The 144,179-nt window shown below is 42.0% G+C and overlaps 1 protein-coding gene across 1 annotated transcript; it reads right to left on the bottom strand.

The window, feature by feature from the left end:
- Nucleotides 1-67,708: 67,708 nt before the first annotated feature.
- LOC136886680 (hemolymph lipopolysaccharide-binding protein-like) lies at nt 67,709-118,895 on the bottom strand. The gene is made up of 6 exons (XM_068230579.1): nt 118,845-118,895; nt 102,043-102,168; nt 88,437-88,569; nt 82,719-82,895; nt 78,357-78,581; nt 67,709-67,897 (listed from the first exon to the last, which is right to left on the bottom strand). The coding sequence occupies exons 1-6, from the start codon at nt 118,884-118,886 to the stop codon at nt 67,752-67,754; spliced, it is 849 nt and encodes a 282-aa protein (XP_068086680.1). The 5' UTR covers nt 118,887-118,895; the 3' UTR covers nt 67,709-67,751.
- Between the last annotated feature and the right edge of the window lie 25,284 nt (nt 118,896-144,179).

Here is a 144,179-nt window from a genome sequence, read left to right as displayed (position 1 = left end):
TGACTTCCTTTAAAATGTCTAAAATATTTGCCATGCCAGTTTGGTATTGATTTTAAGATTCATAAAATTTCCTAATTGCTGACTTGTGGAAATACACGTATTTCTGAGATTACCAATTAGTGATGAGATTACCTTCCATTTGTGGAGACACACATCGTCCTGAGCTAAATAGTGATGAGGCTTACTTCCGTTTGTGTAGAGACACATGGTCCTGAACTAACCACTTAGTTACGTGGTTTCCTTCCAGCTTTAGAGCATTGAGTGTCACATGGCCCTGAGCTGACCACTTTGTGCCACTCCTCCATGGTCTTCATATTTATAGGCGTGAGCGGAGTGAAAATAACAAACTGATTAATATGATCGTCTGCTGTCTATGACGTATGTAAGCAGAAATATGAATTGCAAAATTCTATTCAGGCTAGAATACACTGACGGACTCCCCTCTTGTAGGTACTCATAGAATTTCACCGGATATTCAAACTGTCCTTCCCATTTAACACAGATATACCCATTTTTATTTTTTGAGTTGTAAGTATTTCTTCACAATGCATTTATAGGATTCACTTAAACACGAAATCCAGAAGCGTTCAGCCATTCAGACACTATTTTGTGAAAATATTTTTTTATAGATATCGGACATAGGCTTTAGGGTAGAAAATTTGAACATACAATAAACTAATTTGAATGTTAGGATGTGTAAAATGTCCATTGCATTCCATTTTTGTAACGGAATATTCATCAGTCTGCTTCTAGTGGCAGGGTCTGGTGTTGTGATTCATTGACTCCAGTTAGTTTGGTCTCGGGCCATGTCTGCGTGTAGTCTTCCAACTTTCAGGCCGTTGTGACTTTATCAGTCTATGCTGTCTGGTTCGTCCCTCGCGCCTCTTTTCATCGACTTTCTGTGTATACTCTGACTTTCCCAATATATCGTCCTCTACACGCAACACATGCCCAAACCAGCGCACACGCCTTTCCCCAATTTTCTTCTGGATCGGTGCAATGCCAAAACGTTTTCTAATAACATCATTTGAAATGTGATCTAGTCTAGTTATGCCAGGCTTCCACCTAAGCAACTTCGTATCCATGATGCTTAGTTGGCGTTCTACCTCTAAAGCAGGGCAGCATTCGATGCCGTAGAAAACGACAGGATGGATATCGATAGGACAGATATCAGTACGGTAGAACTTAGTTTAGAGATGGCCCTTCGTCCAAAGTTCGGAAGGGCGCCTGTTGTCATTCTCCACTTCAGTCAGGCTTTGTATATCCTTAAGTTGACATTATCAGTAAGGCGGCCATCATCATAGATTGTGGAGCCAATATACTTAAATATCTCTACTCGTGCTATATCTTCAACGTCAACATGCATGGTTCCAACTTCTTTACGATGTAATGCAATGTATTCTGTCTTGTTCATGTTGAGGCGCGGGGCTTATTGCGCTAGTCGATTGTTCCAGTCTTCTGTTTGACGCTGCAGGTCTAGCCAAAATGATATCATTTGCTTAGAGAAGTGTCCATGGTACTGGACTGCGCAGGTTTGTGGTAATTGTGTCCATCACAAGAATGAGCAGCAGTGGTGATAAGCCGGGGCCTTGATGGACTCCTACAGTTATGCGGAAGTCATCAGATGCTCCTGCGGCAACTTGAACACAACTCATTTGTTCTTTGTAGAGCAATTATACCCTCTCAGCAAGGTGCTCTGGAATGCCATGTACTTGTAGGGCTGACTGATTAGGTCATGAAGTACCCGATGGAAGGCCTTCTTAGGGTCCAGTAGCAAATCGTCTGTTTCCTCATTGATGCCGTAAAAACGTCGGACTTCTGTCATTTTGCGATTGCTCGATTGGACTAGCCGTTAAAAATTCCGCTCGAATTCGCGCATGTCAAGTTTCACGTACAGACCTGCCTACCGGTTTGATTTTGTTACGGCAAAGTCCTCCTTCATTTTTGAGAGGCTGCCTTGTAGGTATTCCAACGAGCATGAAACTCGTGGTACAGCTGCTTCTTCAACCGTGCTGCATATTTAACATCTTCATTCCTTAGCCATATGTCATGGTTAATCCTTTGTTGTCGTCGCCCTGACTTAATTGTTCCAGGATAGAGCGAACGGCGTCTTTCAGTTTAGTCCGGCTCACTTCAACTATGGTGATTTGTGGCTCTGTAACTTTTGCAACAACGGTAGTCTCCTTCTTCAGGGGCCACCATTTGATGCCAATTTGTCTATTTGCTGTGAGGTATTGGGCTCTTGGTGACTTTACCCGCAGCTTAGATGACTGGTCGGTTTTGCATCGCAAGGATTTAATAAGGGACAATTGTTATCTCTAGAACATCTTCGAGATTTCATCCTCTCACAAGGATGTAGTCAATGCGAATTGGATGGGAGCCACTGTAGTAGTGAGTAGATGAATATCAATCTTTTTGAACCGTGTGGATCCGATGATCAGTTTTGCATAATCGCGAATTTGTTGGGCATCGTTTTCCTTTTCTCCATGTCCATGAACGCCATGGACTGTTTGTTCTTCTTTCCTCCGTCCGACACGTCCATTCAGATCATCGGCAGCGATGAGATAGTCAGCGGTTTTCTTGTCAGGCGGTGCCCAGAACGCATCTTTGGTTTCCGTGCGCACGTCAGTTTGTGGAGCGTTGCGCTGAAAAAATGGAATTTCCTTCTCTCCCCAATGCGGACGAGTTACATCAAGCGATTGTCAAACTTTTGCACCTCGGAGACTGAACAGTCAAATTTTGTTGATATGACACTGTCAACACCATGAGCTGTTCTTCGGTTTCTGTTGTACATCAGTTAGTAGCCACACCTCTTTTCCCATGACTTTTCTCCACTCCATCTTTTTCCCTACCTCTCAGATGCCTACAAGCCTTCTCTCAAGTGCAGTGGCTTATTTGCTACTTCATCCAGGCATAATTCAATGATGGGATACGAAATGGGGGTACTAGCATGGTTTGCCATCACAGCCCGTGCGACTGTAAGCCTAGCATACTTTTAATGTCGTTTATGTAAACAAGTTTCCTTTATTGTACTTCACTTCGTACCAAGAGAAAAACATAGTGACGTCAAAGAAGATACAAAGAATTCACACACAGAGAAAATAAAGGCATCGTGAATCCTGCACATCCCCCCCACCCTGGTCGATCTCCAATGGTACGACCAGCTGTACCGGTCGGGTAATGTTCCATCGCTGAGTCGGAGGACGAGAGTCCTCGCCTTCCCGTCACGGCCAGGTCCCACTCCAGTGATGCGAGCTCGTTGCTATACGTGACGTGGACGCAGATCGTCTTGAAGCAGGACGACATCCCCCTTCCGGCACTTCGTCGATCTTCCGTCTGGTTGTCGCACCTCGTGGAAACGTCTTAGGGCGAGAAGGTACTCCTTCCACCTCTTCCAAAAGTCGTCTTGAATCTTTGCCCTTAGTCCTGCTTCTTTTCTCAGATCTGTGTAGACGCAAGGTTCTGGACCGTTGGGTAATGTTAATAGTCCCCCGTTTATGAAGTGGTTTGATGTCAGTACATTGTGACCGCCTTGTGTAATTGGTCTGCTGTTGATGGCGGCTTCTATTTCTGCCAGTATTGTTCTCAGAGTTTCCTCGTCCACTTGAGACATGCCCAAGACTTTTCTCAAGCATAGTTTTGTTGTGCCCATCATTCGTTCACACCAGCCTCCCCACCAAGCCGCCCGTGGAACAATAAACTTCCAGGATACATCGTTGTGGGCGAAATGCTGGCTCGTACGTGGGTCCGTGAAGATCCGAGAAAGTTCTGCCAGTTCTCTGCTCGCCGCTTGAAAAGTCTTCGCATTGTTCGAGTAGATGGTGTGAGGTAATCCGTGTCCGGTGGAGAAGCGTCTGAAAGACATGATGAATTTTTCGGTACTCATGTCCGATGTTAATTCCAGGTGCAAAGCCCTTGTAGTGGCGCAAGTGATGATTTCTGTAACATGCTCCCCACCCTGACATACAGTGGACCGGCGAAGTCCACCCCTGTGACCGTGAAAGATTTAGTGGCTTGTATGCGATCCACAGGTACGGGCGCCTCTATTTCGTCTGCTCGGTGGTTCTTGGCGATTTTGCAAGGGAGGCAAGCGTGAATGACTTTCTTAATGGACTGGCGTGCCTTTAAGTTCCAGTACTGCGAGCGTAGTTCGCACAGCTCAATTCTTACTACCAGATGCTGTAGATGAATATGCGTCTGCTTGATCAACAATTTTGTGAATTCATGGGATCCATCGAGGAGGAGTGGATGCTTCTCTTGAGATGTCAGGTCTGCATGATCCAGGCGTCCCCCCAGTCTGAAGAGATCTCCCTCAAGGAAGGGATTGTAGCGTGCAATTTAGGACTTAGATGGGAGATTCTTTTTATCTCGTAGACATGCGTGTTCTGCACCAAAGCTTCCCAGTTGTACAAATGTAAATCCCACGCAGTTTTGCACTCTCCAGCTCCGTAGAAGTTAATTCACCTTTGTGTTTCTTCGTGCTTCGAACATTCTTCATAAACTGTAGAATACAACCCATGATCCGAATCATCTTCCCATAAGAGCTGAATCGACTGGCATCTATGAGACTTTCCCATGTGCTAACTGTTAATACTTGGCCGTTCTTTCGTGCTTCTGGGTGTGGGGTGGTGTTAGACACCGAGTGTTGGGGCCAAGAGTTAGGATCGTTGGCAAGCCATTCTGATGCATTCCACCATCGTGAGGTCTGCAACTATTTCGCTAACATCACCCGTGATAGTATATCTGCATGATTGTCTTCACCTGGACAATGTCGCCATTGTGCAGGATTGCAGCTCTGCTTTATTTCCGTGACACGATTGGAGACGAATGGTTTCCATCTATTTGGGTTGTTGTGAATCCAGCCTAGTGTCACAATAGAATCACTCCATAGCGTTGCCTTCGTGATATCATATCATGTAGACTGACAGAAATACTTGAGAAGTCGTATACGCACTAGAGCTGAAAGGTGTTCAAGTCTAGGGAGGGTCACTCGCTTGATAGGTGACAGTCTGTTCTTGCTGCAAACCAAGTGTACCGAGACTGTATCACTCTCCAATACTCTGAGATAAAGTACGGCACCATAAGCCCTCTCCGAAGCGTCACAGAATACACGCACTTGATAGTTCTCTGGCGTTGTAGAAGAAGATCCTATCCATCGAGGGATTTGAATGGCTGACAAGTGAATGAGGTTGGAAGCCCAGAGTTGCCACCACCTTGCTAGGTCTGTGGGTAGGAGATCGTCCCATGCTATCCCTCTACACCAAGTATTCTGGAACAGGATTTTACCTGTAATCGATATTGGCGACAGGAGACCAAGCGGATCGTAAAATCTTGCTGTAGCTTGTAGTACCTGTCTCTTCGTTGCCGGCTCTTCTGGTAGCGTTCCAATGATGTCGTTAGGGTCGAAAAGAAGACAGTCCGTGTGCGTGTTCCAGTTAACACCCAAAACTCGTGTCTCTCTCGTTTCCTCGCGCCCTTCGGCTCTCCATATATCCTTTAACAGTACTGAAATGGTCGCCCTCTTTGACATCGGCATTTGTATCTCTCGGAGAAGCCCTGTTATCTCGTAGTACACAGCAATGATTTCATTTTCGTCTTCTGTACTGGCTGTGAAATTATCCATGCAGGTCCCTTGATCTAGCAGTTTTGTACCCAAGGGATATTTGTCACAAAATCTGGAAGCCAATTCACGTAATGTAGCTGATAAAAGGAATGGGCTGCATGTATGTCCAAACGGCAAACGGGCGAATCTGTATACTGCAGTGTTGTCAGTTGTCTTCCAATCTCCTTTTTCCCCTCTCTCCATTTCAAACCTTGAAATCTCGTTAAGTCTCTGTCATTTTTATCCAGACACAACTGCAGAAAGGCTTGGGTTCCGTACCCAATTAAAGCTAGTTGGTAGAGTCGGAAGCGGAGTAGTGTTGCCAGAATTTCTGGTAGGAGATTAGGCCCAACCTCCAGGGCATCATTGAGTGATATGGTACCCTTTTCGTGATATGAAGCATCAAAAACTATTTTCCACTTCGTCGTGCCGTCTCTTTGCTTGTTTATAGCATGGTGAGGCAAATAGAAGATGTCGGTAACCGATTCAGCCTCGGGGGCTATCTCTACATGTCCCTTCGCAAAGTAGTCGGTCATTAAAGCGTGATGTGCCTCTCGGAACTGTTTGTTTCCATTAAGTTTGTTCTTCAGGGAATCAAAACTTTTATCAGCGTTCTTGCGATTCGAGTGCAGTATTACTCCTTCCTTCCTAGGTAGGGAGACAACCCTCCTCCCGTCTTCCATTTTGAATGATTCATGAAAGCCTTTCAAGATTGCAGACTCTCTCGCAGTGAGTGCTCGTTGCTAATCTTCCTTTATCCCTAGTGTCTCTAGATCCCAAAACTTGCGTAGATTGCCCTCGGAAGATAGTAATTCTGCATTGATACTGACGTGGTTTATGGACACATGATTCACTGTAGTACCAGACTTATTCCCACTAAGAATCCAACCAAACCTAGAGGGAAGAAGTACCATGGAACTCGAGATGCGTATTGGCTGTTCGTCCTTCACCACCTGCCAGTACTGGTCTCCTCCTATCAGGACCCCAATCATCAGATCGTCTGCATCATCTTGAGGATCTGCTAGTTGCAATTTGTGAAGGCGTGATAGACTCTGTATGTCACGTGGGACGGTTGGGTGTGGTGAGTACGTGTTCCTGCTCTCGAATGCCGAGATTCGCACGGAATCTTTCGTCTACATTCTACTTATACTGAAGTTGGCCAATCTGCGAGTCACCGATGTACCTAATGGTGCTTCAAATGCTGTGACTGACAGATCTCTCCTGTCAATGACTTTCAGCTTCAAATCGTCTACCAGTTCCGAGCTGATGAAGCTTCACTGACTTCCGGCGTTCAGAATTTAATGTGTTCTTTTCCAAAGACCGGTTGGTCCGATTACCCAAATTCGAGCTGTTTGGAGGTATATCAAGTTCGGCATGCTAACATCTATTTTTCCTACAGTTACTCCCACTTGTCCTTCACAGATAGAGATGTGATGTTGTCCCTTACATTTAGTGCAGGTTACTTTGTTCTTCTTGGTGCAGTTTTTCAAGGTGTGACTTCTGTTTAGGCATAAAAAGCATTGTTGAGTAGACTTGAGTTGGTCTATGCGTTGCTTGACATCTGTCATCTTGGTACAGTTTTGAGCCCAATGGCCTTTCCCTTCGCAAAAAACGCAAAAAGGTGACGTCTTCGTCTTCCTGGACGTCTGGCCCGTCCTAGTAGTGACTTGCAAGGCAGCAGCATTTGGGTAATATGAGTTTGAGATGGCGTTGTCTCCTTTGATTTTCTGCGCCGTCATTGTGCCCTCCACTTCTTCATTGAGGAATTCCATAAGCCTTGTTATGTGCGCTTCGGAAATCTTCTAGAGATATCATCCGGAATGCGCGTAACAGTTTGGGGGCTAACATTCTCCCGTAGTGGTCGACATTTTCCCCTAATGCTCTTGAAGCCTGAATACGTCTATTATATTCTATATATGTGTGATTGAGGGCGTCGGGCGTAGCATCGCGAATTGGTCTCATGGTCTCCAGGTAATCCAGATGAGCCTGGATGATACGGTCTCTATCGCCATATCGTCCAATAAGATTCCTCTTTATTTCCTCGTATGCGTCTGCAGTTACCGCTATGCCATCGATTAGCTTCTTAGGTTCTCCCTCCTGGTATCCACGAACGAAGACGTTTTTGTCGATAGTGTTGATGGTCGGGTTCTTGTCTACCGCTGACTGGAATTACTCCCAAAACCGGGACCATTTTTCTACATCTCCTGCGAATGGTTCTAGTTTGATAGTGGGTAATTTAACAGAGTACGTGATGGAAAAGTGTGATGGCTCTTGTACTACGGATAAAGGTCTGGAAGGGTCAAGATTCATATATCCGAGCGACTCAGATAATTTGTCACGAAGGACGCGTGTCGAATTAAATATCGCGCGCTTCGCGACCCTGATGTATTTCTATGACGTCTATGACGTCTGCGTCATATTCGGCGTCTGATAGAAGTTCGTGAATGCCATTATTAATCCACTAAAAATAATCACGTTGCCCGTGATCTTTTGAAATAAATAGAATAACATTCCTTCCTTTACATAGCAGCAATATCCACTACGGTGCAATTCAACGTCTTTTCATCTCGAATTTTGTCTCAAGCCTTGATTTTCATGCTCCTTCTATCCGTATTGTTAAAGTAATACTTGTAACAATATTCAAGGGCATAATAGGTTGCGTTTGGTTTCAAAATCAGGATATTAGAACATTGTAATAAAACGCTAACACCAAAGCCATATTCTGTGTGTCCTTCATAATGTCTATAACAGCAGTATCTGGAGAAGAAAAGACAGTATCAATGCTAGGGAGAGAGCCGCCGTATACATGTTATATTTCAGCTTTTCCAGGATTTCATCAGGATTAGTGGTTTTTCGTGTTGCATGCAGCTTGTGTTAAATACAGCAATTAAGACGTAGACCGATGTAGTACATGGTAGTATGAACGTCCTTGTGTAAACCTACCGTCCTATATGTAGGTTGGGTCTGTTTGATTACACATCAAAGCTACATATTTCGGAAAAGCGACACAGTGACATAATAAAATGCTATAGTGATATGATAACAATGTACAAATACAATATGTATATTTGTGTGACAAAATAACATTCATAAAATATTATCCATGGTTCAGCAGATCTTGCTGACTGTCGGCAAACGATGATCTCAACTTTATTAATATCTACAACACTGACATTCTCTCAAACAACCTCAAGAACAAGGTCCTTTACAAAAATTATTACTTGCCTGTGACAAAGCGCAGAGTGGTTCAACAAGATCAAAACTCCAAAGCATATGCCGTCCTTTATGTAGGAGAACAGACTACGGATTTCAATAGAATAATATGTGCTGGATTAAAGAGCTTCTATTTCTCCTTTTATTTTTTTATTTGATTGATAAATAGGGTTCCAGAGAGCAAGAGCTCTGTCAAGAGGAACAATACATAGATAATCACAACAATGGCAGATTAACGCATAAGGTCTAAAAGTGAAAGTGTAATAATAGTGGTTTTACATATACTTTAAGTATCACAATTTACCTAATGGATAGGATTATGTTAAGTGGATTATTATCAGAGTAACAGTACAGGAGGAACAACTTTTTGACTTTTAAGATTTGGAAATGAAAATATCAGAGAAATAACTGTTACACATTTATAGTGCCTAACAGGTACTTCTTAAGCTTATTACGAAATGGCACAGTTTTAGAGATGATTGCTATATTGTCAGGAATGCTGTTATATTCAGATATTAGTAAGTGTTGCACTCCCTTAGTGCCAAACCTTGTTGTATAATTTTGATGAACATGTAATTTATTTTTTTGTCTTGTCTTACATGAATGGATGTCAGAGACTTTAGGAAATTCAGAGTTGGTGAACATTTTATTGTGCAAGACTTTATGAATAAGAAGTGATGCGTTTAATGAGATTAATTTCTTAAGAGGTAATATATTTGTTTCAGAGTACATTTTATTTCGAGAATATAGTTGATGAAATCCATACATAAATCTAATAACCCTGTTTTGTAAGTCCTCCAAAGTATTTAAGTTATTTTGGGTTGCTTTGCCCCAAATGAAACACAAGTAAGAAAGTCGAGATTGTATCATTGTGAAATAAATTAGGCGAAGAGTGTCAATTGTTAGTAGGTACTTAATCTTGCCAATGATACCAACCAAGACAGAGATTTTATTTTTTACATTTAATATATGAGGTGTCCAGGAGAGGGCGCTATCAATTATTAGACCAAGATATTTAACTTTTTTAACCCATTTCAACTTCGTAGTGCCAAATAATATATTTGTAGTTGCATTTAGGTCATATTGTGATTTATAGAACATCATACAGACAGTTTTTGAGTAATTGGCTGTTAGAAGATTTTTTCTCAGCCATTCATCTAAGATATAACAGTCATGCTGGATATCTGCAACTATTTCATCTTCCGAATTTGATGAATAGAACAGTGAAGTATCATCTGCCAAAAGTGATATTTTACCCTTAAAATAACACAGGGCTATGTCATTAATATATATAAGAAACAAAATTGGACCCAATATGGAACCTTGTGGTACACCAAAGCAGATCTTTTGTAACTCACTTTTATTCGTGCCAATCTGAACATATTGTTGTGGATTTGATAAGAAATCCTTAAACCAGAGCAGTGAGGGACCTCTCACACCTGCCTTTTCCAGTTTGTATATAATAAGTTCATGGCTAACAGTATCAAAAGCCTTTTTAAAATCAAAAAACAGCCCAGCAGTCTTGTAACCTTTATCAATATAATTTTGAAGCTCAATTATAATGTCCATTAAGGCAGGATTCACCCCAGCCTTTTCTCTGAAGCCATATTGAAATCTGGAAAAATAATTGCATTTTTCGAGGTAACTAATAAGCCTAACTTTCCCAACAGTTTCTAAGATTTTAGATAATTCAGGTGGTACTGAGATGGGTCGGTAGTTTCCAGGGTCGGATCTATCATTCTGTTTGTGTATAGCAACCACTCTAGAGATCTTTAATGAATCAGGGACAATGCCTTTTGCCAAAGAGCAGTTGATAAATTCAGATATTGGTCCAGAGAGTGCTCGATTACAGATTTTGAGAAGCTTACTGGAAATACCATCACTAGCAACTGAGCGAGCATGTTTGAGAGAATTGATTATTGTAGACACTTCTTCTGGAGAACATGGTTCTAGGAAAAGGCTGGATCACTTCTCATGCATTCTTTAAATGAGGTTGTCTATTAACTCGTACATTTCTAAACCGTGACAAGTTTCTTGCGCGTGATATCGTGATTAAGAAAAGACGCAACACATTCTCGTTACAACTGAGAGCTTTTGAAATTTAACAGTATACTCTGAATTTGACCTCAGAAGATGTTTACTCTCTGGAATGTTATGTTTATGAGTAACGAGCTCTCTGCACTGGATATCAGTGAATGGAATGTCCAGTAGCAAATCCCCTGTGTGAGAGTTGTAGTGGAGTTGGCTGTTGAACTATAGGTCACATGGTTTTAATTTGTCATTGTAGATCGAGACCCGAGGTGAGCTATAGAGATCATCAACCTCCTGATGGCAGATCACATCTGAAGAGACACAAGGATGATCGACCCTTCAAGTGCGATCACTGCGGAAAGGTGTTCGGTAGCCAAAGCAGCTTGTCAGAACACCTCAGGATCCACCCGCTCCAAGTGTGTGGATTTACAGATAAATGCTTTACAAAGAGGAAAATTCTGACAGGAGACACGCGATTGCATACATGTGGGATAAAAAACGAATGCTCAGTATGTCATAAAAATTTCGGGAAAAGTCCAGAACTGATTCGGTCCCAAACGGGCGAGAAGCCATACAGGTGCAATGTCTGTGGCAAATCATTCGTACAGAAAGGCAGTCTAAACAATCATATAAGGACCCATACAGGCGAGAAGCCATACAGGTGCAATGTCTGTGGTGAGTCCTTCAGCAGGAAAGCCTACCGTGCTATTCACATGCATATTCATACCGGCGAGAGGCCATACCGTTGCACTGTATGTTGCAAATCATTCGCCCGGAAAAGCCGTTTATCTTGTCACGAGCTAACTCACACAGGCAAGAAACCATACAGCTGTAATATCTGTGGCAAATCATTCACCCAGAATAGTGCTGTGACTGTTCATATGCGGACACATACTGCCGAGAGGCCATACAGGTGCAATGTCTGTGGCAAATCATTCATCCAGAATGGTGCTTTAACTGGTCATATGCGTACACATACTGCCGAGAGGCCATACAGGTGCAATGTCTGTGGCAAATCATTCAGCCTGAAAGGTACTCTAATTGTTCATTTGCGGACACATACAGGAGAGATGCCATACAGTTGCACTGTATGTTGCAGATCATTTGTCCGTAAAACCGATTTATCTTATCACACATTGTCTCACACAGGCGAGAAGCCATACGTATGCAATGTCTGTGGCAAATCATTCAACCGGAAAGACACACTGACTTCTCATATCCGTACCCATACAGGCGAGAAGACATACAGGTGTAAGTCTGGTGAAACCTTCAGCAGGAAAGACAATCATGCTATTCACATGCGTTCTCACACGGTCGAATAGCCAAACTGTTGTAATGTCTGTGGCTAGTTATTCAGCAGTTAATCCGTCCAAGCTGTACTGCCCTAACTTCTGTGGGAGATCTTTTAGCCACAGAGTTACTTTAACACGCCATAATCGTACTCACGCATGCGATAACCCACACATCATTCATCCAGAAACGCGCCTTAGCAGTTCATATGCGCAAACACTAAGACGAGAAGCCATAAAGCTGCAACGTTTGTGGGAAAATCTTTCAGCCAGAAAGTCCATCCAACAAATCGCATGCGTATCCTCACAGGCGATAAGCCACACTGCTGCAGAAACGCGACTTAGGAGATCACATGCCGATACACTTAGGCGAGAAGCCATTCTGATGCAATATCTGGGCATATTCTTCAGCCACAAAGTCAGCCTAGTAGTTCACATGCCGACTGGCACAGGCAAGAAGCCAATCTCATACAATTTCTGATGCAGGGTATTCAGCAGGAGATCCCACTTGGCACGTCGTATGCGGACTCACACGGGTCTAAGGCGCACTGCCGCTATATCTGTTGCAAATCCCTCATCGAGAAAAGTGACCTACCAGTTCATATGTGGATTCACACATGCGAGAAGCTATACTGTTGTAATGTCTGTGACAAGTATTCAGCCAAGAAAGTGACTCTAACAGTTCAGATCAGAACACTCACGAGTTCTCAGTAGTGCGATAAAATGTTCAGAGAATCATGTAAGTTAACCATGCACTTGTAAACCGCACTGGAGAGGTGCCGCACTCCTCCGTGTTTCTTGGCAAATCGTTCGCACGCAGCACCACGCTGTCGGTTCACACGGGCGAGATGGCTTACGAGCGTTACGTCACGTGATTGAGCCGCACGTGATTTAACAATGTTATTTTGCTTAACGTCCCACTAACTACTACTCAAGTGTCCGGAGTTCCACAAGTCCTTATCCAATTCCGGAGATGTAGCGAGGCACATGCGATCGCACACAGCAGAGGAGTAATAAGTTCTCCACCTAAAACGGCACCTTTTCTGCACACCTCATAATATACACCGGAGAGCGGTCCATCCCTTTGTGCCATTTTCTCTGAGAGAAAATCTTCAGGTAACATAATGCTAGGTCCGTGTGCGAAAGGAGCAAAGGTCATTTCATGAATTATCTCCTCATCAACCACAGATATACACAACCGCTCGTTCTCAACCATGGACGACCATTTTTATGTTTTCAGAGCAAAGTAGAAGTGTGCTCATTAACAATCGTTAGGGAGCTGTCCAGCGGCGAGGATAAGAAGTAATTCGGATGAAGAAACTGGTAAAAGACTGGAAGCGCAGGAAAGAAGTATTCAAACTTTTAAATAAACAATTCAAGGGAATAAGTAAGTGCCGACTGGGCGAGTTGGCCGTGCGCGTAGAGGCGCGCGGCTGTGATCTTGCATCCGGGAGGTAGTAGGTTCGAATCCCTCTATCGGCAGCCCTGAAAATGGTTTTCCGTGTTTTCCCATTTTCACACCAGGCAAATGCTGGGGCTGTACCTTAATTAAGGCCACGGGCGCTTCCTTCCAACTCCTAGGCCTTTCCTATCCCATCGTCGCCATAAGACCTATCTGCGTCGGTGCGACGTAAAGCCCCTAGCAAAAAAAGTAAGTGCCGAAATAAGTCCTAATATGGCGCAATTGAAAAATTGTTGCTGAAACCTGAGCACACTTGTGATCCCCTTCCTACATGTCGTGTTTTCTTTTAATTATGAGTAGACTAGTAGCTCAAAACTGTACATGCTCCCCCGGCACTTGTAAGATAATGTTGTATCTGTTAGCCGGTTCTGAATGCAAATTGAAAGTTCTACTTCAGTGCCCGTAGGTATTCATGAATATCATGTAATTCTCGAGGGGCGTCTTTAAGTAGGGAGTCGTATATCAAGAGCTGCAGTACACTTTTCTCCATTTTTGTTTACCTGGTGGCAGTGAATTGGCCTCTCTCTTTCCTCTAATGGAGCCACAAGGAAGTCACTAAAATCTTTTATATCTCAACGTTGCAAGTGTTGAAGAGATAGTGAGTAATGAACCCTTTCGTCATGTCACACTGATGTTTGCCTGTTCCAGGTCTTCAGCATGAATTTTTAACTCTTATGTCTCCGGGGGTGTTAATGGCTCTTCGTCACTTCCAGACATGACTATTGGGGATATCAAGGAAGGCCTACATAAATTAAAAGCCTACATATAACTATTTTTATTCAATAAAAGACGATGAAATATGATGGCGGGTGTGTATAAAAATATGGCCATATACAGTGGTCTTCAGTCACTGACATTAATATAACGCTGCGGCTGGACGATTTCGAGTTGAAATTAATATCCACCCCAAAAATATCTGACGGGCCATTCACAGAAAACCAGTTTAAGGTTAACTAGAAAACAACATGAGATTCAATCTGCTCAGCTCCATAAACAACTGTGCGTTATGCATCCGATTTATCGATCGTCTAAATATCAGGAAGTGTTTTCGATACCTTTTTAATTTAGGCCATCCACTAAATGTCCATCAGTATAGGACGAGATACCTGGACCCTCAATGGAATCTGAGTAACATCGAATTCACATCACTGAGCTATTATGGTCACCCATTAATGTTTAAGGTTGAGGACCAAAGTGACCTCTCGTTGAAGTTAATTGAACGTGCGTGATGACCCCAGTGACCCTCCACAACAAGTGGACTTCAAGTGCCAGTGAATAATAGCGTAGAATTACACAACATAAAATAGTGTTGTTTGTATTGACTGAATGGTGTTTCATGAACCGAAATAACAGGTTGAAGTCAGTGATTGGAATAAATTCATGAAAACCTGTGAAAAGAAATCCGGTTACCATTTAGTTATAACTTTCAGTCAAACCCCAAAATAAACTCGACTCATGTGTAACCCTTACATATTGTAGGTCACGGAGTTCAACTGCATCCACTTATATAGTCCTGCTAAAATATACACACACAAAATATTACAACTCCTTTATGAACAACATGGCCAAAAATCATGGGTATCCCATGGACTAATGGCAGGGTGCTACTACATCCTATGGAATACCATGTGGTACCGACTCTTTGTGTAAAACAAGAATACTTACCTCTCATCTAGGAGCAGTTGGCTAGCTACATAATTTCACGATCCTAGCATGGGCGAGCAGTCCCAAGAATCCCTTCCATGCACTTCAACCACCATCCTGCTTTCCACAGGAGGACTCGCCATCGGCAGTCCTTAACACCTAGCTGAACTACGAATATATCAAGAAATGGAAATCTTAATATCTAAGGACAACCTTCTGACACCAAAGTAATTATTTAAACGCTCAGTGGCAATACGAACTATGACTGTGTTATGGAAACATCGAAACTAGAATACATAGTCAAGTGTTCGGGAATGTTTCTGAGAATCCACTCTGTCATTTGCCTATGCAGTCGAATTGAAATTCAAATTACTCCCCATTTATTTTAACATCAATAATGTTGTAACACGGCCTCATATAAATGTGAACACCTGTTATCTCGTCAAACAGGTTTATACCTGCTGCATCCACTGGCTTACATGTGAGCAAACAAATCTCGCCACGGACGGCCTTTTACTACAGCACAAATCTTCGTCCAAATTTTTGTATTATCACAATTATCGGTCAACATTATTGCCATCACGAATTATTTCAAGTCTAATGAGATCTGTGGAATTTGGTATGCATTTCACTTGTACTAATGGAGTTATTGGATGAACAAAGAATCCCTCTGGATATAGGATCCTGTTCAGTGTTCAAACCATGGACCTTACCATATTTTAAAACACTCTGTCCTGATTTCTTCCCTCGAGCATTTTTAGAAAGAAACCTCAGCATTATCTACACCATTACCTCTGGAGTATCTACTAGGAGCATGTCTCACAAACTGAGCCGCATGGTTTCATAACTACATGGACAAATAGAAGTTATCTACCACCGACAGTTATGGACAGTTACGAAGTTTCTCACTTCACTTGGAAGTACAATACTCCAGACGCATATGACACCCAACATAGACCCTAAACCTCAATAGACCGAACCCCGAGCTATCACCTCCTGACAAATGTATCGCAGAGCGACGCTTCACAAAAAAGCATACCACGTGGATGGTAACTATTACTCATTACTTATTATTATTTCAAAACGTTTTGCCCCACTAAGGAGCGCGATTGTACTTATTTTGCAGATGGTTGTGCTTTCTTCTCCTGCCAGAGTTTCTTCCCTCTTTGTGTTTATCATCTGTTCTTCCTTCTGTGTAACTGTGTTCTCATCTTGGGTTTTCAGCAAAATGCTGTTCGTTAACCAACGTTCTAAATCTAGGCGTGTCCCATATAATTTCATCTGGAATGTTGATTTCTTGAAGGTCCTTTTCAATTTTGATTATCCAGTTATTATGACTTTTAGCGAGGAGGCATTTTTAAATATCTTTTTAGTGAGTCTTTCATCATCTATTCTTTGAATATGGCAATCAAACTTCAATCACCTTTTCCAAAGATTGTATCTGATATTTCCTCAATATGTTGATATAATTCCGGAGACCTCCTATTCATCCACACTCCTATGCATACTGGGCCATGGTTTCCCTGAGGACTACCCTTTCTTGTTTTTCGATCATTTTAGATAATGATATTTCTCGACTGATCAAGGTTTCTGACGTGTGTAATGCTTGAGGCTTAATTACGGTGTTATAATGCTTTAATTTAACGTTGCTTGATACTGATATTTTGTCGTACCTTTTCCATGTGATTCTATGGCCTACTTGTAATGTAGAAATCTCTCTCTGTTTGCCTCATGATTTAATGCAGATTGTTGGATGATTTCCCCAAGTACTTGAAATTATTTACCCGAGTAATTTTGCGAAAATGAGTTACCGGATTTTGTTTGTGTAATTATCGAGTACTTCCTTCCATGTATTTGGTTTTCTTGTATGAGTCTTAGATTCGTTTTAGATGCAATTGCACGAAGTTTTCCAGGCACTTAATTCGTTCCTGCCTATTGTTGGATAAAATAATGAGACCTTTTGTGAAGGGCTAACATTTGATATGAATTTTATGATTAACTGGATCCACAGATGTCTTGAGGCAACCTCAGATGCTAAATATCTTAGTTATACTGCTGAGATAGATTAAAATCGAACTCTCCCCTGTCTTCAACTTATTAGCGTTATGAAATCACTTATTGTTATTAGTGTCAGATAATATTTGTAAACATTATTTGTTTTAGTGATGTAGCCACACGCCAAATAAATAAATAAATAAATAAATAAATAAATAAATAAATATTGTAATTACTGACATTTACGAATTAGAAGTTGACCAGAACTTTCCAATTTGCATACACAACTGATTCTATGTCTGTGGACATAAAATCTCACAAATTAACGTACTTAAAATTCCTCTAAATTTCACTGCTATACTGCAAACATGTTCCTCAGTACGTCTGAACAAATTTTATGAGAAAGGCACTCAATCTAACGTCCCATCCTTAAGAAAAATATGACTAAATATCTGTTATAACACAGTGACACTTCAACCATACGCAAGCAACGTAAATTTCTACTTGTGTCTTTTCAGCACAAAAATTAATAGCTGAAACAGTGATAAACTTCCACTAAAATATTACAAGGTCAAATCAGATCTACACATAGCAAAATACACCAGACTACGTTGTAGAAGTTACTATAACAATAATTTCGTGTGGCTATTTCTAGCCGAGTGGAGCCCTTGTAAGGCAGACCCTCCGATGAGGGTGGGCGGCATCTTCCACGTGTAGGGAACTGCGTTTTATTGTGGTGGAGAATAGTGTTATGTGTGGTGTGTGAGATGCAGGGATATTGGGGACAGCACAAACACCCTGCCCCCGGGTCATTGGAATTAAACAATGAAGGTTAAAATCCCCAACCCGGCCGGGAATCGATCCTGGGACGACCCTCTGAACCGAAGTTCAGTACGCTGACCATTCAGCCATCGAGTCGGACGGTAGAATTTGCAGGAATACACAGACTTTATTTAACTCTTGTCAGCTCCCATTTTCTGCTCAACGTCGTCCTCTGTATGTACGGGTTTACTCGTTTATTTTACGCAAGTTTTCATATTAATATTTTGCACTTTGATTATTTTATTTCTATTATTCACTTAATTCTAAGAATCTGAAAGACAACACAAAATATATAGCCTTGCAATTTACTGGACACTCTAATAATATGCATTCAGGGAAGTCGCCGAGACTAGAATCTTCGCCGTACAAAAATCAAGGTCATGCGTTTAGTGGTTGATCACCCTCAGTGCTATCCAACATCCAGATCATCTCCCGTGATAACATTGAGACTCTCACAGTAGAGCTCAATCAATAAGCCACCAGGTACTGTATTTAGACTTGTGGAGCCTTCCAGCATCAACATGTGAAATTTGTGGCTGGTGACATCAAGAGTCATAATACAACATGGGGCTACCAGGTACCGACGAAAGAGGAGAAGCTGGCGTAGAATGGACAGATTCGTGCAGTCTATTTCTACAGCATGATAACAAACTTTCAGTATCATTCAACAGTGGGAGGATGGATATTATCCAGATATTAAATTAAAGTATCTGCGTAAGCAAACACATATCTCGGTTTTCAGCAAAATCAGAGGGGCAAACAATCCCTCATCGTCCTGTTATAGGCCAGATATATGCTGCAATCTGACCGCAGACAGTTCCTTTTCATACATACATCTTCATTACAGTCTTTTATGCCTTTCAGCGTTCAGTCTGCGACCGTATGTGAATTTACTAAACGCCGCTAGTTCTGCAACTAGTTCTATGGCCTCTTCTTATTTCAATACAACATACCTTTAAATCGTTTGAATCTGAGTTCCTTTTCGAAGATGATGTCATTTTAAGAAGGCTGATTGGGTTTCACTTCAGGAGAACGTTCAGAATATAGAGCCTTTTCCTTAATCATGTGATGATTATGTAAATATCGTGAAGTTTTCTCTCGTATCTCAATTCGCTGACGGTGAACACTATATACAAAAACTAGTCAAATATTGAGAAACTGTCGTGATCTCTTTGAAAACGATTTTTTGAGATCCGCTACCGTCCAAGCTGGGGAAGATTACTTAAAAGCGATATCTAATGACAGGAGCTATGGGGGAGACTGATCTAAGGAAGGGTAGCCAGAAAGGCTGGGGGTTTGTTAAACGTCTGAGTTGTAACCCAGCAGCTAGAGAGGGTCATGCGAATGTAACAGCTAAACAGATTGCCCATCAGCTTGTGGAAAATGGTAAACCTCAACAACAGATTCAAAATTTTACGGTCAGAAGAATTAGAGTCTAGTCATCTTATGCGGCTTTTCTGTATGGCAGCCATTGGCAGTTGTAAGAGTGGTAAGGCAGGGGGGATACACGACATCAAGTAACAGCAGATTATCCACGAACCTACTACGCTGTCGTAACATGGGGAGAGGTGTTACTCCCACGTGCTGCGTCCCAGGTGGCGTGTAGGGGGGTCTTACCTGGCATTGAGGTCGACGTGAGCGAAATAATAGAGCTCTCGCGGACCAAACACACAGATCTCTGTGGGTTGAGGACGAGTCCAACGGGTGCTAATTTTGAACCAAATTAAATGTGTTTAGTTACATTATCCTTGTGATTAACCACCACAAACTGAGGAATACCATGGGTCTGTTGGAGGATCGCTGTGGATTTACAGTAACAATGTATAGTACCCACCACTATGACGGAGGTTAACCCTTTGCCTAGACTCAGAGGATCCCAGGGAGATAAAAGAAGCCAACCTCGCTCGGTTGCTTCAGCATCTGGTTGTGGAAACCATGGGTGTGCGTTCCGAGGAACACCACGGGATAGTACGAGTCCCAGAGATTTGTACAACTATGTGAGGAACACCACGGGATAGTACGGGTTCCAGAGATTTGTACAACTATGTGAGGAACACCACACGATAGTACGGGTCCCTGTGATTAGTACCACCATATGAGGAACACCACGGTTTGAGTTCCGAGAAACACCACAAGGCTAGGTTTTACCTGCCATTACTACAACTATATGAGGAACACCAGGGAATTGCGTTCTGAGAAACACCACGGGTCTGTTTTACATGTCATTAGTACCCACTATGTGAGGAAAACCACGAGATAGTACGGTTCCATGAGGCTTGCACAACTATTTGACGAAAACAATGTGATTCTGTTGCATGGAACACCACTGGTCTAGGATATACCTGTGGTTAGTACCCACTATGTGAGGGGCACCACGGTATAGTTCGTGTCAATGAGATTTGTACAACTATGTGGGGAACACCATTGGTTTGCATTCTGAGGGACACCACGGGATAGTACGGGTCCCTGTGATTAGTACAACTATGTGATGAATTCCATGGGTTTGCGTTTTGAGGAACATCACGGGTCTGGGATTTGCCTGTCATTAGTACCCACTATGAGGGGAACGCCACGGGATAGAACGGGTTCCAGAGATGTGTACAACTATGTGAGGAACACCACGGGATAGTACGGGTTCCAGAGATTTGTACAACTATGTGAGGAACACCACGGGATAGTACGGGTCCCTGAGACTTGTACAACTATGTGACGAACACCATGTGATTGTGTTTCGAGGAACACCACAAGTCTAGGTTTTATAATGTTATTTGCTTTACGTCCCGCTAACTACTTTTTACGGTTTTTGGAGACACCGAGGTGCCTGAATTTAGTCCCGCAAGAGTTCTTTTACGTGCCAGTAAATCTACCGACACGAGGCTGACGTATCCGAGCACCTTCAAATACCACCGACCTGATCCGAGATCGAACCTGCCAAGTTGAGGTCAGAAAGTCAGCGCCTCAAACGTCTGAGCCACTCAGCGCGGCACGTCTAGGTTTTACCTGTCATTAGTACCCACTATGTGAGGAATACCGCGGGATAGGGCGGGTCCCTGTAATTAATTCTCACTCTGTGAGGAACACCACGTGATAGTACGGGTCATAGAGATACGCACAAATTTGTAAGGAACACCATGGGTTTGCATTCCTAGGGATACCTTGGGTCTGGGTTTTACCTGTCATTAGTACTCACTATGTGTGGAACACCATGAGATTGCGTTCCGAGGAACACCATGGGTCTGGGATTTACCTGTCATTAGTACCCACTATGTGAGGAACACCACGGATAGTACGGGTCCCTGACATTTGTACAACTATGTGACGAACACTATGGGTTCGCGTTCTCAGGAACACCACGGGTCTGGGATTTACCTGTCATTAGTACCCACTATGTGAGGAACACCACGGATAGTACGGGTCCCTGACATTTGTACAACTATGTGACGAACACTATGGGTTCGCGTTCTCAGGAACACCACGGGTCTGAGGTTTACCTGCCGCTAGTGCCCACTATATGAGGAACGCCAGGGGATAGTACAGGTCCCTGTTATTAGTACCGCAATGTGAGGACGCCACGGGATAGCACGGGACCGTTACTCTTGTACAACTATGTGATGAACACCATGGCTTCACGTTCTCAGGAACACCACGGGTCTGGGATTTACCTGTCGCTAGTATCCACTATGTGAGGAACACCACGGGGTAGTACGGGTCGATGACACTTGTACAACTATGTCATGAACACTATGGTTTCACGTTCTCTGGAACACCACGGGATAGTACGGGTCCCTGACACTTGTACAACTATATGACGTACAACACGGGTTTGCGTCACGCAGGACAGCATGAGTCTGGGTTGTACCTGTGATAAGTACACACTGTCAGGAACACCACAGTATCGTACGGGTACCTGTGATTAGTTCCCACTCTAGTTATTACCACTATGTGATGAATTCCATGGTTTGCGTTTTGAGGAACGGGTCTTTTTACCTGTCATTAATACCACAATGTGAGGAACACTATGGGTTTGCGTTCCCAGGACATCATGGGTCTGGGATTTACGTGTCATTATTACCCACTATGTGAGGAACACAACGGGATAGTACGGGTACCTGTGATTAGTACCACTAATGAGGAACACCATGGGTTTGCGTTCCGTGGAACATCACGTGTCTGTGATTTACCTGTTATTAGTACCCACTATGTGAGGAACACAACGGGATAGTACGGGTACCTGTGATTAGTACCACTATGTGATGATCACAATGGGTTAGCGTTCCGAGGAACACCACGGTATAGTACGGGTATCTGTGATTAGTACCACTATGTGATGATCACAATGGGTTTGAGTTCCGAGGAACACCACGGTATAGTACGGGTACCTGTGATTAGTACCACTATGTGATGATCACAATGGGTTTGCGTTCCGAGGATCTCCACGAGTCTGGGCTTTACCTGTCATTCGTACAACTATGTGAACAACACCACGGACAATACTGTTCCCTGAGATTTGTACAACTATGTGAGGAACAGCTTGGGTTTGCCTCCGAGGAACACTACGGGTCTGGGTTTTACATCTAATTAATGCCCATTATGAGCGGAACACCACGTGTGTCGGTTTTACCGCGCATTAGTACGACAGTGTGAGGAACACCGCGGGATAATACGGGTCCCGGTGATTAGTACCAACTATGTGGGGAACACCACGGTATAGTACGGGTCGCTGTGATTACTATCCACTATGTCAGGAATACCGCGAGGTAGAAGGGGTCCCAGTGAATAGTACCCACTATGTGGGGAACACCATGGGTTTGAATTGCCTATGGGTTGCGTTCTTATGTGTTGAGCACCGAAAGTTTACGTTACTTTTGAGAAACACCATGGTTCTTCTTTACTAGCGGTAGGTACCTTTATGTGGGGCCGTTCACCTAGATTTTCGACCTCTTTATACAAAAAGCATCATCGATTCAGGGATGTGCTTTATAATAAGCTCCTTGGTCAGTAAATACCATTGTTATAAGTTAGCTTCTGGGAAGGTGGGCCATTGCGGTCCGGATCCGCTGATTGTTTTAAGTTCATAATAATTGTTCATCGTCATGTTTATAATTGTATTCGGAGGTTTGATTATTGGAATTCGATTTAATATTCAATATCGTGAGTTGGATCCGCTGATTATCCTGCTTTCGTGTTCGTCCATTCATTATTCACAATCAAGATATGAATTCTGCTCAGAGGTTGAATATTTGGACCTTCAAATTGTTCTTACATTTCGTATCATTAGGGGCTGAGGAGCTAAATGCTAGGCCTCTTTAAATAACAATCATCATCATAATCAAATCACGAAGAGATGGCGTAGACTTGGCTAATTGTTACACACGTTGCAGTTCCGTCATGAGGAATGTAATCACTATATAGCTCAGGAGATTTCTGGGTGTGAGGGTGTGGCTGTTGTATGTTGAGTTCAGTTTCAAATGGCCGAGTAATAAACAGTCCTTCCGCTAGTATACATAACGGAAAGACGAGGTAAGCTGAGCCACAGCTTGTAGGAACACGTCATTCCACTCGACGGCCACAAGCGTTGCCAGATTCCCACTTTCACGGCAGTTTCATTTTGCAACATCTTCCCAGCTACACCAACATAGTGTTTTATGTTTACTTTCAGAGAAATTTCTTGCCGCTTCGGGTTGCTCTTCTATTTACAGGATGCCACACCTTCAGTACACTACTGAACTTCATACGGAGCGGATTTCTGGGAATGCCTCGCTCAGTTTCCGGTGGGACATTGGCAACTACTAACGCAATTCGACCACGGCATACAGCCAAGACAACGGCCGTGAAAGAAAAAACTGACAATCTCAAAGAGTTCAGGAAGCCCTCGAGCTTAAGGAGAGGGCAGTGGTGAAATGACTACCCGCACCACCAAGGACGTCTTAAAATATCTTCCTTCCAACACATTTACACAAAACTCTAAATTCTTTTGGTCTCTTCCTGTAGCTCCACATCTCCCTTGCTAGTTTTCTATCAGTGGACCATCCAAATGGTGCCTTAAGTGAAGACATCCACCTTTGACACAAAGCAGAGGCCCGTTTCGACCAGGACCGATGTTCCTATCATAAGGGTATTGCTGACTTAATCTGACGATATAAAAAAGGGGGCATGATAGCCTAGTATCATTGTCGCTGAGCTGGCTGCGGTTCGAGTTCTGGCCACGGATTTTGGGAGTTATGAAATGAAGGCATCCTCTGGTTCAGATTCTGCATTACACTAGAAACCTTTGGTCATGATCAAGGTAGATATGTTCATGAAAGGCAGGAAGTTTCCTTGCAGAAGAGACTAATTCATATTGGTGTTGCTTTATTCCCAGTTGTCCAGAGACTTCTTTGGTTACATGGTAAATTGACTCTACAACATGGTATCGGTCTGGATGGAAAATATATACGAACCATTGCCAATCTATCTGTTAAGGTTGATAACACCAACGCATGTGCTATTGAAATAAAGTAAGGGATGAGGCAAGGCTCTGTTATAACTCCACTCCTCTTCAATAACTTCTATGAAAGGGTGCTTTTCTGATATCAGTATTGTTGAAGGAATCGCAATAAATAATCGACCATATGCGGATGATACCTTTCGGTTTGCAATAAGTGCTGAAGGTCCACAGATATTAGCGAACTGTGTGGTCAAACAGAGTTGTGCGTTTAAACACGAAAACACTAACTTCATGATCGTAAGAAAACATGTCAGTCAACCTATAAAGTTGAATGTAGCTGGCACATCACTAAAGCAAGTCCAGTACATTAGGTCTCTCACCTGCTTACTTGATCACAGCTTGAGCTGTCCTGTTGAAACTGGGTCCCAAGGACTGCCTTCAAGAGAATTATTTAAAGCCTCTGTAACAGGGACTTCATTTTCTCCGTCCATGTTTAGTTCGGTGTTGTGTATTTCGTGTCTTACTTAATGTTGTTGAGACTAGAACACCATCCTTTGAGATGTGGGGCTATTGTACTCCGAGCTGGAGGTCACGTTCAATATCAGAATCAGTATCATTCGAAATTATGAGGTAGTGCAGTAGTTGGTACGTTTGGAGAATAATACGTTAAAACCAAATTCATCAAAAAACCAGATCCATGCTTTTCACGTGAGGAATAAAGAAGCATCTTGAAACTTACAGGTCAAGTGGATGGGAGAAGTACTGGAACACAGTGATACACCCATGTACCTGTGGCTACACATTGCAAGTATCACTGCGCTAACACCGAGGAAAAACTCCTCTCTCACGATGCTTTGACATGATCAGGTAGGGCTGCTTATCCAGATCGCCTGGACCTTGTGAAACTTGAATAGAATTTGCCCCGTAACTACGAAGAGTCCTGGACGATGTGGAAGTCTTTAAACAGACAAAGTGGGACAAAGTAAAGAATAATATCCACCTGATACTAATGCTCGTATCTGGCACTAGGCAGCACCACTGTACTATGTATCATCTCTCTTGTAATTTGTACTGTATTATGAGACTGACACAAATAAATAAACGACCTCCTTCAGTTTATCTCAAAGATACACTTTAAGGAAAGAGGTGTAGGGGAAGAAGGAGAAAATCTTGGCTACGGACTGTGCGAGAATGGTATGGACTCGGTACCCCAACTTGCTTAGGACAAGAGTCAGATCGCTCCGATGACAGCCGACATACGATGAGGATGTTGTAGAAGAGAAGAAGATGAGACATTGCTAGTTTTATATTGTCAGTATATCTGTACAACTTAGAATGCAATAAGCCTGAATTATTCCGCCTCGTGTGGCTTAAATACTGTTTTAATAATAGACATGTCACTGCTGAATATTTCATACGGCAGCGCATTTCGACACACGGCGCACTTCCGTCTCGGAATGCAAGAGAAACTGTGCTTCGCGATGGCGTGGTGGAACATGAACCACGTTTCATAGCTAACTCTAATTCACTGACTAAAATGTTCGACATTCTGATACAGATAAAATATGAGGTTCATGAAATATTTAATGAACAAATGTACAACGAGCAGTATGATAAATATATGATGCCCAGTATTGTACAGTAGTAGCAGTATACCGGTAATATACAGCGTTTCCTTCTTCATTACGCGCTTACAATGGTACTAAAAGCCGTTAAATGCACATTAAACAGCAACTAATGTGAATAATTATAAAATGATTAACGAAACCTAAAAACAGTTTAAAATAGTTTTTCTATGTATACCTAAAGCATGCGGTACCTGAGGGGCTCAGACGGTTAAGGCGCTGGCCTTCTGACCCCATCTTGGCAGGTTCGATCCTGGCTCAGTCCTGTGGTATTTGAAGGTGCGCAAATACGACAGCCTCGTGTCGGTAGATTTACTGGCACGTAAAAAGAACTCCTGCGGGACTAAATTCCGGCACCTCGGCGTCTCCGAAGACCGTGAATGTAGTTAGTTGGACGTAAAGCAAATAACATTTTTATTATTATTTCACCTTGAATAATTATTGTTACGGAGTTATCCGTGGTAGTTTGAGGTGAAAGAAGGTGCGGGCGGGAATAGGTCTCAACTACAAAATTAAAGTTAATTTAAAACTTTAACAAAGGTTATATTTCTTTTCAAAATCAACAGATAACAACAACAGAGTAACAGGTACCAAGTAGCAGGAAAACAAGTTAAGAAATTACAATTCGTTACAAGACTTGGACTTCGAGCCCCAAGTTTAATTCCTGAGCTCTCAGCTCACAACGACAATTGCTAAAGGGCAGAAAACCCCTAAGGACAAGGAGCACTTGCTCCTATTTACAATGTTAAAGAAAAGAGCAGAACCGCTCTCAATATTACAGGCCTATCAAAGGCTACAACAAACTTCACTTCAGACTGCCCTCAAGGCACACCAAGAAACAGGGGTATTAGATACCCAACCTACAGGGCCTTTACATGAGGAAAACAAAACATCAGTTTAAGTTACTGGCCCATAATACAAAATTGAATGGAGGCGATAACTTGTACTCCTACACAACGTTTTGTCTAAAAACCTATGTGGCACTAGGCCGATAATACAGGGGCTAATACCAATATATGGAGGTGACTAGTCGGCAAAGTAAATTTAAGACTTAAAGAAGGAAGAGAAAAACGGTTACGAAAACATAGTCACCTCAAATTCAAACTGAAATGGAGTTCGAGAAGGTGAAGCACTCTCTATCCCCGCTTTATAGTAAAAGCGATTTGAAGTTTTTACATACACAGAAAGGAAATTTACATATTAAAGGAATAGGTTACATATTAAAGGTTTCGAACCCTCCCCGAGAGTTAAACTGCTGAGCTAGCGAGAAATACAGATGTTAAAAGGCCATTACCTTGTAGATGAACTGCTGCTTGAAGAAAGAGGCGCTTCCCGCCCCCTGCTACATATTCACTCGCTAAGAGAGATGTTACTGAAGTGGCGAGGAGACCAGAAAATCAGCAGTTTTTATACCCTCGCGGAAAATTCGAGACGTTTCATGAATGATTACAACCCGCCCACAAAATTTTATTGGTTAACAGCAAAAACTAATACACAAGACGAGGAAGAATCACCTTATTGGTGGAAAATTAATTACAGAAATTCCTGATTGGCTACATTCAAAACAGGCGGAAAGAAAGGATTTATATTGCCAACCCACAAACCACAGAACAAAATTTAGTAAACATAAAACTTAGGAATACAATATTTCTTCAAGAAAGTTCATTCCATTGCACCAGAGTGCGTAATCATAGTTTTTGCTCTGTAGAGACATCTAGGAGAGAATGTCCACACTTCTTGACACGGAATAAACTAACACGAATCGATATAGACACAGTTCAGAACACTTCAAAATTACCAAATTTACGGTAGTGACATCTTCCAAGAAACCGTTGAGGTAATACCGTTGTTAAAGTTCAGGCTTTGGCCTGTAGAGGAGTTTTCAACTGGCGCAATATTTAAATTAGCGGCGTGGAGGTGTACCGCCCGGTACAAATATAAAATGAGTAATAAAATCCCAGAAGTGCCCAAGATCGGTATTATGCGTGTGGTAACAGACTTGGTATATTCCATTTTAAAATTATACTTCAATTTTAAGTTTTAAAACATAGATTTAGAAACTTCGCACTTCTTTCTGTTATAATGTGACCCTCCTTTCAGAACAATAATGTCATTTTTCCGTGTGACAGACCTTACATTGTGGAGTGCATTGTTATTTTAATCATTTGACTCGCGATTCGGAATATAAAGAGTCTCGGCTTATCTTCAGGGCAATGTCACGCTGAGTGTTTCTATTGTGGCGAGGAGATGATCAAAGCACCGTCACTGTTTCAAAGCTGTGCTGTTCTTAACCATCGATGTAACTGACGTGTGTTGGTTCCTGTTCACGCGACATGACACACGAAGTGATCTCAGTGCTTCGAAACAGTGGAGCCTTGATGTGTTGATTGCGCCGGCACAGTGTTTCAAACCCTACTGGGCCTACGGTATAAATGTAAGGTGATCTAGGGACGTCTCCTCTGAAATATAAATACAAGTTTTTCGCTTATGAACATTCAGAGTGGATGGCATATGTTCACACATAACTGTAGCTTGTACCGTCACGCAGGAGTGTTGGCAGATATCCACCTCGTTAATAGCTCGGAACACGGGGCGCATGACTGTACCTCGAAATGTTTCGTCGTAGATACGTACAGAAATATTACGGCAATAACCTTACAACACGATGGGTCCCGAAGAGTGATGACAGCTGCTTTAAAATTTGTCCTATATTGCTTTCTCTTCTACTTTTCCATTTCAAATTTTAAATTTTACACTTTGCTAAACAAATAACGATTCAGGTATAGCACTAGTTCGTTATCTTTGGTACAATGTTGGAAAAATCAGATAATAGTAAATTAACAATATGAGCATGAAACTCCCTAATTACAATTTTTACATGAGCGCTACTGATCCTTTCAATCAACAGTCAAGGAGGCGGATCTCCCAATTTCTACATCAGTGAAGAGCTTTTTGTTCTACAAATTCACATTTTAGTGGACTATTCTCGAAAGTTACAAGTTCCAGGCCTATTCAGGCACAACCTACATTTAACAAAAGTAAACAGTAGTCACTGTCCTAACTGCTCAACAGTCTAATTGCCTAAAAATGAAGTGAATGATGTTAACTGTAACAAGTACCCATCATACCTGACCTTTGGTAAAAGCAAAAGGTAAAGTTACTGGCCTAAAGGAGGCGAACACTTGCACTACTTGGGATTACGGCCCGACGTTACAGAGGCTACGGAGGTGACTACATGGAGACATGCCAGGTGGATTTTAACGGTTATAAAATCATAGTCACTTCAATATCAAGTTGAGAGGGAACACAAGAGAGTTAATCACCCTCTATTCCTTGATTTCGGTTAAGTTCTTATGACATGTTTGAAATTTACATTTAAACTTTGAAATTAACATTTGAGGAAATAAAAGTTTCGGTACTAAATATTTTAAATGCTCCCCTCGAGCTATCACGTAGTTACGCCGAGACTGCCATTACCTTGAGCTGGTGGACATCCAGAAGATGGACGAGGGAGCCTTTCCGCTGCCTCCGTTACGTACACACTCTAGACTGGAGCGGTCACCAAGCCTCGGCTTTTATAGTGGAGAGGAAAGATCCAGGAAACTCTGGACGCGCCCCATTCTTATTGGTTAATTTATTAAATGTGAGAAATTTTTGATTGGTCGATAAATAAATGTACAAAAATTTTCGCTGGCCAACGTCTTCAGTTGGTGGGAAGAGATGGAAGTGTTGATAACTTTTGAACATCGAAAACAAACAATAAATATTCTAGTTCAGGAAAACTTAACACACAAAATTTATTCGAAACTAGCTGTAGTACCCGGCGTTGTCCGGGTAACTTTTGAATGCTTACCTTTGGTATTTGTATTACCAGTTAGTTATGTGCGAAGTGGATGCTTATTGATTTATTTTTGAGATGTTGACATTACGACCTATTATATAGTTTTAGAGTTATTTAGACGTATCTGATTTCAAGTTTTAGATTATTTAATTTTCGAGTAAAACCTTGTCCTTGTGGAAGCTACAATTGACTGGAAGTATTTTATTCTTCCCAAAAAAATAAGACTAATAATTATATGTATTTACCCGTCACACTATACATATGATATACACGATTTCGGCAGTCTTTAAGACTGTCACAATCAGCCTATTGACCCCAAAAGCAGTGAATTCAACACTAATCTCGGTCATTATATACTGTATACTTTTAAGCCCTTCTCAGCTCCTGTCTCAATGGAGACCGAACGTGGACTTAAACAGTATCAAGAGCGTCACAGTTCGTATAAGAGACACATAAACAATGGATTTCGATATTAATGTCGGTTATTTTCCATCACTTTTGCACGTCAGCCCCTCTCATTCCCTACCCCCAGCTGAGGCTGTGATTTTTCATCTCCATAGTATTATTTCTAAGATGGTAAGTCATATGTGTACCAAGTTCGTTGAAAACAATTCTGGAACATACCCACATACAGTACATCCATAATATCCGATATATTTACATTCATTTTCACCCCCTCTCAACCTCCATACTGATTGCGGCTGAAGTATGACTTAACCATCCAGAGTGTCACAGATCAACTCTGTGACGTCGTAAAGAACGTATTTGACATTTATATCAGTAAAAAATTGTTTATTTTTATATTTCACCATCTCCCCTAGGTGTGCTAGGGGTGTTTTACCCCAACAGTATTTTCTTTGATAGTAAGTCATACGTGTACCAATTTTATATGAGTGCTATGCTGGATGAAGAATACATCCGTATTTTTGGTCATTTTGATTAGTTTTCTTTCCACCCCTTCTAATATCCCTGCCGACAGGGGCTGAACAACGACAACCGGAGTGTAATTATTCACCTCAGCGACCTCGAAAAGTATGGACTGTACACGAATATTTGTCGTTATCTATTATTTTTTATATTTCACCCGTCATTCTGTGTTTTTTATAATTCACCCTCGCCCCTATGGGTGCTAGGTGTATCTGACCCCCACAGTAATGTATCCTATATAGTAAGTCATGTGTATACCAAGTTTGCCCCTAAAGTGAACCTGGGATGTCTCAACCCTACGTGGTTTGGCTCATTACACTAATAATCTGGAGTGCCGCTATTCATCTCAGCGACCCCGAAAACTGTGGATTCGACAATATTTTCGACTATTTTTATATACCACTCCTCCCTCGCCCCTAACCCAAAGGGGGCTGAACTTTGACTTATAAAAATCCCGAGACTCACTATTCATCTCAGTCACCCCGAAATGTATGGATTCGACACTATTTTCGGTTATTTTTATATCACTCCCCCATCGCCCCCCTCCCCGAAGAGGAATAGACTTGGACGTTAAATATTCATCTCAGCGACCCTTAAAAGTGTGGATTCGACACTATTTTTGATGATATTTATATCTCACCCCCCTCGCCCTCCACCCCTAACGGTTCCTGGGGTGCCTTAAAACCACGCGGTTTTTCTTCTGATACTAAAAATCCGGAGTGCCAATATTCACCTTGGCGACCCCGAAAACTATGTATTTGACATTATTTTCGATTTATTTTATATAACACACTCCCCTCCCCCACCCCAAAAGGGGCTGAACGTGGACTTCAAAAATATTCAGATTGTCACTATTCATCTCAGCGACCACAAAAAGTATGGATTTGACACTATTTTCGAATAATTTATAAGTCTCCCCTTCGCCCCCACCCCAAAGGGGGCTGAACTTGGACTTTAAAAACTTCCAGACTGTCACTATTCATGTCAGCGACCATCAAAAGTATGGATTCGACACTTTTTCGAATATTTTATATGTCAAACCCCCGCCCCTAAGGGTACTTCGGGTGTCTTACCCCCACGCGGCTTGTTAAGAAAAATCCGGAGTGTCACTATTCATCTCAGCGACCCCGAAAAAGGATGGATTCGACATTATTTTCTGTTATTTTGATATATCACTCCCCCTTGCCCCCACCCAAAAGGGGGCTGAATTTGGACTTTAAAAAATTCCGGAGTATCACTATTCATCTCAGCGACCCCGAAAAGTATGGATTCGACAACATTTTCGAATATTTTATATGTCAACCCCCTCGCCCCCCCCGCCCCTAAGGGTACTTCGGGTGTCTTACCCCCACGCGGTTTGTCAAAAAAATCCGGAGTGTCATTATTCATCTCAGCGACCCCGAAAAAGGATGGATTCACATTATTTTATATTATTTTTGATATATCACTCCCTTGCCCCCCACCCAAAAGGGGGCTGAATTTGGACGTTAAAAAATTCCGGAGTATCACTATTCATCTCAGTGACCCCGAAAAATATGGTTTCGACACAATTTTCGAATATTTTTAAATATCACCCCCCTCGCCCGCGGCCCTAAGGGTACTTTGGGTGTCTTACCCCCTTGCGGTTTGTCAAAAAAAATCCGGAGTGCCACTATTCATCTCAGCGACCCCGACAAGGATGGATTCGACATTATTTTCTATTATTTTGATATATCACTCCCCCTTGCCCCCACCCAAAAGGGGGCTGATTTTTGACGTTAAAAAATTCCGGAGTATCACTATTCATCTCAGCGACCCCGAAAAGTATGGATTCGACACCATTTTCGAATATTCTTAAATATCACCCCCCTCGCCCCCCCAGCCGTTAAGGTTACTTTGGGTGTCTCACCCCCACGCGGTTTGTCAAAAAAAATCCGGAATGTCACTATTCACCTCAGCGACCCCGAAAAAGGATGGATTCGACATTATTTTCTATTATTTTGATATATCACTCCCCCATTGCCCCCACCCAAAAAGGGGCTGAATTTGGATGTTACCAAATTCAGGAGTATCACTATTCATCACAGCGACCCCGAAAAGTATGGATTCGACACCATTTTCGAATATTTTTAAATGTGACCCCTCTCGCCCCCTCGCTCCTAAGGGTACTTGGAGGTCTTAACCCCACGCTGTTTGTCTCCTGATACTAAGTCGTAAGTGTACCAAGTTTGGTGTAAATCGCTCCAGTGGTTTAGGAGGAGATGCAATACATACATACATACAAACATACATACAAACATACAATGACATTTATATACATTTACTAGCAAATGTACCCGTGCTTCGTTACGGTATTCTACAATGTGTACGGATATCGACGTAAATTGTTGTACATGAAGTGAATAAGAAATTTTTAATGCAATGTCTCTTGGCGTCATCCGAGAAAAAGCATAGGGAGGACCGCAGACGTTGTTTCCAATGTAAAGTGCGAGTTGCAGTGTTGTGATGATAACGACAGGTCCACTTGTCTGCCGCAATTCACTATGCGTAACGTCAGTCACATTTTGATGGGTAAATTTGTTTATAATCGGGGGTACCTATACCTAATGATAAAGAGAATCAGGTAAAAGAGTTTTTAAAAATTGCACGCTCCCTTGCCTTCTGCTAGTCAAATCAAGAAGGGAATTATACATTACAATGGTACACAGGCGCTGGAGAAGGACCCCATTCCTATTGCTAGTTAAAGTTGATGTGGGGAGTGCTGATTACAACAGCAGACGCCCTCCTGCTGACAGTCACTATTGATTTGTAAACTATTAATTACAATGTAAGACACACCCCCTTCTAGATCGCTACAAATCGACTTAAATTAATAAATGTAGATCGACATATGGAAGTATATGCATGTTCACCTTCATTTACATAATAATTGCTGCTAAATGGTGCATTCATATTGAAAAACGAATTGTATAAAAAGACGACTCTGGCCCCAGTTAGCTATCTAAATGGCTGCCCCTATGATATTTCCTCGTATCTCATCTATTTAAAGGCAAGATTATTTTAGAAACGTTGAATAGGGTGAAATTTGTGTAAGGTTTTCACACTGTGAATTACTTTTCAAATACTTATGCGACAGCTTCAAACATAGAATATGGCTGGGTGGGCCAATATTCGTGCAGAATTTGATGATCCCATCTTTCCTATAAGTGAATCAAACCATCAATTATAAGTGTACAAAGTGCAAAATTTAAGTAAATCCAGAAATAGAACCAAATTTAACATAAGGGATAGAGATACGACAAAATATCATAAGACCAAAGTTGTAGATCACTCCAAATTGAACGGAGATTGTGCCATCCGTTTTGTGATACGACTTACCGTTTTGCCACCAAACACCCCGAAAGGAAGGTCTGCACCGTCATTAAAATTGCCTCCATATTTCGAGATTTTCCGGGAGTAAAAAATAAAATGTTTAAACATCTCGTAATTTTTCCGTCGGGTACAGGCTAAAAGCCATAATTTTACCAAATTTATATTTTCTAACTCGTCTGGGAGATTGTGCTGCCATCATGATATGGGGGGAGGGGGTTAAATATTAGGACTTTCAGGAAACTTGTAAGCCCATGAAACCTAAAGGTTATCGTTCTGGATAAATATCACCGACTATGTTCTTATGCAGATTTGAAAATCCCAACGTGTCCCTCTCAGAGAATTTTGAGAATTTTAGACTTTTTTAGGGATCCTGAAGTTATCTGGTTGTCTGGTACCAAGTTTTAAGTTTCTAGGATGCCGAGAATGGTCTCATTAATTCACGTCTGTTTTCATGTTTATGCCTTACTTTATATGTATATAGATCGCGCCAAACTGACTTCTATTTTTAATATGGATTATATATTTCACCCGCTTCCGTAGTGGTTCTAGGGGCGTCTTACTCCCACAGTATGTTTTCCAGGTAGTAAGTCATACTTGAAAGTCATACTGGAACATACACACGTCTACTACCTTGAGCATTTTTGACAATTTATTTTTTCACCCTTCCTCACCCTCTATGCCAAAGGGGGCTGAAGTTGGAATTTAAAAATCCGGAATATTATTATTAATCTCAGCGACCCGGAAAACTATGGATTAGGCAGTATATTCGATTATTATTATTATTATTATTATTATTATTATTATTATTATTATTATTATTATTATTATTATTATTATTATATCTCACACCCCCTCCCCACTAAAGGGGGTTAAATTTTGAGTTTCAAAAAATTGGGAGTGTTACTATTCATCTCAGCGACCCCGATAACTATGGATTCAACATTATTTTCGTTTATTTTTATATATCACTCTCCAATTGTCACCCACCACGAAGGGGACTGAACTTTAAAAAATCCGGAGTGCCATTATTCATCTTAGCGACCCCGAAAAGTATGGATTCGACACTACATTCGATGATTTTTATATCTTAGCCCCTCGCCCCCTCGCCCCTAAGTGTTCCTGGGGTGTCCTACCCCCACGTGGTTTGTCTCCTGATACTAAAATTTCGAAGTGTACAATTCACCTCGGCGACCCCGAAAACTATGTATTCGACACTATTTTCGATTAATTTTATATATCTCTCCCCCTCGCCCCCGATCCCAAAGGGGATGAACTTGGACTCATGAAATAACCGGAGTCTCACTATTCACCTCAGCGACCCCGACAACTATGGATTCGACACTATTTTCGATTATTCTGATACATCACTCCCCCATCGCCCCCTACCACAAAGGGAGCTGAACATGGACTTAAAAAAATTTCCGGAGTGTGACTATTCATCTCAGCGACCAGGAAAAATATGGATTCAACACTACCTTTTATGATTTTTGTATCTGAGCCCCTTTGCCCCCACTGCCCCTAAGGTTTCTTGGGGTGTATTACCCCCATGTGGTTTGTCTCCTGATAATAAAAATCCGGAGTGTCACTATTCATCTCAGCGACCCCGAAAACTGTGGATTCGACACTATTTTCTATTACTCTTATATATTACTCCCCCATCGCCCCCCACCCCGAAAGGGGCTGAACTTAGACATTTAAAAATTCTGCTGTGTCACTATTCATTTCTGCGAGCCCGATAAGTATATATTCGACACTATTTTCTATGATTTTAATATCTCAACCCCTCTCCCCCCCTTCCCTAAGGTTTCTTGGGGTGTATTACCCCCATGTGTTTTGTCTCCTGATACTAAAAATCCGGAGTGTACAATTCACCTCGGCGACCCCGAAAACTATGTATTCGACACCATTTTCGTTTAATTTTATATATTACTCCCCCCTCGCCCCCACACGAAAGGGGACTGAACTTGGACTTTAAAAAATCCAGAGTGTCACTATTCACCTCAACGACCACGAAAAGTATGGATTCGACACTATTTTTGTTAATTTGTATATCTGACCCAATCACCCCCCGCCCATAAGGGTACCTGTGCTGTCTTATCCCCACGTGGTTTATCTCCTGATACTAAAAATCCGAAGTGTACAATTCACCTCGGCGACAGCGAAAACTATCTGTTCGACACTATTTTCGTTCATTTTTATATATATCACTCCCCCTTCGCCCCCACCCCAAAGGGGGCTGAACTTGGACTTTAAAAAGTCCGGAGTGTCACTATTCATCTCAGCGATCCCAAAAAGTATGGATTCGACACTATTTTCGTTAATTTGTATATCTGACCCCCTTGCCCCCCCCCCTCGCCTCTAACGTTTCCTGGGCTGTCCTACCCGCACGTGGGTTGTCTCCTGATACTAAAAATCCGGAGTGTACAATTCACCTCGACGACACCGAAAACTATATATTCGACACTATTTTCGATTAATTGTATATATCAGTACCCCGTCGCCCCCACCCAAATGGGAGCAGAAATTTGACGTTTGAAAAATCTGGAGTGTCACTATTCACCTCAGCGACTCCAAAATCTATGGAATCGACATTATTTTCGATTATTTCTTACCTACCCCCTAACCCCCACCCCTAAGGGGCTAGAGGTGGCTTACCCCCACAGTGCTCGTCTCCAGATAGCAAATAATAAGTTTCAAAATTTGATTGAAATTGCTCCAGTGGTTTAGGAGGAGATGTGTAATTTACACACATACATCCATCATCAGTACCCCCCTCGCCCCCCACCCAATTGGGAGCAGAAATTTGACATTTTAAAAATCTGGAGTGTCACTATTCACCTCAGCGACCCAAAAAAGTATGGATTCGACATTATTTTCGATTATTTTTTTACCTGACCCCCCTAACCCCCACCCCTAAGGGGGCTAGAGGTGGCTTACCCCCACAGTGCTCGTCTCCAGATAGCAAATAATAAGTTTCAAAATTTGATTGAAATTGCTCCAGTGGTTTAGGAGGAGATGTGTCATTTACACACATACATCCATCATCAGTCCCCCTCGCCCCCCACCCAATGGGGGCAGAAATTTGACTTGTAGAAAATCGGGAATGTCACTATTCATCTCAGCGACCCCACAAACTATGGATTCGACACTATTTTTGATTATTCTTTACCTGACCCCCCCTAACCCCCACCCCTAAGGGGGCTAGAGGTGGCTTACCCCCCCCCCCCCAGTGCTCGTCTGCAGATAGCAAATCAAAAGTGTTCAAAATTTGATTGAAATTGCTCCAGTGGTTTAGGAGCACATGTGTCATTTACATACAAACATACACTGACTGACAGAGCAAATGCAACACCAAGAAGGAGTGGTCAGAACTTTATGCCAATTGCAGGGTAGACTGACGTCACTCAGGTATACTCATGATGTGAAATGCGCCGCTGTGCTGCGCACGTAGCGAACGATAAATGGGACACGGCGTTGGCGAATGGCCCACTTCGTACCGTGATTTCTCAGCCGACAGTCATTGTAGAACGTGTTGTCGTGTGCCACAGGACACGTGTATAGCTAAGAATGCCAGGCCGCCGTCAACGGAGGTATTTCCAGCAGACAGACGACTTTACGAGGGGTATGGTGATCGGGCTGAGAAGGGCAGGTTGGTCGCTTCGTCAAATCGCAGCCGATACCCATAGGGATGTGTCCACGGTGCAGCGCCTGTGGCGAAGATGGTTGGCGCAGGGACATGTGGCACGTGCGAGAGGTCCAGGCGCAGCCCGAGTGACGTCAGCACGCGAGGATCGGCGCATCCGCCGCCAAGCGGTGGCAGCCCCGCAAGCCACGTCAACCGCCATTCTTCAGCATATGCAAGACACCCTGGCTGTTTCAATATCGACCAGAACAATTTCCCGTCGATTGGTTGAAGGAGGCCTGCACTCCCGGCGTCCGCTCAGAAGACTACCATTGACTCCACAGCATAGACGTGCACGCCTGGCATGGTGCCGGGCTAGAGCGACTTGGATGAGGGAATGGCGGATCGTCGTGTTCTCCGATGAGTCACGCTTCTGTTCTGTCAGTGATAGTCAACGCAGACGGGTGTGGCGTCGGCGTGGAGAAAGGTCAAATCCGGCAGTAACTGTGGAGCGCCCTACCGCTAGACAACGCGGCATCATGGTTTGGGGCGCTATTGCGTATGATTCCACGTCACCTCTAGTGCGTATTCAAGGCACGTTAAATGCCCACCGCTACGTGCAGCATGTGCTGCGGCCGGTGGCACTCCCGTACCTTCAGGGGCTGCCCAATGCTCTATTTCAGCAGGATAATGCCCGCCCACACACTGCTCGCATCTCCCAACAGGCTCTACGAGGTGTACAGATGCTTCCGTGGCCAGCGTACTCTCCGGATCTCTCACCAATCGAACACGTTTGGGATCTCATTGGACGCCGTTTGCAAACTCTGCCCCAGCCTCGTACGGACGACCAACTGTGGCAAATGGTTGACAGAGAATGGAGAACCATCCCTCAGGACACCATCCGCACTCTTATTGACTCTGTACCTCGACGTGTTTCTGCGTGCATCGCCGCTCGCGGTGGTCCTACATCCTACTGAGTCGATGCCGTGCGCATTGTGTAACCTGCATATCGGTTTGAAATAAACATCAATTATTCGTCCGTGCCGTCTCTGTTTTTTCCCCAACTTTCATCCGTTTCGAACCACTCCTTCTTGGTGTTGCATTTGCTCTGTCAGTCAGTGTACAAACATACAAACATCCATTTTTATATACACTGACTGACAGTGACAATGCAACACCAAAGAGGAGTGGTTCGAAAGGGATGAAAGTTGGGGAAAAAACAGAGACGACACGGATGAATAATTGATGTTTATTTCAAACCGATATGCAGGTTACACAATGCGCACGGCATCGACTCAGTAGGATGTAGGACCACCGCGAGCGGCGATGCACGCAGAAACACGTCGAGGTACAGAGTCAATAAGAGCGCGGATGGTGTCCTGAGGGATGGTTCTCCATTCTCTGTCAACCATTTGCCACAGTTGGTCGTCCGTACGAGGCTGGGGCAGAGTTTGCAAACGGCGTCCAATAAGATCCCAAACGTGTTCGATTGGTGAGAGATTCGGAGTGTACGCTGGCCACGGAAGCATCTGTACACCTCGTAGAGCCTGTTGGGAGATGCGAGCAGTGCGTGGGCGGGCATTATCTTGCTGAAACAGAGCATTGGGCAGCCCCTGAATGTACGGGAGTGCCACCGGCCGCAGCACATGCTGCACGTAGCTGTGGGCATTTAACGTGCCTTGAATACGCACTAGAGGTAACGTGGAATCATACGCAATAGCGCCCCAAACCATGATGCCGCGTTGTCTAGCGGTAGGGCGCACCACAGTTACTGCCAGATTTGACCTTTCTCCACGCCGACGCCACGCACGTCTGCGGTGTCTATCACTGACAGAACAGAAGCGTGACTCATCGGAGAACACGACGATCCGCCATTCCCTCATCCATGTCGCTCTAGCCCGGCAACATGCCAGGTGTGCACGTCTATGCTGTGGAGTCAATGGTAGTCTTCTGAGCGGACGCCGGGAGTGCAGGCCTCCTTCAACCAATCGACGGGAAATTGTTCTGGTCGATATTGGAACAGCCAGGGTGTCTTGCACATGCTGAAGAATGGCGGTTGACGTGGCGTGCGGGGCTGCCACCACTTGGCGGCGGATGCGCCGATCCTCGCGTGCTGACGTCACTTCGGCTGCGCCTGGACCCCTCGCACGTGACACATGTCCCTGCGCCAACCATCTTCGCCACAGGCGCTGCACCGTGGACACATCCCTATGGGTATCGGCTGCGATTTGACGAAGCGACCAACCTGCCCTTCTCAGCCCGATCACCATACCCCTCGTAAAGTCGTCTGTCTGCTGGAAATGCCTCCGTTGACGGCGGCCTGGCATTCTTAGCTATACACGTGTCCTGCGGCACACGACAACACGTTCTACAATGACTGTCGGCTGAGAAATCACGGTACGAAGTGGGCCATTCGCCAACGCCGTGTCCCATTTATCGTTCGCTACGTGCGCAGCACAGCGGCGCATTTCACATCATGAGCATACCTGAGTGACGTCAGACTACCCTGCAATTGGCATAAAGTTCTGACCACTCCTTCTTGGTGTTGCATTTGCTCTGTCAGTCAGTGTATATATATATATATATAGTAGTTCATCTCCACCTCAGAAGCGCAACACGATAGTAGTGACATCTGTCGAGAAATGTTCCACACTATTTCCAAAATGAGTTTCAGATTTCATGATCTAGATGGCCTTCTACAAGGCAATGGTGCGGGTGTACCTCCAGTACAGTAACCACGGCATGGATCTGTTGTGTTCCACCTCACCAGTGGGTGCGAGATGTGTCGTACATGTAGATTTGACTCTGTTTTACGACCTGATGCTCTTCCCGGCGTCAAGCCTACGTGATGGGATGTAATCTCTATTGCGTGTTGATAGTGTTGCGTAAATATTAAGAGAAATATTCTGGGACAAACACAAACACCCAGCCCCCGAGCGTGAACCAAGACCAATTACAATATTATCAGACCTGAATGCATACAGTGGTGGCTCGTGATCAATTCCACCAGTGGGGCCCGATATAGACTTTTCGGCCATGGAAATGGGATTGCGGCAGGTTTTTTTGAAGCATGGGTATCTACACCGTACCACAAAAACTCCAAAGGAGAGTATGTATAGCAAAATATATCGGCCTAAATATATACACTAAGTAGTTAATAATGAAGGAATAGTATTTATTTCACCAAATGGCACATTACTTATACAGCGGTTGAGCACGCCTGTTCTTCTGAACAATGACTCTGTTGTTAAATTTGGGCATCCACCAGATTCCTCCTTATGAATTGAACAAACAGTGAGTGAATTCAGTCTGTTTTGACCAATATTATTCAAAGATAATCATTGACTCTTTTTAATGTGCTGTAACTTCGCTCTTCTTTCGTTGTTTGAAACTGGCGTAGTTAGTTCAATTTGTAGAGTTTCGTGTACCTCAGAAAACGATTCTTCGGAGGAATGCTTCATGAAGAATGTGAACAAATCACAGGCAGAAAGAATATCCTTAAAGTATCATTCCGATAAATCACTGAAGTTCATTTCTCAGTTTATCTTCGTAGATAAATGGATTGTAACTTAATGAGAAAGTATTGGCTAAATTCGCTGGGAAAATTTCTCTGACCGTAGCAAACTTTTCGGAACAATATTTCGAAACTATTTAATATATGAGACTCTTGGAATTGGTCTTTCATTTGGTTGATCACTATATCTAACACTTTGTTGGCATCTGCAATCAGATTTAAACCAGAACTCTATTTAGAGCTTTTTGTTGCTGTGGTACAACATTCATCATCATCTTCTTCCTGATACCATTCATTATTCTCTCTTATTCCAGAAGCAGCTGATTCAAAACGTTCTAATGCATTGAATATGGCAACTGCATTGGCACTCTGCGTCGGAATTATGTTATACAAATTATCAATATGTTTCATCGTCTCATAGAAGAATTCCAGAAGAAAGCAAAAATTCTGAATTGTTAAGTAATTTTTAAAACCAAAGTACTCCCTTATTGTTACATCATCCTAACCATCTTCGATCTCAATCTTCTCAAAACATTCCAATAAATGTGATTTCTTTTAAGCCCATACGGCATGTAGTTGAATTGAAATAGTCCAACAGGGGTGATTAGGGCTAAGTTTTCTTTATCTTCATCTGCTAAGCATATCTGGCAGAAGGCTTGTCACATGTCTAATTTAAGAAACACTGTTTTACCTTGAAGAAAGTAACTGAAGCCATCAGTATGAGGTATAGTATACTCTTTGAGACTGCGATAGTTACCACACAACACACACCATGTTAACCCGTCAAAGCCCAAATACAATGTACGAAATAGATCTATGTATTTCATTTTAGATTACATTTCTTGCCGACCGGCCGTTTATAATTTAATTTCGTTTATTTAAAGTGTTCTGTTCAACTTGATGGTACCATTTTATTTCCTTTAATTAATTTCTTGCCGACCGGCGGTTTTAAAAATAATTCCGTTATTTTACCTTTGGTGTTCAACTTGAATTTAATTGGAGTTTTACTGTGGTTTTAGTGAGGTCAGGTTACTTTAGTTTCATCTAATTTGATGTTATTTTAAAGACCATTTTATTCCTATTGGATTTAAAACTGATTTTATTTTGTTCAGTTAACCTATTATTTTATCATGGTAAAACAAAACTGCGAGGATGATCTGTAATTTGATCTGTTAACTTCTCTTTGAGTTTATGAATTATATTTTTCTTAAAAAAGGAAAGATTTGTCTTGTTTTCTGCTCTATAACTATTTCACACACTGACAGTTGGTAGCTTGATCCACCGGTTTGTCCTTGTTTTTTGCCACCTGGAGGTAAGTTTACTCTGTTTCTATGTTCTTTTCATATTGTTCTGGGTGTGTAGTGTATGTGACGCTTCCTGTTTGTTTCTCTTGCACTGGACCTTTTATCCTGAGTGGTGCAGTTTTACTGCCGATCAGCTAGGTTGGTATGGGTTACCTAGATGGTGGGGCAGTACAATACAATCTGTACCTCAAATGTCCATAAAGAATGACCGAAACATGCCTGTTCTTTTAAGTAAACTTGACATGAATCTGTAACCCCGACGGAGGATGAATAAGGTTTTGAATGGGAGGAAAAAACAAAGACTTATACTTTGCACAGTTCAGTACTGACAATACAGATCATGAAGTTTATACTGTTTAGTCCAGATTATTTTCAGACGTTTACAGAAGAGACTGAAAATAATGTAGTTCACATTAACTTTGTATTTACCTTGATAGTTTAGTAATAGAGAAGGAACCTTCCGCATTTGTACAGAATGAAAGTGACGTTCTTGTATTTGCCTGGGATGTTTCTCAATGCAGTGAAAACTACGGTAATCGTTGTCTCAGTAACTGAGTGGGAGAACTGAGAACAATAGTTCAAAGATTTATTTGGCACCAATCCCAGGTTAATGGGTCGAATAGTTCATGAGAAGGAGGGCGTATACTTTGGCGTGTTTCGTCGTCCGGTACTTTGCTGCGCGCACTATATACTCCCATTTCTTTTGTTAATACGCCCATTCTCGCTTCGCTCAGTTTAGTCTGGTGCAGTGCTGATATCGTTTGATTTATTAAACCCGTATTACTTCCCTTTCATTCAAACTGCACCGTGCCATCCTTCTGCTCCACGCAATGTCATTTCAAATTGACAGCGGGTCAATTAATTATGATAATGATATTGGCCGTATTGACTTTGTAATTGATTGTGTGGTTATCTCTACATCCTTTTTCTCAACTAATAAGGTGTCATAGGAGATTTCAAGGCTCTGAAAGAATTACGGTATATGAATTCACCAGATGATGTCAACATTCATATCACTGAAGAGATTGCGATTTCTACTCTCAATGTACATGAGGAAACATCCCGTAATGAAACGTACATCTGCTAGATTCGACTTCGTGCTCTCAAGCGGATAGGGATCAGACTATTTCAAACACTTCAGAGAGAAAGACAGAAACACTGATTTGGGATGATTCATATATACAAGCAAGGTAGAGATCTTAACCGTCAAAGGTATACCACTTCCATCTCTACAACATTTATTACTTTAAGAGCAACAAGAAAATGATGTTGGGCCTGCAGGTGTCTATACCACGTATAGAGGTCGGCAGCGTGTGTAGAAAAGGAGTCGTATATGATATATGGATGTCGGCGTCAAAGGGTTAATGTGGGGCTATTGACAGTTGCCTCAACGAGAGAGATTAAGATAAGTAATAAAGGTACACGACTGCAGAAAGTATGACTTACCTTTTGTTCTAATTCATGTAATGAATTGATTACAGTTTTCACTTAATTTACTGTAACTATTAAATATCACCTTTCCTGAAGTATCACAAATGTAATTAAAATAAGGAAACTGTATAAATAAATTTACAGTAAATTTTTGTGACATACGTGGTCAGTTTTTAGAATTCAACTCAATAAACTCGTATAAAATATAAAATAATTCATTATGTTTATTAACTTACTCGTGTCACTTCCTCGTCTGTAAACTCACTGCCACAACCAAGACAAATCACAAAAGTATGTAATATTTATGTTACATATATCACTTAAATATTCTCCTTGTCTATATCGTACTATTGTTATGTATTATTTACTTGTAATCATAGTTAGTATTTTCAGGGAACATGTACGCGAATTTTTTAAAAAATCAAAATAAATTTTGCTCTTATACTATCCCCCAGTCTTTCCTTAATCCAACCATATACAATAAGTACAGGTTATTAATATTTTAGGACCTTTTACAGCCCTAATCTTAAATATCTGCAGAACTCTGCCACGCCCCTTTACATTTCAAATGTATTTAAACTTCATGACATTTCCTGAACAAGTCACTTTGGGGCAGTAAATGTAATATCTGTGCAAAAATAGTAAATTTAACTTTCAAAAGTTGGCTAACCCACACGATGTTCATCTTACTCCACATCAGTAATAAATAAACTATAGTGTTGATCACAACAGTTTTTCTTAATGTATAAGTAGCAAATATTTCCATAGATATGCCGAGGACAAGGAAATTTGGTGCCAGCAGGCGCAAGTTCTACGGAAATAGATTTACATATAAGGAGCAAGAAACACAAATCAGTACCAGTAATGGTTCTGGTGAGAGTGAGGTTAAGGTGCAATTAAGTGCTTCAAAAAATTAAAATGAAATATTTGGACGACTCATACAGCAGTAACTTTAGTGAAGAAAAGATTCCAAACATAAATCCTGGGTCTATGATAATTGAACTGAGTGCTGTGTGCAGTTTACTGAACTGATGTTAGAGTGTAAATATTGTGAAAGTGAAAGTAGTATGGAACTGCTTGATGATGTATATAGTAGTAAAGAGTTTAGTCTCAAAACTTATCATTATGTGCAGTGTCTGTGGTCATGAGGAATCTGTATATACCTCAGGGGTAAATAACAAGAGGCTTTATAATATGAACACAAGACTAGCCTGTGGTATGCGGTGTATAGGCAAAGGGTATAAAGCAACACAAACTTTCTGTGCACTTATGGATCTTCCTCTACCTCCTCACTGCTATTGACAGAATAGTTGCCGAGGCAGAGAGAATGTTCAAGGTGACTTCCAAGGAGGCAAGAACCAGAAAAAGGAATATAAGGAGGAAGAAAGAGGATGAAGAACTTCTGAACCAAGATGAGTATGGGTCTGGAATGCATTAAACACATCAGGTTACGCCACAACTTTCAATAAAAGCAAAGTTAAACTTTAAGTCCAATTTCCCGAAAGTTTAGTTTTCTGACATAATTAATTCAATAGACCAAAAACTACTCATGCTAGAAGGCTGAAACTTCGTACATAGAATCAGAACGATAATTGAAGAAAAGTAGACTACAATCATGGACCTATCTTAAAATGTTAGGACTTGACTTCAGCTACACCCAACAATAAATTTCTGTATTTTATGTACCAAATTTTAATTAATGCTGCTAATTCATTTCTTTCTGTATGTTCTCCGTAGTGGTCTACTTTATGCACACACACATTCTCTGTGTACAGTTAAAAAATGGTGGATTTTATTGATAATTTTCAGAGACAAATGTACCTAAAACTGTCTACACTCCCAAAAAGTAAATTACATACAAAGGATAAAGTAGGCTAATTATTAAAATACTTGACTAACTAATTCTTCTTTGTTGTTTTATGGTTCTAAAAGGTTAATTCCACTTGTATAGTTAATTTCGGGTGTATATGAAGCATACTACTGGTGATATCTTGTGTGTGATTTGTAGTTGAGATTATGGTCCTTCACAGACATGTACCCTTAAGTTCAGATTTATATACAAACACTCTCCCTTAAACATGACTGGTAACAGTGTGCATCCTTCATAATTGTAATTGTAGATATTTTAATAAGAAATTAGGCTTGTTATGAAGTGAAGTGAGTCTCCCCCATACCCGGAAATTGTTGTCATATACAAGACAGCTTACATGGGAAAACAGAGGGAGCACTTTGGATCACATATATCCACGAACACTTGTCTCTACTTGCCTCAGATTCTCCCATAGGAATCACATGATTTCATTGGTACAAATTGAAGCTTACAATGCTCAGCCTTTCCCTGACATGAAGTAGCAGGTCTGAGTGCAATCGCTGTTGCTGTATGAAGATTAACTGCAACACTGAGAAGCATAATAATTAGCAAAATGGAGTTGAGATCCTGGTTATGGGAGCTTCCCATTAAAGACATGTAGAGAATTGTAAAAACGCCCGTAAATGTTCGTTGGATAAATGACCGATGTCTCCTTCGCTTATTCCGTTCCCTCATATGTTTGTGTAGGCAGTGCGCAATACGTTAATTTTGAAGCACTAGCACGAACTGATATGCACTTTGCTGTGCAAGTCTGTCAAAAGTGTGGCCTAATGCGTCATGCATTGATCATAAGATTCCTGTAGATCGTCGAACATATTTGTGAATATTAGTTGCAGCAGACAGTTTCCTCTTGTAATTCATGTACATTTCTAGATAGAGTCGTCTTGACTGGAATACAAATTCTTTCAGTATTCCCCATATGTGGCCATCTACAGGTATGAGATCCGGGGAACTGAACAATCTCTAAAGGACCGTTGTGAAGTGAACATATGCTGTACCAGGGCACGTAGATATGTGTTCTGGTTGTTATGCGTTAGATCAGGTATCACATGTTTAATAGACTGTGGCAAGTTGACTTTAACTCAAGCGAGTTGGCTATAATAATACTCACGAACAAGAAACTAATGTCCAACCGACAAAGAGCAATGATAATAGGAATTAACTAGGTTCGTGGAAGCATTTCGACAACCAGAGATTTTCGCAGGAAAGTACATTATTGACAAAAGATAGTAAAAAAATATTTCAAAAACTCAACGTGTAACACGTATTAATGCTAAGAATTAAATATACCATTCAGAGGACCAAGTTAAGAGAGCAACATGGAATAACATTCATAAAACGAATCACTGATCAAGACGCAGTGTACCAGCCGTATATTACTTGAATGGTCGCAAAGATAACAACAGTGAAAGTTACCTTAAGAAAATAATCCTGACACCAAATCTCAGGTAAACAATAACAAGAAGTGGCGAACATTAAAAAGGAAGAACCCCATCATTGGAAAAAGGAAAAGGGGAACTCGGGGAGGTACATGAATCGAAGCAACCGTCCCGCGTAGTTGAAAATGGCATAAGTGAAGAAAAATATTTCACATGGCCACACGCAGTTACGTAACCAAAATAATGCAAAGGATCGTTAACCACCTGTAATCACTGTGCTACTCAGGGAACTTCATAAATTTCGAGACAGCATTATAAACACTCGTAGATGATTGGCTAACGGAGCTGATGAAATGAATGTAAATAAGCCATACTGTGAGGACTTAATGCTCACAACAAAATATAATTGTCAAGCCTTTTCTCACCCATGCCGTGCTGAACAAGAGTCCAGATAGCAAAGATGTTAAGTCAACTTAAATACACCGAAAGCAGAACCACACCGCTGTCAGAATTGAACTGATTTGTAGAAGCGGAGGGCTGATCTGTTATAGGGCGAGTGTAGAAAGTTCAAAAACCCATTTATCATAAGATGATTCCAGACGGCTGATGTTGTGGTGACATAGAGGTTCCCAGGTTGCAGAAGTGAGGAGAATAAGCGAAGGTAGCAGCTGTACGGCGAGGCAGTCAGTAGCGTAGTAGCAAGCGATGTGACGTTAGCAGGAATGCAGGCGGCGAAGTAAAGGTAATTTGTGTAATCTTGAGAGTATTTTGGGGGAATTGCACGCTGTGATCACATTTCATGTTATAATTACACGTTTTTCAGTTTATAACTTGTTTGTAATTTCAGTGTTGTTTATTTCACCTCAAAACCTACTTGTTAATTCTTTTATCCTGAAGTTGTTTTTTCCACATGTTTGAATACATCAGGTATTCTGAGAGAAGCGATGAGCTGTGACACGTGACCAAGCTGTGTATCGGCCATCTTTTCCTGCAGCTAGCGCAGTCTGGCGTCATTTCATCCCTGCGCATCTTGGAAGGAGGTATAAGGACAGGCTTGATACAAACACAAATTACTGTCAAAGACTCGGGAAGTGTGTCTTAAGTACTTCTTAATTTCCAACTGACACGTATTTTGCGTTCAGTCTGCAACCCTCTGTGGTTCATTTAGTTTCAGAGCTTTAATCTTTATCTCGTTAAGAACTGAGTCTAACCGTCGTCGTATTGGTCCTCCCTGTACTTCTCCTACCCTCTATTGCAGTGTAAATTATTCTTCGCCACTCGCCAAACATGACATCACCACCAAAGCCAAATTAAATCAGTAGCTGTACTGTACGAATTGGGATTGAACTACCCTCATTCCGAATATCCCCCTGCCATTGTTTCCTCCTGATTGTACAAGCAGTCATTTTCACTACTTTCAGGTCTGTTACTTAACATCTCATAAACAATGTACCCCCACATCCACCCAGCTTTCACTCCCATGCAGCAAAGTTGATGTGAAAACAGCCCGACGAAAAGATAGTGTGGTCTGGGAATTCTTTCTCACAGAATGCCGTTGATCAAACTCTGAGCTCACTGCAGTGGTTTTTAACAGGGAGGGCTACAACTCGGAATGTAGTTGAGGTGGCCACACCTATTCTGTAGCAACTTGTATCCCCAACTCAGGACCACTCATCTGTTGAAGTACGTGACTACAGTAACCTACACCATGAACTATTAATATTGAACTTATAATATGGTAATAAGTTTAAGACTTAGCGGTGTAACCGCAAGGACTCTGCATAATATAGGCCAAATTGTCACAAATCCACAATTCAGTTGCTACCACATTGAAGCACATTGCCTGTGATATATTTCCAGCTGAAAGTAGGAATTTTATACCAAGGTTTAGCTCGTCCCTTGGATACAATACTACAGCTGTAGAAGGGATTTGTGAAGATCATGATACTAGACACGTCCTCTGACACCTTCAGAAAGTAGGATGCCGTTATCTTATGGAATACTGTAGAAAGAGACTACTAAAAGAAATGCCTGACTTGAGAGAGCATGGGTTAGCGAACTGGGGGCTTTAGCTGATTCTAGGCATGATGTATTGTAAGTTCTTGTCTATCTAACCCCCCTTGGCCAACTCTTGTAGGACACTTTATGCTGATGTGTTGGGGTTCTAAAAGAGTAAAGCTACTCCAGGGGCACCCTTGCTTTAGGTAGGAGCCGAGCAACCTGTGCTGTTGTTGTGTCAGCATTGGCGAAATCGCGGGGATCTGTATCTGAGTCTAGGCATGTTGTGTGCTAAGCTGTCGTCTATCTAACCTCCTTGGCTAACTCTTGTAGGGGGCACTTCATCCCTAGGTGAGCAGAGTAAATGCCACTCCTAAGGATTCGAACGTGGAGTTGACATAAACTCAAAAACTAAAAGAGCTTAAGTGCATTTCAAATATCCTCACCCTGATTGAAATATGTGTACGATGAAGATGTACTGACTACAGTAAATGTGGAGACGTGTACATGTCAGCAGAAAAAAAAAAGAATGACTTTGCGAGCTAAGTTGTATTTTTCCTATCTGGCGTTGTAAAGGATTGCGACAATGTGTTATGACGCAAGACACCTGACTTGAGAGAACTTGGAGTCTTCAGCTACAGGTCAAAGCTTGTTCGCGGTGACGTCACTACAGCCCTTGCTTCTATTATGACGTCACTCCACTCAGATCCTCATTTTTATGAGGTGAGGTGGAGGGGTAGAATTGCATCAATGGTGTATTGCCAGTCGTAAGGGTGACTAATAGGGAGGCCTAACTCAGGGGGGAGCTCTGCTAGGACACAGGGGAAAAATAAGCATACACAGAGCCTTATAGAGGCAATTCCCTAATTCCTTCTTCTTCTTCTTCTTCTTCTTCTTCTTTATCTGTTTACCCTCCGGGGTCGGTTTTTCCATTGGACTTACCGAGGGATCCTACCTCTACCGCCTCAAGGGCAGTGTCCTGGAGCTCCAGACTTTGGGGGTAGGGGAATACAACTGAGGAGGATGACCAGTACATCACCCCTCCTCACCCACGCGTTAACATCTCAAGACCGAATTGCTGACGTGATTATGGTCAAAAGTGCTAGGTTAACCGATGCGTTTGACGCCAGGCTTAACTTTACAAGGGTGTTACAGTCTCAAGTTTGAGATTCGACTTTGATGCTGAGATTTGTGGGAGCTGATGGCTACACATAGGACTAGGGATATGGTGTAATACAAATGTTTTATTCATAGAGGGCGTAATATTGGGAAGCATCTTGGAAATTCTAGAAACGGTGAACCTAGGATGCACATATCAGCAAATAAATAACTGCTCGTGCAAGTTGACAAGTTTGGATGTATTTGCTGAAACATGGAATACAAAGTTCATTTTTTCTGCAAGTTCGCAACTTAGGTACAATCACGCAGGAATACCTAAACTATCTTTATACTGAATACCCAATATAATAGGTAAAAATAATGTAGTGCCGGAATTTAGCTCTGCAGGATTTCGCGGATTATCAGAATTCCCGAATACAGAATGAAATCCCTACCTACACTTCACGTTCGATGCTCCTGCAGGTCTAACGTCGCAACTGGCCACGCATTAAACTCCTAGGACTTGACATGGTACGAGGGAGATGGTGTATGTCTTAATACACACTGTGCTTTATTCCGTGAGGCTTAACGCTGTAAAGCGACCTTAGGTCTTGGGGAGTGGAGCGACCGCGCAATGTATCAGCCACAGAAAGACAACAGCTACGAAAGGCGTGGAAATTAAAGACTCCTTAGCCCTCGTAAACGTAATAGAGTGGGGGTCGGAAAAGAACAAGAGTAAACCGAGGAAGGTCGGATAGGATAGATAAAAGTGGGCGGCCTGACACAAGTAAGTATAATCACGCGTATACATGGGTTCTTATGGCACTAACCCGGTGGAGGCTGTGATAGGGCTTTTTTTCACGTATTACCCCAATTCGAGGTTCTATCCTCCTAACCGAATGCCCTCCCTAACTTGCGACTCTCGGTGGAGTGATGTAACATAGGCAGGAGGGTGATGAAATACTGCTCTAAGAAACAACTAAAAAGGGGTGTTATGGGCTCTTAGCTTCCGAGCGTGGTATTAGCGGCTAGAGGACCTCAAGCTGAGTCTGGCAATAATTATTGCTGTTTAACTTTCTTTGAATAGAGAATCGAGGGTTGCCATTACTTTGAAAGGATGAACTATTCCGTACACAAACTGAGCTGCCAAAAAACCTAAGACAGAATAATAGAAATTTTAATAAAATATACACTGACTGACAGAGCAAATGCAACACCAAGAAGGAGTGGTCAGAACTTTATGCCAATTGCAGGGTAGACTGACGTCACTGAGGTATGCTCATGATGTGAAATGCGCCGCTGTGCTACGCACGTAGCGAAGGATAAATGGGACACGGCGTTGGCGAATGGCCCACTTCGTACCGTGATTTCTCAGCCGACAGTCATTGTAGAACGTGTTGTCGTGTGCCGCAGGACACGTGTATAGCTAAGAATGCCAGGCCGCCGTCAACGGAGGCATTTCCAGCAGACAGACGACTTTACGAGGAGTATGGTGATCGGGCTGAGAAGGGCAGGTTGGCCGCTTCGTCAAATCGCAGCCGATACCCATAGGGATGTGTCCACGGTGCAGCGCCTGTGGCGAAGATGGTTGGCGCAGGGACATGTGGCACGTGCGAGGGGTCCAGGCGCAGCCCGAGTGACGTCAGCACGCGAGGATCGGCGCATCCGCCGCCAAGCGGTGGCAGCCCCGCACGCCACGTCAACCGCCATTCTTCAGCATGTGCAAGACACCCTGGCTGTTCCAATATCGACCAGAACAATTTCCCGTCGATTGGTTGAAGGAGGCCTGCACTCCCGGCGTCCGCTCAGAAGACTACCATTGACTCCACAGCATAGACGTGCACGCCTGGCATGGTGCCGGGCTAGAGCGACTTGGATGAGGGAATGGCGGAACGTCGTGTTCTCCGATGAGTCACGCTTCTGTTCTGTCAGTGATAGTCACCGCAGACGAGTGTGGCGTCGGCGTGGAGAAAGGTCAAATCCAGCAGTAACTGTGCAGCGCCCTACCGGTAGACAACGCGGCATCATGGTTTGGTGCGCTATTGCGTATGATTCCACGTCACCTCTAGTGCGTATTCAAGGCACGTTAAATGCCCACCGCTACGTGCAGCATGTACTGCGGCCGGTGGCACTCCCGTACCTTCAGGGGCTGCCCAATGCTCTGTTTCAGCAGGATAATGCCCGCCCACACACTGCTCGCATCTCCCAACAGGCTCTACGAGGTGTACAGATGCTTCCGTGGCCAGCGTACTCTCCGGATCTCTCACCAATCGAACACGTGTGGGATCTCATTGGACGCCGTTTGCAAACTCTGCCCCAGCCTCGTACGGACGACTAACTGTGGCAAATGGTTGACAGAGAATGGAGAACCATCCCTCAGGACACCATCCGCACTCTTATTGACTCTGTACCTCGACGTGTTTCTGCGTGCATCGCCGCTCGCGGTGGTCCTACATCCTACTGAGTCGATGCCGTGTGCATCGTGTAACCTGCATATCGGTTTGAAATAAACATCAATTATTCGTCCGTGCCGTCTCTGTTTTTTCCCCAACTTTCATCCCTTTCGAACCACTCCTTCTTGGTGTTGCATTTGCTCTGTCAGTCAGTGTATTAACTTTAAAGCTAAAATTAAAAAGTGAAGAATATAAAATTCTCTCACAGTAAAGAAATCTCCAAAAGTTCACATCACAGATAATTGACAGGCCGTGACAATCCTAGAAGAAAACATTCAACCGTAAACATTGAGAAGTACAGGTAGTTCAATATAAAATGTGTGGCAGGTGAGGGCTCTGCATTGCAAATAAATTCAATGTTTAAATCATCCTTTTAGCGTGCAATTTATTCTTTCTTTCTTTGTTGGCAACCTGACCACAGTGCTACTCAGCTGACGAAGTAAGTTTCTTGAACATTATAATAGGGTTGGCATGTCTGCAGCACTTCGTAACTTAATCAATTTCCTTTCAGGTAATTCTCATGGTGGCCAGTTTCATTAACATGATCCCATGTAAACCGGCTCTAAGGAGGACTATCTGCTATTTTGTGGTGTTATTGTGTGTTCCAGAATCGGTGCGACTGTGTGCGGCACTCCATGGGTCACTGGCGGAACATGTGGAGATTAGGGAGTTGCAGCCGAAAGATGACACTAGAGTGGTGCAAGAATTGGGGAGAAGCCCTAAAGAGACAGAGAACAGAGCTAGTTCATGGGAAGATGTGCTGAAAAGGAGATGGAGATAGAACAGAGGGAAAAGGCGTTTGAGAAGAAAGCAAAGGATGTGGAGAAAGCGCGTAAGGAGAGAGAAGAGGAGTTCGAGAGAGCATGTAAGAATAGAGATGCGAGATGAGAGACGGAGAGAAGGTTGTTGAGAAGAAAGAGCTGGCGTGCGAGATGAGAGAGAAACTTCCTCTCCAGAGAGAGAGGATTGGCGGAAAAGAGAGGAAGGTCCACAGTGGCGGGAACTGGTCTTCCAGTACGAACCAGGTCACGAAATCCTTCAGCAAATTCTATATTGTTCCGCTGATCAGGGATTTATCAATGTGGTGAATTTCCTTCTTGAAAGAAATCCCTATGTGGACTGGAAGCGTACCCATTTGAACCATGCTGCAGAAGGGGACAGCTGCATGTTGTGGAGGCTCTGGTAGGAAAGGCGAAAATCGAGGTCGAGAGGACTGTCCTTTGGAAAGAGTGACATTGATGTGAACATTGGTACCCACAGACAAGGAGTGCCTGCACTGACCTTGTCAGCCATAGAGGGCCAAGTGGAGGTGGTGATGCACCTGGTGGAGGACGCAGGTGTTACTGGGGAGTTGCTGGGTACTGCTCGTGTACAAGCTGCTCAGTGGGGTCACCTCGATATAGTGAGGTACCTCACCACACTAGAACCTACTAGTCTCAGCGTTAAGACTATTGATGATTACCCTCCACTACATGTGGCTGCATTTGAAGGTCACCTTGAAGTAATGATGTACCTCAGCACACTAAACCACACTAGTCTCAATGTTAAGACTAGTGGTGGTTACACACCATTACACTGGGCTGCACGTGGAGGTCACTTTGAAGTAGTGAAGTACCTCACCACACTATACCCCACTAGTCTCGATGCTAAGACTAATAGTTGCACAGCTCTGACCCTTGCCAAACGGAGGGGGGTAGGCACCATGAGGTGGTACGCTTCCTAGAGCAGTACTCATTGAATAAGTAAGTTACTTGAACACACAAGAGTAATCTAGCGTGTCTCCCTCTATCCGCAGTACGATCCCTACCTGCGCCTTGGAGGTGAGAAGGAGCCCTTTCTCCTCTCACGAGATTCAGTGTTACAACAGTGAGGGATCCTGCCGGTAACAAAGAACTCTGTGTTGTGTAGTTGCCTGGAAGCGAATGGTATTCTGTGCTAAGGCTTGTACCAATGTAAATAAATTGTTTCAATGTAATAAAACTGTTAAATATGAGTTAGTGTTGGCCCCAGAACCATCTTCCTTGTGATTAAATTAACAGCTCTCTGCCTCCTTTGTTACTAAGGGTTGCAGACCATATGACGCTCTCTAATTGGGAGTTGAGTAGAGCAATATACTTGCACAGTATCGTCCAATTAAGTGGTTGAAGCCGGTCTACAAGCTGAGGACAGTGTGGATAGCCAGCACTATAGATCATCCAGGTAAGTGACCTCGAGGAACGTTTCCGTTAAAGACACTGGCAACGAAGTATATAGTTTGATCTCACTTAGCTGTTTAACATTTCAAAGGTTAGCGATGCAAGATGGCGGATGACAGCTGTCAAAAAAGCACGTGGATTTGTTTACCGATTCAAATCTTGCGCTAGTAAGGTTAAGTTGGCAGCACTGAGGTTTAGGCCCGTTAAGATGGCAGCACTGAGGTTAGCGATGCGTTGTTGTCGAAGACAGCTATCAAAAAGCACGTGGCTGTGTTTACAAACAAGAGCACGTGGCTTTGTTTACTAACAATAGCACGTGGTGATGACGTCATAGTCACGTGACCGAAGTCAATGATCTCAGGGTCAATGACCTCGGGTGCTGACTCAGCAAAAATAATGCTGACGAGGTGGATTGGGACGCCTACATCTCCCCTACTTCTACTGACTGATAAAATACAATATAAACATAGACTATCAAGCTGGAAACGTGTTGAAATCTTGTTCTAATGCCAGCTTGGAAGATTTCCAGAAGTTTACTATCATTCTAAATGATTATGAACTTTTATAAAATTAATTAATTAATTAACTATCACATTACTAATTCATCTTACATTTGACAATGCCTTAATTGTTATTTCGATCATCATTGATGTAAAGTGCATTACAATAGTTTAATAACCACCATTTAAATGTTTATTACTGACACTTAGTGTCACCAATTATTGCATTATAATAAATTATAATTTTACATCATGGGTTATTAACTTTTCATTTTCTTGGAACATTCCAATATAGCGGTTCCATTATTGTATCGTGGTTGCAAAGTTGATCACTGAATTTGAAATAATTCCGACGGCTTGGGTTGGAATATTTCGGACTGTGTGACGTGGTTGAGAAATGGCGGCAATACTGATTGTCCCGTGTTTCACTCTATTAACTGTCGGCCACACATCTAATAAATTTTCTTCCTCCACTATTTACGCTTTATAAATCGGAGTATTATTCCCACAAAATTATCTGTAACTTCCGATTGATAGCCTATCGTGACTAATGAAACAGAGCGCTAACACTGAAATACTTAGAATGGCGAATTTTCATTGGCTGAGGTATTTTGATGATTGTCTGTCTGGACGATTTCACTTCATTTTTAGGGGTTTCAGGAAGGTATTTCCAACTTCTCTCTTCGTTGCTCCGTGGTTCCTTGTCTCGCAACCAGCGGAAAATTCCCACAAGTCTGGCTGGGTTGTCCTACTTTCTACGCTATCTAGTGCGCACTGGTGAACTGTTTTTCGCCGAGATAATTGTTTTATTGCCCCCAAGAGAACGTGATTTTAAGAAAACTTGAGTGGCTTAAGGATATTCTTTGACGGTCTTTGTCAAAATACTGCTGTAAGAGCACTGAATTTCGCTGTATGAAAAAATTCACATTTTTATATTCAATAAAGTTTTATTATGATCAAATGAGGCTCAATTCGATGGGAGCAGAAGATTAACATTTACCTAAATTAATCTGTGGTTTCGTATATAATGACAAACTACGATGGTGTGAGAGGATTATATGCTTTATAAAGTCGTTGTCAGGTGTCTGTATATTACGAAAAATCACGTGTAATTTATTTTTTTGGTTACAGTTTCAGTTTCCCGGGTGCTGTAATTATGAATATTGTGCTTTAATTGATTTCAGTTTTCAAGCTAATGAGGCAAGGAAGAATATGGGTAATTGCATTAAGAAGGGAGAATTTCTTGCCTGCCAAGCATTCAACATTATGCTCGAAGCATTTCTCACCGGAATGTTTTCATAACGAAGCTCTTGATGTGGGAATTAAAATGAAGCCAAATTCAGTACCAACAATTCTTAATTTCCCACACCACATTTTACCAGCAGGATGTTTCTTTTCTTCAGCGGTTCCTATTTATAGGCCTATTTCAAATGTGGCTTTACCAAGCCGAAATTAGTAGGTGGAGTGAAATTTCACCTGTGTTGCTTTTTATGTATCCCTTTATTATTATGATCATTATTGTTGAAGCAGCATGTTATAAAAGACTCATGTACAACCAGTGTATTGTGTATTTTCCGACTGATGATAAGTGAACATTTCTTGTTACCTGTTTATCTTTTGCTCCTGAGAGTTCATCTGGTGGCGCTGTACGCTACTCGTGTCCGTTTCTGTCCGTATTTTGCTGTGTTTGCGCATTGCTTGGTGTAGATATATTTCAGTACACCAAGAATGGTAAATACAGTTTTTACAGCTGTTTGTGAAAGTTATGAAGTGTTTATTTTAGATGTCATTCTCATTAATATTTAAAATTAGGCTACATTTCCGTATGAAGAACTTTCAAATGTTACCCTCAACCATTAATCCGAATAATATGATGCGGTAATTGGAAAAATAAATGTTCCTTATATAATAATAAATAATTGACATTAAAAAAGAAATACTTACAAAAATACGATCATAATGGGATTGTAATCTATGGTAGGTCACCTTCAGGAAGGACTTCCGCTGTAAATATCCATTTATGTCCACGGTTTTCATTGTAATTTACGGTTAACCAGAGCAGCTAAGTAAGTACCTCCCATGTTCCGAATTCATGACCTTTCCGAATGCCACTGTTTGACAATTAACCATATATCCCCTCAGAACCTATTTCGAATCCCCGATGATCTGATAATGATATTGGCCTCTCGCTGCAACATTCACTCTGTGTATTAATGCTCTGAAGGTAGCATTGAAGTATAATTCTAGGTGATTCACCGATGATTGAAGTTTAAGAATAATATCGCCTTGTCCACAAAGTGAGATAATGTTCAATTTACAATATTTCATACAAAAATCATGAAATATGAGTACCGGTGTGTACACCTGCCCCGCTCATTTAAATCATGCGCATTGTAGAACGACATCTTAAATTGTAGATGGCAACAATTAGTGCAAGAAATTTGGACTTCCCCCAATAGATGTCTCTATTAAAAAGGAACTACAAAAAATCTGAAGATATTTGTTTTTCCTAGGTTTCTAAAACTGAGTTGATTACGTTTTGTGTTGTTTTGTTCAATGGTTTACTACACTTCTGTCTCTGACCGCCGACTTCCAATATTGACCAATAGGAAATGTATATATTTATTTCAACCAGTAGGGATTTTCATGTACCTATGAAAATTATCCAATAAGAATTGGGGGGGGGGGGGGGTTGTTGGGCTTTACCTCAGTGTTTTCGGGAACCTTCCTCTTGAGTGTATAAGCTTCCCACATTTCGAGCCACTTTGTCTTGCTAATCGCTCTAGTCTAGTGTGTGTGTACAAAGGAGGCGGGGCCTCGCCAGTCGTCGAGCATCTACAGGTAATGACAGTCCATCCGTATTAAGTGAAAGCTAACTCGAAGGGAAGGTTTCGGAATTGAACAATGTATCATAAATTGTTAAGTTCTACTTCTAAAGGAAATTTCTAACAGCTGTATATAACTTAAACTTCATTAGGGAATAGAGAATGAGTTACTCTCTCGACTTCCCTCTCATGTTGATTTTGAGGTGACTAGAATTATGTAACCTTTTCAATCTTTAAATTCTGTGACGTAAAGATTTTCTCCAGCTAGTCACTTCATTACTTAGCCTCTGTATCGTCGGGCCACGAGCCCAACTAGTGTTTTCAAGGAGTTCGATTGTTCGCCTCCACTTCACTTTGATTTTGGGCTCATAACGTTAACCTGTTGTGTAACTAAAGCAACTGTACAGGCTGTGATGTGAAGTATGTATTGAATGCCAGACAAAGTTAGTAGGTAAACGAGCATGCACTGACGTAAGGTATGGATCGATGGCCAGAAAATATTACTTATTAACTATTAAGCGTGAATGTAGGCATTTTGCTATATCATTCAAATAACATATTTCATTTCAGGTGAATGTTCGAAGGTTATGGGTAACAGTTTGTTATGACTGTTGACCTTGAGCATCTGTGTACCTTCCTCACACCTCGACCCCTCTCTGACACGCAGGAGTCTGCTAACCCTTGACTGATGGCCGTTGCGTTATAAAACAATTTATTCCTGTGCATCACAACTGTGATCAGTACGACCACTAGCGTGACTTCTTTCGACTTTGTTCGTATCTTATTACAGTGTCTAATCTCAGTTCCTAAGCCCCGTGTCATGAGTTTATTGGTATATAGGAGCAAATTGGATGACTGTGAGAAAATAAATCTATGAACCAGACATTGAGGAAGGTAATGGAGGGAGTGAGTGAGACAAATCACAATGCCAGTAATTTTTCAGGTTATCTTAAAAATGCACACATAATAATATTACACTGTACAGAAAATAGAGTTCTTTTCACAATGCACAATCATATTCATTGAATAAGTAGCACAGAACAGCCTCATATCACAATGAAAGTATGGATCTCCAATTGTGATCCGCGCGACCACCGGAGAGTTAACTCCAAGTATTAATAATAAAGATGATAATAATAAACATATGTATCGTGTTAGCTCAAGATGGAGTTGTTTACCTTTAAAAATTATATTCGTACTTTCTTTGGACATAAAAGTCTTATGGCCGGAGATCATCAGAAATAAGTCGACAAATGCGTAACTCGAGCAGCTGTACAGGCTGTGATATGAAGTATTGATGGATTGCAAGACAATGTTACCTAGCAAACTTGCAGGCTGTGATGTGGGGTATGGATTGATGGCATAAACTGTTACCTAGTAATCGTGCAGACTGTGATGTAAGGTATGGGTGGAGGGCCGTAAAATGTCACCTGGAAAACAATAAGGATGTGCTTTTAACTATAGGTTGATGGCCAGACATAGTTATCAGTAACTGCGCAGGCTGTGATGTGAAGTATGTTTGGATGGCCAGGTGATTTTACCCAGTAACAATTCTTGCCGTGGGCCGATGACCTTCGCTGTTAGGCCCCTTTAAACAACAAGCATCATCATCAATTCTTGCTGTGATGTAAGGTATGGATGCATGGCCAGGAAGTATTACCTACAAAATTGAAGGTTGTGATGTGAAGTATGCGTTGATGGCCCGAGAATGTAACGTGGTAACCGTGGAACCTATGGTATGAAGGATGGACGAATGGCCAGAAATTGTTACCTACAAGACATGAAAGCTGTGATATGAAGTATGGATGGATGCTCAGACAATTTTACCAAGGAACAGCGCAGATTGTAATGTGATGTGTGGATGGATGGCCATCCAATATTACATGGCAAACTTGCAGGCTGTGATGCAAGGTATGGATGGATGGCCAGACAATATGCAGGAGTAACTGTGCAGGCTGTGTTGTGAAGTATGAATGCATGACCAGACAATGTTACCCAGAAACTGTACAGGCTGTGTTGTGAAGTATGAATGAATGGACAGACAATGTTACGTAGAAATAGTTCAGGCTGTGTTGTGAAATATGAATGAATGGACAGACAATGTTACCCAGAAATTGTTCACCACAGGGGGTGTGACCCAACCAGGCCGTTAATTCTGCTATTTGACTACTGCTATGCCAATGAATGGGCAGAAAATTTTACAGAGAAACTGTGCAGGCTGTGTTGTGAAGTATGAATGAATGGACAGACAATGTTACCTAGAAATTATACAGGCTGTGTTGTGAAGTATGAATGCATGGCCAGACGATGTTACAGAGAAAGTGTACAAGCTGTGATGTGAAGTATGAAGGAATGGACAGACAATGTTACCTAGAAATAGTTCAGGCTGTGTTGTGAAGTATGAATGAATGGACAGACTATGTTACCCAGAAATTGTACGGACTTTGTTGTGAAGTATGAATGCATGGACAGACAATGTTACCTAGAAATTATACAAGCTGTGTTGTGAAGTATGAATGCATGGCCAGACGATGTTACAGAGAAAGTGTACAGGCTGTGATGTGGAGTATGGTGGATGACCGGACAATGTTTCCAAACAACCGTGCACGCTGTGGTATTACGATGAATGGATGGCCAGAAAATGTTACGTAGCAAATATTAAGTTCGTGATGTGAAGTATAGGGGATGGCCAGACAATAATACCTGGCCACCATGCTGGATGTGATGTGAAGTATGCGTGGTTGGCCAGAAAAGGTTACCAGGAATCTCTACAGGCAGTGATGTGTAGTATGGATGGATGACCAGACAATGTTTTGTCTACTAATGGTGCAGGCTGTGATGTTAGTTATGGAAGTATGGCCAGAAAATATTACCTGCCAAACGTGAAGGCTGTGATGTGGAGTATCGATGGATGGCCAGAAAATATTACCTACCAAACTCGAAGGCTATAATGTGAATTATGGTTGGTTTGCCAGACAATGTTACATAGTACCTTTGCAGGCTGCGATGTGAACTATGGATAGATGGTCAGGAAATGTTACATAGTAACAGTACAGGCTGTGAGGTAAACTACGGATAGACGGCCAGAAATTGTTACCTAGTGTAATACAGGCTGTGTTATGAAGTATGGATGGATAGCTGGACAATGTTGCCTAACAAACGTGCAGGCTGAGAATTTATGAGCAGAATATGTTACCTACCAAGCATTAAATCTGTGATATGAAGTATGGGTTGATCGCCCGTTACTGTGCAGGCTCTGATCTGAAGTATGGGTGGATGACCGGACAAGGTTACCTGGCAACCGTGCAGGCTCTGGTGTAAGGTATCGATGGATGACCAGAAAATATTAAATAATAAACATGAAAGCTGTGATGTAAAGTATTGGTTGACGGCCACACTGCATGGGCTGTGATGTGGAATATGGCTGGATGGCCAGATAATGTCACCTAGCAACAATGCAGGATTTGACGTGAAGTATGGATGCATGTCCAGATAATGTTACCAAGAAATTGTACAGCCTCTGATGTGGAATATGTGTTGATGGCGAGAAAATATTACCAAGAAACTGTACAGGCTGTGGTATGGAGTATGGATGGATGGCCTGAGAGTGTTACCTGGCAACAGTGCAGTCTGTGATATAAGGTATGGATGGATGGTCACAAAATGTTACCTAGCCACCGTACAGGCTGTGATGTGAAGTATGGGTGGATGCCAGCCAACTTTACATAGTAATTGTACAGGCTGTGATGTAAGATGTGGATGGACGGCCAGGCGATGTTACCTGGCCAACATGAAGGCTGTGATGTGAATAATGGGTGGATAGTCAGACAATGTTACCAAGAAATTGTACAGGCTGTGATGTAAGATGTGGATGGACGGCCAGGCGATGTTACCTGGCCAACATGAAGGCTGTGATGTGAATAGTGGGTGGATAGTCATGCAATGTTACCAAGATACCGTGCAGACTGTATTGTGATATACGTATGGACGGCCAGACATTGTTACCAAGAAACTGTACAGGCTGTGATGTGGAGATAAGATGGATCGCCAGACAATGTTTACATACAAACACGCAGTCTGCGATGTAAGATTAGAATGGATGGTCGGACTGTTACCTATCCACAGTGCAGGTCTCAGTGTCAATACTGGTAAGTATGGGTTTTAAGGACCACTCTACCGCCCACACGTCGCACAATACACGGACACCTTACACACCACACCTCAATACGGTAGCATAACAGTCTTCCTCTCAGGCCTACGAGCAAGTGTTCAACGCCTCACCGCTAGAACAATGATCTTAGTCAGTCACGAGACCGATGATGGACGGCCGTGACTGAGAGACGTACAGAGCGAAACTTTGATTTTCCTACAGAGAAACGTGACACCAGTTTTAAACAATTTACAGGCGGAAAGCTCAAGACATGTGTACTTCATTACAAACTGAGCTGTTATTAGTTCTGAGGAGATGTGTTGCTTGCAGAGGAATCTCGCAGAAAGTACCGTTTGCTATTTAGCGAAAAAGCAACTTTGAAAGTATTTAGGACCTGTCTGCTGTTTATACATTCTCTCTTACTGAGACGGACAAGGTTGGATTCATAAAAATTAATTGTTTCCATTTAAATAGAAATATGTAACAATTCATCACAGCGACACAAAGACCCCAGATGTCAGAGATTATCTTGTGAAAAACGAAAATGAAGGCTAAAGATCGAGACCGCAGCCCTGAGGAGCTGCTCTGTTATCCGGCTCACCAGACCGCCACAAAGAGTCGCACAGTAGATCCATGCAATTTTCCTCTCTTCAGAATATCGCAGTAGTTTCTGGGGTCGCTGTTTGCTCTTTGGCGGAAAATGATCCTGTTGCTCGGCAAAGCAAGATCATCTGCTTGTCTTCAACTAGGAGGTGGGTCTAGACCGACAATATTATAGGCGATCCCGCTAGAAAACAGCTGTGTTCCACTGAGAGTAATAAAATCCTCGGTTTCCAAGAGACTAATGGTTCAGGGCGTAGTGCTAATATCACCCCCTGTGTCATGTGATGTGTCGTCTTTGCTGGGAATGCTGAAAACTGTACACTCGGACAAAATCGGACATTCCAGAAACTGAAAAGCCACGACGTGACTGTAAATACATTAGAAACTGCTTCCGAAAACAATGATGCTTCAGATAGAAGTCACTGCCTTCGGACACGTTAAGCAGAAGTTAAAGTGAAATATCCGTCAGAACCGAGTTTTCGGGCTGGTTAAACCTCTGTCCGAAATGTGTCTCTGATCACAGTTCCCCAAAAACCACCGTAAAGCTCTACTTCGGCATCTGCTCAAGATGAACCATTTTAAGAAGAGCAAAGTAACATTTGGCTGTACGTTCAGGTTCACTAATTCTTCAGTGACAATCCGACAGAAAGTCAGTGCTGAAGTAGAAGACGTTGGTTTTACTTTTGTTACAATAACGACACACAACAATCCTCCATCTGTACTAAGCGTGGAAACTGTGCTTCATGGGGTGGTGGTGGTGGTGGTGGTGGTGGTGGAGTTTGTGGTGTTGGAGGTGGTGGGTGTGGTGGTGGTGGTGGTGGTTGTGGTTGTCGTGGTGGTGGTGGTGGAGGTGGTTTTAATTTAACCACCCTCTATTAACACTAAACAGAAGTTAAACTGATAATGTGGAACAATGAAGGTATCAGCGAAAGAAAGACACGGGCCACGAAGCCTTGAAAATGAAAGACACCGCATGCCCTGATACCTAATACCTAAGGGGTCAGAAAAGAACTAGTGTTGGCCAATGAAGGTGGGTATGACAGATGAAAGTGAGGAGAGTTCCTAAAGTAAGTTGAAGCAGTGCTAGAACTCAGCTAAGTGTGCAATGGTCGTCAACCAGCGATCCCAAGTCAAGAACCTCTAGGGCTCCTTTTAGTCGCCTCTTACGAAAGGTAGGATTAACTTGGTTGTTATCAATCGCCTCCACCCACAGCGGTTGTGACCCAAACAGGCCGTTAATTCTGCCATTTGACTATTGCTATGCCAATAAAAATTGAAGAGTGCCCTTTTAGTGTCAGACGTACGTTGCCCCGCAGAAGCTCAAGAGGCTGTAGGAAAGCTGCAGAGTGGAAGTCTGTAAGCTTACTGATAGAGAAACATCCTAAACCCAGCAATGTTCAATGTCAAAAAGACGGTACAAAATTCCTCTAACGAGAACATTCCGAGAGTTCAGTCAGTGGAACTGTGCATCTCAGCACCTGTTTACTCAAGCCTAACCACATCAACCCAAAAAGGAAATATAATTCTCCCGCCTGACCACTGTCTACCTGAAGGTCAAGGAAAGGCTTCCTCAGGTTCCTCAAGGCTCCATGGAACCAACTGAGTCAGTAAGTGGCAGGAAAACGGAACGACAAGACCAACAGTTCTAACTTCGTTTTAAGTAGGAAAGTAGAATTATTTCATCTCTTTCATCATTGAACAGCACCAGCCCTCACTTTGGGAGTCCTGCAGATTTCAGTGATGCAGGCAATTTGCTGAATTTAGGTTGTGCTACTTTTGTCTTGAAACCTGAAGTACGTAATTCGTCTTGGATCCCCCGTAGTTACACTGGAGTACTTTCCAGTTGTGTTCCTTCCCTAGCTCTTCAATGTAACGCAGTCTCAGATAACATCACCACACCAAATGGATCGTGACCATTTGGCGATAACAAAGACAGTCCGAAGTGCCGAAACACGGCCCACCTCATGGGAAAACTGGCCGTAATTTTCCAAACGCCAAGTGACTGCGGATCTGTTGAAAACCACGCTGGGAATTGCGACTGCGGCAGAACAAACAAGTGTTTCCTCCTCCGGCATCTCTCGCAATTAGTCAGATGACCAAACAAATAGTAATTAAACACCTACGGCCTAAAGGATTCGAGATGGCAGGTATAGTATGTGTCTTCCGTGACGGCACGTACTCCATCGTCGCAAGTGTGGGCAGAACTCCCGCGTATCGTCGGAGTACACAATTCACCTACTCATCTGCATCTCCCGTCACTTTCGGCAGGTATGTTCAGTTTTGGCTATAAAGCGCGAGATTGTGGCACAGCATCTCAGGCGCCCTTCATGGAGATGGACTTGGGGAGTGCAGCAAAGCGTCTCCTGGGCCGTACAAATTCCTTAACCATTTGAGTGACTGATCAACAGCATATGGCGTAAGGGCACTGGGATTCCAATTGCCAAGCCAGGTAAAGATTATGCCCAACAAATGGCCTCTGAAAGCTGCCTGTAGGGATGGATAATGGGAGACTTTTGCGGGCCTTCGATGAGCGAGGTTTCTTGACGTGTGTGACGGTCTGCCGTGGATCACAATTCAGGAGGCTGCTCCTCGACAGTAGCACTTAGTCGCCGTGTTTTATTTTTACCTGGGAATGTCTTAGAACGGTACCTGGTGGTATTTTCACCATAAAACAGGGGGGATTGCGGGGAATTCATGTCCCTCATGCGTTTTCCGGTTCGTGTATTACGTTCAAAATCATGGAGATCTTTACTGAATGCCGCTCTGTTCGCAGTCGTTTCATCGCTGTAAGTAGACTATCAGCTCTGCATTTGAGCTCAGAATGATGACGGTCCCTGAGTAAAGTGTCGAACGAGTCGAGAGACAGTAGAGAAAACCACACTTGCACACTTCTATCAACAATGGTGTGAAACCTCAATGCCCACTACATATGCCAGATGGCCTTGTATTTTATGAAAGAAGGTAACCGATTACACGTCTCATAACTTTGTTGTTTTTAAGGGAAAGCTGAACTTTACGTGACTGATGACCTTGATGATTTTCAGGGAAGGTAGAACATTATGTGTCTGGTGACCATGTTGTTTTTAAAGGTTGGTAGAACATTACATTTCTGATGACCTTGTTGTTTTTAAGGGAAGGTAGAACATTACATGTCTCATAACTTTGTCGTTTTTAAGGGAAGGTTGAAAATTACGTGTCTAGTGACCTTGTTGTTTTAAAGGAAGGAAGAACATTATGCGTGTGATGACCTTGTTGTTCTTAAGGGACGTAGATAATTGCATGCCTGATGACATTGTTGTATTTAAGGAATGGTACAACTTTAGATGTCCCATGACCTTGTTGTTTCTAACGGAATATAGAACATGACATGTCTGATGGCCTTGTTGTTTTTAAAGGAAGGTAGAACATTACATGTCTCACGACATTGTTGTTTCTAACAGAATATAGAATATCACATGTCTGATGACCTTGTTGTTTTTAAGGAAGGTAGAACATTACATGTCTGATGGCCTTTTTGTTTTTAAGGGAAGGCAGAACATTACATGTCCCATGACCTTGTTGTTTCTAACAGAATATAGAACATGACATGTCTGATGACCTTGTTGTTTTTAAGGGAAGGTAGAACATTACATGTCTCACGACATTGTTGTTTCTAACAGAATGTAGAATATCACATGTCTGATGACCTTGTTGTTTTTAGGGAAGGTAGAACATTACATGTCTCACGACATTGTTGTTTCTAACAGAATATAGAATATCACATGTCTGATGACCTTGTTGTTTTTAGGGAAGGTAGAACATTACATGTCTCACGACATTGTTGTTTCTAACAGAATGTAGAACATGACATGTCTGATGGCCTTGTTGTTTTTAGGGAAGGTAGAACATTACATGTCTGATGGCCTTTTTGTTTTTAAGGGAAGGCAGAACACTACATGTCCCATGACCTTGTTGTTTCTAATAGAATTTAGAACATGACATGTCTGATGACCTTGTTGTTTTTAGGGAAGGTAGAACATTACATGTCTCACGACTTTGTTGTTTCTAACAGAATATAGAAAATGACATGTCTGATGGCCTTGTTGTTTTTAGGGAAGGTAGAACATTACATGTCTGATGGCCTTTTTGTTTTTAAGGGAAGGCAGAACATTACATGTCTGATGGCCTTTTTGTTTTTAAGGGAAGGCAGAACATTACATGTCCCATGACCTTGTTGTTTCTAATAGAATATAGAACATAACATGTCTGATGACCTTGTTGTTTTTAGGGAAGGTAGAACATTACATGTCTCACGACATTGCTGTTTCTAACAGAATATAGAACATGGCATGTCTGATGACCTTGTTGTTTCTAACGGAATGTAGAACATTACATGTCCGATGACCTTGATGTTTTAAAGAAAGGTAGAACATTAGATGTCTGATTACCTTGTTGTTTTTAAGGGAACGTTGAACATACACGACTGATGACCTCGTTGTTCTGTAAAGTTTCCGTGTAGTTAGTGTTGAAACAGGAGAAAGAACGTCACGAGTAAATTACAAGTATCCTTTTTATATATCAACACTGTACATTAGATCTGTTCACAGCGGGATCTCGCAGATGAAGCACCGGAGATTAGCACAATAGTAGTTCAGCAGCAGAGCTGGCCCGACAGTTAGGGCGCACTTCCTACCAGCACTGTTTTCCGGGAAACCAGCCAGCCACCAACTGCTGGGAACAGGCTCACCTGAAACACACGACATAGGTGTCGTACAGTAGATCCATAACACTTTATCTTTCTTCAGATTATCCCAGTTATTTCCGAGGTCACTGCAGCCACCAACTGCTGGGAACAGGCTCACCTGGAAACACAGGACATAAGTGTCGTACACTCGATCCATAACACTTTATTTTTCTTCAGATTATCCCCGTTATTTCCGAGGTCACTGGAACACCCCAGACTCATTTTGGTTTTCGCCTCAGATTTACGGCCAGATGGACTTCCTGACAACACGCGCATTTCTGGATGAAAATATCAACCCAGTATAGAGCGGGATTCGAACCTCAGCCTTCAGGACCCGCAGTAGATATGGGAGTTAGAAGAGCATCCACGTTATCCCCTGTTTGCCGTAAGAGGACACTAAAAGGTCAACCACTGGATCTCACTTGAGACCGTGGTTTGACGACCACGGTTCCTCTAGCTGAGCCTGGCATTTTCCCCACTAAATTCTTGTCAGGCTCCTCTCTCTTATCTTTCTTGTGCGACCTCTCTGGGTCAACACTTGTTCTAGTCCGACACCGACGGCCTTGGGATTCTTTCATAATCACGACCGTCGTGGGGATTCTCTATCTTTCCGGTACCTTCAATTTTTAGAAGTGCCGGACCGCTTCTGATTTTGTTAATAGAGGATGGTCTCCCAGTGGTATTCCTATTAAAACAATATTCACTGATGTTCTATTGATGGCAACAACTTACCACATGAGCGGTTCGTCAAACTGGTATTACATATTGCTAACATGAAGTCAACCAGGTCCATGTAAATGAGATCGGAATATGTTCACAGATCCACGAATTGGAGCGATGTCAATTTTATCTACGCTTTTCACAGGCAGCTGAAGCACTTTGTGGAAATTTATAACGAAGTCTTGGATGTCATCTCGTGCTCCAGTCTTAAATCCGATAACTTTGATGTTTCGAAGCTGGTACTTCATGGCGATACGCCGTGTGCTGCCAGTCAACTCCTTCCTGCACCTGTACTCTATTACGTGCATTCCCACATTCTGTTCCGCTCTTCTGTATTGAATTGTATTCCCTATCATTACGCACCGCGGTATTTCTATTCTGATTTGTTATACTTATTCTTTCAATTCTATTAATAAATAGTTTGTCCCTTATAAGACACAGTCATCGCTTTCGGTATATTTTCAACATTTTCAAGTTTCGTAATTCTTTTCCGTGTGTTTTGAGGTTGCGACAACATTGTTGTTTTATTTTCCCGATAAGTACGACCCCGTGGGTAGGGACCATAGAATACATCCATGGTATTCCCTGCCAATCGTAAGAGGATAAAAAAATGCGCCCCAGGAGCTCTTCATTTTGGAGCGTGACTTAGTGACCGTGGGGAAGTTAGCTGAGTCCTGGCATTACTTCCACATAATTTTGTCAGGCTCCTCACTTTCATCTATCCTTGGTTAACTCTCGTTCTTGTCCGACCACGGCGATATTACATTTTCGATACCTGACGAGACTTGCATCTCCCCCTTCCCTTTCTTTAGCCGATACCTTCATCTCTCGAAGTGTCGACCCTTTTCGTTCTTTTGCTCCATTACTTGATGGCTGCCCAATTTTAGTTCCTCATAAAATACAAATACCTCCTTACCACCACCCAATAACTGAAAATAGTAATAAGTAACAAATGCCGACATGAAATATTGACCGAGCTGCCTCAGAGACGATGAAGTCTTGTCGCTGTAACGTACCACAGTGCTTCGAGTGATTGAATAGGCCAGAGAAGAAGTTGAAGTACATGCTGATGCTCCTCAAACCAAGATCAAATCCACTATGCCTGGAGCACTGTCGTCTGAAGAAGTTGTGGCACTGCCTTTTTATACATCTGTTGACCTAAAATGTCCACTTAGTAAGAATCGCGCCGTGCTGTCAGAAACTCACAACATTATAAACGACTAGTGCTGTACGACAAGTAATTGGAAATAAGAACCACACATGTTAATGTATTTATGAAACGACAGATAGTCGTTACCCCTGGAAGTACTGAACGCTGAAAGGCATAACAGTCTATAATGATTTTGTATGTATGTATGTATGTTAATAGTCTTTAATACATACTATGGAGATAACATGGTTTTCATAGTGCAAATGATCCATTCACTGAGAGATAGTATTTAACACTTAACAGTTCGAGATCTTGTAATGTGTAACTGGTGCTAATGATTCCCGTTTCATCAGTAACTTTGTGTAAGGCAACAGAAGTGCCGTTGTAGCTATGTACATCATCACACGAGGCAATCACTTCGCAGAAATGATCGTCTGTCTAGAACTGTGGAAACATTCTCCTTAATTCAATATCGTCCTGAACGACAAACAAAATAAGGATTTAATACATGAAAGATCTGGTCAAGGTTCCTCACAGCCACCGATTTCTAGCACTCGGCGTGCTGGTAGCACCTGCATATCGTAACGTGCCATCCTGTGTTCCACTGAGTAACATCAGAGATAAACAAGACTCCTTCATGCGATGGTCTTCTAGGAGGTTCCTTCCCATCTGTAATTTTTCTACTTTCATTGAACACGCCCACTGACGAAACTATGCCCATCCCGATCTGTCACCCGTAGTGCACATTTTATAACAGACACGAACATATCTAAAACCAACACAAACCAGTGAACCACCCAAAAGTCAGCCAAAGTGCAGCGATGAGAATCATAATTGCGATGAACGAAATACACAAAGGCACAGTGCAAATGTCACCCCAGTGGAGTGATAGTGTCAGACTGTACTTGTTGGTGGCTGCAGGGAATACAGTGATCCGAAACGTGCAAGTCGCTGACTCAAAGAGAAACGGAAATTGTAGTAGCTGCAATAAGGAAGCTGAAAAGGGAGGACAGTGAGATTCACAACAAATTCGAGCAATTTCTTTTATTATAACTGAGAAGAAACGGGAAGGAGACGGCTTCAAATATCACAAAAAATATGAAAATTCAAGCGCACCAGAAAGTAGAAACTGCTTCGGGAGTCGATGATGTGAAGGTGAAGAGAGCAAGCAGATATGTATCGATTAGTTAACCTGGGGTTAAGTGAAGACACCGCGGTTCACGTCTAGAAGTCATCTGTTCAGAAGAAAACATTTCTGGGATCACATCGCAGAGACTATTAGAACAGCGAAGTTGGCTTTGGTCGTCTTACTATCGACGATGTCACTACTTGGTCTGAGGTTCAGGAGGTTCCGTAGTCGTTAGCAAGGATATGGTTGATATTGCCACACAACTTTCATTCTACATCTCTGAAGTGTTAGCATCTCAATTTGTAAATTACTGTTCACGTTCGAGTACAGAGAGACACCATTGAGTTCTTGGCGATTACGAAGAAGTTAGAAACACTACGTATCTATTATACTTTCACGACGAGACATGTGGGCACTTTTAATTAATTAATTAATTAATTAATTAATAAGAGCATACAATTGCACATAGGGAAGTGTGGGTGTTTATTCTCTGGTATAATGTAGTAGTGTTCTCTTGCGATTCTTGCAACAGGAGGAGTATTATTTGTCACACAAACTACACGAAGAGTCCTTGTTGGGTTCATGGTATTTCGTATTCTTGCATATTCTATGGTGGTATCCACGTATCACCAGGCTTGTCAGTGCAGAACGCACGTCGTGGTTTCCTTTTGTCCATCCTCTATCAATGATGGCATCTGTAGAGTAGAAATTCTCTTCTACATTCGTCCGCTTGTCTCGTCGGAGGGTCAATAATTATTTTCTTGGCTGGTTAAGTGACATCTCAAGTCCTCATTGAAGGAGGTTTCTCTTGCAGGTTCATACGCAAGCCTTGAGGGCGCTTTTTTGCTATTCCGAGGGCTCATTTTAGGAAGCGGACTTTTACTTTTTCTATTGTCTCTAGAAATTCCCAGATCAGTTCCAAGTCGTACGTGATAATTGGTACTATTTTAGCGCTGAACAGAGTCATAGCTCTTATCGCTCTTTCCCTGATGTGGATCCTGTATGACGTTCCTGATGTCTCTAGAGTTAGTCCTAAGTATTTGTTCCTAGTACTATCTTGTCTTCGGTCGGTAACCTGCCCCTCTTCGAAAAACCATATGTATACTTTTCCTGGTTTATGACGAATTTGTTGTTTTTAGCTCAAATTTTCAGTTTGTTTAAGGCTTCTTTAAGGTCATTATCGGTCTGCGAACCTAGGACCATGTCATGAGCATACATATAGAGCGACACCGTTTTCATATTTTCAATGGATTTTCAGCGTCAGATGTGGCAAAGTTAAACAGGAGGGGACTAACTGGGTCACCTTGAATTACTCAATTTGTTTGAAGGATTTCTTTTGATATACTTATCCCGTCGTTTATCGCTACATTGCTTTGTGATAGGAGTTTCCTATGAGTTTTACAATTGCCTTGTCTTCTACCTTGGGGTCCATACTGTTCCTGTCCAACATGTCGAATGTGAAGACTGTACAGTATTTGTCTTTGGGGTGTCTTAAGCCACCCAGATGTCTTCTTGTAGACATTTTATAGCCTGTGAAGGTGATCGTTTCTTTATTAATCTGAACTGATACTCTTATATTTTATGGTCAGTGAAGTTCGTTAGTCTTTCTGATATTATAATCTAGAGCAATCGCTCAGTATGAGATTCAGTTGTTGCCTTGTCCTTTCCTTTATATAATGTCTTTACTCACGATTTCCTCCAGTCCTCGGAGATTTTCCGCTTTGTAGACATTTGCTGAACAGTGAGATCCATATATTTACAAGGTCTGATTGCGATGGTCTGAAGATGTGATTACATTATTTAGATCAATAATTTGAAAATCTCAAGTACAAAACACACCAAGTAGTTTTTCAACGGAGGTTTACGAACACTGGAGGAGCATCGTTTCAAAACGTATTATGTTCACGATAATGTTTCCCAGCCTGTATTTATCCCGCTCTTTTGTTGCTTGTTCCCGCTATTTTTATATCGTACTTTACAGTGTGGTATTGCTTGCCTGCCCGTTCACTTTCGATCACCATGGAGGGCTACTTACCCGCAGGTGAGTGTTTCCGCGGACCTGAAAGTGAAAAAGTGATTCTTTCTGAATATTTTCCGTACGCAGTTCAACATTGGTTTTGGGACACCATCCACGGAAGTTCGAAATTACTGCGCTCGAATGCTGTTTCAGATTAAAAAAGATAGTGATAAAAAGAATCGTTTGCTAGCTGATATGGGAGCAGATAAAATTCGCTCACAGGCTTTTCACAAACTTATGAGAGAACGACCTGCTAACACAACGTTCTTCTGCTTTGATGTGCAACAGGTTCAACCGCTTCCTAAATTATCAATTGGCGAAGCGTTCTATTCGCTCCAAATATAATTTTGCGCACGGTGTGTTAGCGATGTCGGTATTCAGAATCCGAAATTTTGTGTATGGAATAAGACTGAGGCTGAAAGAGGGAAAAACGAGGTGTCATCAGCTGTTACTTCGTTTTCAGATAAGGTACATTTCGATAAATCGATCACCTGTATCAGGCTCTTCGCAGACGGATGTGGAGACCAAAACAAGAACGCATATTATCCATGCTCTAGTTTATGGCTACAAACCAAAGCACCCGCTAACATTTCCATGATTGTTGTCATCTTTCCTGTCATATAGCATTCCTTTTTAGACGCAGACAAGGTTTTTCGTGTTGTAGAAAAGTTTCTTCGTAAGTGCTCTGACATCGTTACTCTCGAGGAATACCCATAGATGTAATAAAACATCGAGGAAAAGAATGGTTAGAAGGGACTACAAGATCCTCGCCAAGCATTTTAACAAGACGGTGATTCTGAAGAAAAGCGAGAATAGTGGTCAGTAGCACGTTACGTAAAGATGGAACCGACGTACAGGTTTGATGACCCCTCAGGTACATGAACCGCCCGTAATCGATAAACCTCACGCTAAAAACTGGACGTCGAGAACCTGCTGGAAACCAGATTTGAAGACAACTGGAAGGAGTTTCAACGTCAGATACTGGTAGACTGTAAACATCCAATGTACTGTACATGATGCGCTGTAGCTAACAATAACAATCTGAACGTTTCAAATCGTATTATCTGAATAAAAGGTTGTATCAAAACGTATTTTGTTCAGCGAATTGGTTCAAAACGTATTAAGTGAAATTTTATAATTGGAATGACGCCTTCATGTATTGGGAAATGATTCCAATCATGACTGATTCGGGAACATAACCTCAATACCCAGATTTTGCTGTTTAGAATGTTGGCATGTCTTCTTTGGTTACGAAGTAAAACGTTTTTTTAACTTCCTGTAAAATTATAATCTGTGTACTTAATACGATGCTCCTCACTCGGTCTGTGTCCACTGTGAGGTGCATTCGCTACTTCTAAAAATCTGATTTCCGTTTTGTCCTAACAAGAAAGTTCTCAGCTCACACAATAGAGAACACCTCTCCCCACGTCAGGAAGGCCATCCGGCTGTGTGTCTCAGGAGGATGTGATGACCAGACAAGTGCTGTTTTATCACCAACGGAATTGGTCATCATTCTATGAGTGCAAACGGTAAGAACAAGGCCACACATTCTACCAATCAGAAATGAGAAAGTCTGCGACAAAACACGGGACCGCGTTTCTGCACTTGAGACTGAGATAAATCAATATCCTGGAGGCATATGAAGTTCTGGCTCTGATGTAAATGAGACCTGGTAATCTGGCAATCTAAAAAGTTGTAGCTTGCTGCCTGTTAGAACTCTTAAAGTCTGTGAGGTATCCTCCAACATTTTCACGCGTCAAAGTAAAGACATTCCCGCTCTGGCTCGGCTCAGTAATATCAATCACGGTGATAACGCTGGTACGCGTATCCTTCTAGGTAATTCACGGCGATATATATCCTGAAACAGAGACAGCATTTACGTACGGTCGTCATCGTTCAAAACCGTTTGTTATATATAAAAATATTGTGTTCGAGACCATCTGAACGAGTAGCGAAAAGTATATTTTAGTAGTGCAAATTAAAATATGGATATTGTAAGCATGTTTCTGGGCCCTGCCTCACGAATTACTTCAAGTGATTCGCAGAAAATAAGGAAATGTTTAGTAAGAAATCGGTAAAACACGACGTCAGCTATAAATAGAGATCGGAGTAGCTGACAGCTGCTGATGATTGGTAGTGTGTGTGAAAAAGAGAATAATAAAATATGACGACAGGCAGTACTTTTAAACAGGAAGCGACACATTCTTATTCACTCGGGCTGTTTGTCTACGAGCTTTACCTGTAATACTTATCGTCGCACATGTGGGTCCTCTTCTCGCCATGAGTGTGTTGGTGATCAAGAAACACCCTGTACCTGCTAGTTGGTAGTAACAATTCTCACAACGATAACTCCATGACGAGGATTTCTTATTAATTAGGATGTACATCAATAAATGCAATTCACTTCCCCTACGCGATGCAGGAGCATTCGCACCCGTTTCCCACGTGATCGACCGTCTCATGGTGAGAAATTTTTCGAAGGCGTTTTTGACGGCTGCTTCGTTGTTGAACCTCTTTCGTGTCCAACATGAGCCCAGGGTACTGTTGTCGTGTGAGTGACTGCAGTCACGTCCTAGTACTTGAACTATGGGCAACGACTGAGGGGACGAGTAAGTTGTACTGAGAGTCGGGAGTGGTATTGAGCACCTCGGGCATACTCTGTGTCATGGCCCTCCTTGAGTCGGGAGTAGTATTGGGCACCTCGAACATATTCTGAGTCATGTCCCTCCTTGAGTCGGGAGTAGTATTGGGCACCTCGAACATATTCTGAGTCATGTCCCTCCTTGAGTCGGGAGTAGTATTGGGCACCTCGAACATATTCTGAGTCATGGCCCTCCTTGAGTTGGGAGTAGTATTGGGAACCTCGGACATATTCTGAGTCATGGCCCTCCTTGTGCTCAAGAGGCGAGGACTATAGAATCAACCGTAGGTCGCTAACCTGTCAGAGGAGAGACTTTCACTTGGACTATGTGTAAGTAGATTAACAGCCTGCTTCACATAATTTACCGAGCTGAGAATATTTTAAGCAAGCCTCCGGGAGTAAAGGATTTCCAATTCGTTTTGACAGTGCAGGATTCTTTGGAAGCAAAGAGGTGACAGAAAAGGTATTCGATATTAATCTATGGGCCCACAGTAAAGGGGAAAAATAACAAGTAAAGTAGAAATGGGCGAGTTAGGAAGAGTTAGGAAATAATGATATTTCGGTAAGCGGAGATTATGAGGAAGGGATAGGAGAAAATCAAATGCTTTTAACAAGTGTTGAAAAGGGATGGGCGGTGTGTGGGGTACGGAGGGAAAAAGGGAAAAAAATAATGTTCTGAGTTAATCTGGTGAACTCATAGCGCGGTACAGGTGGAAGGAATAGAAGAGGAAATATTCATCTTGACGTCGCGAACAACCAAGCTGACAGAGTAATAAGATGAGCCTGGAAAGTTAGTAAAGGTCCTTCTGATTTGACGAAAGCAGTAATTGCACCTATTTGTAAGCAAGAGGACTGCTAGAACCATCAGGATACTTCAACGACACTGATGATGGTGATTCCTTCGTGCACCGGGTAAGGTATTCACTAGTATTTTTGGAGGGAGAAACCAATAAATGTCTTTATACTGTGTAGGATGAAACCAGTGTGGTTTCAGACCTCAGAGGGGGTTTCATGGTCAGGTATTCAGTATTCGTCACATAAGTAAAAAGTGCTATGATATGAATAGCAAGTTTTGTTTATGTTTCGTTGATCTAGAGAAGGCATATGACAGAGTACTTCAGGGAAGGATGTCAGCCACACTGGGAGAATATAGGATTAAGCCTAGATTATTTTGAGCAATAAAACTCACTTATGTTGACATTGAAAGTTGATGGTAGAACGAGTTCTTGATTCAAGGTACTTACAGGGGTGGGATATGGCTGCAGTCTTCAATGTTGTTGTTCATAATTTACAAGGATCATCTACTGGAAGGTATAAAGCGCCAGGGGTGCTGAAATGTCGTGTTAATGGCAGACAGAGCTGAAAGCCTGCAGTCTAATTTGTTGGAAAATAAAATAGGTGCAGTGAGTCCGACATTAATATTGGCATTACCAAGAATAAAGGGGCTCCCTGGCCGAGGCGTAAAGGTGTACTCGGTTCACCCGGAAGGACGTGGGTTCGAATTCCCGTCAGAAAGTCTTAAATTTTAGGAAATTAGATTTCCACTTCCGCAGGTGCATATGGCCCTGAGGTTCACTCATCCTACACCAAAAATGAGTACCAGGTTAATTCTTGGGGGCAAAGGCGGCCGGGCGTAGAGCTAACAACTCTACCCCATCAAGTGCCGAGGTTACGAATAGTGGAAGCCTTTACCTTCCACCACTCCCAGGGCCTTCGTGGCCTGTACACAGATGTCTTTCCTTTTTTTATTACCAAGAATAAAGTCATGTCAGTGGGGAAGAAAGTTCCGAGAACTGAATGTCAGTTCGGAGATACAAAACTGGAACTTCTGCCAGGAAGCAAAGTGCAGCAAAATTAATGCAGTGAGTACTGGGATGGAACGGTCTGTTTTCAGGAAACCTTCGCTGTGTGGGAGTGCAAGCTGGGAGGACTCTGGATATATCGTCCATACGTTAGTTGTAATATACATTGCAATAGCGAGAATGAAGTCTAGAAACACCAGGTGGGAACAATGACAGGAAGGTATCCAGAATGAGAAGATAAATGCTAAGTGATGCATAAGCTCCATTGATGAAGCGGTACTCCGGTGTTGGGGTCGCGTGAGGTGAATGGAGGATGAATGCGAGAATAACGGAGTCAGCCATCGAGGGTAAGAGCAGTAGAGGAGATCAGGACTCAGTTTCTAATGATTTAAAGACAAGAGGTCTGGAACCAAACGAGGGTACAGCAGTCTATAATGATGATGTCCCTACCACGACCCCAGTGTGTCCTACTCTCTAGTTGACGTCCGTGATAAACCTGCACGTCTTGATGCGGCACATAGCCTACTCCTGTCAAAGAACACCGAGAGGTCTGCTCAAGGATTAACGTGTCCCTCCTACAGATGAATGTCCTCATACCCTCACTTTGCGACTCCTTCCCTTCATTTAGACATAAGTAATATTATTCATTTTATGTTCCAGTAACTACATTCGTATGGTTTGGGAGACGCCAACGTGCCGGAATTTTATCCATTAGGGTTTATTTTATGTGCCAGTAAATCTACGGACATGAGACTGACATACCACCTGACCGAGCGAGGATCCAACCTGCCAAGTTGGGCTCAGAACGCCAGCGGCCTACCGCTTGGGCTACTGAGGGCAGGACTTCTTCATTCCTCCCCTGATTATAGGCAATACGGTGTGGTCGTCAGCCAGTGACATCGCTAACTACAGCTAAATGTCGGCTTCTGTTGTTTAATATGACCAATGTCTTCCGTCCGACATTCGGTAATTCATGAGGAGAAGAGAGCTAGAGAGAACTCACCTTTCACAGAGACCCAACGATCTTCACCTTCGGGCTTGTAAACTCCCATCCAGGGGTACCAGATCACACTCTCGAACATTGTAGGGAACACCTCGTTTCTCTCCCGTTCACTTTCCAGTACCATGAGACCGCCTCCGTCTGTCTTGCACTGCTCCCTGGCGTCACTCCAACTCTTTCCTTCACGGTACGTCTTATAACAGTTGAAACCTTCAAACAGTTGGTAACCTGTGGGCAGATAGAACATCACATTTAAATAGTTCGTTCACACTTTTATATTTTAGACCATCCTACGGGTGAAAATGACGATGCTTCATTATTTGTCGTACTCTTCGATGCATGATATGATCAGGAGACACCGTAGCGTACAGAAGAGGAGTTGATGAGCTGAAGTGAAGGACGTGAGGTACGATAGCGGAAAAGGAGAGGGTGAAACGCGGTGCCGACATGCAGCCTACTTCGCTCATAAAGCAGCAAGCGATTTGCTCATGGCTCAACTTCGCCCTCATTCTAAATGAGCAATGTGGTGAGGTTTGTAATGAATCCAGGCTTTTGTACGCAATCCACCAGCACCTCTCCCACCCGGCTGGCCAACATTGTGATGGTGAAAATTGTTTCGACCAACGGGACGCCTTAAGCATCTTGCCCAGCAGGCGGACCAGTGCTTCTATCTACGTGATAAACTGATTTGTGCAGCTCATTTCCGGAGCTGGATCGTTCGAAGTATTTTCGAGATGATTTAGCTGTCTTAGAAGCAGCCAGCTCTCTTCGTATTCCGGAGATGTGAAAAATGAATAATCAACAAGATCACCGTCGTATTTCCTGTACTTGGTCATGAATACTTAAATATGTGTGGCGCGCCTGAAAGTGCCATGTTTTCAGCTGAGTAACTTTGATTGGAAATTGGACATATTAGATTCTTTATGTTGCCGGATATTGGTAACGATTTCCATAACGTTTTATTCTACTGGCTACCATGTGACTTGAATCCAATGATTCCTACACACGCCTGCTCTAATTGTATGATGATATGAATTAGAATGTTTGCAGTTATATCAACAGTGGTGAAGTTCAGTCCAGGATGCATTGCTTTGGGCACTTTCAGACGCGCCACACATATTTATGTATCCATGATCAAGTACAGGAAATACGACGGTGATGTTCTTGATTATTCATTTTTCACATCTCCGGAATACGAAGAGAGATGGCTGTTTCCAAGACAGCTAAATCATCTCGAAAATACTCCGAACGATCCAGCTCCAGAAATGATTCAGAGTTAAACATATTTCCTTCTGTAAGCTTTAGCTCGTGTACTATCAACGTCCATGCTCCTTCTTCCACTCAAACATTGCACTATGGCAGCAGTAGCACGATCATTTAAGGCCCTTCACTCAAATGAGCTTCGGTAGGCAAAGTGGCGGTAAGTCGTGATGATTAAGCGGTGCCGAAAACCACTGGGTGATTTGGTTTTAAAAGAAGAGAATCCAAGGCAATGCATTCCATTCTTAATTTTTAGTTGATATTTCTTTAACATTGTATAGAATATAATTATTTCCTCTTCTTGTTGATTTATGCTCAGATTCGGGATTTTCATAGTGACGTCAGTCCGCGTGGATTGCCCCTTCTCTGGAGAGTTACGTTTCCTAACCGTCCTCGGGAGAAATTTCATCGATCTCCGTAAATTACTTTACTTTTATCAAGAAGTAATGCTAAAAATTGATATCACACATGAAAACAAATTATGAGTCGGATTTGTGTCCTTTCCTCGGACAGCCTTCTCCCACTGCTCTAAATGGCTACCTGAAGATGATCGGTTATATGTACGAAACATGCGGCACTGTCTTCAAGCGCAGTAAGACATAACGCAAGACGCACTATGTATTAATAACTTCCTCTTGAATTTAGTTGCATTTCCCCTGTTTTGTTGCCACCTCCATTTGCTCACTATTAATGACTCTGGAGCCGCCTAGATCTACATTAATCATTCATTAGAGGGGGCTTTCTTCCAACTGCAAAGTTTCTACTATGTACAGTATTTCCAATAGTTGCGAGCAATAGAACCACTAGACTGTGGTCCACATTGGATTTCTTAAAAGTGAACGACATATTACTAACTTCATCATTTGTACAACTTTTGGTTAAATTACACGAGACATTATTTTGCAATATTTTAAAAGGTTTAAAAGGTTGGCAGCACTGCAATTATGAGTATTTCTACCTCATTACGTCTTGATTAGTCACAAAATGTAGCTGTTTTGTGTTGGCCTGCGAGACCCATGTTATACATTACTGTAGAATAAACGAGCACTTACATAAAACAGGAGCACATATGACAGTCAGTAAAACTGAGAACATCAGCACTGATCAACGGCATCCACACTTGGGAAGAACCGTCGTTCTCAGACCGAATTACAATAATACTGTGAAAGAAAACAAAGGCCAGGTCATTTCGTCCTAGAACGTCCTGTACCCGCACATATTGTGCCACTCATCGGAAAGGCATCCGCAGTTGTACCAAGTAAAGTAATAAGAGTTACCGAGCGCAAGAGATAATTGGAGAACTTCTGCTTGACCACTGTCTAACTGAAGGTCTATAAAGGGCTTCCACATGTTCTCCACGTGCCCAAGGAACCGCGAGGGAAGAATGGAATGACTGACAGAGGGATGACCTGTAATTCAAATTTCAGGAAGTTTTCTATATAAAAAACTTCACAAGATTCACGTGTGTCTTGATTTAATATTTCAGAAAAATGTCTTGATAATTATTCTTTTCATACGTAATATTGATCATCTTTATGTTTGTGTCCTTCAGATTGGAAGATGGTGGGACATACGTCACTGGTGTGTAACCATTCAGGGCTCTGTGATAGGGTGCATGTCTTCAGATTTCGCGAGATATGAACAGTTATCTGCGTTAAAGTTATGTTCAATGAAAATGTGATGAAAGAGAAATTGTAGGAATTACAAGTTTCGATCGATTTGTTCACATACAAATTCATCTTAGAACGGATAAAAGCGGAGGTGATTGTTAGTTGCAGTCCTGTGAGGTGCTGCGTCCATATCACATCGCGGAGACGTTACAGAAGGAACAAAGCAGTCATTTTACTTTTTTAATAGCGCAGAAAAAGGGAGACATCATTAACAACGCGTTTCGTGATTTTTGGGTCACGGTGTTTTACTGTACCGTAGTTCACATTCAGTCCGGGTTAAGTTCCGTAGTGTAGCGGTTCAAGTGTGCCCATGCTTTGAGGACTGCCGATATCTAGTTAAATATGCTCACCTCCATTGGGAGTGCTGCTGGAAAGAACTGCAAGGACACGAGTTCCCATTACTTACCACATTCAGCACCGTTATGTGAACTGAGTCTTGGAGTATCCCATTGCAATCTGCTGTTCGAGTGCTAGTAAATAAATACGTGGAGTCAGCAGCTCCCTTATATCATCTAGAAGCTGAGGAGGGAGACGAGCCTACATCCAGAGTTCAGCACATCATGGGGGCTGTTTGCTAGGTTGTGGACGTATTGCATTTAACTTGGAAACTAGAAGTAAGGAAGTATGGATCCCTGGTGGTTCCAATGGACTAGTTTCTTGTTTGCATTCCTCCCATACAGCATGACACAAACTCAGATAACGTCACCGTAGGAAAGTGCCATAAACGTGTAAAAGGTACTAAATGTACACACCCAGATATTTGTCTCGTGCAAAACTCAGGAGCCACGGAATTACCTTGAGAGATGTCGAACCCACGACAAGCCTACAGTTGTTTCCACGTGATAGTATCACCGGTTCGCGTGTGGGGCTACGATACGTCGCTCAGCAATGGAACACTCACCGGGTCTCGCCTTCACTTTGGACACTCTTGTTTCTCTTCCTACAACAAGTTTATCACATTCTCTTTACTCGTGCACTCGTTCTGCTGCACCAATCAAGCCCCTAAACAGTAACTACAAGGTGAGCACTTTACCTGTGGGACGCTTGTGATGTGGAAAGTTCGTAGGTCGTGGAGTGTAAGTTCTAGCCCGGTGAGCATAAATAATATTTACATACATATGATGTGAATGAATGGCGAATTGACACTCTCTACGTTTATTTCCTAGTTATTTTTGATCACTCGATAAATCGTGCGTGGGAAATTGTCGAAGAGATTTGTTTTTTAGATTTGTCTGCGATTACACTTCTCTTCGCTTTTACTTCCCTTCGAAGGAAATGTATTCATCTGTACGAATTAGATCATCTTTTCAGAGAATGAGTGGTTTCTGTTCGAATATGAGAGCCATAAATGAATATTCTGTTTGATGCAAATCTCCAAGAGACGCATGTGCATTGGTCTCTCTTACACCATTGGCGTATAATCTGCTTAACTCACCTGAATGAGGGCATGACTCTGGTTTAATAGTAATAGTAGTAGTAGTAGCACTTGTAGTTGGTGTAGTAGTAGTAGTACTTGTAGTTGATGTAGTAGTAATAGGTTCGAATGTAGTATCTATAGCTGCTGTAGTAGTGGAAGTTGTGACTGGCTCCATAATTTGAGTCGTGGAGTTACCTGGAACAAAAAATTGCAGGAAATAATTCATTTCTGGTAAACAATAATCCTGAAAATCTATCAGAATCTGTGTAAATAAAATCGGGACAGAATTATTTCACGGTCACAGCAATATCTTCTTCAAAATACAGTTATGTATAAAAATAGGTCTGTACCAAGTTTTGGTAAAAGTATGTGCTTCTCTCGTGGTGTAAATGTTTGTTGTTATCGTGTGGAACATTACTCTTTATGATAATGCTGCTCCAGACAGGTGTATTTGGTTTGTTTTATCATTCTTGAAGGCGAAAGGAGGTTACATTTTAACTTAGATCCTTCTACACAGAATGACAAGCGTAAAACCTATAAGGTTTATTTTGATGACAAATGAATGTAATTTCAGTTTATATCACTACATATTGCTGTATTTTCAAAGCTGGGCTATACAGCAACGGGCATATTGTATCTTAGTTCCCCTTCACTCAGGGCGTTCATTCCAGCTGTCAGTTTTACCGAGAGTAACCTTGGTTTTACAGCAAGATCTAAATCGTCTCACTAAATAATTTATAAGTATAACATCGAAAACTTTATATTCGGTCTGACCTGAAATAAAATGGGAACGTATATTATCGAGTTCTGAGCTGAGGAAATGTCTGTAACTATAGGATATGGTTCGCTGGTGGTGGCGTGTATTGGAAGTCTTCATGGTCACGTGTGAACAACTCCGTTTGGAACTCAGCTAACAGCTCCTCCTGTCCTGCAGTAGTGAGACGAACACCGTATGAACTGTCACTTGGAGAGGGAAGTCTGACAAAAAACGGTACCATCTCAGCATTCACCGAGCAGTGAGATGTAAGGCTCTCCCACAACTTAGTGTTGCTAACGGATACTCACAATGCTAAAAACGGCAAACATTCTTAGATTTTCATCGTTCAAGGTAATTTAAAATTTGTGATACAGCACGAGTACCATATTAAAACCTTCCTCGTTGTTTGAAAGTCAGGGGCAACTTAAAGTGAAAGGAAATGATAAATCTTACTCAACAGGTTTAATTCCGGTAGAGTGGTCTTACAGGAGATGAGAATAAGGTCTCTGCTCGTTTCAAACTTCTGGTAGAGAAGTTCAGGGACGAAGGGCCAGTTTGTTCCTTCCTGACTCATCTCTAACCACAAAGGGAAAAATATAAGATCGAAACTGTCGCCTAAAGAAAGGCAAGAGCCACAATGGACAGGAAACTGCAGGACTCGCTAGACCAGGAGACCAATGGAGGTCCACCTCTCTCTGTCAATTGCAATTAATCTACATACTAACTTTTCGCTACAGTCACATTATTCTCTCTGTCGTTACCCACATCGCTGATAATCTGATCAAATATTTCCTCGTCTGCATCAAGCTATCCGTACACCCCGAAAATTGAAAGCGTGCTGGTCACAGGGGTGGCGGGTAGGGAATTTTAACCTTCACTGGTTAATTTCGCCGGCGCGGGGACTGGGTGTCTGTGTCGTCTTTATCATCATTTCATCCTCACCACGACGCGAAGGTCGCCTACGGACGTCAAATCAAAAGACCTGCACCTGGCGAGCCGAACATGTCCTCGGACACTCCCAGCACTAAAAGACATACGTCATTTCATTCACCCCGAAAATATCACTTCTTGAACAGGTTTTTCAACTTTAACTTTTTAACAAATTCTTCTTTCACCCGTATAAAACTCCCCCTCATATCCAATACATCCTATCTGTACAATAAACACTCCAGTTCCGGAAGAAATTTCCGCATCATTACGTCACTTCTTAGACACGATCCAACTCCTTATATAACATGTGGTAAATAAATATCTACTGCGTGCTTCTCCTTACAACTGCCATGTCCATGTACACTCACGTCCTCCCTATATCTCATCTAAACAAACCCCTACTTACACACACACACACACCTCACTCTCAGTCTCACACATACCTACACCTTAGTTTCATTTAAAGTACCCCTTCACTCAACATCCCTCCTACAAATGTATCCCACTAATAGTCTCCCTTCAGCTTCATAACAAATCGCACTCTATGTCATTAGTTATTCCTGCTTGTCGTACGTTGTTCGTACCAACATTGAAACTACCACACAATCCTTACCCTCCTCTTTCGTCAATATCTGACTTCCTCTACCTTGGTTCCCTTTCCCCCACGCATTTCTCCCGAGCCTAACTATAGATTCCTCAATGACCAGAGCCTCGACCCCTTCCACCTTATTAGATCCCCTCCCCTACCAGTCTCGCTAATCTTCTTTGATGAACGCCGATCCTACTTCATCCTCCATTTTCTCCTTCTCGTGATCCTCTTCCACGCCCTCTACTCTACGTTTCCCTTTCCTCTGATCTCCCTATTTCCTGTAACACTTTCATTTCCCCCTATTTCCCTCTATGTTTTACCAGCGGTGCCTCATGTATACCCTAGTGAAATCTCCCCTTGACTTAATCCCTTTTCCCTCAGTTACCTTCCCCCTAAAATGTTAGCGTACCTGTCTTTCGGAATTTTCCCTCCCACCGCTCCCTGTACATTGTTCCTGTTCTCCGTCAAAAGCCTAAACTGTTTTTCGTTCTTGTCCCATATCGCCCTCCTGTCACCTGCTCTTCGTTTTTGCTTTGATCGTCCAATCTCACCTTGAGCTCCGTAGTGTAATAGTTAACGCAATTACTTGCAATTCAAGTGTGCCCATGCTTTTTTCCCACTACTTTGAGAAACTTAATGTTGGCAGGACTGCAGATATCTAGTTGAACATGTTCACCTCCATTAGGAGTGCTGCTGGAAAGAACTGCACAACCTCGAGACAAGGACACGAGTTCCAATTACTTACCTTAAACATTCTTCTCTAACACCACATTTCAAAGGTCTCTACTCTCCTTCTTTGCTTACCATGTTTCTCGGTTCAGACAAACACTTCCACTAACGACGCCTGAATGGTGAGTAGAAGTGTAACCAGTACTTCAGCAGTTACGGGGTACCTAAAACACTACACACACAATAAAACATCCACCGATAACAACACTGGGGAAACTTGATGATAATAAACCAGGAAAGTGGGAAACCTTACCGAGGGCCATGGAGGTGCGAAGGTTGCAGTTTTCGGAAAAGCCAACAGTGATCTCTTGTTTTCAAAATATTATTTACAAAATCGGCAATGCACAATAACTTCCGAAACAAATTCGCCAGTACACCAAATCTAGACGCACGATATAGAAGTTCTTTGACAAATATAGTTTTAGATGTTCCTAGACAAGTTCAAACAGTTAAGCAAATACATCTCAGTACAAAAGAAATTCCACAAATACAATATTGAAGGTAAGAGGAAGCACAAAATACTATTACATTTTAGAGTGATGTTAAAACTTGCTTTTCACATCTGATCAACAGAGTGGCGATTAGGGCAAACTCCTGTGATACACCAAGGAAAACTAAGTGGAACTTAAAACTGGACAGAAAGCAACAGGGCTTACCCCAAAACTGCCCAGGCTGGTTCCGACGAGACGTTCACGACGTCAAAAACTTCGGCAGGCTCGGCAGGTCAAGACCAAGACGGCTCAGAGACTTATGACTTCTCACGACCTAGGACCTTTTAAAGGGAACTCTGGCTTTGCAGTAGCCAATCAGAACACAGGAGCTTGCCCGGATTAACCAATCACAACTCTTTCAGCGGTCGCGATCTTTGAACCATTTTCTCGAACACAAACGATCGCGATCCTTCAATTTCCAGAATAGTAAGATCATATTTCTCGAATGCGTAACTAACAAACGCCAACAAACCCTGTTCAAAAATGTGTCACAGACTTTCTGGACTGTTCCTGTAAATATAGAAATGTAATCTACTAGTTACAAATACAGTATGCTTACACTGTACAGGTTACGTAGTTACATGGAATACAAATAACACACCAGAAAGTTTTACAGATAAAACCCACTACAAACACTTTCCACTTCCAATATCTTCCTCACCCCAGCCACGCTCGACCTTAACATAATATTACTCGGGGAAAAGGCGATCACTTCTGGAAACGTTCTCACTAACGATACCTGACAGTCACTTCACAAACAACCATGATTTTTTTAAGTTGACTTTCCAACAACAGACAAAACAAACTGTCACTACACCAAAGGTCCTTTCAGTAGCCCAGAGTTCACAGTTTACCTATAAATTTCAAAAATAATGAAGGTGATCTTTGATCCACCTATTCAATAAATACCACATGAATGTCCACATGGATAATCACACTACACTTCAAAATGCTTTTTGATCCTTTTACAAATGCTTTGACTGTTCTACTCTGTCCACCAAAGGATGTACACTCATTCATTCTGCCCATGGTTCTCGCTTCCTTGCAAGACAGCGTTCAAAGCCTAGTTCTTAGCCAAGTTATGGATTAATAGATGATATTGATATTGTATTTGTGGAATTTGTTTTGTACTTAGATGTATTTGCTTAACTCTTTGAACTTCAGGCAAGGAACATCTAAAACTATATTTGTCAAAGAACTTGTATATCGTGCATCTAGATTTGGTGTACTGGCGAATTTGTTTCGAAAGTTAATGTGTATTGCCGATTTCGTAAATAATATTTTGAAAACAAGAGATCACTGTTGGCTTTTCGGAAAACTGCAACTTTCGCACCTCCATGGCCCTCGGTAAGGTTTCCCAGTTTCCTGGTTTATTATCAACAAGTTTCCCCAGTGTTGTTATCGGCGCAGTTCCGCGTAGTTCATCATATGTTTTATTGTGTGTGTAGTGTTTTAGGTACCCTGTAACTGCACTTATTTCCTCCCTTTAACTGTGTTCGGTGTAGCCGCTGAAGTGCCGGTTACAAATTGAAAAATAATTACACTGTACAGGTTAGGTAGTTACATGGAATAGAAATAAAATATTCTATCACAACACACCAGATCATACAGTAAGTACAACTTAAAAATGTTTTAAAATAAAACCTACTACAAACACTTTCCACTTCCAATATATTCTACACCTGCGTCAAGAAGGTTTCGTTTGCAAGAAGGCTTCCCTTAGCAAATCCTATCCTTCGATATATGTCCTGCTAGTTTCTCCTGTCATTGGTTATGCTACTTCCTAGTTTCCGAAATTCCTCTACCACCTTAATCAGTACAATTCCTAGTCCAATATCACCTGCTTTATGTTCTACATTCCACTGCTCATGTTTAAGATTTCTTTCATTTCCTCCAGAACAATGACTACTTTTCTATATCCCACATTGCCTTTTCGATGTACACATTAAACTGTAGGAGAGGCAGACTACACACCTGCCCGCTCGCTGGCGGATTGTTGCTTCCATTATTCTGACCACTACAGTTTCTATTATTCTTCGCTCCCTGTAATTAATTCCAATCCTCGCCGGAATATCAGAACGGGTAGTCCAGTCTACAATATCAAACAGGTAGGAGACTGACACAAGCACGCTCCCTAGCTGATAGCCCCTGATAACCGCCCACAAACACTGGGGTCCTACTGCTTTGAGTTAAGGGATACCGAGTGTGTATGAGAGTTTCATTACAACACTTGGTCTTACCGTGTACTGGTCGATGTACAGAAGTCACCGAAACAAGCTGCTCAACTTCACTGCTATCACATGATCTTTCTTGGTGGACATTCACGGCTAATTCCCATTGCTCCTCCGTCGATGTCAGTCGTCGCGTGTCAACCTGCAACGAAGATCGCAAACCTTAGACATGGAAAATTATAGCCTACATTTAGTTGACAATCCACTGTAATTCCAAGGTGAATATGGAGCACGCATTTGAAACAATCCTGCCTCATCATACTCGTGATAATTTTCTTGCACGTCACTACGGAGGCCGAAGCACAACTATCACATCACATCGCCGTAGCATAGAGTGGAAATTGGAGCCGCAACTTACGGATAACCAACATTGTACTCTCAGATATGCTGTTTGTTCCTTATTCTTAGATATGACTGAAAATCGCAGTTCCATTTTATTCAGGATATTGTTCGTGTGTTTAAATCTGATTTTATAAAAACCGGATTTTCGGTTTTTTGGACATCATTCTCCTGCTGTGAAATTGGACAACATGTACAACAAGCCATTTGTTTATTAAACGACGCTTCTGATGTCTCATGTCCAGCTTCAATAACCAATTTTGCTGGGTAACTCGTAACTATGTCGAGAATTAACTTTTAAATATTAAATAGCATTTTGTGTTCGGTTGCTCTGCATAGCTGTGAAAAATTTAAGCTCACCAAGAAGATTGACGACGTGCTCCAAGCCTTCGACATCTGCTTACCATAGGTAAAAACAATGTTAGAAGTTTGGATTGGAGGAAATCAACAGCCAATCACAGATAACAGGGAGGGAGTACTTGTTATGATTCCAGGCAGTTTAGCAGTAGATATGATCAGGCTGGACTACTTCTGACAGCTCCAGGCAGTGTAGCAGTAGATATGATCAGGCTGGACTACTTCTGACGGCTCCAGCCAGTGTAGCAGTAGATATGACCTGGTTGGACTACTTCACATGGCTCCAGGCTTTGTAGCAGTAGATATGACCTGCCTGGACTACTTCTTAATGCTCCACGCTTTGTAGCAGTAGATATGACCTGGCTGGCCTACTTCTTAATGTTCCAGGCTTTGTAGCAATAGATATGACCTGGCTCGGCTACTTCTTACGGCTCCAGACAGTGTAGCAGTGGATATGATCAGGCTGGACTACTTCATACGGCTCCACCCAGTGTAGCAGTAGATATGACCAGGCTGGACTACTTCTTCAGGCTCCAGGCAGTGTAGCAGTAGATAACGCCTGGATGGACTACTTGATATCGGTACGGCTCCAGGTTGTGTACCAATAGATAAGACTTGGCTGGACTACTTTTTATGGACCCAGGCAGTTTTAGTGGAAATATATATTTATATTTATATAAAGAATGAAGATCAGATAAAACCTCTTGGCAGATATGTAAGATATGTCCAGTCAAATCATGCGTTCTTCCATGATAACGCTGAGGTTGTTCACTTGTGGTACAAAAGGGATTGCAACATTCTGAAGGATTACTCTCGGCAATGGACGTTTATTAATACTTGCAATTTGATTTTGATGGCCAAGAAGGATTGCTTGTGACTTTATAGGGCTCCCTTGAAGGCCGTTGGCAGCAGACCATTCACTAACAGTCAGTAAGTCAATGTTTATTAAGTCTATACTTTCCTGAAGGTCTTGTGCTGTAGAGTCTGTGTAGAGTTGAAGGTCGTCAGCGTACTGCAGTATTTGCAATGTCTTAAATTCGATGATACGCCATTCACAAAAAGTGCGATAAGAGAAGGTCCGAGTACAGAGCTTTGAGGGATTCATCTATTCACGTGACGCCACGAGGGAAATATTACATATTAGCTTTCACACATTGTTGACGTTCGTGAAGATAGAAATGTATGTATGTATATATGTATGTATGTGTGTACACTCATCACGAGAAAACGGCTGAACAGAATTTAACGAAAATCGGTATGTAAAGTCCGTGGATGAGCCACTAAAATCTAGGCTATAAATAATTTTATTCACGCTGAGTGAAATGATAGTTTAGGGGTTGGCTAAAATTTAATTCTCATTATTAACTCTTATTATTGGTCCTATCGATAAATACTACATAACTAAAGTTTTATAGAGTTACATTTCCGACCATTTTTAGTGTACCAGCTGTGATAACAGAAATATTAATGAATTTGTATTTTTGTTACTGAGTCCATATCAACGCCGAGCCACGAGAAATTGGGTTAACCGAATTTAATGAAAATCGGTATATAGAGTTGGGAATAAAAACTACAGGCTAAGCTGGATGAAAATGTGTTTTACGGGGAGGTGCCCAAAATTTAATTTTTAAATACCTATGTTATTGGTCCTATCGAAAAGTACTACGTAATAAATGTTATAGAGAATACAATTTCCGATCATTTTATGTTTCATTCAGTTTTACCGTACCGACTGTGATAAGAGTGGTATTTCAGAGTCGGAAGAAAACTAAATGTGAAGGCCTAAAATTACATTGACTATTGTTTGCTTTGTCTCTTATACTGCCACTCATATCCGATAGATGGGATTACTACTGTGTACCGCGTATAAAAGACTGACTGAATATTGGCGGGAAATAGCTGGGGAGTTGGAAATCTTTTTCCTTTAGCATTCCATTCCTCTGGTTCATACATTTTCTGATACTGCTGATACGTAACACACTGGTCCATCATAGTATTCCACCTGTTCGATTTCTACTATGACGCGCTGTTTTGATTGAGCAGTTGCACACTTAGGCCTAAGGCAGAGGCTTACTTATTATTATTATTAGTAGTAGTAGTAGCAGTATGACCTGGACTTAAAATGATAATTAGGCCTATTCCAAATTATAGCACCACAATTCACTAAATAACTCAAACTTCAACCCTGAAAAGAGCCGTTCCTTAAGAAAAGCTTCTCCCTTTTCACTTTTATTAGATTATACATTCATTTTATTCCAAATTAGCAGTGAAAAGGCTTCCTCCTCTGGCTTGGAGGAGAAATTTTCATATTCATATTCCAAGTCATATAGATTTTTCCGCGACCAGTGTAGTGAATTGAGATTTCCTGACTCATAGAATAATCCTAGGAAACAGATTAGTAAAAGGGAATAATTTTCGCCCTGGGCATGTCCACTATTCGACCCCCCTCCCCGCCGAAAAACGAAGAGAGTTCACGGAAAACGGTTGTCTGCGGCTTGGCCATTCCAGCTCTGGAACTTTGGACTGTTAGATTAGTAGCGTAGTACTGTTCGTTAAAAGTGAAAAAATGTATCGAGTCTTTCATATAATAGCATTGCTTTAAATTGCGCCATTCCTACCGAAACTATTGTAATGATGTATGTTAATTTCAGTTGGGATAAACCATAAAGGCAATATTTCTGAGCATATAAAAAGCAGGTGGAGAGTGAGTGTCTGCCATTATAATGAAAACTCCCTACCTGACAGTGACTGACGGTAGGTAAGCGGGCCTAACATTACAATGAAAATTCCCTAACCCAGTCTTCGTATGAGAAGACGTTTGGTGACCTCCCCGTCGCGTTTCTATGGTAACGTTAAGAGCTATGCAATTTAATACAATCTTGCTTACAACGTGTACACTACTTAACCTAGAATGATGTATACAATGTAGAATTTCGTTGCGAAGCACAGGTACATCAGCTAGTATTAAATAAATACGTTGATAGGGGACAACCTTGTCTAACTCCTTTTCTAATACTGGCCTTTTCTTCTACCTGTTTGATGATTATTTTTTTGCTTTGGTTCAGATACTGTTGATTAAACATTCTTCTATCCTTTCAGTCCAGTCCTATTTTCCTCATGGTTCTAAACAGTAGTTCCCAGTTCACATTGTCTAAAGCATTTTGTAAGTCAATGAAGGTAAGATAAGTTGTTCTATTCATTTCCATCCTTCTCTCCACTAACATGCATAAGGCCAGAATTGATTCTCTTGTTCCTCTGCCTTCTCTAAATCCAAATTAGTCTTCTCCAACATACTTATCTCCTGTTTTGTTCTTGACAATGTTAATGTGTATCTTTGAGCCATGTGTTAATATAGAAAGTGTTCTCTAATTGGTGCGGCCACCTGTCCTTCCTATTTTCTGTATGGTAATGGTTCTGCGTTGTGTGAAATCTTCTGCCACGATTCATCTTTCGTAGCATTCATTTATTACTCTGAATAATTGGTCTTTATGTTGATACCTAAATGTTTCCCTAATTCTGCTGGGATATCATCAACACCGATTGTTTTCCTACATTCAAGCCCCAATGGCATGTTAAAATTCATGTCTCATGGTTGGAGGACATTGCATTCCTCTTCCACACTCATTGATATCATCAACACCGATTGTTTTCATTCCTGAAGTCCTTATCATCGTACAGTTCTTTCATGTATTGTTTCCAGCGAGCACATTGTCTACCAGTAATATTCCATTTTTTACTACTGCATATTTGGTTCTATTTTTGTACTGTTGGGCACTGACTTTCTTATAAAATTGATCCTGTTTTCCCTTTTTCTTACTTTCTTCGATCTTTTCAGTAATGCTTTTGGTCCATTTCTCTTTCTCCTCCGCATTTTTCTCTAATCTGACTTTAATCCTTTAACTGAAATCGTCTTTCATCCGGCGACTCCCACGTGTACCTTCTTCTAAGAGGAACTTCAAATAATGTGTTTGTAATTACCATATCATTTTGACTGCAGGAATCTACCGAAGTTTCACCTCTTGCATTTCTTCCCCCCAGACCAAAATTTCCTACTGCCTTGTTGCCTGTACGGGATTTCACTATTTCATTAAAATTGCCCATTATAGCGACATTATCTTTTTCTTAGTTTTAATGGTTCTTCAGTATCCTCATACATAGTCTCCACTTCCTCCAAATCATGAGCCGATGTTGGGAAATATGTGTGAACTATTACCAAGTCCTCAGGTGCATTATTAATTTTCACCATCATTAATATTATTTGACCATTTTCCTCTTATTATAACTGCCACTCCATGCTTTTCCTCTTTTCTCTCCGCCACTTAAATTACTGTAATCTCATCACAGTAGAAGTCTCCATTTCCTTCCCATCTTGCCTGACGTATACCTAATATATCTACCTCGTTGTTCTTCATCTCTTCTTTCAATTTATCCAATTTTCCAGCTTTCAATAGCGTTCGTACGTTCCATGTTCCCACCTTCGTGGCGGTTTTAGGGGGATTTCGCTTGCTAATGACCTGAGAAGCCCTCTTACGTCTCCAACCAGATATTGGGTTCCGAAATCCATCATCAGTAATTAACGTTTCCTCATTAATGTCAGCTCCCATGGTTTGGATTCTACTTGGGATATCCTTAGGATCCTTAATGGAGTGGTTTCCCGTTGCCTTATCCATTATATGCCGTTGACCAATATGTATAGTTTCATCCGCCTTTAGGGGAATTTCTCACCCCAAGGACAAGGGAGTGCCGTGACCTCAATTCGTTCATCCATCCGCAGAGGAGGCTGTTGACGACACTGAAGGGGCCACTTATATCGGCGGCCACTCAGTCCCCTTTTAGTCGCCTTTTACGACAGACAGAGGTTACCGTGGGTGAATTCTAACCCACAGCCCACACCTTACAAAAATGCACTAGAGTAGACACGATCAATAAAATATTCCACAATATGTATTTTTGTTTAGTAGTATCACTTTATGAGATGATAATTGAAATTCCTATAAGTTATGCTTAATACTGGTTACAAGAGATGGCTTTATATTTGGGAATTTACCAGGGACCCGAAGATCAATATAAGCGAAAAGCAGTAGACCCCTCCAGCAGTCCTCAGTATTCTCTGAAATGCAACGCTGTATTATGTGAATTAAACAAAGTACTCAGCACCTTTGGGAATACGGCGCAACATATGTATATTTTTCTTACAAGAAGTCAGTTTCTCATAAAAAGAATCCCGTGATGTCGTTATCGTACCATCTCCTTTAATAGGCTTTTTGGGATGATTTGGGGACCAATGAATACGAAGACCTCTGGTAACTTTTAACAAATTTATCGCAGAGGGGACAGGTTTATTAACTAAGCGCCAACTACGGAAGAAGATTGCGAATTTCTTAGTAATTCGCACGATGGGCACTTCCACGAGTCAGCAGTGCTAGTAAGATCCTGAACTTCCACATCAGAGATGCCACCACAAAATCCGTGAATCCTCGAATGACGTATCTCACAGAAAAGTTATACACTGGATCTAGCGTCACCTGACTTCCTACATAGACGACAGACAATTGTTCATTATCTTCTGACACACACAATAACAAAGAACAATAACTTAAACATTGAAAATCATACTGGAAATATACGATGCTTGAATACTAACAAAACATGGCTACCGTTCCTTAGTTGGTTTAAAGGACACCTAAAACACAGTATACATTTCAAGGAGAAATTTTACAATCAACGACAAACAAGAAACTACAACAAGATGGCTGTCGTCTTGTTGACATCTAAACTTAAGAATTTAGTGGAAACATTGCATAAAACCTCAACCACGGAGGACAACACAATCACATACGTAAAACACACGAACAAACTTCGCAAACAGTCGGCGAACCCAAAGAAGCACAATTTGGTTGATTTCCATTCAGAGATTGCTTGGCTGAAATGAATGGTCAAATCCACAGCCTCCTTAGAGTAGAGTATGCGAAGTATATATTCTGCTAACTACCAAGTCCTAGCGCATCCGGTGACCATGTCGCGAACAAGCAGACTGCTTGTCTTGGGGCAAGCCGAATAGGAAGAAGGCAGATATAATTTAAATTGCTTGCCTAAGTCCCAGCGATAACACTAGAAATGTAAGTAATTGCTTCTGCTATGAGATACCTCACTGCTATTCCTTGTGCGTTCCTAAAGTCGTTAGTGGTTAGCACATGTAAAGCAGGTTTGGGTTTGATCAGTGCCTTCGTAATACACGGGACGTACTGTAGAAAGCGCGCCAAACCCATCAGCTGATCAATTGAGGCGAGCTAAGTGAATGTTACAAGTTGTATTTGCGATTGTAATTCATAAGGATTGGGAGGATTCTGTGGATAACTGTGACTGTTGAAAGGCATAACTTTACATTAATTTAAGTACTGTATATTGGATGTTTCTTCTTCAAACTTATCACATCAGAATTTACGTAGATAATAAGACAGTAGAGGAGCAAAGACAGTTCAACTCCCGGAAATGAGTCAGCACTTTCTTGCTGAGTCAGCAACCCAGGTCTAGTAGTGTAGCAATGCAGGTTCCAATGCAAGGTCATTAGTTATAGTAGGTGAGCAATGTCGATTTGCGGATTTTGCATAAGAGAGCGACTCTAACCCTACATTCGCTATCTTGAAGGGCCTAACCTTACTCTAAAGCCTAGTTGCCCTTCCCGACGCCTAAGAGAGCGAGCCTACGCTCACAACCGCCAATTTGATAAGGGACTATCCTTAGTTTTAAGCCATTTGCATCAGATGGCGGCTATACACAAGCTCTTTTAGAGTAAGCTAGCTGAGGGACCTACTGCGCAAGACAGCTTCTTGTGGGACGCCATAGGAGCGCTTGCGCAGGATGGCGGCAGCTCTTATGAGACGACGTAGTGGCGCTTGCCCAAGATGGTGGCTGCACTTATGTGACGGCCTAGAAGCGCTTGCGCAAGATGGCGGCTGCTCTTTTGAGACGGCTTACAGGCGCTTGCGCAGGATGGCGGTTATACATAGCCTCTTATGAGACGGCCTATGGGCGTTTGCGTTAGATGGCGGCTGCTCTTAAGAGAAGGCTTAGGGACGCTTGCGCAAGATGGCGGCTCTATATAGACGTCTTAGGGGCGCTTGTGGAAGATGGCGGCTATACACAAGCTCTTTTAGAGAAAGCTAGCTGAGGGACCTACTGCGCAAGATGGCGGCTGTACACAGACTCTTAAGGCCTATGGGCGATTGCGCAAAATGGCGGCTATACACAGGCTCTTATGGAGAAAGATGGCGGTCATGGTCGATTGCACAAGATGGCGGCTATACACTGGCTTCTTTGGAGAAAGATGACGGCTATGGGTGATTGCACAAGATGGCGGCTATACACGGACTTCTTTGGAGAAAGATGACGGCTATGGGCGATTGAACAAGATGGTGGCTATACACGGACTTCTTTGGAGAAAGATGACGGCTATGAGCGATTGCACAAGATGGCGGCTATACACGGACTTCTTTGGAGAAAGATAACGGCTATGGGCGATTGCACAAGATGGCGGCTATACACGGACTTCTTTGGAGAAATATGACGGCTATGGGTGATTGCACAAAATGGCGGCTATACACGGGCTTCTTTGGAGAAAGATGACGGCTATGGGTGATTGCACAAGATGGCGGCTATACACGGACTTCTTTGGAGAAAGATGACGGCTATGGGTGATTGCACAAGATGACGGCTATACACGGACTTCTTTGGAGAAAGATGACGGCTATGGGTGATTGCACAAGATGGCGGCTATACACGGACGTCTTTGGAGAAATATGACGGCTATGGGTGATTGCACAAGATGACGGCTATACACGGACTTCTTTGGAGAAAGATAACGGCTATGGGCGATTGCACAAGATGGCGGCTCTACACAGGCTCTTATGGAGAAAGATGGCGGTCATGGTCGATTGCACAAGATGGCGGCTATACACTGGCTTCTTTGGAGAAAGATGACGGCTATGGGTGATTGCACAAGATGGCGGCTATACACGGACTTCTTTGGAGAAAGATGACGGCTATTGGTGATTGCACAAGATGGCGGCTATACACGGACTTCTTTGGAGAAAGATGACGGCTATGGGTGATTGCACAAGATGGCGGCTATACACAGGCTCTTATGGAGAAAGATGGCGGTCATGGTCGATTGCACAAGATGGCGGCTATACACTGGCTTCTTTGGAGAAGGATGACGGCTATGGGTGATTGCACAAGATGGCGGCTATACACGGACTTCTTTGGAGAAAGATAACGGCTATGGGCGATTGCACAAGATGGCGGCTATACACGGACTTCTTTGGAGAAAGATGACGGCTATGGTTGATTGAACAAGATGGCGGCTATACACTGGCTTCTTTGGAGAATGATGTCGGCTATGGGTGATTGCACAAGATGGCGGCTATACACGGACTTCTTTGGAGAAAGATGACGGCTATGGGCGATTGCACAAGCAGGCGGCTGTACATGGCCTCTTGTGGATAAAGATGACGGCTATGGGCGATTCCGCAAGATGACGATTATACATAGGCCCAGCTATACGTGGGCTCTGATAAGAATGTCTAGTGCCATAAGAAATAAATTAGTTACATTTAATTTCCTAGCAGTCGAACAAATTATCTGATAAACATGTAACTTGAAATTTGGGTTCCAAAATATACTATCTGAATGTGTTGGCATGAGTTATAAGCATGTAGCTCATGCGGAAAGTGAAATAAACAGTTCGGGTAGCGCTATAAGAAATACATTGCTTACATTTAAGCCCCTAGCAGTGGAAAAAATTATCGCATAAAAATGTATTTGAAATATCGGTTCGGAAACATATAATTTCAATCTGTTAGCATAGGCTATAAGCTTGCAGCTTATGCATGAGTGACATCAAACCGGACGCCTAGTGCCATAACAAATATATTGGATACATTTAAGCCCCTAGCTGTCGAACAAATTATCGTAAAAACATGTAACATTAAATATCGGTTCGGAAACATATTACTTCACTGTGTTGGTATAGGTTACAAGCTTGTATCTCATGGAGGAGCGAAAACAAACAGAACGCCTGGAGCCATAAGAAATACATTGCTTACATTTAAGCCCCTGGCAGTCGAACAAATTATCGGATTAAAATGTAACTTGATATTTCGATTCGGAAATATACTATTTGAATCTGTTGGCATGCGATATAAGCCTGTAGGTCATGCGTAAAGTGAAATAAGAAATGCATAACTTACATTTAAGCCCCTAGCATTCAAAAAATTATCGCATAAACATGTAACATGAAATATCGAATTGTTTCAAATTGCTCGTAGCTTTGGTTACAAACAAGAGCACGTAGAATTTCAAATTTCACACACCCACGTGGCTAAGGTAGCAAATAAAAGCACGTGGAATTTCAAATTTCGCGCACTCGCGTGACTGAGGTAGCACCCATGAGGATTTAGCCCAGTCAAGATGCTCTTTTATTTAAGGATGGCCTCTGACAGCTGTCAAAAAGCGCATGGAATTTCAAATTGCCCGCCACTACGTGTCTAAGGTATTAGCTATGCTCTCTTGTTTAAAGATGGCCGCTGAAAGCTGACAAAAGAGCACGTGGAATTTCAAATTGCCCGCCACCACGTTCCTAAGGTGGTAGCTATGAAGTTTAGTGCCGTAAATATGGCAGCACTGAGGTTAGCGAAGCGTGCTTATTTAAATATGGCAGTTGTCAGCTTGACAGCAGTCAAAAAACCGCATGCCTTTGTTTACAAACTAGATCATGTGGTCGTGACGTCACGGTCACGTTGTCATGACGTCACGGGGTCAATGACCTTTTGCCGGGGTCAATGACCTCGGGTGCTGACGCCAAGTGTTTGGGATCCCCACTGCTCCACTACTCATTCATTCTGGTGCGTGTAGCATTTCATGGTTGTTTCCGGCCACCGCTCAGTCTACTATTTCGTGACTTAATACTATCTTTGCTTCTTTTGGTCCTTGCCAATATATAGTTTCCGATAATGCTAAGGCTTTCACATCCAACCTCTTCCGAAAAGTCTGTTTTGACCTGTCTATTTCACAATTTCTTCTTATTACCCTGAACCATCTCTGGCTGAGCGGGTTAATCGTAATCTTCGATCGGCATTGATTGCTTTTCACCATGAAGATCATTCCAGGTGGGATACTTCGTTGGATTGGTTACCTTTTGCTTTAAATTCAGCTGTTCATGAGTCACACAAGTTCACCCCTGCCTCGTCCGGCTCCACGGCTAAATGGTTGGCGTGCTGTCCTTTGGTCACAAGGGACCCGGGTGCGATTCCCGGCAGGGTCGGAAAATTTAACCATAATTGGTTAATTTCTCTGGCACAGGGGCTGGGTTTATGTGTCGTCTTCATCATCATTTAATCCTCATCATGACACGGAGGTCGCCCAGAGGTGTCACATCAAAAGACCTGCACCTGGCGAGGCGATCAAGTCCTCGGACACTCCTAGCACTAAAAGCCATACGCCATTTCATTTTACCCCTGCCTGTCTCAAGTTTGTTCCTGCCCACACCTCTCTCTAATCTTTGGTCACTTAAGGAAATAGATCCCGATATTATTAGAGATCTAAGGATAAAGGCCAAAAGTAACCTTAAAGCTTCTCGCGAAAAGGTTATGGGAAGGTATGATCGTGGAGGCCCACCAATTTAAAATTCGGAGATAAGGTTATGGTAAAAATAAATTGTAGCTGCGGGCAAGCTTGCCCCCAGATTTCATGGGCCATGTATTACTTTTGATTTCCTAACCCCTGTCTCCCTATTGGTCAGCAACCCAGCCACTGAGAGGATATTTAGGGCTGACCTTTCTCAAGTGCAACCAGTATAAACTCCACACAGGCAACTAAATCTTGTCAGTAAGAGAAGGTTATTTTTCTTTCAAAACAGTTTGGAATTTTAAAATAGGTAACTTTATATTGTAATATGGAGGCCTTCTGCCACAACCATGACGGAATTATCTTGTAAACCTTCCCCTCTATTAAATATGTGCCTGTTTGCCATGTCCTGGTGGCCATTATCTAGCCCCCGTGTCCAAATTCCGGCCTACTGACACACTCATCATCATTTATCTATATTATTTAATAGTTGAAATTTTGTTTTTTATCATTTCTACATATGATTGCAATATAAAAAAACACTAATAGTGTTTCCTAAATATATTTTACTTTCTAATTTCTTTCATATATTGAATATGTGACATTATGGTTTTTCCGATAAAGTAATGAATATGTAAGAACATTTTCAGAAATAAAAAATATACAAATAATGATGACGTTGATGATGATGATGATGATGATGACGAATACAAAAAAATAAAAATGCTACATTGTTTTATTTTTAACTTTTTGTCTTATGAAAGGTGAATGTGGTATTAATGTTATGCCAGAGTTTATTGGTTTGGCACCAAAAATGTATGCATATGTGACAGAAAATTCTCAATCTCCAAATAAAGGCGAAAGGTGTACGTTCAATCCCAGGCAGCCATTTACAATTTCCACACTATCGTAAGATACTAGCATCTACAAATGCACTTTCTTGTGGACAGATGAGAATACCATCACACATACATCATGTTTTTGCTACTGAACAGAACAAATGTTCATTAATTCCATATGAAGATAAATGTCAGTGGAATAGTGATTCCCTTATGAATGTACCATAGGGGTACAAAGACGTGTAGGTGTTGTTATGCCTTGATATTTTTATGTATATAGTATTCATGAATCTTTCATTGTTGTAAATACAATAATTATGTGTAAAAAGGGGAAAATTATCTAAAAAGATCATTACATCATCATTCATTTTAAAATTACATTTTCAATTTCTATAATCACGATGTAAAATTATAAAAAATATATTCTCTAGATTTTTAACATTTCTCCTTACCCGACCCGTCGTTATTCATCATGCTCTCTCTACTCCATGCTCACCAGATTGATATTATAACAATAACGTAAGTATATCTGTAGCAAAAACGGGGTGAAAAACAAAATTAGGATTTAGCTTTAAAACTATGCACTGTGAGGAGAGGTCTTGGCAAAAGTGGAGTCGGGAACTTATTCACATGGCTAAGACCCGTCAAGGTGATAGCAGTGAGGTTAGGGTTCGTTGCCATTTTGAAAATTCCGAACACGTGGCTAAGTTCCGTCGAGATAACAGCTGTGAGGTTAGCGATACTTCGATAGGGAGGGTGGGCATGTCGAGAAGGGCAGCTAGCCTTAAAACTAGGCTCCTCTGACCTCTTCTGAAAATGCTGACGCCGATGTCATTGTTTTTGAATCCATCTTGCTCTACTATTAAAACTATATTATTATTATTATTATTATTATTATTATTATTATTATTATTATTGTTGTTGTTGTTGTTGTACGTTTATTGTCTCCATATTCCTATTAATACATAATAATTATTTGTTGGGTAAACTGAAGACAAAATCCCTCGAGCTTTGACCGTGTAAATCACACTTCAAACCTACTTAGATAAAATTACATAGACCTGACTTGCGAGATGTGATGAGATTAGAGTTGGTAATGATCTCACCTGTTATATTAATACAACATATGTGAATATTTCATGATTAAAAAGTACATACATATTATGTCCTTGCATTGCACTGGTCGGACGGAGAAAACAGTTCACCTCTTTGCGTGACGTCATCGGAGCTACAGAACGGACTGTATATCGCGAAGGCAGTGGTTTGATGCACTTTGATATCAAGTACCTGTTAGATTAATTCCACGAACTGTATTACTGTGACTTGAAAGCTGGATTAAATTCGAATGGCGCATGCAAACATTTTGATTAAAAAGCCCTAAGAAACATGTATTTATAACATAAAATATTATCCATCCAACACAGAAGCACAACTCTGCAATTGAGAACACACGGTACCGTTATCATCCAATGTCCACTGGCGTTCTTGCGGCCTTGCACAGACATGTCCAACTTAGAGCCCACAGACGATGCACAGTGATCTGCGCTCGCCAGTGAAACTGCTAGCATCAAGGGCAAGGAAACCTGGAACAGGTACAGAGTTCTACAGTTAACTATTACTAAAATGACATTCTAAAGGAGGTCGTGTCAGAAAATTTGGTACTTCAAGGCAGAACACTGATTTCGGTTTCATCTATCCATCCTCAGTCAAACAAACACATTACCTTAGATCTTCAGCCCAGTTTGAAAACTTTGATAGTCAGTTAACAAAACAGCGCGCAGTATTTACCTGTGTAATGTAATCGTCTGTTTCCCTGTGCAGTTTTATGTATTCTGACAGGATTTATGAACTTGATCCTAGCTACTTGTTAATTATCATCATGAGAGCTTCATGAACTTTGTTCTAGGTAATTGTTAAATTATCTGACCATTCCACGTCCCTTGCTATATTTCCTCCCTGTCGTGGCCTACATTTCTATAACGGAGTAAGACTACAGCCCCATCTAGTCCAAGTAACTATTGTGCGGAGAACTCGTCCTGTGATAATTTCTCACTGAACACTGATTGCAATTACTTGCACGGGGCAGAGAACGTAAGGTGCAGAGATGATATTTACCAATACAATATATTCGGAATTGGATTTTCTTTCCTTTCTAACTCTTTGAACGTGAAACAAGAAATGGAATTTCAACGCTCGAGAAATTTACAATAAGGAGCTCGAATGTTCTGATATTTAACAACATATCTGGGGGAGAGGACTCACGTCTGTCAGAGTCTGATGACCAGTAGGTTTCGGGGTATTATTAGGCTAGTCTTTACAAATGGAAAACTCATACTTCGCGTAAAGAAGCCATAGCTTCAGGAGCACATGTCATAGGTCAGGGATCGAACCCTGGTATCCAATCCATAAATTGTTTTGCAAACGATACACGGAATCGAAAGGAGCCGTAGCTTCTAGTTTGACATTAGACTGGGCTCGAACCCTCGATTCTAGTTCACAATGATTTTACAATACGCCTGTTTTCGGGGCAGTGTAATACATTATTCACAATTGTCTGACATCACAGACCCTTAACGCAGAAGGGGTATTTTACCCATGGGGTTAGTATTACCCGGTTACCCTCTCTATATTAAGGAAACCGAACACCAGAGAATAAGCCCTATATGTATTTTACAGAAATGCGGACAACCTAATAGTCGCATGCTTGCTATAAACATCGAAATCCTCCCGAGATTCACATATTTAATGTTCTGCCATACCTTGTTAATTAGCTCATGTTCAGGCTACTGCCTCGCCACACACAAGTCAATCACTACAAGAAACCTTAGCTCAAAAATTCACTCTTTAAATAGAGTAACAGCCGCTGTTTCTGGAAGGATACATTTTTATACATTTCGATTAGATAATCTATTTGATATCACATAATTTGATAGGCTGATGAAATTGTTGACAGATTTGATAACTTCTGAATGATTGAAAGAAAAACTGACTGGCGATAGCTTACCCAAGTTCCAAATACCAACTTCCATTCGGATTGTTAATGTGCTTTCAACAACAACGAGCAGAACAAAATCGATGATAGGGACTCTTGTCTCAGAAAGGCAAATTACTTGAATATCTGACGGTTCAAGGTATTTCACACAGGTGCCAGCATATACAACTTAACGAGGCCACAATATCGATACAGTGAACATAAATGCCAGTAATAACTACAACTTCTCCTCTATTATTCTACCATACATCTTCTCTAAATGTGCCCATGTTGGACATAATTACCTATTTATCTCGGAGCACTTCCCCAGTTACTTGGCTGCTTGCATGAAGGAGCTATACCAAATTAATTCAGAGTCTCTATAGTATCCCCAGCTTGACATGTGGTGCGCGGAAGCTGAAGAAAATATTCTTTATAGTTATATTGGACACATCTTCAAAGTTTCAAACTGTTCTGATAGAAGAAAATTTGTGTTTAGGAAAATTCCTTTCCGTGACGATCAACTAGCAGGGCTCAAGCAAGATACAGCAGATATTTTATATTCAGGAGGCCGGATGGACTGCATCGCTATTACCTTCGCAGGCGTATTAACAGGGCTGTACAAGTAAGAGAGGGATGTTGGACTACAATTGTTGCCTACATTTCAAGAAAGCAAAACCAGTGCAATAGAGCAGGTAGAGCATTATCTGGTCATATTATGATGAAGAGCGGATCCCGAAAGGCAGTTTTACTGAACGGCGGTGTTTTCTTGTATGTTAATTACTGTGTCGATGCTATGAAAATAGATCAAGTACCTAGCTGAGCTTTACACATCTCTTCATATAGTTATGGGTGTATTTAGGGGTCGCAGTAAGGATGTAAACCAGAGGCATATGAGTTGTTCGTAAGACCCGTTCAGCGTGTGAGTGACTCACCAGGATTACTTGACTCAAGAACAACATGAAAAGATCCACAGGAGAGCAGCGCGATTTGCTCTGGGTGGCTTCCGACAAAGAGTAGTGTAATGAAAATATTGGAAACTTCGAGCTGGGAAGACTTGGGAGTAAGGGAACAAACAGCTGAGCTGTAATACGTCAACTCACGGACACTCATATTACACACACATAACTCTATACATGGACATTGTCAGGGATAGTGTTTTAAGTGTTATGCCTGCATGACCTAAGCGCCATCATAGTCCTGATTCTGTGGCCTCTTAGCACACTTTACACGCATATTCTTTGAGGAAGGAATACTGTAGAAATAAACTGACGACATGCAGCAGATCTTGTCGAAGGTGGTGTGAGGAAAGCCATCGTCAGAAGATTAGGAGCATTTGAAATGCGGGTCTACTCCATTGACCAGGATGAATAGAAATGTGCAGCTCCCCTACCCTGGTCGTATCATTAGGGAAGATCAAGAAAAGAGGAGTCCTGCGAGATCCCGCACGTGTTGGCTGGGGAATCTTCGACTGTAGTTCAGCCAACAGCAAAACTAAGATCCAAAGTCCAATGACGGATACTATCCAGTGTGGTACTAATAATTCCGGCAGACAGAGCGTCCAAAGAGACGGGAGGATAAACGTGGAACTGATATTACTACATGCAATAAGTAATGTACTATTAATAAGGATTGTCCCTCTATAGCTCGTGTGGAGAGACCGCACTTAACTGTATAGCTTGCTGCCTGCTGCAAATGAGCTCCTGTAAGCCTCTCTTTGCTCTCCTCTATTGCTCGTGTGGAGAGACTGCACTTAACTGTATAGCTTGGTGCCTACTGCAAATGAGCTCCTGAAAGCCTCACTATAGCTCGTGTGGAGAGACCGCACTTAACTTGCTCTCCTTCGACTTATCTCCACCACTGACAGCTCACCCTTGTTACATCACGTTCCCTTGTTTGAACATTCATCAACCACAAAATATCCCACTCAAATTCTATGAAACTTCCACTACTCTATAGAGATATTTCGTCCTTAAATTGCCCAGCTCCATGGTGAAATGGTTTTGTACAATAGGTACCTGGTCAGATTAGCTGCCGTGTCGAGATTTTAACCTAAATTGGTTAATCGGGGGCCGTGTGTTTGTGATGTCTTCTTAAGTAGGAGCCGCATCCCCGAGACATTCAGGTCACCTATAAGACCTGCACCAGGCCTGCTCGCAGGATATTCGCCATTATTATTATTATTATTATTATTATTATTATTATTATTATTATTATTATTATTATTATTATTATTATTATTATTATTGTACCGGGCGGTACACCTCCACACCGCTAATTTAATATGTGCGCCTGTTGAAACTCCTCTGCTGGAGGAAGTCTGAACTTTATTGACGGTATTAATTTTCTACTTTCTCAGAAGAAGTCACTACCTGGAAATTTTGGAGTTTTAGAACTGTGTCATTTTTGATGTGTTTTTGTTTTGCTTGAAGTAAGAAGTGTGAACTTTCTCTTCTAGAGGACACTACTGAAGATCAACAATAGTGCACCCTGGTGGGAAGTGAAAGAACTGGTTTTTTTTGGAGAAAATGTAATTTCAAAAGTTTGTTCTTTGCTAAATTTCTTTCAGTCATTAGTTAAGTTGGCAATATTAACCCTTTCTTTCCCCTTGTTTTGTATGTATCCAATCCCGAATTTCTTCAATTTATTTCTGACCAATCCGAGGTATCTTCCCCCAACTTGAATATGTTGCTGTATCCTACCCAATAAAGTGATTGTGGGCGGGTGTTTTCATTCCCCTAACGCCTAGAACCTTCCGCGAGAGTATATAAACTGCTGATTTTTGGGTCTCTGCGCCACTTCTGTTCCATCTTTCAGTGTGTAAAGTACATAGCAGGGGGCGGGAAGCGCCTCTTTCTTCTCCAGCTGTTCAACACCAGGTAATGGCCTCTTAATAACTTCTTTTCTTGCTAGGTTGGCAGTTTAACTCTCGGAGCGGGTTCGAAGCGTTTCCACCATGTAACCTTTTCCTAAAATGTAACCAATCTTTTCATCTATTCTCTTTTAAAGCTGCATATTGGGATAGAGAGTGCTAACCCTCTCGAGCTCCCACTCACATTGTTTTGAGGTGAACTTATTTTCTCAACTTATTCTTCGTTAACGTAAAACAAATTGCTCTTTTCTAAAGTCACCTCTGTAGTATGGGATTAGCCCTTGCATTAGTGGCCTAGAGCCAGACTAGGTTTTAAAAACAAGTGTATTAGGAGTGCAGATCGCCTCCTCTCAAATTGTTATTTTAGAGGTCATGTAATTGCCCCTTTTCATTTAATAGACCTCAGTAGGTTGGGTATTTTACCCCTGTGTCTATGTCCAGTGAGGACAACTCGAAGGTGGAGTTTGGTGTGGCCTTTGAGAGGCTTAAAGTTGAGAGCGTGTGGCTCTTTTGAAAATTGAGTGTTGTATGCCTCGTGGAGGCTTTTCAGTGTAATTTGGAGCAAGGACTCCTAGGCATGAATGGGGTTTTCTGCCCCTCTGTTGAAACTTGTGTTTGGGGTAAAACTGAGCTGATTGCCCAAGCATTGTGAAGTCAGGGCGCGAAGCCCAAATCCTGTGAATATTGTAACTACCCTTTGGACTTGCTACTTCGTACCTGCCATGCTTGTTATTTCTTTGTTTTTGAAAAGAAAATATAACCTTGTTAAATTTTACATTAACTTTGATTCCGTAGTTTGAGACCAGTTCACGCCCGCACCTTCTTTCACCTCTACCTACCACTAAAACACGGTAACAAGTGGTAGCAGAGCGTGGTTGAATGGGTCTCATTTCAGCCCCTTTTGACGGCTAAACATTATTTTGTTCCGAACTCTAACAATTTTCTCAGTTGCTGGATTTTTTTTTGATTTTTTCAAACTTGTTCTGTCACCATGCCCGGCTCTCGCGATGTTCTCCATTTTAACTATTTGCGCAAAGAGGAGTTAATATATGAGTTAACTATTAGAAATGTGCAATCTGGAGGCACGGTTGCAGTAGACACCAATAAGCTTAGAGAGTCCCTTGATTTGCCCATTTCCATCCCCACCTTGGGAGAGAAAGAAATTGACGACTCTCTTTCCACGATCACGGAGAATATTACTGGGCTAGCTTCTGTAGTTAGTTTTTTTGATGAAAATGATCCTTCTCCTAATCAAATTAAGCGTGTGCAAGCTAGGCTGTTTCATTTTTCAAATAGAGTTAACGATCTGTTGTCTCTAAAGTTGAATGACGTTCAGAAGAAGGAAGCTAGTACGCTGCTTGAAAATATGTCTGAATTATCTAGCAAGGTCACTCAATTGTTAACTGGGGAGGTTCCTCCCAAAACTGATCAACCCGTCACGGTGAATGTAGGTAGCGAGGAAGAGCCTCATAAGGGAGAAGTCAATAGGAAATCCATTGCTGCTCAAACAACCTCTGCCCCATTGGACGAGTCTGAACGCCGTAACTCATTAAATAATGTACGTTCTGAATTAACTACCTTGCCATTGAAACCTTTACCTACTATGTCACCCGGGTTTAGTAGCTTGCCTCATCCCTTGGCAATGTTGCTCAGAGGTATCTCTAAGTTTTCCGTTAATACCACCAGTGACGTAATTTCATTTTTAAGATTTCTAGTTGAATTTCAGGATCATGCCCTTGTGTTTTCTCTTTCTCCATGTCAAATTTTGCAAATTATCTATCCTTATGCAATTGGTATTCTCTCTGATAAAATAGTAAGAGCCATAGCTGAACAGTCATCTATTGAAGATTTTCATGCACACTTGCTTGCAAATTTTATTCCCGCCCGCGCGAGGTCATCTCTGATTCAGAAGTACTATTACCGTGTACAACGCTTGGATGAAAACTTGGCTGATTTCATACAGGACATTAAGTTTTATACTAGGGTGTTTGCTCTTCACTTCCCTGAGGATCAGATTGTACAAGCCATTGTAGAAGGCATTTCACCACCCTACAGGTCATATCTGTGTTTCGCGGCGTGCCCGCAAACTTTCTCGGAACTTGAAGCATTGGCCGTCTCAGCGGAAGGAGTTAGATACGCCGATTCTTTGCGTGTAGCGAAAGAACCCCCGCCTTCCTTTATTAATACTCGCCCTCCACCTCGCCGATCAGTCACCCCTCGTAAATGTTATGCTTGTGGGTCGCCTGACCACCTGCGCAATAAGTGTCCACTGATCAAGTCGAGTGGGACAAGTAAGGGGGCTGGTTCATCACAAGGCTGTTTTAAATGTGGGGCTCTCTCACATATCGCCAAGAATTGCCCAAATTCGAATAGCACCCCCTCCTGCTCAACTTCTGGTGCAAATTCCACCTATGCCAATAATAAAAAGTGACTAGTGGCTTCGGCTGAGTCGACTAATCCATCTTCCCGAGACTCAGCCCCTAGTAAACAGGTTGTAAATTCAGGGAACGAGCAATTTTCAAATGCATCTCTTGAATGTCCCAAAGAGTGTCTTAAGATTGCGGCGGATTCCCCCGCTCCTATTCCTTTTCTTAAGATTGAGTTAAACAATGAGCCTATAACCGCTTTATTAGATTCAGGCAGTGTCTGTTCGATTATTTCGGCTGAATGGTATTCTAAATTGAAATCTGTTTGTAAACTACCTGACTATGTCTCATCTCCTGTCCTATATGTTTCGGCTAATTCATCTCCGTTAGAAATTCTAGGTTCCTTACTGGTCAAAATTCGTATTTTTAAATTTACATGGAAAACCAAACTGTTTGTGGCTAAGCACTTGTCTTGCCCCATCATTCTGGGAGCGGACTTCATTTCTCACACTGGTCTCGTGCTCGATCTCCAGAGTAGGTCGTGCACATTCAAGTTTGCGTCCAATTGTAAAATTCCCTTGTTAAAGTGTAATTCTGTATCATGTTCATCTATTTCGCCCACCCAGGATGAGATGTTGTTAGACCTTAGACATCTACCTGAGGAGCAGGCTGATAGTATTCGCAAATTGTGTCAGTCCTTTCCGGAGGTGTTCTCTGATACTCTTGGTGTTACTGACCTTATTGAATACAAAATTGAGGTCACGGATTCGATTCCTGTCCGTTTTCCACCTTATAGGCTATCTCCACCTAAAATGAAGGCATTGAAGGAAATCATCGATCAAATGTTGAAGGATGGTATTATTAGGCCCTCTAAGTCGGCGTATTCTTCGCCTATTTTTCTAGTCCCGAAACCCCAAGGAGGCTTCAGGCCTGTCATTGATTATAGGGCTCTCAATCGGAAGGTGGTGTTACAATCTGTGCCCCTTCCCGACCTTCATTCTTGTTTTTCATGGTTCCGTAAGGCCAAGTTCTTTACTATCTTGGATTTGAATCAGGCCTATAATCAAATTCCCCTTGCCGAAGAGTCTAAACACCTTACAGCGTTTTCCACGGACTGGAATTTATATGAACACAACCGCGTGCCTTTCGGGCTCCCCACGGGAGCAGCTGTACTCACTAGGCTGCTAGATAGGGTCTTCTCCGACATCAAATTTGAATACTTGTACCACTACTTGGATGATGTCGTCGTATTTTCGGAAACCTTTGAAGAACATCTAGATCATCTGCGAGAAGTTCTCGATCGCCTTCGTAAGGCTGGGTTAACTGTGAAGTTGTCCAAGGTTGCCTTTGCTAAGCCCTCTATGTCATTCCTCGGGCATATTGTGTCACCTGATGGTGTAGCAGTCGATCATTCTACAACACAGGCCATCCGAGATTTTCAACCTCCCAAGGACATTAAAGGTATCGCCAGGTTCATTGGTATGGTGAATTTCTTCAGGAAGTTTATTCCTAACTTCGCTAATAGAGCGGCGCCCTTGAACCTTCTTCGTAGGAAAGGCATCAAATTCGAGTGGGGACCTTCTCAACAAGCCGCTTTTGAAGATCTTAAATTAGCTCTCTGTAATGCCCCTGTACTTGCTATGCCTGATTTCTCGAAGAAATTCATCGTCCAAACCGATGCGTCGTCGTCAGCAGTAGCGGCAGTCCTTCTTCAAGAGACTGAACTAGGGAGGCGACCCATCGCCTATGCATCTAGGACTCTATCGGCTCAAGAAGCCAAGTATTCCATCTATGAGCTCGAAGGTTTGGCAGTCTTATTCGCCTTAGAAAAGTTCCGTCTCTATCTGGAACACGTCAAATTCGACCTGGAGACAGATAATCAAGCCTTAAGCTGGGTCTTAGGTAGGCCGCGTCGTACTGGTCGTATAGCCCGTTGGGCCATCCGTATTTCTGCCTTCCAAATCGATGTCAGGCATATTAGAGGTACTGAAAATGTTGTTGCTGATGGACTCAGCCGTATGTTTTCCAACGACGTCGAGACCTATGAACCGGTCGACAGTTCATCACCTCCCGAGTCCATACTATTTGATGTTAATGCCATCTTAACAGATGCTCCCATGCTCTTTAGGGATATCGAGAAATACCAACGTGAAGATCCGACGCTGGCTCCGATAATGGAAACCCTTTCTTCTGGGGAACATGTTGTCCCTTATGTTCTGAGGAATGGGGTTTTATGTTGCCCTTCGAGGCATGATAAGATGATGAAAGTTGTCGTTCCAGCTGTACTTGTACCTATGATCTTCAAGTACTATCATGAGACCCCATTGGGCGGGCATCTCGGAATCTTTAAAACTCGTGAAAAGATTCGTGAAAGGTTCATTTGGAAAGGTATGGACGGTGAAGTCCGTGAACTTGTAAAAGCTTGTAAATCTTGTTTGCTTAGTAAACCCACCATGTCCACCAAGGTAGGCCTTTTGTCTTCGCATCAAGCATCGCGCCCCATGGAACGCCTGTATATTGATTATGTAGGACCCTTCCCCCAGTCAAAGGGAAATGCTAACAAGTTCATCCTTGTATGCGTAGATGGCTTTACTAGATTTTCCTGGTTATTTCCGACTAAGCTGGCTACCGCTCAGTCCACCATTACTTGCTTAAATTCTATTTTTGCTTCTTTTGGTCCGTGCCAATATATTGTATCTGACAATGCTAAGGCTTTTACATCTAATTTATTTCGTAAATTCTGTTTTGACTTGTCCATCTCTCATGTAACTACTTCTGCTTATTACCCTCAACCATCTCTGGCTGAACGAGTTAACCGTAATCTCAGGTCCGCACTTATTGCCTATCATCATGAAGATCATTCCAGGTGGGACACGTCCCTGCATTGGTTAGCTTTTGCTTTGAATTCGGCGGTTCATGAATCACATAAATTTACTCCAGCCTCGTTGATGTTCAAGTTTGTTCCCAACACGCCGCTCTCTAACCTCTGGTCTCTGAGTGACATTCTACCCGAGACAATAGATCCGGACAACATTAAAGATCTTTGGAAGAAGGCTAAAGCCAAGCTTAAAGTGTCTCATGAAAAGGTTAGGGAAAGGTATGATCGTGGACGGAGACCCACCCCTTTGAAGGTAGGTGACCAAGTTATGGTCAAGAACTTTGTTCCCGCGGGCAAGCTTGCCCCCAGATTTCATGGGCCTTGTATCATTCTCGATTTTCTTACGCCGGTTACATTGTTAGTAAGCAATCCAGCCACCGAGAGGATATTTAGGGTTCACCTGTCCCAGGTGAAACCGGTGTAAATTTTGTGTCAACTTGCTTCATATAATTTGATAGGAATATGAAGGTTATATTTTTTTTGAGTTTCTACTCTTAAGGCATTCTGCTCCTTCTATTTTGTTTTATATGTAAGCATTTTTTGTAAAACCTTCCCCGATCCGTTAAACTGCCGTTCTGTCCTTACCATGGCCATTACCACGCTCCCGTCTCCTGCTATACACACTGTGGCTTGCTTAGATTAAATGCCATGGATATTTGCACGCCGCTGGCCCCTCAACCTCTCCACCAAGCCTGTGCCCTCAAAAAAGATGATGGTCCAACAATATTCTGCCGCCTAGCTTTAATGTTTCAGTGCCCCCGCACCCGCACGGCGCTGTGCCGCGACTGGGTTTGAGGACGGGCCCCCTCGTCCCCAGCGAGGACGACATGTGCACGGCGAGCCGGAGCTCTCCTCCCGGCCAAGGCTGATGTGCGGCGCACGACCTGCTACTTGGCCGCAGCCTGTATACCTTCACCGCGGGCGCGGCGTGTTTCAACACCACTGCTCCCCTCATAGTGTGGGCGAGCGGTATCTCAGGGTACTTGAGGGGTCCGAGCGGCCTCCTTTGGACGCAAGCTGCAACGGCCGGTCTGGCCATCCAACTTCATCAACATCAACTACATGAACAGTTACTATAAGCAATGACTACACTTGGGAATTCAACAGCAATATTTGGTGGACATTGCAAAATTTTTCTTCACTTTCAAGTATTAAAAGTTTATCTTCTGAATTCCACTTCTACTACCATAAAGACTTTACTTCACCTGCAACAACAAAATTTTGAAACTGAATCAAACCAAATTAAGAAAATCTTATAAATTTTTTTTGGCAATTAATCTCCATATCTACATCAAAACTTGGACCTTGTTTTCAAACAATTTCATGTGTCACCCCTGGAGGAACTTTTGGGGGGGGGGGGAGGTCTGTACCGGGCGGTACACCTCCACACCGCTAATTTAATATGTGCGCCTGTTGAAACTCCTCTGCTGGAGGAAGTCTGAACTTTATTGACGGTATTAATTTTCTACTTTCTCAGAAGATGTCACTACCTGGAAATTTTGGAGTTTTAGAACTGTGTCATTTTTATTGTGTTTTTGTTTTGCTTGAAGTAAGAAGTGTGAACTTTCTCTTCTAGAGGACACTACTGAAGATCAACAATAGTGCACCCTGGTGGGAAGTGAAAGAACTGGTTTTTTTTTGGAGAAAATGTAATTTCAAAAGTTTGTTCTTTGCTAAATTTCTTTCAGTCATTAGTTAAGTTGGCAATATTAACCCTTTCTTTCCCCTTGTTTTGTATGTATCCAATCCCGAATTTCTTCAATTTATTTCTGACCAATCCGAGGTATCTTCCCCCAACTTGAATATGTTGCTGTATCCTACCCAATAAAGTGATTGTGGGCGGGTGTTTTCATTCCCCTAACGCCTAGAACCTTCCGCGAGAGTATATAAACTGCTGATTTTTGGGTCTCTGCGCCACTTCTGTTCCATCTTTCAGTGTGTAAAGTACATAGCAGGGGGCGGGAAGCGCCTCTTTCTTCTCCAGCTGTTCAACACCAGGTAATGGCCTCTTAATAACTTCTTTTCTTGCTAGGTTGGCAGTTTAACTCTCGGAGCGGGTTCGAAGCGTTTCCACCATGTAACCTTTTCCTAAAATGTAACCAATCTTTTCATCTATTCTCTTTTAAAGCTGCATATTGGGATAGAGAGTGCTAACCCTCTCGAGCTCCCACTCACATTGTTTTGAGGTGAACTTATTTTCTCAACTTATTCTTCGTTAACGTAAAACAAATTGCTCTTTTCTAAAGTCACCTCTGTAGTATGGGATTAGCCCTTGCATTAGTGGCCTAGAGCCAGACTAGGTTTTAAAAACAAGTGTATTAGGAGTGCAGATCGCCTCCTCTCAAATTGTTATTTTAGAGGTCATGTAATTGCCCCTTTTCATTTAATAGACCTCAGTAGGTTGGGTATTTTACCCCTGTGTCTATGTCCAGTGAGGACAACTCGAAGGTGGAGTTTGGTGTGGCCTTTGAGAGGCTTAAAGTTGAGAGCGTGTGGCTCTTTTGAAAATTGAGTGTTGTATGCCTCGTGGAGGCTTTTCAGTGTAATTTGGAGCAAGGACTCCTAGGCATGAATGGGGTTTTCTGCCCCTCTGTTGAAACTTGTGTTTGGGGTAAAACTGAGCTGATTGCCCAAGCATTGTGAAGTCAGGGCGCGAAGCCCAAATCCTGTGAATATTGTAACTACCCTTTGGACTTGCTACTTCGTACCTGCCATGCTTGTTATTTCTTTGTTTTTGAAAAGAAAATATAACCTTGTTAAATTTTACATTAACTTTGATTCCGTAGTTTGAGACCCGTTCACGCCCGCACCTTCTTTCACCTCTACCTACCACTAAAACACGGTAACAATTATTATTATTATTATTATTATTATTATTATTATTATTATTATTATTATTATTATTATTATTATTATTATTATTATTATTTGTCCAACCCATGTACCGTTTTCTCTACGGGGTCGTGTATGAGGTGAGATGAATCTGTCGTGGCGGTTTTGTTATGACCGAATGTCCTTTCTTATCAGAAAAGTTAATGAGATGAAATATGATGGTAAGAGAGGAGAGGGTGAGACCCAGTGCCGGCACATAGCCTACGCTTCTTCTTGTCGAATAGCAGCAAGGGGACTGCTCATGGCTTAACGTCTCCATCCAACGGTTGAATCACCAGCAACAGCGTCATATGCCCTCACTCCGTATGAGCACTGCAGAGACGTTTAGAATTTAATCAAGGCTTATCCAGTGCTTAGAAATAGGATACCAGCAATTCCCCTACCCTGCCGGCCAATATTCTGATTGTGAACTTTTTTCCACTAACGGGACTCGAACCGGGTAACCACGTTGTCAGAGCGTTTAGACTTCAACGCCCTAACGATCATGGCTACGAGGCGGTCTATTATTATTATTATTATTATTATTATTATTATTATTATTATTATTATTATTATTATTATTATTATTATTATTATTATTATTCTTGTTTCGTATAGGCCAGCTAAGGACCACGACATTCAACTATTGCATTTTGGAATGGGCTTTGATGTTTGCCCAGTAGTTGCGCATCCTCAGGCTGTGTTGCTCCTTCCTCTCCTTTGTCCAAAGGGCGCCAGTCTTCTTTGTTGATAATCTGTCCTGGAACTTCTTATGTTTAAGCATCTTCCTGAATGCTGTACGATCCTTTAAGATTCCTTCTGTTATTCCCAGTTCCTGTAGATCTTTATTCACTTCCATCAACCATGGTGACTTGGTCTTCCTATTTTGCCAGTAGCTGAGAATCCGGTTGGTCAACCTGGTAGGATGCATCCTGTAGACGTGCCCATAGAATGCTAGGCGTCTCTTCCTTGCTACATTCGTTATTCTTTCACAGTACTTGTAGAGCTCTTGGTTAGGCCGTCTTTTATAACTGTCCCCTTCCTTGACTGGCCCCAGTATCTTCCTCATTATCTTTCTTTCCTGGATTTCAAGTTTTTCCATGAGTCCCTTCCTGTTGAATGTTAGACATTCTGAAGCATATAAGGCTTCAGGGCGGATGACTGTCTGGTAGTGCTTCATCTTAGTATTACGAGAGAGACACTTTTTATTATACGTATTCTTGGTCAGTTGGTAGGCCATTTCAAGCCTGTTAACTCGAGTTGACAAAGCTATTCCTTCAGAGAGATTGGATTCCAACCATTCTCCCAAGTACTTAAACCTATTGGTTTTCCTGATCTCTCCCTGTTCCAGATGCAACGTACAAGGAGATTCACCGATGTTCGTGATGAATTGTGTTTTTTCGAGAGACACATGTAGCCCAACCTTTGCTGCTTGTTGTCTGAGAACATTTAGTTGTTTCACTGAAGTTTCTATTGAATTAGATATCAGGGCCAGATCATCGGCATACGCCAGACAGTCAACATTGAGCTCATTGCGCTTATGTCCCAAATAAATGCCACTTGGAATCTCCATTCTAGCTAACTCCTTTCGCCACTCTCTTATTACTTTCTCCAAGGCACAGTTAAAGAGGAGAGGAGACAGACCATCTCCCTGTCTCACTCCTGATTTAATTTCAAAACTTTCTGATATGACTCCTCTGAACTTTACTCGTGACCTGGTGTTGCTTAAAGTCTGTTTGATTAGGTTATGGGTCTTCTCATCAAGTCCTAATTCCTGCAAAATCTTCATAAGAGTAGGTCTGTCTACCGAGTCATACGCCTTTGTAAAGTCGACGAAAATGACAACGTATTTCTTACCGGCCATTTTTGCTTGATGTAATACTGATTGCAGATTGAGTATCTGTTCTGTACAAGAGCGTCCTTTTCTAAATCCTGCCTGGTACTCTCCTAATTGTGGGTCTAGTTGAGGTTCGGCTCTATTTAATAAGGATTTAGAGAAAATTTTGTATGTAACTGGTACCAATGAGATTCCTCGATAATTATTGATGTCCAGTCAAGTCTCCTTTCTTGTGCAAGGGATGAATCAGTGCAGTGGTCCAGTCACTAGGTAATGTTTCGGTCTCCCAGATGTTTTGTAGAATTTCTGTCAGCTTGCTTACAGTCTTGTCTCCAGCCTGCTTCCATAGTTCGGCTACTATCGAATCTTCTCCGGATGCTTTGTTGTTTTTCAGAGACTGGATGATTTGTATTACTTCTTCTTTGGATGGTGGTTGCGAGTTTGGTTGCTTGATGTTGTCTTGGTAAACAAAAGAGGTATCAGGTGATTCACAATTAAGGAGATCCTCGAAGTACTTGGCGAGAAGGTGGCAATTGTCAGTGTCATTATAGGCTATCTTCCCATCTGGTCCACGGAAATGGAGACTGGGTGGACTGTAGTGACTAACGTTCCGTTTAAAGCCTCTGTAAAAGTTTCTGGTATTGTTCTTCTTGAAGTCATCATCCAACTGTGTCAATTGGTCTTTTGTGAATTGCCGTTTCACTTGTCTGATGATATTGGCAGTTATCTTCCGTTGCTCTATGAACTTCTGTCTGTTTTCTTGTGTCTTCTGTGAGTTCCACTTTAACCAGGCCATCTGCCTCTGCATTACCGCTTCTTCACATCTAGCTGTCCACCAGGCATGCTTCTTCTGTTTTAGTAATGGCGCAGTCTCTGTTGCTACTTTTACTAGATTTTTCCTCAATTCATCCCAATCTCTGCATTCTATTCTTTCCAATTTCTCTGTAAACTGTTTGCAAGTTGCAAGTTTTTCTAAATCAAACTTAGTAAGTTTAACTGACTTGGTTCTTTTAGTGTTCCTAGGTAGAAATTTCAGCTTTATTTTGGAGAGGTAGTGGTCGGAGTCCAAATTCGCTCCTCTTAACACTCTTACATTCTGGATCTCTCTATGGGCTTTCCTTGCAATGGCAACATGATCTATCTGAAATTCCCCTAAGAGGTTGTTGGGTGACGTCCAGGTCTTCTGTTTCCTTGGTAGTTTCTTAAAGGCCGTTGACTTCATTACCAGGTTGAAAGCTTTGCAGAGTCCCACTAGACGCTCCCCATTTCTATTTGTTCGTAAGTGAGCTGGGTATTCTCCCACAATGTCTCTAAATTTGCGCTCTTTCCCTAACTGTGCGTTGAAGTCCCCGAGTAGAATGATTGTATGACGCTCTGGGACTTTGCTGATGATGTCCTCTAGTTCTTCCCAAAATTTGTCGGTACTTTCAGGGTTACGTTTATTGTTCTCATTGATAGGTGCGTGAACATTTACTGCAGTGTATATCTTGTTTGTGCACCGGAAGGTTAGAAGGGACACTCGACTATTGGGCGAGTCGAAGTCAATTACCGAGTCCAGTATCTTATGGCTTACAATGAACCCAGTCCCCAGGTGTGGCACATTCTTCATTCTCCTGCGCCCTACCTTTCCCTTAAAAATACGGAACCCCTGCGAATCAAAGGCATTCTCATCTGTATACCTGGTTTCCTGTATTGCTGTGAGTAGTATCTTGTGGTGAGTCAAAGTATCAGTTAAATGCTTCAGTTTGCCTAGCTTAAGTAGTGAGTTGATGTTCAATGTGGCGAAATAGTTATGTTCCTTATATCGGATTTTATTGCTAGTAGTTCCAGGACGCTCCGACTCGTCCTCAAAGCATGTTGGTGTGGGCTCCCCAGAATCCGAAGGCCTACTAACACCGCCAAAGGCGGAGGTGGATTTGATACCACCTGGGGTAGTTACTTCCGTGAGTTTGTCCTCCATGCTTTAGTTGAAAATTGTCTTAGGAGACCAGAGGTTAAACCCCCTGATCGAGATACTACCGAGGTTGTGAGCTCCGGTAGGTTTATTTAGGGTTTTCTCCCTTAGACTGGTTGCCTTCCCAGGCTTATAACGGAGACCAATCTTCCCCACATATGGTGTTTATTATTATATTATCACAGACCACCAAGATGGCTCCCAGCAGTAGGCTAAGATCTGTTGCCTTAGAGACGCCTCAATGGAAGAGTGGAATGATATATCTAGTTGGTAGTATCTATGGAGACCAAGAAAATTTAGCGAGTGAGTGGTTGTTAGGGCAAGGTTAGCAGCCAATATACGAGTCGAAGTCAATTACCGAGTCCAGTATCTTATGGCTTACAATGAACCCAGTCCCCAGGTGTGGCACATTCTTCTTATTATTATTATTGTAAATTTCCACTCCAAGCCTGACATCAACTCTCCCTTGACCCCTTGTTATCAGCTACAGAGAAATAAACAAACACTCACCAAGAGAAGCGACATCCTTACGAGTTCTGACAGTGATATCATTCGCTCTGGCTTGCTATTTATTTCATTGACTTGAGTGTTCAGAAAGTCCCGCATGCTGAATACAGCCAGCTCGCTGGCCGACTGGATGACCTCTCCAACCTTCGACGTCATATTCCGATAACCCAGCTGAGATTTATCGCGCAAAAAAAACTATCTGTGCGAGCCTGTAACAAAAAACTATGCATAAAGACCAGATTTTAACAAATCTCTTGTATTTTGTGACCTGAAATGTTACATTTATTCAATAATAAGGTAACAATTAGTTTAACTTTATGTTTGGTTCGATAACTGTCTGGGCCTCCAGCGAGATGAAGAGGAGATAGAAAATTATTCAATGCCGACATTCTTTCCCAAATTTAAAGTTTTGTGGCCTTGTTAATGAGTTTTATAGTGCGGCTCAAAACAACATTTGTATCCTAAACCAACGGCGTCTTTGTCTGTGAAATAAGTTTTCGGTACGAGGGCGACCAAGTGCCATTGTTTGTAAGGTTGTCGACCACGAGAAGTTGGAGACTTGATTTCCTGTTTATGGAACATTGACTGGAAGAGGCATTAGTGGAATTTAATAGCGAATATTACACGTTAAACGGAAGGGCCCGTGATGATAGTCTTCAGTCGCATAAAACGGGAAGACCTAGGGCTGTAATAATGATATCAGTTGCTACGACAGACGTGAATACTTTCTTAAGCTTTCCGTACGCGTGTAAATCTTGACAGCATTTTCATATGTTTCAGTTAGACCGTTGTACTCGTGTTGCGGTTTAAATTCATTTTGTTCACATAAAAAATCACCCGTGTGCCCGACGATGTCATTTCCGAGATTCTCGGCAAGGTTTTTGAGATACGACTGCCGCGTTTAAATGACAACAACCACAGCAACAGCGGAGGGTTCTGTTTATTATTATTATTATTATTATTATTATTATTATTATTATTATTATTATTGATACGGGGATACCCGTGGAGCAGAAAGAGGTTAAAGAAGGTGCTGGGGTGAATGGGTCTAACTACAATGTCAAGAATTGAATTTAGAACTTAAACTGAAGGTTATATTTTCAGAACTCAAAATTTAACAATTTTTATAGTTACAAGTAGCAAACATAAAACAAGATTGTGAAAAAATCCAAGATTAAGAACCTTGAAAACTTGGGCGCTAGTTTTGAATACGCGCCGTTGAAGTGTACCTCGCGGTGCAGACTTTACATTTCCTGAGCTACGAGCTCAAATTTACAAGAGCACAATTTCACTCAAGGGCAGAAATCCCCCAAAATTCATGGAGCACTTGCTCCCAAAATACAATGTCTAGCCTTCCAGAGGCACTCGTTACAATCACAAAATTGAACAAGAGCTAACAGGTCTCAGTTTCTTCTAGCCTATTCAAGGCAATATCCGAAAATTACAATCACTCGCCATCAAGGTACACCTTACAAATTTGAAACAGGGTTATCTTGTACCCAACCTATTGGGCCTTTGTGGAAAAGAACAGGTTAAGTAAATTGCCCGAAACAAAAAATGAATGGAGGCGTGTACTTGCACTCCTAGATATGAACTCTTAAAACCTAAAGGGCACTAGGCGGTTGAAACAGGGGCTACTCCCAAACTACTGAGGTGACTCGTATAAGGATGAATTAATGTCTTACGTAAAGGAAGAAAAACAGTTAGAAAACGTAGTCACCTCAAACCAAGATGAAGGGGAGCTCGAGACGGTACATCACTCTCTATCCCCGATTTACAGTCGAAGATTTTATGAAGTTTTTACGTTAGCAGACATAAAGTTACATTTTAGAAAAGAAGGTTACATAGTTAATGATCCGTAACTTTCCCTCGGGTTAAACTGCGGAGCTAGCACGAAAGAAAGATGTTATGTGTCCATTACCTGGTAGACGAACTGCTGCCTGATGAAAGACGCCTGCCGCCTCCTGCTTTGACGCACACTCTTAGTAAGATGACAATCATTTGGCCAAGAGACGTGCAAAGCCACAGTTTATAAACCCGCAGGGAAGGTTCGAGATCTTTCACGAATGAACCCTGCCACACCCTCTCAATTTATTGGTCAATTTAAAAGTTACACTCAAAATCGAAGAGAAGAAGAAGAAGAAGACTGTGATTGGTAGAAAATTAATTACAGAAATTAGTGATTATCATAGTTTTCTGGGTAGTGTCATCTATGGGAGAATGTGCAAACTTCTTGATGAATGGCAAACAAAACAAGTAGAAATTCACACAGGTAAGGAAACTGCACAATAACAAATTTACATCATATTTTAGTGGTGACATCTTCTGAGTAAAGTTCTAAGTTGGTGTAGTTTCAGTTTCACTGTTTTCCAATAGAGGAGTTCATTTAGGCGCTAGTTTTGAATACTCGCCGTTGAGGTGTACCTCGCGGTACAGACTTCCACCCCCTCCAAGTGTCCTTCCTTGGGGTGACCCAGAAGAATTTTGAAAAAATTATATCCAGTTGAAGAAAATTTCTAAGTCTTTTTGTTTTTTAATTAGATAGTTGGAAACTTGTTTAACTTCAGTTTTAGAGTGTCCTTGTTGTTGTAGAATATTAACAACATGTTGACAGTTTTGAGGCTAGACCTGCCGCCGCTGCCGATACCCAGTTGAGGTCGCCCGGACCCCTCAAGTACCCTCAGATACACCTCTCTCGCTACTGTGAGAGGGGTAGTCGTGGTGATGTTAGAAGTATATGTGCAGTCCCCAGATGAGTTGGCGGTAGTGTCATCGCACTTCAGCCTTTGCTGGGAGATGGACTCTGGCACGCCGTTCACAAGGAGCCTTCACGGGAGTGGAGAGGGCCCGTACTCCACTTCAGTTGCAGTACGGCGGCGAACGGCTGAGGGGGCACTGAAACAGTAAGATCTCGGCGACAGAACTGTGTAGTAGTAGCAGCAGTATTTATTCACTCATTGTGTTGTTTACATATTTACAGAACTCTGTGTCTTACATACATAACTCTTCTAATAACATTGTTACTTGAGAAAAATGAATCTTGTAACTAAACCACATATATTACAGAAATAGTAGGATTATTATTAACATATTAATACTTAAAATAAATTGAACTTGTAACTATCTGTTGCACACATTAAATAAATTATTATTATTATTATTATTATTATTATTATTATTATTATTATTACTATTACTATTGTTATTATTATTATTATTATTATTATTATTATTATTATTATTATTATTATTATTATTATTATTATTATTATTATTATTATTACTGCCGTGGTTTGGTGGATCAGCAGAGGTGAAAGAAGGTGCGGGCTGCAATAGGTCTCAACTACAAAATTAAACTTAATTTAAAACTTTAACAAAGGTCATATATTTTTAAAACGCCAAACATAACAATATACATATACAATTTCAATCAATAACAACAAGTCAACAAGCCAGGTACAATACCGTGAGAAGCAACGATTTAGATACAATATAAGAAATTTTCACTAGGTGAAATAACAATGAACAGATCAAGTACAAAGGTAAATTTACAGTTTCCGGACCTTTAAAAGTTCTGGGTTTCGAGCCCGAAGATTAAACTTTCTGAGCCCTCAGCTCACAACCACAAATTATCAAAGGGCAGAAATCCCTTAATTACATGGAGCACTTGCCCCCACCTAGTAAGCCTCCTAGAGGCACCTTTATCACATCGGAAAGAGCTGACCCACTCTCAATCTTTCAAGCCTATTAAAGGCAACACAATGCTTTACAATCACTTGCCATTGAGGCGCAACTTACAAAATTAAACAGGGGTATCTCGTACCCAGCCTAGAGGGCCTTAAAGAAAAATAATAGATTACTCAAATGGCCCAAAATACCAATATGAATTGAGGCGTTGTTCGCGCTCCTATATGAAACCTTATAAAAGCTAAGAGGCACTAGGCCAATTATAAAGGGGCTATTCCCAAACTATGGAGGTGAGTCGTATAAAAAAGAATTTAACACATTATGAAGGAATAGAAGAACGGTTACGAAAACGTAGTCACCTCAAATTCAAAATGAAGGGAAGCTCGAGAGGGTAAATCACTCTCTATCCCCGAATTACAGTTAGAGATGAATGACGTTTTTACAAGGATGAAAAAGGCCTACATACTTTAAAATATAGGTTACATATTAAACGTTTCGAACCTTCCCCGCGAGTTAAACTGCTGAGCTAGCAAGAAATAAAGATGTTGAACGGCCATTACCTTGTTGAAGATCTGCTGCCTGAAGAAAGAGGCGCTTCCCGCCCCCTGCTACATATCCAGACACTAAGCTAGATGTTATTCGAGTGACGAAAAGTCGAGAAAATCAGCGGTTTTTAAGCTCTCGTGGAAGATTCGAGACCTTTCAGGAATAAGTAAGTCACACCCCCTGAATTTTATTGGTTAACATCAAAGTTACACGCAAGTCGGAGAAGAAACACATCATTGGTGGAAAATTAATTACAGAAATTTAGGATTGGTGAAATTCAAAACTGGCGGAAAGAAAGCTTAATATTGCCAACCCAAAAATGAAAAGAACAATATTTATTAAAGACAAAAACTTTTGAATACGAAATTTCTTCAAAAGGTTCATTCACTTCGCACCAGGGTGCATGACCATAGGATATTTTTTGTAGAGACATCTGTGAGGGAATGTCCACACTTCTTGAGCCATAGGAAACAAACATGTTGAAATCCACACAGTATTGACAACTTTGTAATCCCAAAATTTATAGTGGTGACATCTTCTGAGAAAACTCATGAATTAATACAGTTCTAAAGGTTCACAGTTTCTCCTGTAGAGGAGGATTTATTGGCTGAAGATTTAAATTGCGGCATAGAGGTGTACCGTCCTGTAAAATTATTATTATTTTATTATTATTATTATTATTATTATTATTATTATTATTATTAGTATTGTTATGGCGAAGTCCCACCAACCTCAACAGAGTCGAGTAGATATCGGTAAAATACCACGTAAGGTGAAACCTTGTGTGTGGTAATTTAGAATATTAATTACATAGAGAGAAATATATTTTTAAATGATGCCTGAAGTACGAGCATATGATGGATATGATCAACAGCTCATGGTGGAGCATCGAATAGAAATTGAGTTTGGTGACGTGATATTCTCATTTACTTATTTCTTCAATAACAGTTTTATTATCCCTGACAAAGGATTTAAGACACTTCAGACTTATCTTCTGACTTAATGAAGTAGTTTGTAAAGAACCGGACGGGACGTTAAAGAATTTTAGAATGAAGTTCAAGAAATTGCGCTTTGTTATGCTAAGTTTGAGTTTGTATAAGGTACAATGGTGGCACATCTTACTGCGTGTTGAATATTCATGTTTAATGTTCTCAAGTATATTTTTGTTTTTGTTAATAATATTTGTATACTTCAAGGGCACAGAGCTGTTTTACATTAAATATATTTGCTTCAGCATATAATTGACTACTTCGGTATAATCTTCCTTTCTAGTACATTATTCGTAATATAAGGTTTTGAACAACCTGTATTTTATTGATTACATTTTTGTAGGCACCTCCCCATGCTAATATTCCGTAGCTAAGAATAGACTGAACTAAAGCGTAATAAACCTCTCTAAACAATTTCATACTGGATATGTATTTTAAACTGTGAAATATATAAACAGTTCTTCTGATTTTCTTTCTTAAATCGGTGATGTGACTTTTCCATTTCATGTTCGAATCAATTAATAATCCCAAATACTTAACATTACTCATTTTATAAATTTTGTAGCAGTTACAATTAAATTAACAGTTGATGTTGTGTACAGTTAATTCATTAAAATCGTTCCGTGTATCTATTACTGAAAAATTCATAAATTTTGTCTTTTTAATGTTTAAAAATAATTCATTATTATCCAACCATGCTTTAACTTTAAGCAGTGCTCCAGTTGCTCTCTGTCTGACGAGATTCCAGCTATCACCCTGTACATAAATGAGTGTATCATATGCATATGTTACGATGTGCGTATGTTCGGCATTTTCTATTGTTTTCTTTAGATCATTAATAAATAGAATAAACAATAGTGGACCTTTTTTACTGACCTTTGTGTTATTTCATTGACTATGCCCCAGACCTTACCCCGGTTATTAGAATTGCGATTGATCAGATTCCTATAGTACTCAGTTTTCGTTTTCATAATTAGATCATTTAGTTTGTTCCTATATTTCCTGTACTGTTCTTTAATTACCTTGTGGGACACCGTTTATTATCTTCATCGGTGTGCTTAGATGTTGATTAATTTTGACATACTGTACTCGATCTGTCAAGTAACTCTCAAGTAAATCCAGCACATTACCCCTAAAGTCGTATTTTTTCCAATTTATGGAGGAGCAAGCGGTGTGACACACTATCGAATGCCTTTTCAAGGTCGAGAAATATCCCTGTGGAGAGCCGAGAAGAATTAAGATTTTCATATATTCTCTTTGTTAAGGTGGATATAGCATCAGTCGTTCCGAGATTTTTAATGAATCCAAACTGTCTGGGCGAAAGTATTTGGTGTTTTTCTAAAAATTGGTAAATATTGTTCTTTAAGCATTTCTCGAATATTTCTGATATTGTTGTAGTTATCGAAATGGGTCTGTAATTTCTAATGTCTTAAATATTTCCAGACTTGTGAAGAAGTTTTACTATTGTTGTTTTAAGCAGCTTTGGAAAGTAACCTAAGTTGAAGGAATCATTGATAATATTCAGCAACGGTTCCTTTAATGACTCTATATTTTCTTTAGTAATTCGAGCCGAAATATTGTCTATTCCAACAGCTTTGTTTTCATGTACTTCACTCAAACACCTCTTCAGATGTACTCTGTTACCGGTGCAAGGAAGCAAGTATGAGGGTTGCGAGCGATATTTAATGTGGAGTCAGAAATCTGTCTGTGATGCTTTGCTTTCTCAGTGGTTTCGTTAATGAAATAATTGTTAAATTTATTAGAAATATTTGTGTCATCTTTACAGATTTCACCTTTATATCTGATTTCCTTGATCTCTTCTTTTTTACTGACCTTTGTGTTATTTCATTGACTATGCCCCAGACCTTACCCCGGTTATTAGAATTGCGATTGATCAGATTCCTATAGTACTCAGTTTTCGTTTTCATAATTAGATCATTTAGTTTGTTCCTATATTTCCTGTACTGTTCTTTAATTACCAAGTTATCCTTATTTTTTAAATATTGTTGATAAAGTCGGTCTCTTGTGTGAATAGATTTCACCAAACCGTAAGAAATCCATTCTGTTCTTTTAACTTCCTTTGATTTCAATTTAACAGTGGACAGGCTCATGCAGCTTTTAATCGTATTCACGAATTTATCGAGTTTGATATCTAAATCACTGCTGTTTAAGATGTCTCCCCAATTGATTTTACTTAAATGATTTTTAAGCTCAAAATTATCTATTTTAAAACAGGTACGTCGAAAATTTGGTATATGATTAGGGACCGAGGCATTTTGAAAGTTAAGACTTATTATTATAGGATAATGATCTGAAATTTTACTTTGAGAGATGATAGACAGAATGTCGTCATTTCTCAACCTACTTTTAATCGAAGCATGATCAATACAGGATTTACTTGTACCAGATACTCTAGTAGGGTTGTTTATTAAGGACTGAAAATTACTTTCGTGTAACATGTTGAGATATTCGTCACAGTCGTGTTCATTTAAAAGGTCTATATTTGTGTCCCCTATTATCAGTTCGGTTTCAACATGGCATCTATCTTGGATATAATGATCTAACGCACTGAGAAACTGCTGTTTGTGATATTCATGTGACCGATATACTCCTGTAATAGCTAATTTCTTGTTGTCATAGTTAATTACTACTCTGAGAAATTTAAAGTCATCATACTCAATAATTTCCATTTCGTGCTCCAAACCATTTTTTACAATTAATACAACACCATCACATTTGTTAACTGAACCCTCATTGTAATAAGATTTTTACAAGGTATGGTTACTTATATTTCACATTACTCAGTGACCAACTTTCTGTTAAAATTATGACATCAAACCTATGATCATATGCTTTCAAAACAACGTCTAAAATGTTCTTCTTTTTTCCTTATGCTTCTAATATTAATATGAAAAATTTCTAATATATTTTTCCCTTCCGCATGCTTCTGCAATCTACTCGTGCAATCTTTGATGCCCCTTCTCGTCTCTGAAAGAGGTTGGTATGTTACATAATCATCTTATAAACCTATTCTGACTATTTACAGGAAAAGGTGATAGTCAACTGTTAGTTATTACTAAGAAGGAAGTTACTGTAAGTACGGAGTTTGTACAGAGGGTTGGGACAAGGTCAGTGTCCAGTAGGGTACCGTAATTAACGAGCTAGTGAAGGTCAAGCAGGTACACGACAGCTGTTCAGCCAAACAGAGTGGAATGAAATAGCAGTGAAGGGAAGAGTGAGATAGAGATAGAGAGATATAGCGAGAGGGATATGTGTCCTAGGAGAGAACACAAAACTACACGACAGCCGTTCAGAAAGGCAGGGTGGAATGAAATAGCAGTGAAGGGAAGAGTGAGAGAGAGAGATAGCGAGAGGGAGATGTGTCCTAGAAGAGAACACAAAACTCAGTACAAAGTGTTACCAACTTATGGGTTAGTAAGTAAACACAGGTTAGATATGAGTAAGCTTATGGAATGTCACTCATCTGCGTAGCGCGGTGCATGCTGCCGTCAGGGATCTTAAACAGGATAACTCCATCACTGGTCCAGACATTTCTGACGCCGAACTTGGAGATAGCCGCCTTCATAACCGTCAGTCTGGCAGACGTAAGGTCCTCCCGGATTGTGACACGAGATCCTTTCAAATGCCTTTTCTTTGCGAATATCTCATTCCTGGTGCGATAACATGTCATCTTCACGATAATAGGCCGGGGTTTATTACCAATTTTAAGCCCGACTCTGTGGCTCCTGTCAATATCAGTCAATTTTATGTCGGCTCCATTTAATACTAAATTGTCCGTGTCCTCATTTGACTCCTCCGGAATGACAAACATGCGGAGGTTATTTCTACGCTGATATTGTTCCAAATTATCATAATTTGATTTCACTTCCACTTTCAGTTCTGCGAGTTCTTTGTCTCTCTTGGCAATCTCATTCGTTAGGTCCTCACATGCATTTATATTGAACTACACAGATTCCTCTAGTATCTTTAACACACACTCCGTAATTTTGTCCACTATGGTACTCACAATTAATTCCACGAATACCTTAGACTGAAGTGTCTCTTCTATTATTTTCCTCACGGTGTATTCTGTTGGGTTGGCACTCCTGCACTCGGCCTGCTGTTGATTCTTCTTCGTTCCTGGTGCCATTTCACTATTACATTAATTGTACGGCAGTCTAACAAAGAACGATATAACTGTTAATAGTACTTGATTCCACGATACAAATAGATGCACTGTGGCAAATTACAGCACTGTCGCAATTGTTTACACCTGCCAAAACACTGAAATTCCACGAGCTTAAACTCACGCGTCTTACTCGTATGGCATCTCTCGAACTATTCCAAAACAAATGTGAATTATAAAAAAGATTTTATGAATGGAGGGAAATCTCCAAATGTGTATTTAGTCCATCGGACATTGTATATTTTATTTTCATTATAGTAGAATTATTCAGGGTTAATTTCAATTAATCGTGATTTTATCAAGGAATAATAAATAGGTTTTTAAAAACTTTTCTTTGCCTGTCATTTTGCCGGAAAAACATTGCATCCTAAATTTCCCTCCGTTCATTTATGCCTTTAAGTTAGTCAAGTGTTATATTTTGATTTTTTGTCGCGAACGCACCATGGCCCTGGGAGGCCATTGGTTTGATTCTTTGGAACGGAGGAGTGCAGTTATCCTTGCACGGTCGAAAGAGCCTTTGCTCACCCAGCACTTTGAAGTTTATTTTTCTTCGCTTTTCTAGATGAGGTGGCATTTGACTCTAGACTAAAACGGTCCCATACCATCGAACGCCTTAGCGTATTGTGCTATATGGCGGGAACAATGATGCTGTCATGTGGTTCTATGGGGCAATGGTGTGGGTGGTATGGTTGCAACAGGTAACACCTTTTACAGTGAGTCTTCACAGCGAATGCCAGTTTGTCCTGTAAAGAGTTCTTCCATATAAGAGAGATCCATTGGTATTTCGAATAAAAGTCTTTAAGTGATTACTATACTCTGGCATGATGATAACCTCAGACAAAGAATGTGTTGATGAAATAGGTGTTTCAGTAATAACATCTGTAGTTATAAACTTAACACGCTTAGATGGTGAAATATCGTTAAGTTCTTCTTCCTCATTCTCTTCTTCATCCCTATCCTGCTTCTCGTCTTCCTCATCCTGCATCTCTTCTTTATTCTTTTCTTGTTCATGCTTCTCTTTATCATATGATGTTTGCAAAGAAACAAAAATTGTAGTAGACTGGGACAATGAAGTGGAATTAAAAATTGATTTCCATGGTGTACTAGTTGCGTTTTCAAAAATAAATCAGTGTCTGCTTGAATACGTTCAAGCTCTTTTAATTTCGGTCGAATATTGTTTCGAGCACGGATTACATGTTTTGTACTTCCTTTGCTGGATGTTGATATGATGGTGGTTTTTTGATCAAGTGGTGATTATAACTCTGTGTTAATGCATATAAGATGATCAAAACCTATGCGATATCATCCATACTGAACATCACTTTCTTTACCAATAACTAATAAGCCGTAACGTTGTGATGACCAACATGTAGCACACATACGTTTAAAGTCATTGAATGTCATATCAGTGTTAACATGATCATCGTATACATGCCGCATGTTGCGCTCATCTTGCCGAAAAACGGAAAATATTTGCGTTGTCGTGTATCAACTACTTAGCCACACGAGAATAGGTTTGACATAAATAGATGCAATTTACATATTCATGTCACCCCATACTAAAGTATGCACGAGTAACGTTTTGCTCTGTTACGACATCGCTAAAGATCATAAGAGAGTTGACAAGCTCATCATCCGGTGATGATATTTGCTCATGTGAATTAAATTCAAAATATTTCAATCCATCTTTAACCCGATCGTGCATTACAATTTGTAGAGTTGTATATAGCGGCTGATAGAGTGACTTGGCGAAAACATAAATATTCTCGAAGCGTATGCCGTTTATAAAGGTAATGAGTTTGAGTAAAGTATTTGTCTTCCCACATCCCGATGGGCCAGATATAATACATCGAATACTAGAAGGAAACAACGTTCCATGGCGTATTTTTGTAGTTGTACAAGAACTATGAAGGAGATGTGGTACTAGGTCGCTAACAGGAATTGAGTCTTGCTGCTTTATAATCTACCATGGTAACTGAATAACGGGCGTTAATCAAAAGTCCTGGGCCTAACTACACTTAATTATCATTTTCTGTACAGTTTTACTGTTAGATGTTCCTGCTAACATCATTTCTAGAAAATATTTACTAGGTTATCTCCATTACGACGTACAATTACTCCTTAATTATCATTATATGACTGTAGTGAATATAGGAAACCGCAGAAAACTATCTTCAGAGCTAGCAACAGTATGGTTCAAACCCCGAATGCAGGCTTACAGCTGCGCGCTTCTTAATTAACATTATATATGTGTAGTGAAAATAGGAAACCACGGAAAACTATCCTGAAGGCTGCTAACAGTACGGTTCAAAACTTGGATGCAAGCTTACAGCTGCACTTTACAATATCCACACAGCCCACTCACAGTCACAGAGGTTCGGCTTAAGGGTCTGCACACACACGAAAGGAATAACTAAATTATTATTATATCTGGCCCATCTGTTTCACACGCAAGTGCAGCCGTCAGTACAACCCAGTACAACCACTTCGGCATACTGCTTCCTACATGAAAGCTGCTGTCTGCTTGCTCTCTGAACAAACTACAGTATACCACTGTGTTAAAACCAAAATCTGTAAATTAATAATATTGAATACATTGCTGCTGTATCAACTAAGTGGCTACGCTGTTTTACGACATTTTTCCAGTAATGTGGTAGTAATCACTAACTTCAATCTCTGGGGAATGTAGGCGCGGTGTCATGTTTTCGATCTGTGTTTCCATAATATCTAACATTCAGTTGTCGTTTAAAAATGCCACCCTCCGCAGTGTAGGAGGTAGCATGCCTATCTCTGCCCCTCCGTGTTCGATTCCCAGCTAGGCCTAGGGATTTTAATACGATCTGTTGGCTAGTTCGAGGTCCACTCAACCTACGTAGTTCCAATTGAGGAGCTATTTGACGGTAAGATACCGCTCCTGGTCTGGAGAGCTAAGAAATTAAATAACACAATTAAATTATTCATTCATTTTTGTTTGAATCCTTTTTCGAAAACCTTTCCTTCAATGATTTCGTTACCATTCTGCCATTAAGAACCCTGCCTCCAAACCTGTCTTAGAAACTCCGTGCACTAGTCCTCCAAATTCGCCAACCTGACCTAAAGCACATGTAACACAGTCTGTAAGTTACTCTTGCCACAATGTTCATTGTTACAGTGGCCTACTCTCACCTGAGGCCACGTCGTGTCAACCAGAGAGAGATGGCAGAGCGGGGCATGGACCCGCCTTGTTACGGCCGAGACTCTGTCTAAACTGACTCCTTTGGGACTATCATTCTTGGGAGTGGCTTGGATGCGGGACTCCAACCGCCCACTCTATCCTTGGTCCGAACAATTCTACTTGGTACTTTGTGACCATCGCCTTGTTTGCCCCCCACAATATACGGGAGGATGATATCTCAGAATACCTTGGGGGGTCCGGGCGACCCCATCCTGACCTCGTCAGCGGCGGCCTCCCTTGCCATCGACTCTGAGCGCAACAGCCCGAACTTTTACTACTTCGCAAACACTATCTAAACTACTTTACTTCAAGAATTAAACAAGAAAAGACTCACTATCTAGTGATACTCCAACTTACATGTTTTCTCAAAAAATATGTATGGCAAGATTCAAGATTTCAAAACAGTTAATACCGTGTTAAAACCTTTGGGGGTGGCGGCCTGTTCCGTGGTAAACTGTCTGCTGCCCTGAAGGTGGTTTTTCGTGGTTTCCCAATTTCCCACCACGAAAATGCTGGGGTGTACCTTAATTAACGCCATGGCTGCTTCCTTCTAATTCCTAGGGTATCCCTCTCCCATCATCGCCACCTCGGTGCGACGAAAAGCAAAAAACAAAAAACGTAAATAAACAGCGTGCCTTCTGTAAGGCCATTTATGTAATTGAACTTTAAATAATGTTATGCAAGACACTTGAATGTTCAATAATTAGATGTCTCTACCATGGGCCTTATTGTCCCCTCTGCCGGGGTTAAGGGCAATTAATTCCTAAGGGAAAGCTAATTTTCAGAGGTGGCTAACCCTAGTTTGAAGATCGTTTTGTTCTTGTGTTAAGGTTGTCAACACCTCTGCTCCACCTCTCAATCTCCTGAATCTATCAACCAATTATAAATTTTGTGAATATTTTCTCTACCCATGTAAAGTATGGGGCGTGTACAAGCATGCAGCCTATGTGTAAAGGTTTCTGGAACTTCCTCTCGAGATTCTATAAACCTGGGCGCTTTAAGGGCTCCAGTTTATTGTGTGCAGCGTATACTAAAGTGGCACAGGTCGCAGATCGGCGTTTGAGAGGCCCCGCAACTCATGGTAATGGCAAAATTTTCTTAACATGTGATAGCTCCACCAGAGTGGAAGGTTTCAAAGCTCTTTTATTTCATGTACATTTCTAAACCCGGTGGTTGAAAATTTAAAGTTTTCGCCAGTCTGAGGACTCTTGTTTTATTCCCTACTGGGAAATATGTAACGTAAGGGGACAAGAGTGATTACCCTCTGTTGACTACCGTTAAACTCGGTATGGAATGACTAAAGTCTCTCATCCTCCAAAATTATTAACAGTTTTTGGTATTTAATATTTATCATTTAGTCGCCTTGGCGCAGAATATGTTTAGCCTCTATATATTTGGGCCATGAGCCCACTTAAGGTTTTAAGAGTTTTCTAGAAGGAGTGCAGGTTTTTCGCCTCACTGAATTTCATTTTTCCCCGATCATTATCAACCTGTTCCTTTTTATATTATGATCATTTACTATGGGCATTCATTGTCGCTCTTTATATTCCCGGTAAAGAAAATGAAACTAATTGAACAGAAGTGGCTCTAAATACCTCATTTGAAGATTGCCATTGTATAACCTCGTGCACTATAAGAAATTAATGCCTCTGAGAAGCCCGAGTGTAATACAGTTTGGAGCTCAGACTTTTAGGTTATGGCAGTTAGTGGAGCAAATCTGCTTTTATAAAATAGGATCCCGTTTCAGAACCATAATACTCATCCCGTGTATATTATCTTGCTGAAGATTCTCTCAACTCTTGTACCTGATTTTGGACTTTAAGACGTTGTTGCTGGAGCTGACGAGATCATTGTTATATTTTATTGTTTACTCAGATCTTCTATTTACCAAATTTTAAATAAGAGAAACAAGGAGGGAGGAACAAAATTTCAAAATTTAGTGCATTAAATTATGCTCTTGTAAAATGTTTGTCCATCCATTTAGCCCAGCACCTTCTTGTACCTCTGTGATCCACGATATTTCCTGAATAATAATAATAATAATAATAATAATAATAATAATAATTGATGGTTCACGGTGGGGGTTACTGTAGTCACGTTTTCGTTCGTGAACCATAGGCTACGGCTGAGTGGCCTAGTAAGTGGTCCTGAGTGTCAGGATACCAGTTGCTATGGAAAGGAAATGGGTTCTCGGACATATTCCGTGCAATGGCCCTTCTTGTGCCCGTTAAAGAAGAGATCCTCACTCTTACTATGTGTAAGTTGGGTAGCATCCTGCTTGATGAATTTACCGAGTTCAAAACGTTATATGCAAACCTCAGACCTATGGGAGTAATGGAGTCCCAGTCTCATTTGACAGGTGAGGGACTCCTTTGAAACAACTTGTCGAACGAAATGAAATTCGATGGGGAACTCTCAGTATTAATGGGGCTACTGGAAGGAAGAAAGTAAAACTGGCTGATTCAGAAAAGAGGACGCATCCGGATGTACTGGTGTACCCTAAGTGATATTCGGGTAAGAAGAGATAACGAGGAAGGGACAGGAGATGATAAAGGGTACTTGAAGGCTGTTAAAAAGGCAAGGGCAGAGTACGTAGAAGGACTGTTTATGTGGAAAAACTATTGTATGCAGCATAGTTTCTTTTAGGCACGTAAATAAGCGAACGGTGTGGGTATATTTGACAGTTGGAAGAATTAGGACGAGAATTCAGTGTATTCACCATGTGCAGGTGCAGATGAGTATGAAGTGGACAAGTTTTATGAAAGATCGAGTGACACCGTAGTCAGGGTCAACAGCAAGGATGAGGAGGGTGCTAATGAGCGATATAAATGGCAGAGTTACAAATAGAACTGAAGTATTCGAAAGGGTGATTGGTAAATGTCGGGTATACAAGGAAGCTAAGGGGAATGGGAAACGTATGTGGGACTTCTGTGCTAGTTTGTGTTTAGCGGTTACGAATACATTCTTCAAGCATAAGGCTATTCACACGGGGGCTAGGGGTACCAGGTCCATAAAATAGACTATATCTTAACAGACATTAAATTCAGGAAGTCTATTAAGAGTTTTTCAGGGATTTTTCGGTGATACGGACAACTATCTGATCTGTAGTGAACTAAGAATCTCTAGGCATAGGATAGAGAAAGTGAAATCTGTCTGCAAACGAATAAGAGTAGAAAGTCTCCAGGATGTGGAAATTGGACAGAAGTACATGGATATGATTAGAGAGAAGTTTTGAACAGTGGGCAGTAAGGAGGTTAAGGATATAGAAAGAGAATAGGTGGCATACAGGGATGCTGTAGTAGAAACAGCAAGGGAATGCCTAGGAATGAATACGGTACGTGTAAAGGTGGGGAAAAGTGAGCATCTTGGTGGAATGATGAAGTGGCAGCGGCTTGTCAACGTAAAAAGAAGGCTTATCAGAAATGGCTCCAAACAAGGGCCGATGCAGACAGGGAATTGCACGTAGATGAATGAAACTGAGCGAAACAAATAGTTGTTGAATCCAAAAAGAAACCATGGGGAGATTTTGGTAATAACCTGAAAAGGCTTTGTCAAGCACCAGCGAAACCTTTATGGGCAGTAATAAAGAATCTTAGGAAGTAAAGGAAAAAGGAAACAAACAGTGTTTTGGGTAATTCAGGTGAACTCATAATAGATCCCAGGGAATCACTGGAGAGGTGAAGGGAATATTTTTAAAATCTTCTCGTCTTAAAAGGAAATCTTCCCTGGTGGTGTCGCGAACAACCAAGCTAATGGGTAGGAAGAAAGTGATGTCGGTGAAATTACGCTTGAGGAAGTTGAAAGGATGGTGAATAAACTCCATTGAAATAAAGCAGCAGGAATAGATGAAATTAGACCCGAAATGGTGAAGTATAGTGGGAATGCAGGGATGAAAGGAAGGGTTGCAACAACTATCGACGTATCTCATTCATTAGCATAGCAGCAAAGTATTCACTGGCATCTTGGGTGCGATCAGTGGTTGAGAGGGAGTTGGATGAAAACCAGTGTGGTTACAGAGCACGGAGGGGCTGTCAATACGCACCAGGTAAATGTAAAATGTTACGATATGAATAGATAGTTGTGTTTATGTTTCGTAGATCTAGGAGAAAGCATATGAAAGGGTACCGAGGGAAATGATGTTCACCATACTTGGGGGGGGGGGGCGGTTATGATATTAAGGGTAGGTTATTTAAATCAATCAAATGCATTCATGATGACAATTGGGCTGCAGTGAGAATTGATGATAGAATGAGTTCTTGGTTCAGGATACTTACAGGGATTAGACAAGGCTGTAATCTTTCACCTTTGCTCTTCGTCGTTTACGTGGATCATCTGATGAAAGGTATACCGTAATTTGGCACGGAGTGATTCTGTTAGGTGGAAATGTAGTAAGCAATCTGGCCTCTGCTGACGACTTCGTCTTAATGGCAGATTGTGCCGAAAGCCTCCAGTCTAATGTCTTGGAACTTGAAAATAGGTGCAATGAGTATGGAATAACAATTAGCCCCTCCAAGATTAAATTGATGTCAGTAGGTAAGCAAGTCAACAGAACTGAACGTCAGATTGGTGATACAAACCTGGAAAAGGTAGATAAGTTTAAGTATTTTTGTTATGTGCTCTCCCAGGATTACATGTCAATGTAAATAATCAAAGACAATACTTATTGTATTGATTAGGTGGTCAAATTAATAAATTAACTTATTGTTATTATTATTCCCCCAGGATGGTAATATAGTAAGTGAGATTGAATGAAGATGTAGTCAAATACAGCAGAGGCAATACGCGACACTTCCGGATTTAGCCTCGTTTAAATGGGAGACGAGTCGCAAGTGGGCGCTCCTAGTGGCGTGACCTGAAAATTCGAGCTAAATTCAAATATCAATGGAAATATATATACGGAAATAGACAAATAAATTACATCCTGAAAGAAAGTGTTACTAAGATATTAACTTCAAAGTTGCTAAAGCAATTGAAGAATTATTTAATAGGTTATTATTTAAAGACTGAAATTAGTCATATAATCAAGATGAGAAGTGGACTGCTGTCAAAGGGCTTGATCTTTCATTTGTGCATTACTTTTTTAGCTTTAGCATTCCTGCCTGAACGTTCACGGCTAGATTTGTCTTTTTTCTCATTTAAAGGCATAGTATGATCACATTAAAACGCTTGTCAACAAAAATATCGGCACATTGCTTACACACATGATTGAATTAATTTACATTTAAGAGCCGGACAATTTTCCTTTTAACTTGAAGCCTACTAACAGAAAGAAAATCTATAAATTTAGCCTGAAAAACATTCAAATTTCCCTATAAGCAATACTTGCCACAATGCCTGTTCTTTAGGGTAAAGCAAATTTGCATCATGATATTGTTTCAACAAAATGTGTACATTTCCTAAATAACCCATATTTTCTTCAGTGCTTGACAACGCATTACGGCATTCCAAATGGGGTAACTTGGAACATAACTAGCTACACACATATGTATTTTCCTGAATTAAATCAAACCCACAGATCACACCTACTACAACACATCGGTATAGAAGGTCAACTGCTGCGCTATACAATAAAATAAGCTTATTATATTATTTTAGCCAATTCAAAATGTGGGTCGCGCTGGTCACAAGTTTAGGAAGTACTATACAAATCTCTTTGTGACTGGAAGAATATATATGCAAACGCAATATTTACTTACATTTTCTTGTCAAGAGGGAAGCGGAAGAAAGACCGCGAATCCTTCTGTACTTCATAGTTATTGCAGCAAAACACTGCAGATATCTTTCCACTCATATTGGGAGGGGATATAAAGGAATGACACACGCTACTATTTACTTATGTCAACTTAATGCAAACGCATACATAACTCCAAAAACTTCACAAACAAGTACACGTGCTCTTATGACATATTCAGTAACTCTCAGGTCACCCCGCTAGAGGGAGCTCAAATCGCTGTCCCTCGATATCTCGCAGAGTGTCGCGTATCGTCTCCACTGTATTTGGTGTATTAAAGCTAATGCAGTGAGCTGGCAGTTGCGATAAAGAGTGTTCTGTAAGAAGGAAGTCAGCTCCCGGACGAAACTGTCTTTACATCGGTGTGTTTCCAGACCATCTTCGCTTCACGAGAGCGGAAGCCAGGTGGACTCAGGATATCTTATTCGTGAGTCAGAAGTAACAGACCTGAAAGTAGCGAGAGCTATTGATTTTACAAATAGGTGGGAACAATGGCAGGAGAGTAGCCTACTCGGAACAAGCAGATGAAGGCTAAGTTAGGAATGAACTCGATGGATGAAGCTGTACGCGTAAATCAATTTCGGTGGTGGGGATATGTGCGACGAATGGAGGAGGATAGGTTACCTAGGAGAATAGTAGTCTATATTATGGGGGGTAAGAGGAGTAGAGGGAGACCACGATGACAATGGGTTTACTCAGTTTCTAACGATTTAAAGATATGAGGTATAGAACTAAATGTGACCACGGCACTAGTTGCAAATAGAGGATTGTCGCGACGTGCCGTTTTGGTAAACTCACAGAGGCTTGTAGATTGAACGCTGAAAGGCATAGCGGATTATAAAGATAATGCATGTATATATGTATAAAAACCGTAAGATTTTACTTCCGTTAGTGTACGAAGAATTGGATCGTAAAGTTCAGTCAGTTGATCCCTCCTTCCATGGCTGTCCACGGTACGTTAAGACCTATGGACTTGCTTTCGTGTTTTTTTTTTTTTTCACCCGGAGAGATTCCTCTCTTATACATCCTCTTTGAGCCAAACATAGCATAACATTGCACCCAGTGCTGCCAGTGCTCTCTCCAGTAAGTGTCCCATACTACAGTTGTAGATAGTGATGTGCTTGAGCCCGGCTCGAGCTGCTCGAACAGATGACGTCAGAGCTCGAGCCTGTTCGAGCTTTGCTCGAGCTTTTGCGCGCGCCGCAACCTAGCGCCTTGCTGTTACTAACACCCAGCAAACTTGAGAAGGATATGTAAGAGTATTTATGCTGGACAGTACCGGTTGGTCCTCTCTACTGTTACTTCCGTGTATTTTGTACATAATATAATTTCGACCCATATCTATATATTGGAGACAGTCAAAATTTGTGCTTGTGCGATGATTCGTTACACATGCCTCCATCCGAATAAACCAATTCTCTACTAAAATGTGTTGTTGGGGCCGTATAAAGACAGAAAAAGGAAACCATTCACGTGTCGTAAGTTACATATTTAAATGGTTACAAGACTAAAAATGTATATTTTACCTGCAGTTGTTGTTGACACGTTTCTCGCTCGGGTGCATGGCTCAATGGTAAGCGTGTTGGCCTTTGGTTGCAGGGGTCCCGTGTTCGATACCCGGTAGGATCAGGATTTTTAAAACCATAAGATGATGTCTTGTGTTATTTGTTCCAGATGGGCTCGAAAACTACTGAACCGATTGACCTGAATTATTGTAAATGATACAGCTTGAAATCGCGAGTCACGTTTGAGTTTCATATAGCCTATATTTCACGCAATCAGACAGTAACATTGTTGCATCATAATATTTATACATGTATTTATGTATACGATTGATGAGATGTCAATCCTTTCTTACTCAAGGCTTCTATACGAGCAACAAGGGTAATACTCTCCCAAGGAGTGGATTCAAACCTCCCAACATTGAGGACAGAAGGAGAACCAAGCCTGAGGCGCTGCCAGCTGTCTTAGCCGCCCAAAGCATCGCATTGTAAGAATAATATTACCGTATTCATAATTTTGCACGGTCTAGAAAGCCAAGATTAACAGACGAGAGGATCTGTCGTGCTGACCACACGACACCTCGTAATCTGCAGACCTTCGGGCTGAGCAGCGGTCGCTTGGTACGCCATGGTCCGTCGGGGCTGTTGCGCCATGGGGTCTGGTTTGGTTTTTTATTCATAATGTTGCGTCCAACGTGCAGTTGTTACACGGCACACAAGTACTGCCTTGGGAGGAAATAATTCTGTTAATGCGCGGGGAATAATACGGGTACATCCTTCGTCATTTTCATTGCATATTATCATAATCTAAGCCTTCCAATTTTATGGCCAACCTTTATTCCTCATAAGATATACCGGTACGTCAATGACTGAATGTAGTAATATGTGAAAGCACGCACCTCCGTTATAAATATTATACACACACATGTGTGAAAGGTGCTTCACTTCATATGCAGTTTGCTAATCTGCACGTTCTATCTGTAGCCCGAGACAGACACCGCCTTCGATCACGTGACTGCTCGAGCTTGCTTCGAACCTCGGCGCGTATCGGGTCGGCTCGATCCCGCTCTCTACGCGTGTGATGGGCAAACGATACCCGTGTTCAAGCGGGATCGAGCCGACCCGTTACGGGCCGAGGTTCGAAGCAAGCTCGAGCAGTCACGTGATCGAAGGCGGGTTCTGACTCGGGCTACAGCTAGTGATAAGCAAACGTTACCTGTGTTCTAGCGGGATCAAGCCGACCCGATACGCGCCGAGGTTCGAGCCTGTTCGAAGCAAGCTCAAGCAGTCACGTGACCGAAGGCGGGTTCTGACTCGGGCTACAGCTAGTGATGGACAAACAATACCTGTGTTCTAGCGGGATCGAGCCGACCCGATACGCGCCGATGTTCGAGCCTGTTCGAAGCAAGCTCGAGCAGTCACATGACCGAAGGCGGATTCTGACTCGGGCTACAGCTAGTGATGGACAAATGATACCTGTGTTCTAGCGGGATCGAGCCGACCCGATACGCGCCGAGGTTCGAGCCTGTTCGAAGCCAGCTCGAGCAGTCACATGACCGAAGGCGGATTCTGACTCGGGATACAGCTAGTGATGGACAAACGATACCTGTGTTCTAGCGGGATCGAGCCGACCCGATACGAGCCGAGATTCGAGCCTGTTTGAAGCAACCTCGAGCTGTTACAAGACCGAAGGCGGATTCTGACTCGGGCTACAACTAGTGATGGACAAACGACACCTGTGTACTAGCGAGATCGAGCCGACCCGATACGAGCCGAGGTTCGAGCCTGTTCGAAGCAAGCTCGAGCTGTCACAAGGCCGAAGGCGGATTCTGACTCGGGCTACAACTAGTGATGGACAAACGATACCTGTGTTCTAGCGGGATCGAGCCGACCCGATACGCGTCGAGGTTCGAGCCTGTTCGAAGCAAGCTAGAGCAGTCACATGACCGAAGGCGGATTCTGACTCGGGCTACAGTAGTGATGGACAAATGATACCTGTGTTCTAGCGGGATCGAGCCGACCCCATACGCGCCGAGGTTCGAGCCTGTTCGAAGCAAGCTCGAGCAGTCACATGACCGAAGGCGGATTCTGTCTCGGGGTACAGCTAGTGATAGGCAAACGATACCCGTGTTGTAGCGGGATCGAGCCGACCCGATACGAGCCTGTTCGAAGCAAGCTCGAGCTGACACATGACCGAAGGGTGAGTCTGCCTCGGGCTACAGCTAGTGATAGGCAAACGATACCCGTGTTTTAGCGGGATCAAGCCGACCCGATACGAGCAGAGGTTCGAGCCTGTTCGAAGCAAGCTCGAGCTGTCACATGACCGAAGGGTGAGTCTGACTCGGGCTACAGCTAGTGATAGGCAAACGATACCTGTGTTCTAGGGGGATCGAGCCGACCCGATACGGGCCGAGGTTCGAGTCTGTTCGAAGCAAGCTCGAGCAGTCATCACGTGACCGAAGGCGCAGTTGCATCGTGCTACAGCTAGTGATGGGCAAACGATGCCCATTTTCGAGCAGGATCGAGCCGACCAGATACGCGCCGAGGTTCGAGTCTGTTCGAAGCAAGCCCGAGCAGTCATCACGTGACCGAAGGCGCAGTTGACTCGGGCTATAGCTAGTGATGGGCGAACGATACCCGTGTTCGAGCAGGATCGAGCCGACCCGATACGCACCGAGGTTCGAGCAGTCACGTGACCGAATGCGCAGTTGACTCGGGCTACAGCTAGTGATGGGCGAACAATTCCTGTGTTCTAGCGGGATCTAGCCGACCCGATACGCGCCGAGGATCGAGCCTGTTCGAAGCAAGCTCGAGCTGTCACATGACCGAAGGTGGATTCTGACTCGGGCTACAGCTAGTGATAAGCAAACGATACCTGTGTTCTAGCGGGATCGAGCCGACCCGATACGCGCCGAGGTTCGAGCCTGTTCGAAGCAAGCTCGAGCAGTCACATGACCGAAGGCGGATTCTGACTCGGGCTACAGCTAGTGATGGACAAATGATACCTGAGTTCTAGCGGGATCGAGCCGACCCGATACGCGCCGAGGTTCGAGCCTGTTCGAAGCAAGCTAGAGCAGTCACATGACCGAAGGCGGATTCTGACTCGGGGTACAGCTAGTGATGGACAAACGATACCTGTGTAAAAGCGGGATCGAGCCGACCCGATACGAGCCGAGATTCGAGCCTGTTCGAAGCAAACTCGAGCTGTCACAAGACCGAAGGCGGATTCTGACTCGGGCTACAGCTAGTGATGGACAAACGATACCTGTGTTCTAGCGGGATCGAGCCGACCCGATACGCGCCGAGGTTCGAGCCTGTTCGAAGCATGCTCGAGCTGTCACAAGACCGAAGGCGGATTCTGACTCGGGCTACAACTAGTGATGGACAAACGATACCCGTGTTCGAGCAGGATCGAGCCGACCCGATACGCACCGAGGTTCGAGCAGTCACGTGACCGAATGCGCAGTTGACTCGGGCTACAGCTAGTGATGGGCGAACAATACCTGTGTTCTAGCGGGATCTAGCCGACCCGATACGCGCCGAGGATCGAGCCTGTTCGAAGCAAGCTCGAGCTGTCACATGACCGAAGGTGGATTCTGACTCGGGCTACAGCTAGTGATAAGCAAACGATACCTGTGTTCTAGCGGGATCGAGCCGACCCGATACGCGCCGAGGTTCGAGCCTGTTCGAAGCAAGCTCGAGCAGTCACATGACCGAAGGCGGATTCTGACTCGGGCTACAGCTAGTGATGGACAAATGATACCTGAGTTCTAGCGGGATCGAGCCGACCCGATACGCGCCGAGGTTCGAGCCTGTTCGAAGCAAGCTAGAGCAGTCACATGACCGAAGGCGGATTCTGACTCGGGGTACAGCTAGTGATGGACAAACGATACCTGTGTAAAAGCGGGATCGAGCCGACCCGATACGAGCCGAGATTCGAGCCTGTTCGAAGCAAACTCGAGCTGTCACAAGACCGAAGGCGGATTCTGACTCGGGCTACAGCTAGTGATGGACAAACGATACCTGTGTTCTAGCGGGATCGAGCCGACCCGATACGAGCCGAGGTTCGAGCCTGTTCGAAGCATGCTCGAGCTGTCACAAGACCGAAGGCGGATTCTGACTCGGGCTACAACTAGTGATGGACAAACGATACCCGTGTTCGAGCAGGATCGAGCCGACCCGATACGCGCCGAGGTTCAAGCCTGTTCGTAGCAAGTTCGAGCACATACGTGACCGAAGGCGGAGTCTAACTCGGGCTACAGCTAGTGATGGGCAAACGATACCCGTGTTCGAGCCGGATCGAGCCGACCCGATACGCGCCGAGGTTCGAGCTCAAATACGTCAACCTCTTGTCGGTAGATTTAATGGCACGCAAAGAACTCCTGCGGAACTAACTTCCGGCACCTTGGCGTGTCCGAAAACGGTAAAAGTTGTTAGTGGGACGTAAAGCCAATAAACTTATTATTCTTTCTTGGCCCTTATATTTTTCTAGCCCGATTTCCCCAGCGCTTTAAAACGAGGATGTAAGGGGTGTTTATTTCCTGTTTGGGGCCATAACCATTGAAGTAAAGAACTCCATTGTTCGTTATTGGCTTTACGACCCACTAGCTACTTTTTCGGTTTTCGGCATCGTTTTCTTTAATTGCCCATCTTCTTCTTCGTCTTAATCTGCTTACCCTCCGGGGTCGGTTTTTCCCTCGGACTCAGCGAGGGATCCTACCTCCACCGCATCAAGGGCAGTATCCTGGAGTTTCAGGCTCTGGGTCGGGGATACAACTGGGGAGGATGACCAGTACCTTGCCCACGCGGCCTTTCCTGTTATGCTGAACAGGGGCCCTGCGGGAGGATGGGAAGTTTGGAAGGGATAGACAAGGAAGAGGGAAGGAAGCGGCCCTGCCCGTGAGTTAGGTACCATCACGGCAATAGCCTGGAGGAGAAGTGGGCAACCACGGAAAACCACTTCGAGGATGACTGAAGTGGGAATCCAACCCACCTCTACTCAGTTGACATCCAGAGGCTGCGTGGACCCCGTTCCAGCCCTCGCACCACTTTTCAAATTTCATGGCAGAGCCGGGAATCGAACCCGGACATCCGGAGGTGGCAGCTAATCACACTAACCACTACACAACAGAGGCAGACTAATTGCCAATCAATTAATAAATTGATGGTTTCATAACGTAATGCTTACGCACGTAAAATCGGTATAAACTGTATACCCTGTCTGGGCGGATATTCTGAGCCTTTCGCCAGTCAAATGCGAGCGGCCGTCCACTGTGCTATTCATGAAAAACAAAACGGAACCTATTAAGAATATTTTACCTGCATATATCGACGTCGTTTATGTGGAGGTGTCTCCCTCTCATTTGGGATGGTGTCATTCGACGAAGGACGAATATTATGAATTTTTAAGTATCTTATCATCGTCGATGTATTTTTACTATCGTTTTAATATTTTATCACATCGAGAGCATTTTACTTGTTTG

This window comes from Anabrus simplex, chromosome X (assembly GCF_040414725.1).
Source record: "Anabrus simplex isolate iqAnaSimp1 chromosome X, ASM4041472v1, whole genome shotgun sequence".
Classification (NCBI taxonomy): Eukaryota; Metazoa; Arthropoda; class Insecta; order Orthoptera; family Tettigoniidae; genus Anabrus; species Anabrus simplex.
This window is presented reverse-complemented; position numbering and strand designations above follow the sequence as displayed.

What these genes read in the sequence shown, in the direction of transcription:
- LOC136886680 (XM_068230579.1), bottom strand. Translation starts at nt 118,886, where the DNA reads ATGATATCACTGTCAGAACTCGTAAGGATGTCGCTTCTCTTG. An exon ending in GTGGACATTGGATGATAACG is followed by an intron (nt 88,570 to 102,042) that starts GTACCGTGTGTT and finishes TCTTCGTTGCAG; the next exon opens with GTTGACACGCGACGACTGAC. An exon ending in AGAGTCATGCCCTCATTCAG is followed by an intron (nt 78,582 to 82,718) that starts GTGAGTTAAGCA and finishes ATCTGCCCACAG; the next exon opens with GTTACCAACTGTTTGAAGGT.